At 39.2% G+C, this 141,722-nt stretch overlaps 11 protein-coding genes across 23 annotated transcripts in view; 7 read left to right on the forward strand and 4 right to left on the reverse strand.

Annotated features, from left to right (window-relative positions):
* Positions 1-1,603: 1,603 nt before the first annotated feature.
* Positions 1,604-41,488, forward strand: pde8a (phosphodiesterase 8A). Of its 6 annotated transcripts, XM_026319762.1 has the most exons (23): positions 2,342-2,446; positions 3,067-3,208; positions 20,900-20,956; positions 23,965-24,155; positions 25,259-25,315; positions 25,521-25,575; positions 25,828-25,916; positions 26,146-26,224; positions 26,581-26,721; positions 28,139-28,227; positions 28,385-28,436; positions 28,530-28,572; positions 29,955-30,032; positions 30,211-30,281; positions 31,418-31,582; positions 34,179-34,227; positions 34,417-34,552; positions 34,660-34,858; positions 36,393-36,610; positions 37,272-37,404; positions 38,221-38,385; positions 38,510-38,639; positions 39,340-41,488. In XM_026319762.1, the coding sequence occupies exons 3-23, from the start codon at positions 20,930-20,932 to the stop codon at positions 39,444-39,446; spliced, it is 2,274 nt and encodes a 757-aa protein (XP_026175547.1). In that variant the 5' UTR covers positions 2,342-2,446; positions 3,067-3,208; positions 20,900-20,929; the 3' UTR covers positions 39,447-41,488. The 6 variants fall into 6 exon arrangements, with proteins under 6 accessions (XP_026175549.1, XP_026175543.1, XP_026175547.1 ...); XM_026319758.2 differs by lacking the exon at positions 3,067-3,208 and having other exon boundaries at positions 1,608-2,446; XM_026319760.1 differs by lacking the exons at positions 2,342-2,446; positions 3,067-3,208 and adding an exon at positions 11,369-11,641.
* Positions 41,489-42,858: 1,370 nt separating this feature from the next.
* LOC113137992 (KH homology domain-containing protein 4-like) lies at positions 42,859-50,284 on the forward strand. Of its 2 annotated transcripts, none has more exons than XM_026320064.1 (14): positions 42,859-42,993; positions 43,908-44,181; positions 44,280-44,399; positions 44,552-44,628; positions 45,011-45,063; positions 45,209-45,414; positions 45,846-46,054; positions 46,696-46,756; positions 47,039-47,096; positions 47,314-47,549; positions 47,742-47,837; positions 48,081-48,166; positions 48,241-48,359; positions 48,818-50,284. In XM_026320064.1, exons 1-14 carry the CDS (start codon positions 42,965-42,967, stop codon positions 48,949-48,951), a joined length of 1,758 nt encoding a protein of 585 aa, XP_026175849.1. In that variant the 5' UTR covers positions 42,859-42,964; the 3' UTR covers positions 48,952-50,284. The 2 variants fall into 2 exon arrangements, with proteins under 2 accessions (XP_026175849.1, XP_026175851.1); XM_026320066.1 differs by having other exon boundaries at positions 43,908-44,175.
* fsd2 (fibronectin type III and SPRY domain containing 2) lies at positions 49,742-57,409 on the reverse strand. The gene is made up of 13 exons (XM_026320063.2): positions 57,160-57,409; positions 56,625-56,905; positions 56,084-56,179; positions 55,632-55,865; positions 55,429-55,451; positions 54,807-54,928; positions 54,118-54,282; positions 53,842-53,976; positions 53,537-53,690; positions 52,884-53,017; positions 52,260-52,392; positions 51,991-52,167; positions 49,742-50,584 (listed from the first exon to the last, which is right to left on the reverse strand). Exons 2-13 carry the CDS (start codon positions 56,892-56,894, stop codon positions 50,335-50,337), a joined length of 1,893 nt encoding a protein of 630 aa, XP_026175848.1. The 5' UTR covers positions 56,895-56,905; positions 57,160-57,409; the 3' UTR covers positions 49,742-50,334.
* A 462-nt stretch (positions 57,410-57,871) lies between these two features.
* On the forward strand, positions 57,872-72,951 carry whamm (WASP homolog associated with actin, golgi membranes and microtubules). Its single transcript, XM_026319788.1, has 11 exons — positions 57,872-58,511; positions 60,065-60,238; positions 60,860-61,010; positions 61,599-61,768; positions 63,014-63,221; positions 66,690-66,874; positions 67,180-67,266; positions 67,371-67,466; positions 69,227-69,641; positions 70,166-70,308; positions 71,654-72,951. Exons 1-11 carry the CDS (start codon positions 57,936-57,938, stop codon positions 71,807-71,809), a joined length of 2,361 nt encoding a protein of 786 aa, XP_026175573.1. The 5' UTR covers positions 57,872-57,935; the 3' UTR covers positions 71,810-72,951.
* Positions 72,952-75,476: 2,525 nt separating this feature from the next.
* Positions 75,477-107,008, reverse strand: homer2 (homer scaffold protein 2). Its single transcript, XM_026319789.2, has 9 exons — positions 106,567-107,008; positions 95,639-95,795; positions 85,728-85,859; positions 85,358-85,450; positions 84,499-84,638; positions 81,416-81,572; positions 80,720-80,830; positions 78,839-78,919; positions 75,477-77,355 (listed from the first exon to the last, which is right to left on the reverse strand). The coding sequence occupies exons 1-9, from the start codon at positions 106,569-106,571 to the stop codon at positions 77,167-77,169; spliced, it is 1,065 nt and encodes a 354-aa protein (XP_026175574.1). The 5' UTR covers positions 106,572-107,008; the 3' UTR covers positions 75,477-77,166.
* A 468-nt stretch (positions 107,009-107,476) lies between these two features.
* On the forward strand, positions 107,477-110,491 carry LOC113137802 (RNA guanine-N7 methyltransferase activating subunit-like). Its single transcript, XM_026319628.1, has 3 exons — positions 107,477-107,594; positions 107,773-107,943; positions 109,611-110,491. Exons 2-3 carry the CDS (start codon positions 107,774-107,776, stop codon positions 109,807-109,809), a joined length of 369 nt encoding a protein of 122 aa, XP_026175413.1. The 5' UTR covers positions 107,477-107,594; position 107,773; the 3' UTR covers positions 109,810-110,491.
* A 7,008-nt stretch (positions 110,492-117,499) lies between these two features.
* On the reverse strand, positions 117,500-124,159 carry LOC113138262 (BTB/POZ domain-containing protein 1). 3 transcript variants are annotated; one of them, XM_026320574.1, is made up of 8 exons: positions 123,601-124,159; positions 122,551-122,707; positions 120,474-120,579; positions 120,188-120,385; positions 119,824-119,953; positions 119,635-119,722; positions 119,256-119,402; positions 117,500-119,149 (listed from the first exon to the last, which is right to left on the reverse strand). In XM_026320574.1, the coding sequence occupies exons 1-8, from the start codon at positions 123,993-123,995 to the stop codon at positions 118,991-118,993; spliced, it is 1,380 nt and encodes a 459-aa protein (XP_026176359.1). In that variant the 5' UTR covers positions 123,996-124,159; the 3' UTR covers positions 117,500-118,990. The 3 variants fall into 3 exon arrangements, with proteins under 3 accessions (XP_026176359.1, XP_026176358.1, XP_026176360.1); XM_026320573.1 differs by having other exon boundaries at positions 119,824-120,016; positions 123,601-123,995; XM_026320575.1 differs by lacking the exon at positions 120,188-120,385.
* Positions 124,160-124,868: 709 nt separating this feature from the next.
* On the forward strand, positions 124,869-129,659 carry LOC113138263 (transmembrane 6 superfamily member 1). 3 transcript variants are annotated; one of them, XM_026320576.1, is made up of 10 exons: positions 124,869-125,127; positions 125,270-125,373; positions 125,457-125,554; positions 125,651-125,754; positions 125,965-126,047; positions 126,250-126,368; positions 126,694-126,798; positions 126,890-126,982; positions 127,065-127,184; positions 129,010-129,659. In XM_026320576.1, exons 1-10 carry the CDS (start codon positions 125,036-125,038, stop codon positions 129,199-129,201), a joined length of 1,110 nt encoding a protein of 369 aa, XP_026176361.1. In that variant the 5' UTR covers positions 124,869-125,035; the 3' UTR covers positions 129,202-129,659. The 3 variants fall into 3 exon arrangements, with proteins under 3 accessions (XP_026176361.1, XP_026176362.1, XP_026176363.1); XM_026320577.1 differs by lacking the exons at positions 124,869-125,127; positions 125,270-125,373 and having other exon boundaries at positions 125,471-125,554; positions 125,655-125,754; XM_026320578.1 differs by lacking the exons at positions 124,869-125,127; positions 125,270-125,373; positions 125,457-125,554; positions 125,965-126,047 and having other exon boundaries at positions 125,708-125,754.
* A 340-nt stretch (positions 129,660-129,999) lies between these two features.
* Positions 130,000-134,777, forward strand: zrsr2 (zinc finger (CCCH type), RNA-binding motif and serine/arginine rich 2). The gene is made up of 11 exons (XM_026320572.2): positions 130,000-130,301; positions 130,560-130,639; positions 130,749-130,815; positions 130,901-131,009; positions 131,623-131,709; positions 132,154-132,192; positions 132,541-132,671; positions 132,814-133,027; positions 133,327-133,382; positions 133,486-133,595; positions 133,698-134,777. The coding sequence occupies exons 1-11, from the start codon at positions 130,258-130,260 to the stop codon at positions 134,567-134,569; spliced, it is 1,809 nt and encodes a 602-aa protein (XP_026176357.1). The 5' UTR covers positions 130,000-130,257; the 3' UTR covers positions 134,570-134,777.
* Positions 134,778-134,781: 4 nt separating this feature from the next.
* Positions 134,782-139,938, reverse strand: LOC113138264 (AP-1 complex subunit sigma-2-like). The gene is made up of 5 exons (XM_026320580.2): positions 139,769-139,938; positions 139,202-139,380; positions 137,444-137,552; positions 137,188-137,325; positions 134,782-136,500 (listed from the first exon to the last, which is right to left on the reverse strand). Exons 2-5 carry the CDS (start codon positions 139,378-139,380, stop codon positions 136,453-136,455), a joined length of 474 nt encoding a protein of 157 aa, XP_026176365.1. The 5' UTR covers positions 139,769-139,938; the 3' UTR covers positions 134,782-136,452.
* Positions 139,939-141,615: 1,677 nt separating this feature from the next.
* Positions 141,616-141,722, forward strand: part of LOC113138130 (phosphorylase kinase, alpha 2 (liver)) — a 17,614-nt gene continuing 17,507 nt past the window's right edge. For all 3 annotated transcript variants that reach the window (XM_026320297.2, XM_026320298.2, XM_033325069.1), the window contains exon 1: positions 141,616-141,722. This exon is cut by the window's right edge and continues 189 nt beyond it. The gene's annotated coding sequence lies outside the window, so the exon portion shown is untranslated.

A 141,722-nucleotide genomic window follows, 5' to 3' on the forward strand; every position in this document is an offset into this window, starting at 1 on the left:
TAAACAAAGAGCTAAAATCCATTTTTAATTCGTTTCCTCAGCTACAACTGCTTCCCAATGTTTTGTTTGCTTGTTTTTTGTTTGTTTGCTTTTTACAGCCAGCTTCAATGTATTAAGCTTGGCAAACATGTGTCAAACATGAGGACACAGTGGTGGAAGCTTAAAGGTTTATTTAGATTTAGTTGAACATTTGGTGAAAAACTAATGCACCGATGAACTACTGCATCACAATGACTATAGACTTTCTCACACAGACTAAAATATTTAGACTCTTCTGATATTGTGATTTAGATTTGTTTGCAGGGATGTTATATGTCTTGAATTAAGATGCTCACATCCTAATGTCAATCACATTATATTATTTGGATAGTTGAAGAAATAGGGTACAGTGACAGATGCTGAGGCTGCTAAAAGCCTGTAGAGAAACATGGGTAAATATAAACACTGTCACAATACATACAAAATAAATAAATAAGCAATCTAATTCCATAGTACATTAATTAGTTTCAATTGCCTATTAATGTATGTTTAACTTTTTCAAATTAAAATGACTTTATATGAATATGTATTGTATTCCAAAGACATATTCAATAGTTTAGTTCAAGTCTCGCGCCTTGAACTAAACTATTTATTTTGCAATGAAAAACTCACCGAAAAAAAAACAGAGTTCACTCGTTTTGCATGAACTATTTGCAGAAAACGATCAGACTACGTGCAGCCACCTCCGTATCGGTCTGCAGGCCTTGTTTTCCTGCTTTCAAAGTTCCCACGGAAAACCAGGGACCACCCAGCTGCGCCGAGCGCGTCGCCGATTAGCTGCGCGCAGCTCATTTGCATTAACGTCAGTAGAGGCTGTAGGTCAATCCTTGCGGGTGCTTTTATTGGATGTGCCGCTGTCAAGCAGTGCTGAAGAATTGGAAGGGCAAACGCCAGAAAAGGCAGAGAAAAGACAAACACAAAATCAGCATTATGTAGCTCGATTTCTGCCTTACCTCCGCCCTCGTCAGCCGTCCGCGATTCCAGATCCGAAACTTGTGGACTCGGCGCGGTCTTGGTTTTTCTTTTTTTAAAGATTTTTTTTCTTTTTTTTTTCCTCTGAGTGTCTCTCCAGCGATTGCATTCTCTAGAGGTGGTACCTCCACACGCTACAGTCTGACAGCCTCTACATCTTTTCTCTGTACAATGAGACAGAGCCGTGGAGCCTGGTGACACTGTAGCCTGCTGCACCCGGGTTTGGACCTCTTATATCAGGCGGATCATCCTCAACCGGCCAGCGGATGCCTGAATGGAGACCACAAGCCATCCACTAAGATCTCCTCTCTTCCTAAATTGGTGATAGATGGAGTGTTCCGTCGGACTACACGGCGTTATGTTGTGCGCAGGGTGTTTGGCATCGGAGCGACCGGCCAGAATTACACTGAATATTTCAGCCTGTTGATGATGGACGGCTCAGGACCGGAGCAAAGTGTCGTGAGAACCGGTTCATGGCCCATGTCTTGAGCTGAAGTGGGCAACCACATTGTTGAAGAGAGAGAGAGAGAGAGAGAGAGAGGTGGTGGTGGTGGTGGTGGGGGGGAAGCATCATTTTTGATGGCTCCGGTGTGGGGGAGGACGGATATACATGAAACATTGGACGCGGACATGGATACAACTATTGCATGAAGCTGGCGGAGGGACTGCATGCTGTGTGCGTGTGCGTGTGCGTGTGTGTGTGAGAAAGTGTGTGTATGCAGTTTTTTTTTTTTGTTTTTTGTTTTTTTAGGCCTTTTTGATAACACTGAAGTTAAGGAAAAATGAGAAAATGGTGATTTGGTACGAAGAAGAGCAGCAGGAGTGAGGTATAAATTCGTCCATGGAGCTCTGAGCAGCCCAGCTGAAGAAAGACGCAATCCAAGTTTTCAAGGATCAGACAGCTGATTTGATTAAAGACCTCCAATTAACTTCATGTGAAAAACAGAGGGAGGAAATCAGCTTCCTGGTCGGGGGGAGGGAGGGAGGAGGTGTGTGTGTGTGTCTGTGTGTGTGTGTGTGTGTGTGTGTGTGTTTTGGGGGTGGGGGGTGTAAAAAGATATATTACTCATGCCTTGTGTTGGAGCAATTGGAGAACCGGCTTTGCTGTGGCCTAGATGATACACATGCACATATTTATATGTACTTTAAAAAACAAAACCATAGGAGGAAGAGTGGACGCTAAAAATACAAAAAGAGAAGGCAAATGACACTCTGGTAGCCTCAAAGTAAAGAGCACTTGCGCAAAAAGAAAAAAAAAAAAAGGCTGAAGTGGGGTTGAAGCATGGGCTGTGCTTCAAGTATTCATATCTCTGATAGGGTGGTCTACCACAGTGGAAAAGACTCCGAGGATTCCCACTCACCCCAGCAGACTAATACCACTCAGCATCAAGGAAATCCTGCCTCGGGACTACCCCTAAAACCCCAGAGCTGTAAGGTGAGAGAACCTACATATTCCTTACTTTTACACACACAGGGACTAAGTGTGTGTGTGTGTGTGTGTGTGTGTGTGTGTGTGTGTGTGTGTGTGTGCGCGTGTGTGTGTGCGCGTGTGTGTGTGCGCGTGTGTGTGTGCGCGTGTGTGTGTGCGCGTGTGTGTGTGCGCGTGTGTGTGTGCGTGCGTGTGTGTTGCATGTAATTTAGATTTAAAGAACTTTTCAATCCCTGCAGTAATGATTTAGGGCCAGTTTGCAATACAGCCAGGACTCCAAAACAATCAATCATATTTCATTTATCAGCAATATTATGGATTCTAGAAAACATACCACACAGTCTAGTCTTATGGTAGAGCATCCACGGCCCCAGTGTTGCAATTGTTTTTATACAAATACAGTTTGATATAGTTTTTAGATACAAATTGGATTCTTTTATTGACATGATTTTACTGCTTTTTTAATTTAGAGGAACTAGACTAGATATAAGCAAACTCAGTGGAAGGTCATAGGGTCACAGGCCTCTACACTAACCTGAGGTGTTTTTCTCTGTAGTTTTTGTCAGGATGAAGCAAATGATTGTATTTAGTTGCTTTACATGTACATGATGTGCAAAATCTTGCAGCTGGAGAAATGCTCTTTATAGCATCAAAACCTCAGCATGAAGTGCTGACATCTCGTTAGATGTGGTTGTTTCTCGGTTCATACAGTCTCCAATTCATCTTTCTACCAGTTATCCTTTTCACTGGGAAGTCTTGTGGGTGCATGTAAGTAGACAAGTAATTTAAACGTTTAACTATGGACATGGATGTGTGAATGGGAGGTATGAATAGGTATTGAAAAGGTTAGAGTGACTTAATATCAAAAACTTTCTGTTACATCATCACACACACAGAAACCCCAGTCCCATTTGTGTATTGGACCACAAATAATTTCAGTAGCAGAGAATAACAAAATGTGCTGCTTGTATGCAGGGACTAAATAGGTGTTTCAAGTTGTAATTATTTTTATTATTTGGCATTTACATGTCGTGTGAGAGGATACACATTCACACATATCACGGTTGTTCAGATTAACAGGCAGATGTGTCTTAGGAAGTGAGAAAGATGTGTTTTTTGCAGCAAACCAACAAGTGAAGATTCTGTTTTTCATGTGTTGACAAAGCATGAATTCAGTTTGTGGAAAAGTCTGTAATTAAACAATGCTGATTTATTTTTTTCGCCAAATGAAAAATACTGATTTTGAAGGCTCAAGTAGTGCAACACTGACAAAAGGGAGGTTGTACTGTACATCTGCAGGTGTACAACTGTGATCATGTGAGTTTAGTAGTGCACTGTGTCAGTGTATGTTTTCATGACTGTGTGCATTTGTCTGACAGACCACAGGCTATTTGAGGGCCTCTGTCAAACTGAATTTTGCAGCCAAATGACACTGCAGGACACAGTGAGAAGATGGTGTGACAGATGCCCTCATGTCAAGTCACCCACTGTGTCTTGGCCCCTTGATTGAGTTAGATCAATGGTATGCACAACTCCTTCAACTGGAAATGGTTAATCTTTCTGCTGTGTGAAGTGTCATTGAGTGTTACCAGTCAGTGGCCAAGTTACATTTTTATAATGTGTAGAAAAGCGATCTCACTGGACTTGCCCTGATGGATTCATGGCTCAGTGATACCTGCCGCTGTTGCTTGTTGTGGCTTGTCTGATTTCTTCACTGTATAAGCGATCAATAATGGCCATTGATTCTTCTGGAATGGTGTGTGTGCACCTTCTAGATTTAATCAGGCCTTTTGCAACATGTTGTCATTGCAAAAAGCAGCTATTTTTTACATTTCATTTTCAAATAGTAGAGCTGCACCACATCCAAATAGTAGTCAGCATAAAGTACGCCTTGAATGACAGAAAGTGAATTGGCAATTTTGATAGCTCATAGCAATATTTTAGGCAATAATGGCAAAAATCCTCTAATATTCCTTTTTAAATGTGAGGATTTGCTGCTTTTCTTTTTCATTGTAAATGGAATATCTTCATGAATTGTACTGTTGGACAAAATAAGCTATTTGAAGATGTCACACTGGGCTTTAGGATACTAGAAAATTATGATTTTTCTATATTTTTAGGCCAATTGACAATAAAATATTTGGCAGAAAACGGAAAGTATATGTGTCACGTCTGTGTGTATGTTTGGCTTGTGTCATGAGTCTGAAGGGAGCACACACATTCATCCCCTAAAGGATAATAATAATTACGAACATCAACACAACAGTAACTACAGTGAAGTGCACAAGACGAGCATATCACAAAACTGAATGAAGCAAATGTTAAAAATGGGTGACGGTTCTCTGTATATTCTGTTTAAATACTTGGTGAGAGAGACACAGTGATAGAGAGAGGACATGTGCAGGCGTCTACACTGTGAGAAAGATTCATTAGAAGTTTGGGAGTGTGATGTGTGTCTTTGTCAAGGATACGTTACCATCTGGCCTGCTCTGGTGATGATAAGGCTCAAGTACAAGGTCCTGTGATAGTGGGCATTTTGTGTGTGTGTCTGTGTGTGTGTGTGTGTGTGTGTGTGTTTCTGTTTGTGTGTGTGCATGTATATAGGGCCAAACAGACAGAGAAAGGACTCAGCCAAACACAACACCATTTATCTGGCCTTGACTTTTCCAGTCTGATTGCCCCTACTCACAGAAATCAAGTAGCTCTCCCTCCTGAACAGCAAATGTGGAATCTGTTTTAATATTACCTCTTACTAAAAGTGGAAAAGGTCAATAAATGGTGCTAAGGCTATAACTATATGGAGAGCAACACAATCTTGCTTCCTGTCTGATTCCAATGTCTGCATGTATTAACAATAGTGGTGGAATCACTAAGCCGTACCTCAGACTTCCCCTATTAAACCCTCCCATCCTCAGAAGTGAGAAGGCACACAGGGCTGCTTTTCGAAACTGAAGCCTCAGTTGGAAATACTTAACTGTTGCTGTCTCACAACACAGAACTTAAAGTCTCTGAATCAAACACCTCATGTGATACATCTTACTTATGTTAAAGGATCTGTAGAAAGATATGATACACTGCTGACCTGAGCAGCCTCTCTTCATTTGTCAGTTTTCTCTCCCACTGTTTTCATGTGTGCTCTCTGGTCAGTTGTGTGTGTGTGTGTGTGTGTGTGTGTGTGTGTGTGTGTGTGTGTGTGTGTGTGTGTGTGTTTAGTCTAAGTTGAGAGTCATTGGGTAATTTATTCCAGAGGAGGGCAAAGGCTTAGTATGGTGATGAATTAATCCACTGTGCTTTTTTCTGCTGGCTGAGAGAGGAAGACTGATATTGGCTCTTTTTCTTTCTCCCACTCTTTCACTTTATTTCGCTTGACTGTCAAACCTTCTGTGCTGTTCCCCTTCTCTTGGTCTTTAAAGGCCTTTGTTCTTAGATATTACCGTCCAGTTATCTCAGTTGAGCTGACAGCTGTTTGTCATAATCACATATATGTTTTAAGACACAATAGGAGCAATTTCCCTCCGTGCACCCACAGAAATGCTAACGTTCACTTGACTTCAATGGCTCTGCTGTCATCTTTGTCTTTACAGCTGCTGATTGGATCAAGTGATGGGCTATGCTTATCTATGTCTATCAAGGGTGTCATGTGTTTATGTACAGTGGTCTTTTTTTAGCCAGAGCCTGGCACTAACCCCTGGCACACTGTGATAGTGGGCATTTTGTGTGTGTGTCAGCAATTTGATTCCCACTGGGGCAAGGTTTTGGTGCTGTAAGACACTTTGGACAAAAACCTCCACCCAAATCACCAACATACGTTAAGGAAATAGTCTGACATTTTGCTTATATGCCTGTCCTTCTTCCTCACAGTTTAAAAAAAAAAAAATCACCACTCATGTCTATACAGTAAATAGGTACCTTGCTTTCGTAGCTTATTAGCTTAGCATAAAGACATGAAGAAATGGCTGCCCAGCCTCTATCCAAAGATAACAGAATCTACTGACCAGTATCTCTAAGGTTCACTAGTTAACACCTTACATCTTGGGTTGATTTGTAAAAAAAAAAAAGATAAACTAGTTATTTTTTGGCCAAGATGTCACTGGTTCCAGCCAAGGAATAGTCTACCTCTTGTCAACTATGTGAATAAGGATATTCCCCAAATTGACTCACTATGCCTTTTAAGACTGAAAATATGATCTTTTTTTGTCCTACTTTTAGGTTGACTGATATTAAAAAAAAAAAAAAAAACTTCCCAAAGTACTTGAATACAGCCTTTAAATATGATTTTAGCTGTTCTTTATGTTTTATTTAAACAAACTGTCAGCTGCAGTGTGACTCTGTGTTTCCCTTCCTGTCTGCTGGAGAGTAAGGGGGTCTTTTTTTTTTTTTGCCATGTCATTTATCTGCACTGGCACATGAGCAGGAGTTGAGAGGAAACAAGATGGGGCCCACAGTCCACTGATTGATATATTGACAGTCCTACAGTCCCTGAAAGTTGTTTTGTTTACACGAGGATATGTCCAGGAATTGTGCGTCCCATATGCCACTGGTGTATTTACACATTTTTTTATTTAGATGGTTTATTTCTGAGCATTAAGCAGCTCCAATCGTTGATGTAGTGTCACCAGTCATCCACTGCTGATAGTAGGAACGTTAATCCTGTGAAGGAATCAAATTATGGGAACATAATAAATCCCTTTGTCACCTTGATTGTAGATACAGTGGGTCTCTTCATCTCGGAGAGCTTGCACACTTATGAGGTGTCAGTTGGGTGCATGGACTTATGAAACAGAACCTCCCATTGTTTTTGAAATAGTCTTAACAAATAAGGCCACATTCAAAGCTTGTTCTGCTCCCCCTCCAGGTTAAGAATTTTGTATCATAAGGTCAGCATGTGATAGTTTCAAGAGATTATGGAAATAGTATTCTCCCAAAACAAGGCACTACAAGTGTTTACTTTGCAGCAGCACTCTGCTCTGTTTCAGAAGCTCACAGGAATGTAGACGTGAGTGGGCCCAGGTCCACTGGTGGCCTTTTAAGCTCCTCCTCAGCTGTGTTGCAATTTCTGGGTTTTCTAAACTGTTAGCTACTGCAGGGGTCGTGGTGTCATCCTACCGATGTGTGTTTCAAATGTAGCATCCTGCTTCATTCATCTAGACTTTTAGTGCTGACTGGAAAATGCCAGTGTGAGAATGAGTGTTAAAGTGGACAAGGATATGATAATTCATAGAAAGCAGGCCTGTGTCAAAGGCCTGCTAGGTATGCAGTTCTTCTGAATTTTCTTTTGTTTGTTGACAGTTGGAGTGTCTTGCAACCATTGTTCAAGTGGAGGAGAGCATTGATCTCTCACTCACCTTATTTGTCCCCTAAGGGCAATTAGTTGCATGGCAGCAAAACAGAAGATACTAAACACAGCACAAAACACATGAGCTAAAGGAGTTAGAATAAGTTAAATTATGAATAAAGTTATTGAAAACTATTTGAAATTGGGTACTCATGTACCCAATTCACAGAATTTAACTGAGATATTGTAGAGCATGAAAGAATTTTTATATGTGTTAGTTTTGGCTTTAAGATTCCCATCAGTAAGCTAGGCTTGTGAATCTAACTTATGCTAATCCATTATCTTCTAAACAGTCTGAAAAAACACAAAAAACAAGCATCACAGGTATTTGCTGTTTTAGTCATATTTATATATATATATATATATATATATACACACACATACACATACACATACACAAATGCACCTTTCACACACAGGGATGTCATGTATACATGTGTTATACTAAGACTTCTGAATATCCCAGAGGTAAAAATACACCACGTGGGATGGTGGACAAGCCATCATTGTTCCTCCAAAGGAAGAATTCATCTCTTTTGCATAATGTCACAGTGTCAGTGTACATGGGTTTGGTTTTAATCTCCCCTGAAGAGAACCTTATATGTCGATTATGGACCTCTGCAACTCTACACAACATGCCATGTTAACATTACTAACAGCCATGTTAACAGCATCTGGTTACTGGAGTACTTTGGCCATGTTCATGCTTCATCACACCACTGTCCTTACAGCCAGACTAAAAGTTTGAGTACAGCAGAGTATGTTGAGGTTTAGGGTTAGGGTTAGACTTTTCCTGGAGCAGGATTTACAGAATACCAAAAACTGGTAGATTTAGTATTAATGAGCCTCAAGGGTATTTCAGTGGAAATTTTCAAAGATGATCTAAAACAATTTTAAAATAAGTCTTTGACTTCTTACTGCCTTTCACTGCCTTTCTTCACTAAGGAAGTGCTGAGCAGAGAAGCGCCACACTGGACTGAAGTGGGGAGAAAAAATGCAACACGATCATTCACCTGCTGAACACCACATCAGGGCAGCGTCGCTTGTCTCCTTCCTTGTTTTAATGGGCAAAGCTGTGACACCGAACTCTCTGGAGTATGTTCTGCCTTTTGCTTTATGCCCTCAGATGACTTGGCCCTTACAGATATATGGGCATGAGCACAGATGGCACATTTTGATTTTGTGGTGTGAGGTGTGTGTTTACAAGGAGACCTTTTTGACAAATTTGACTCCTCCAAATATCAGATTTCAGCAAATTTAAAACAATATATCATCAGGACACCTAACTGTAACATAATTGTACTATTCCAAACCATTTGGCCATGACATGCAAATGAATTGTGCAGCTTTGCTACAGAAACAGGAAGTGAGCCTGTCTGCAATGCTTGGCTTCACCAAGTTGACATGTTCTCCTTAGAAATTCAAATCTACCTATATACATGCAACCACTGCCCTACAACATTCAGGGACCTTTGATATATCACGGCGTAGCCTTTTCCTCACTGAGAGCCATAAGTCAAGTTGAATCTGTCCAATATAGTCTGGTTAATTTTAATCAGTGAAAATGTAAGATATAGTTTACTTCTGTCAAGTTTAGTCTCTAATTTTAACTGGATGTCAACGAAAGCATCTTTGGCATGATTTTACTGTGGCAGTTAATTTTTATGCTCTGTGTTTTTTGGCTTTGACTTGAAGCTGGCTAAAGTTAGATGACACATTAGTTCTGTCAAAGGTCTGCATATTGGTCTCAAAATGTTTCAACATGTTTTTGAAGGTTTCAAAACAACTGCTTAAAAAATAATTCACATTAATTATATTTGAGGCTTCTCCATAGGTCCTGTTTGTACCAAGCAGATTAGAGCTTTCACACACTGAATGTGATGAGATATGTGGAGCAGCATAATGGCAGACTTAGGAACGCAGGAATTGTTTCAATAGAAACTATGAGAGTACAGTACCCATTAAAAATAATTTGCTCATGAAAAGCAAAACTACGAATGACGCACTTGTTTAGTAGTGAAACTGTTGTTGAAAAATTCTTGCATGTCTGTCATAACCACCTGCATTGTTTATTGGACCTGTTGCACCTGCCTGATTACATTCCTCACAGGGCGTCAGTTCGAGTAGCTGAGTGTAGCTTTATGATATGTTATTCAGCGTTATAATGCAATGTAGGTACGGTATTTAAGTGCTTGTTTGTCACGTTATTGCTGGAAATGTTAAACATATATGCCTTTTATACGTTTGCTGAGGACTTTGTGTCCAAAACAGCTTCCATGAGTTATCGGTGGTAAACATAAAGCCTTAAATTTGGTTGGGGGTTATTTAGGTTGTTGATTTTTGTGTATACATGTTGAGTTTGCTTATAAGAGCTGCACAACATTACTCTCTACTTAACTGTCAATCATCTAAGACCCACAGGAAAATTGTAGGCCTTTTCCAGGAAATACTCCCTTAAAAACACATCTTGTTACTTTAATGTCCTCTTCTTCAGTGCTTAATTAGAAGTTAGGTTTGAGATAATACAGTTTGTATTTTAAAATTTACAAAAAGGTAGGGTGAGATAGGTTCAAAACAGAACACGTTGCAAAATGAGTAGGAAAATGTACATTAGAAGCAGTAATTGTCGGGGTTAGCATGGAAGCAGAAAGGGCTGAATGGATCTTAAAAGCAATCATATACCGCATTGTGAAATGTATCAGCTTTACGCTGAATTGACAGTGTAGCACATTTTTCACTTTAAAACCTGCCTGTTGAATTTCTGTGATTTAGATTTGACATTTTCAGGATGTCATTTCAAAAGTTTTATTTTAACAGTTTGTAGGGTTTCAGGCAATTTTAAATCAACTATTAAATTTTTCCAAATAAGGAAATCTATATCCAATTTCTGAGTATTCAGTAGAATTCAGATTAAATTTCACCATTGGTTGTTCAATTTTTTTCTGCTTACATATATGTAGTAAGTTCAGTTAATGTAAGATAATGATGAGGTAATAGAATAAGAATAATTTATAATATAATTTAGTGGTATCTTGCAAAAAAGTCTGGGATTCATGTCTGTGTGTTTACAAATGAAAAGCCTTTCTGCCATCAGATCCCCTTCTTCCATTCAATGGTTGTGTGTGTTTCAAGTATAGTTTGTGTGCCAAGCCCAGGCCTGGTGCTGCAGTGAGTGTCACTCACTGATCCTTCATGCAACGATGACATCAGTGATCCTGTTTTAGTAGGTGAAGAGGAGGGGAGTGTGGTGATTATCTCATGCTCTCGCCGCCATCTGAAGAGCCCCAGAGAACTGCTTTTGATAATTTCAAAAAGATCTAAGTTGTTGTGGAGAGGTGGAGCCACACCGAGATTCAGATAGAGCAGGGGTGGTGAGGCCGCAGAGGGTGTATTGCAAATTCTAATCCTCTCTTCAAGCCCCACAACTGGAGAGGCAGTTAAAATTGTACAGCTTGGTATGGCTCTGGCAACAAACTTACTGTAGACTAATGATCTGTTATTCAGGCCAGGCAGTCTTCTTGTGTAGCTTGTTTGTACTCAGCTTGTCGTGTTGTCATGTATTTGGCTGAACTGGGTAGAGGGAGGGACTAACTGCAATGGAAAGGTTCCCAGTAAGATTACAGTATACTGTAGTGTCACTGGAGCAAGCTGTGTCCCACTTTGACTTCCCAAGCTCTTTTAGCCTGTCTTGTTGCATTATTGGCCTTTAGCCCTACCTGTAATGAGCTAAGAAAGGAAGGAGAATGCAAACTACACAGGCATGATCAACAACTGGCTCACCCTGATGGCTAGCAAATATGCCACTGGAACCGGTTAGAGGATTAACAGTAGGGAGATGCAGTAAAAGAAAGGTATAAAGACATATGGTAAGTGTTCTTTTGTCTGTTTAAATAAGAAGGAACAGTAAAGCACTTTAACACATGGGGCCACAGTATGGTGACAGTGGTGTGGAAGACAGCTTGAGCAAAGGAAATAGAAGAGGTTCTAGTAAGGGGCTGCTCCAGAGCCTTTTATAGCTTAGGCTTGTCCAGGTCTTACAGGGATTTCAGGGTAATCTGGATAAGGACAGAAATACCTTGAAGGTGAATATTAGAGAAAGTGTTTAGCTTCTCACAGATTGGTCTTTTATCTGTAATTAATTTACATACACTGGTGGTAAATACATTCAATTTACTCTTCATGTATTGTACTACAGAGTATGTGAAATATGTATAATTTTTTTATAGTTCTGGAGACAGTTCGGAAAAATAATCCTGATGGTGTGGTGTGAATGATGCAGACATTTAGGAGGCAGTGGAGGTCTAATTAGAAGCACTATTTCATTATGGGAAATGTAGGATCCAGCATTCTTACAGCGTTACATATCTCTTTCTCCCAATTTTATGAATATCCAATACAAAATGCTGGATTTCCCTTTAACCCTCCGCACGTGTTCCTGTATAGTTTTCAGATGCCGCTTTTCATTACGAGATTGAGGCAAATTTGTGCTGTGAGATTTGAAAGTTGGATTTTTCTCATTGATCCTCAAAACTGCATAACAGGGGTCAGAGTCATAGTGCATATAACCAATCCAAAGGATTGGTGAGGGAACCGGGATAAAGTGAAAGATTAGATATAGAAATACTTACTACACTGTACTTTTGAAATATATAAGTGCTAAAGGTGTGCTTCCATTAAAATCTGTTGAGTTGAAATCTCAGGGATCCCACTGTTTCATCAGCACCGATTGATAGTTTGCTCATTTGCAGCAATGTATTTCCCTCTATATGTAATGACTGCATCTCTCTCCTAGTTTTGCTCATTATTTTGTGTCCTTTAGGCCTGCATATGACGGCTCTGAGCATAGTCTCTAACCCCCGTCACTTGGCCTGTTGGCAGGAATTGCTCCACAACCAGGCCTCAGTTACTCTCTTTGGCACAGTGACACTCAGATCACATACACATTCACACCACTATGGACACAGGGTATGCAGACAGGCCTAGACAGCGGCACGCACTCAGGGAATGCAGCCTGTGCTATGATATCACACACACATACATATAATCCAAATGCATATTATTACATATTTCATTTTTGTCAAAGTGTAAACACTACAGATATTCTGAGTAGGAGCAGAATAAAATGTGTGGAGTTGTGCTCTTTTGAATATTAAATATCTATTTCTCATGTTCCTGTGTTGAAGTGGGCTCGCAGTTCACATCTGCTGGGTTTTGAGTGATATCTGAGGTGATGCTTGCAAGGTGTGAGAAACAGGGACAGGTCACCAAGGATGAAGTAATAACCTATCCATTTTCTGTAAACTCTGTATTTTTAAACCACAGACGTCATTCAAGGGCATTTGGGACTGAATTCCAGGACAAGTTCAGTCTCCTGTGAGTTACTGTGTCTTCCCTGTGTGTGTGTGTGTGTGTGTGTGTGTGTGTGTGTGTGTGTGTGTGTGTGTGTGTGTGTGCGTGCGTGTGGGTGTGTGTGCGTGCGTGTGGGTGTGTGTGTGTGTGCGTGAGGGTGTGTGTGTGTGTGCGTGAGGGTGTGTGTGTAAGCGTGTGTGTGTAAGTGCGGAAACTCAAGCATACGGGAATGCACAATCTCATGAGGTAGGAGAGATGTCACTGCAGACAGAATAAAGGTCAGGGTGCACTCTGGAAGCACTGCCCAAAAAATAATTAATGTGTGTGTGTGCACCTTTAATGCATCACTGATCAGAAAGTACTGTATTTGGAACAGCATATATTAGAAGTAATTCACAATACTGTACTGCATACAGTATAAATGACAGTTTATGCATATGCACTTAAGCTGCAGTCGTATTCATTATTTTAAAACCACATTTTAGAGTTTTCCTTATAAATGTTCTCTACAATAAGAGACTGAAGAATGTATAGCCAGCCTATAACCTTATAAACCAGCAATGATTAACTTGCCTTTACTTAATTTTCCAAAGTCAGCTGCTGCTGCAGGCTTCTTGAGGTAGCGCTACACTCCAAGAACAAAATCCACTCTCATGTTCTTCTGTGCATTAAATGGTATCGACAAGATGAAAATAATATAGGAAATTATACCCTAGTCATAATGAAGCAAAATAAAAACCATTTTTAATATGCAGAGAAATTTGAGAGATTTTCTTTCTGATATATTGCTGTCGACCTGTTGGTAGCTGCATACTAGATATGGAAGTCTCTTAATTCAGCCTTGGTAGAGATATCCTTGTAAATTTAAGAAGTTACAAAAAGATCACTAAATGTGTGACGTTCTTTCGCCAAGCTACTAAAACAATTAAGATTTAAGCGTTATTTGTTTTGTAACCAAGAAAACCTGTGCAGAGGAACGTGTCAATAGTAAAGATACATTTTGTTTTAAAATATGTTTGTGTTTTTTTTTTGTTTGTTTGTTTTTTCAAGGAGGTTGGGCTTTCCTCTGTAGTGCATTCCACCAGGCAGTGAATATGAGACAGAGAGAGATAGAAATACAGTGAAAGAAGGATGTTCTAGGACAAACTGATCCAAAGTGGCCTAGTTTCCCTCAGCCATGCCGGTGACTCAACTAAAGTCTTCTGCCTGGCTGACTGTGGCCTTGGTCACCATGGATAAGATATGTGGACAGAGCCAGAATACACACAGTTCCACTTATTTTTTTAAATGGATGAACTGCGATTACATTAAACACATTACATGAATGTCTAATTTTTATTTAGTTGAGTGTGTGCATGTGTTAGCTTCACTCAGGAGTCTTTTTTACAGCTCTTTGTCTACACTAATAAAGCAATGCAGAATCCTAAAACAAGATAGAAATAATGGACAATCCTCTATGCTGTGTTTTATTTAGCCTTTTGAACGCATTGCTGCAAATTTGTGCATTTCCACTGCTGTAGTGACAGGCCAAGCTAGAGCAAATATGTGTGATTGTGTGATCTGGTATGATTGCTACAGCACCTGTGTACCAATGTAGTAGTTTTGTATATTCATTTATACTGAGGGTACAGTAAATACTATAGACAGTTTGGAAAGTTGAGTAGTAATATGAAATGCCTGCTGAGAAATTGTTTTTAAAAAAATACCAGCACTCTGAATTCTAGCACATAATCATCATTTTGTCACTTTATCATCATTTGTTTCACACTGGGCCTACAACCAAAGGAGGTTTGAAGTTTATGAAATAATGGTGCATCTGATTAGGTCAGCTTGGAGACTTTGATTTTGTAGTTTTTTATTACTGTAGAGACATCATCTCATCAACCTCACTGTTTTCTTCTCCAGCTTCTGAAAATCTTTTCTTTATCACCACATCTTGTCCAAATTTACTCACTATTCAGTACAGTGTGTGGTCCACTATGTGTGTAAGCTAAAACTATATCACAATTATACGACCATCATGTTGGAAGAACGAATTACCTGATTAGTGTCTAAAGGTTTAGTTGACTAACATGTTTTCTAGTCCTCTACATAACCCCACTATAGTGGGTGGTGAGTAGTGATTGATTTTTGGACATACACATTTATACACACACACACACACACATACACATACATATATATATATTCTTCTTATATACACAATATATATATGTATTTATGTTTATATATATATATATATACATATAGATATAAAAAAAAAAAATTCCTTTCTCACCCCTATGGGTTGTGTGTGTGTCTTCCTCAATCTCAGGTCCTCTGGGAGTTTGAGGGTTCTTCACAGTATCTTAGATGTTCCTAGCACTGCGCTCTTCTGGACTGAGAGCTCTGATGATGTTCCTGGGATCTGTTGGAGCCACTCTCCCAGTATGGGGGTCACAGCCCCGAGGGTGCCGATTACCACGGGGACCACTGTTGCCTTCACCTTCCACATCTTTTCTAGCTCTTCTTTCAGCCCTTGGTATTTTTCAAGCTTCTCATGTTCCTTCTTTCTGATGTTGCTGTCACTTGGGATCGCTACAGCTACCACTACGGCCTTCTTCTGCTGTTTGTCCACCACTATTATGTCTTGTTGGTTAGCCATCACCAGTTTGTTGGTCTGTATCTGGAAGTCCCACAGGATCTTAGGTCGGTCATTCTCCACCACCTTTGGAGGTGTGTCCCATTTTGACCTTGGGACCTCCAGCCCATACTCGGCACCTATGTTGTATGTTCCTGTACACTATGCCAGCCACTTGGTTAAGGCGTTCCATGTATGCCCTGCCTGCTATCGTCTTACCACCTGCTTTTATGTGCTGGATTGTCTCAGGGGCACCTTTGCACAGCCTGCACCTGGGGTCCTGCCTGGTGTGGTAGACCCCAGCCTCTATTGATCTTGTACTCAGGGCCTGTTCTTGTGCTCCTAGGATTAGTGCCTCTGTGCTGTCTTTCAGTCCAGCTTTTTCCAGCCACTGGTAGGACTTTTTGATATCAGCCACTTCTTGTATCTGTTGTTGGTACATACCGTGCAGGGGTTTGTCCTGCCATGATGGTTCTTGCTCCTCTTCCTCTGTATCGGGCTTCTGTTGCCTGAGATATTCACTAAGTATTCCATCGGTTGGGGCCATCTTCCTGATGTACTCATGGATCTTTGCTGTTTCATCTTGGATGATGGATGTCCAGGCTGTGACTATCTGAGTGGCCCAGCATGTTGTGAGGCTCAGTGCCATTTACCCCATCACTTAGCTCAGTGTGTGTGTCTGACTCTCTGTCTGGTACATATTGTGCGTCCACACCTGTGGCTGGGACTGCTGCCCTTAATCAGACCTAATGAAGGACATTGATTCATCTCCATTTGATTCACACTTTTAGACAAGAACGTACATACATAAACCCATGAAATCTATACATGCAGTAGTTGCAAGACACTGACATTTGTCAGTTGAAGTGCTGATCTTGTCTAATGTTGCTGTAGTGTTATCACCTCTGCATATAATATTCTACTTAACCACATGTGGAGAAGTTTTAATGAGGAAGAAAGTGGAATTAAGGAACTGAAGAAGTCTGAGAGCGTGGGAAGGAGAGAGAGCATGTTAGTTTTATACTTCAAAGTGAGGGATCTGGAGATTGTTAGTGAACAGGGCAGCCATGGACATTTTCCTTAGAAGCATGGGAGGGCAGGCATCCCAAGATTCCCTGCATCCTGGTCCCAGCTCTGTGGTGGAGGAAACTGTTTACTCTTTCTATCTCTCACTGCTGACGTCGGAGCACCGAACAATGTCATCCAATTTCCTGTTTTTCACTTTAGTGGAAAGCCACTCTCCCAGCGTGTATGGTGTGGCGTGTGTATTTGTGAGTGTGAGACCGAAATGCTGGTGGGCTGAAGGAGAACAAGGAGCAGATCTATAGGGCCGGATACACCGGGAGCAGGATATAGGGTCAGAGCCAGCTTTGCTATGTAAATATATGAGGTGTATTGAATGAGAGTAGCAGGAGACTCTCTTGAATGGTGCATGAGGTTACTGTAGACACTTTAGCAGCTTTGATGTGGTCAGATTGGCCTGAACAAGGAGAAAAGGTATGTTATTGATAAATGTTTGAAGCTGTCAACCTGGAAACTGGCAAGAGATTGATTTTTGAGGTTATTTTATTAAATCAAACTTAGGTTTTTGAATTAGGATTCCTCTCTGGTATTTAAACAAGCTAGAAGTACTATCTGGGTAAAGCAGGAAACTTTCCTGAGACCCCCCCCCCAAATAGTTGGGGGGCCCAAAGGCTCCATGTTCATGGCGGGACAATTGGTTTATTGAGATTTATGACGTAGGTATTCACTAGATATGGTGAACACAGATACTTAAGTGAATCGGGTTTTGTCTGTCAGTTTCATATTTGCCCACTGTGTGCCACTGACTCAGTGTTTAGTATCATTGCAGCCCTGGCCTCCCTTACATAGATAGATAGATAGATACTTTGTTCACCCCCTTCTAACAGGTTATATATATAAAACATATATAATATATAAAACAGGTTATATGCTCCTCACAGATAGATATTAAAAATTTGTGGAAAACAGTGTACGGTCACTCTAGAGATATTTGATTTATTAGAGGAAAGGTTTGATTACTGTGCTCTCAACTGGACTAAGTCTACTCTTGTTTATCATTTAATTTAAGCAAAATAATAATAAAGGCCTTAGAGAATAATGTTGGTGATTTTAGATTTTTTGGCTATTTTTTTCTTCAAATACCTTCTAAATCATCACATTTTATGAGAAACAAACATGTCACTTAGTGCAGTAATGTGGCTCACTGCTGTGTTTTCAGACAACATTGATGATTATGGCACAAATGAATAAGCTAAACCAGGTTATGGATTTACAGATATTACTGTGACTACAGTAAATTCTCTGTTGGATTTACTCTCTGTATTGTGGAAAATAGGAAAAAATATAGAAAATCATTATTATAATCTCATTATTATTCCCCCCGTTTATCTTTGTCATGGTCATTTTGGAGACTGCAGTTTTTTAGAGCTGTTGAACTGTGTTTTGTTTTAGTGACAGATATTGATATAAATGGATTGGATATATTATAATAACACTGAACATTATCAATTAAATGAATGGAAGAATTATTACAGGACTTTTGTTTTTGGTCAAAATTAATTTTAGCCAGGTGTACCTAATAAACTGGCAGCTGAGTGTACTGTATAAGCAATACACAGAAGATGAAGGGACCAGGGAAGTCGATTGCCGCTTACTGACATTTATCACGTAACCTCACTAGAAAACTGAATCAAGACAAACTACAAGGAACAGAATTTAGTGCATTCAGCTTAGACCTCTATTCAGTGTGTTTGCACTGGTCACAACTGCTGCTCAACAAACCTCTTGTGTGATTAACAAGTTGCCCTGTGCATAGAGAGATAAAGAGAGAGGTCTCAGTGTGACTGCTGCAACACAGCAGCATAGCAAAAGGGTGGGACATGGTGTGTATGCCTACGTAACCCATGTCTGTAGTACACGCCTGCCTGGCCTACATGCTCACTCGCTTCTCCTGCTTTGTTTGCCTCTGGATGAGTGCCAGCATGATGTTTGCGGGATGCAAATGCTTGGCTGAGTGATTCATTGCAGTGTGTGTGTGTGTGTACTGTACAAGCAGAGTATGTTGGCCAGAGAGGCTGGCAAACTGGTTCAGCTCTGTGTGTGTGCACGTGTGTGTGGTACACTGGCTATTTGAGTACACAACCTCAGTTTCAATATCACTGGTTGTGTCAGTGTTAGAGAGTGAAGTCTCCCTGGATGGAGACAGAGTCCTGTGCACTGCTCTTGCTAGGCCTCTGCTAGCTGGGGACTGTGCCAAATGTTATACATCAAGACCCTGACCTCAACTAGTTCACAAACACAGCATCACAGCGAAAACCTGTCGATAGGCTCTAGAAGAGAAAATGTTTTGTTTCATCTCCAGAGGAAAATAAATGAGTGGTTTGAATCTCTAATCAAAATGAATAAAGCTGAGGGCAGAGAAATTTACTCTGAATAATTGAAATTAAGTCTGACAACAGGAAAACTAGGTCTTGTTTAGTCAAACTTTCTTGGAAGATTATGAGTTTGTGGCATTTCCATAAGTTCCTGTTGATCCCACCAGTTAAAATGGATTCAGTGATGGTTTATGACCAAGACTTGTCCACACAAACATAAAAAGCCATGTACACACACACTCACTCACTGTAACACACTAATACTGTCTCCAGTCCACGTGAGTCTATAATGCCTGTTTGTGATGGGTCAGATGATCACATATTAGAGTATCAGCTTGTAGCCATCCTGAAGACATGCAATTTATTTGTGGACAACTACAACAAATGGCTCAGTGTCATTGTGACGTCAATTTGGCAACAATCAAGGGCTAATCCGTTTTTTTTTTTCTTTTTTTTTTTTTTTTCCCTCTGCGTTGTGTCATGGAGCTTTCAAAAGGCTTACAATTTAGCAAGAAGTGATTTTCCTGCAACCGGCATACTCTTAAAAATCCTTTCTGTATGTGTAGAAAGGATGTGTGTAGATTGTTTACGGAGAAGAGGAATTCTAGAGGGATGGTGGTCCGAAGGGGCTTGGCTGCTATGGTTACTAACCCCTTAGCTGGGTTGCATTTAGCAGTAAGGAAGATAAATTATTTGCAGACAGAGTAAGCTCATGTAGGGAAAGTGTAATGAGTTAAAAACCTGATTTTATAAAATGTATTTTCACAAATATTCTTTATGTAGTAATTGAATTAGACATCAGATGATTAAGTTGCAGTAGTACAGGTAGATAGTATTAGCTGTAGAAGAGACCTTTGCTTATAAACTGACTAAAATAAAGAGTATTAGAAATAAAAGTATTCAGAAGCAAAATGTCCCATTTGAGAATAACGAACAGGGATGCAACTAATGATTATTTTATTATTGATCCATACAATCCTTTGATTAATTGTTTTGTTCATAAATTATCAGAAAATATCCCAACAATCCTCAACCAAAAGATAATCAGTTTACTGTCACGTATGACCGAGAATATCATCAAATCACATTTTCAAACCTAGAACCACCCCATTTTGGGCACAGTTGCTTATAAATTGACTAAATTATTAATGGGTTACAATTGTCTTTTTTTTTTTTTGTCAACTAACTAATTGATTCATTCAATAAATGTTCCAACACTAATGAGTAGTATATCATAGGTTAGTAATTATTTGAGGCTCTGTATTAATTGATAATATTAAAGGATATGGCTAATTGTTTTTACAGCACTTTTACTCAAAGCCCCAAGTACTGTACTTGCAATTCATTCACGAGGTGGCCTGAAACATAAGTAACCTCACTATATAAGATAGTATGTTGTACATTTTTTGGACTGTGAATCAATAGATATTTCTTCATAAATAACCCACATACTGTATTTTATGAACCATGAGATCTTTCTGTTTTTGGTGGAATATTGTGACATCAAATGGAAAGCTGTTTTTGGAAAAGAGCATTGTTACCACTTTTGTGTACATTGTGTTTTAATAAGGTTAGAAGAAGAGGGAGTGAAGGTACATTGTTGATTTGTATTTTTTATTTTGGGGTAGAGTGGGGCATCTGTCAGACTCTAAACACTGAGGAAGTCAAGTCAACGTTAGCGAAGTGTTCAGTTTTATCAGCGAAGTGTTTATGAAATTATTTATCCTAATCATTGTGTTCTTCTCATTCTCTTTCAGACCACATTAACAGAGGTGCAATTTGGACCAATGAAGCTATTTAAAGACCCACTTCAGGTATGCAAAACATCTCAATGATTGATGTACTTGAATGCATTAATATTTTCCATGGAACAATAGGAGTGCTCTAGTGAAATGTTTATGTGCATATCATTTAGGGGCTTTTAGGTGAGCGTTGGAGCCCAACTTTGTGGCACTGTCAATATATAGTAGCATTTTTCTACATTTACTCTTAAAAAATGTCACCTATTTTTTTCACTGTTAGACCTGCCAAACCTTGTTAAGTGAATAAAGAAAAGAAAGTCCCCATGCAAACATTCAAGAATGGAAGAAAAACTGTTAATAGACATGTTGTGTGCGATGCAGACTTGGGTTGTCAAGGCAACAAAGCCAAACATTTATGACGAGGAACATACCATAATGAACAATGCATGTTATGGAAGAACTGCACAGAGGATTCATAGACCCATTGCGTCACTGAAAATAGGACATTCTGTGACATTCAATGGTTCATTATACAATTTGGTACTGTGCTTGTTCCTTTGGCATGTGTTGCTGCTGTTGTGTGAAAACTTGGAGTCTGTTAAAAGTTTGCTTTGTAGCTTCAATGTGTTTAAATGTGTGTGCAAATGTACAAAATTTAGTTTCATCTCTATTTCCAGGGTACATTTAGGAGCCAATAATCAATTTGTTGTTTTATTTAGTTTGAATTAAAAATGTTAAACGTTTTATGGCCCCAGGCTGCTCAGCTATGATTTGCTGCTTTTATTTACTTATGTTATAGTTAACACTTTGGCTTTGGATTATTGGTCAATCAAATCACATCACTTCAAGACCTGAACTCCTAAAAGTTCTGATGCACAAGCAGTCAGTTATGAAATAAGTAGCATAGCTACTTGAAGTAAAATACAAATTTTTGTTAAAATAAAACAAGAACCACTAGACATAGCATAACAATGGTGACGTGATGTCAGTATGTCAAAGAAAAGCAAAATACAGTAAATCTCCTGTAACTTTATGCCAAGTCCGAGTGCAGAGACTGCTTTATTGTCTGATGCGCTCTAGTGTGACTGCAGTAGGAAAACGAGGTAGAGAGATATCCCCTTCCTGTTTTTGTCACTAACAGCTGATCCTGTCATGCCCTCCTATGCTGTACTCCTCCTCTTTTCTCGCAGTACACAGGATCTGGCTGGGTCCACTGTTTTCAACAATGATGTTTTCTAGACAGAGCAACCAGACCTTGCCAAAATGCCTGCTACCTCTTTTGAACTCTTGCTCCCTTTGTCATTCCGCTACTTCCTCTACCTTTTCCATCTGTTTCTTTTAAGCATGAACAGTGTATCTTCATTTAAAAAAAAAAAAACAAACAAAAAAACCACTTTTGCTTGTATGTGCGTTGGGATTGTTGGATTCTGTTGCGGCCGGGTGTGTTAATGTTGAGCTCGGCGTATCTGTCTAGCCTCAGCACAGTCATGTGAAAAGACCTAATCTCAGCCTATATTACTCTGTCCCTCCACCTCTGCGGGAATGTTGACTTTTCTACCAACATCCCAATGTGGAATTCTGATCTAATTCCCTGTGCGTACCAAACATAGCTGCAGGACTCTGTGGTGATGTATTTATGACCCGGACACTTATTATTGCATGTAGGGAAAATGATGATGTGCGGAATATGGTTTGCATTAGGAATACTGCCACCAGACATCCTTGCTTCAGGCCCGAAGCTGTGTTTTTGGTATTGCATTAAAGCCATCAGAATGAATCAAAAAGACAACTGTCAAAACAACCGATCCTCTAATCCTTCATTTTATGAAGGACAGTAGTTCTAGTTTTCTCAACAAAGTCAGGTCTTTGTGCTTTAGATCAGTTTTACAGGTGTGATGCAAATGTACAACAGCAGAACAAACTTTCTCTTCTTTACGTTCATTCCGCTCCCTGCCAACAGTTGGTGATGACGTCTGTTTGAGAGAGTGACTCATGAATCTGCTCTTAGTGCACCACTGCTCTTGGAAATGGGCCTAAATCTTTGGTTCAGTATTTACGCAAGTAAGGGGTTATATGAAAGTATGTTGGCAGGGAGAGCACGCTCTCAATGGCTGGTTTGACTATAGCAGCAGCAGCAGCAGCAGCAGCACTTTCTGCCACAGACTTGGCAGACCAGTGGGAGGGGTCACAGCCAACCAAGGCCACCTCGACTAATTGTGTCATAGATTAAGGAAGCCGACAATAAAATCTCTGGATCCCCCATGTACGAGATGAGCCTGATCATTTAGGACCTCTCCACTGGAGGCCTGAGGTCGTAGTCAAACACACACTGCAGGCAGATTAGGACTGCAGGAAAAAATGAGCATTAATGTATTTAGTGATGATTTGACAACTGCTGTTGACACAGAGAAGCCATGACATACCGTTGTACTGTAGCTCTGTTTTGTTTTTTACTAAACTATGTCTATAGCACAGGGTGGATTATTTGTAATTAGTTTTCCCTAGTCAGAGTTAAACATCAGTCAGTACAATAGCTTTTATATGTTGTATTTCCAGTTAATTTAAATAGTTAATTTATGATTGTGACAAATGAAACAAATTCTTCATTTTCTTTCAGGTAAAAGTTAGATATACCCTCAATATTACAATGCAACTACAATTCTACTGAACACTACATAAGCTGCTTTATTTGTTTTGCTCATGCAGGACTAATTGTATAATGATTGTATGCGCTTATGTACACATTGTCTGTGATCATGCAATTAGTCATTTGTCATAAAAAAAGTCAGTCCCATATTTTCTGGTTTTGCTGTTTATCTAATTGTAAATTGGATGTCACTTTGGCTAATTTCTTAATTGGGAGCCCAAATAATTAATTGATGATTTATAAAAATAAACACATGAATGCACAATAACAATAAATGGTAGCTGCAGCTTTGTATATAGTATTATATAACATAGAATAATCAATTTAAATTTTAAAATAAGCAATATATTTTTGCAATAGTAGAAGGATGTTGCGGCCATTTAGAAAACTGGTCAATTGGATTGGATGTGTTTAGTCATTTGTGTTTTTGCAGGTACTTTTAGTTTTTGCCAAAGAGGACAGTCAGAGTAATGGATTCTGCTGGGCATGTGAGAAGGCCAACTTTAGGTGCAGCATGGCACGAACCCCGGAGTCGGCTCTTGAATGCTTCTTGGAGAAGCATCATGACCTTGTCATCATTGACCACAGACATTCCAGACACTTTGATGCTGAAGCACTATGCCGGTAAGCATACTTCTACTTCACTTTGTATTTCTGAATTGATGTAGTGCTGTCGTTTGCAATTTTTTTGCCAGATGTGCTCTTACAGCTGTTAGACACCCACCATGTAAATGTGTGCATTGAATGGATCAAAATCATTTGACCTTGTTAATTATTTAAAGTTTTATATTGTTAAAATATGTTTTCAATACAGTTGAACTTTGAGGTTTTAGCTGGCCTGTCAATATGAGTATGAATTCATGCTACAAATGTTTGTTACTATTTATCTATTACTTTTAGATATCTAGTGTTACTGTATTTTAACTGTTTATGAATGAAATTTATCCAACATTACCTCTAGCTTTTTAATTTTTTTTTTTTTTAGCTATGTAATAATCTGTGCAACCTATTATGTGGATTCTTAAATTGTGGTTTCTGTGCCCCACATTTGAGCTGGTTTAGTCTTTCTCTGTACCCCCTTGCAACTGAAAGTGCCCCTGGTTAGAAATCACTGATAGTACATCAGTGCATCAGGACACAGTTCAGCTGAACGACTTTCATTTAAGGGCAATGGCATAATTAAGCCTAGATGATCTTGATGATCTTAATTATAGCCCCCTGTTAATTGTGTTGCATTATATTTAGTAACACATGTCATTGTGCCACTGTGCACAGGTAAATGGGCAGCTAACTCTGTGCTCACTAGCTTTCATCACATGGTACCTGGCAGAGTCATGTCAGTGAGGAATGAGTGCTACCGGCCTTTACCACTCTATCTTTAGCTTCTACCCGAACCAAAAACACACTTACAAACATTTATTTGCCCTGCCCAGTGTGTATGTTAACCCTATTCATTTTGGTCAATCCATATGTTCAGTGTACACGCACAAGCTCTGATGGGAAACTAAAGGCCCTTTATGGCCACTAGCTGGAGAAAACCACAGGCGGATGAGTGGCCCTGTACACTGCATTCTTTCAGAGGACTAGACCTGCTCACAGAGCTACACCACTGGGCTCTGCCTGGGAGAATCGGAGCATGAAAAACCTGAAAAATACATTGATTTGATGCCATGGGCTTTTCCACCAGCCTGCTCACTGGCTAAAAGGCTCCCTCTGTTTACATTCAGGTCAATGAGAGCGGTCAACTCTTCAGAGAACACTGTGATAGTCGCCGTTGTGAAAAGGTACATATAACTTTCTGACCCCCTCTCCCTTTTTGACCTTTCTTGTACATTTACTCACTGTCCTTTAAGTTGCTGAAAATTAGGAGTATTGTCAGAATTAAAATGCATGATTCAGTGGAGGTGTGTTGGCCTGTATCCCCCCTGATGCTCTTGAAACAAGGATTTAAGTCAATGTTTGGGTGTTAACATGTGTTCTCCTTTTAAGGCCAGACAGAGAGGAAGCCTCTGTGATGCCCCTGATCAATGCTGGCTTTAATAGGGTGAGTGAAGTTGCGTGTCGTCTACTGCCTGTATTTGTGTTATTCGTAGTTTATATTCAGCAGTCAATGTAATGCCCAAATCCTGGGTGTAAATCCTTTTTGTTTGTTCAGGAAGCAGATGCATTGAGCTGCCTGTTCTCAGATCATTTATTGCTCATGGCATTAGAGAACCATGACATATCCTGCAATGGCAAAGACTTGAAAATGGGATTTTAAAATGACTTGAAAATGGTGTTGCCCTCTGACCCTCAGAGATATGTGGAGAATGCCAATGTGATGGCCTGCTACAATGAGCTGCTACAGTTAGAGCATGGGGAGGTGCGGGCGCAATTCAAACTGAGGTGAGTCGTGCAGTATTGCTTAGTTTACTACCCTTCTTCAAAGCACTGAGAGAAAGATCTCAGAAACAATATCCACTTGGCAGTTTTCATGCTGTGTTATTGTTAACCATTTTTGCTAAATGCATAAATTTATATTGTATATGTTTATAAATAATATATGATAGATGGTGAACACTGCTTGTTACATATGTTAATGATTCTCATACTATGGTCTGTCTACCCATATAAGGGCTGGAAATGCTATCTTCACTGCTCTTGAACAAAGCCAAGAGGCCATAGAGATCATGTCTGAAGATCAAGTAATTCAGGTGGGTTTCTAATGAACTTTAATACTTATGATTGTTTTATTGTGATGAACAGTTGTCTGCTTTCGTTTTTCTTGTTTTGCTGCTCTTTCTCACCTTTGTAGTCTTTGCAGTTGCTGTCTGTGTCTCTCAGAATTACTCCTTTTGTTAATACTGAAGCACAGAGTCTGTGTTATCAAGTTATGTTCTCACTTAAAGATATGTTTTGAACCTCCTTGAATAGGCAAATAATGTGTCCTATTCCCTGGTGACCATCTTTAACTGTGTCTGAGATCTGAACTGTAATATATGTGATATAATAAACAGTAGATCACCATCTCAGATAAAGCCATAACATTATTGTTACCTCTCCTTCACAGTACGTGAACCCTGCCTATGAATCCATTATGGGCTACCAACAAGGCGAATTAATAGGGAAGGAAATAATTGAAGTGCCTAAAAGTGAGAAGAATAAGCCTGATCTTCTTGAAACAATAAACTCCTGTATACGGAAAGGCAAGGTAATATGGAGCCATTAAAGCATCTTATGATCTACACTATATATTTCAGGTCAAATGCAACTATCAGTGTGATTTTCTTACTCAAGCTCTCAATCAAGAATGTAAACGCCACAGCAATTAAATTATTACCTGCTTGTGATTGTGCTTCATTTTGTTTATGTATTAATGTGGGACAGTGCACAATCATCAACACTGATGTTGAATCAATCAGTTTGAATGTACCAGGGTTAGCTCAACAGCTTATTTACATTCATACTCCCAGCACTATATGGGAAATGACTAAAAAGCTTTACACAGTAAAGGTAGAGTGAATAAATAGATTTGCAACAAATGTTAGCAGCTAGACTTGACCCTCCAACATTGTGCACACAGTGTACTTGTGTATATCATGCACCTCCTTAAACACTGTTGAGAATGTACTTTAATTGAATTCGAAAATTGCTATGTTTTGTGCAGCTCCATATTTCCACAGGCAATGTTTTCCTGATAGTTGCTGCTCTGACTGAAAAAACTAAAATAAATAATACAGTCAGCTCTGGAAACCTCCTTTGTTATTTTGGATATACACACCATAAGCTTAACAAAAAGGATCAAAGATGCCATTGTATTAAGAACTTTAAAAATCACACATAGCTCCATACCTTTTTAAAAAGTTGAAACTGAATCTAAATCAGCTCCAAGATATTCTAGCAATTCAATAAGCTTTTCCCCGTTTACCATGTCATCAGGTTGACAGAGGTCAGTGTATGTATGTAGTCAGTTTTACCAAGACCTAAGTGCTAAGACAATGCAGTCACTTTTCAGATATATCTTTTTACTATATCACTATGTTATCACTATAACATAGATGTCACTATATTGCTTCACAATCTGATCACACATGTGACCACTATAGATATCTGCTCCTGCCTTTGTGTCTGTGCACGCATGCATGCACGTGCATCCATGTGTGATGTAAGTCTGCACCAGCTGCCATCCAGCAGCTTTGTTTCATGTGCACATAAGAACAGCGGTTGATGGCTGCGGTGTAATCTTACTACACAGAGAGCGAAGGTCAGTCCAGACAGGCTAACAGCAGGAAGGGCCCTTTCAAACTGTCACGGCAATCTGTAGGTGGGGGGAGATGAAACAAGCACACTGGACTCCAGGAGCGCTCCCCCTACCCATTAAAGCAACTTACTGCTCTCTGAAATACTCTGACCCACACCACCAAATCTGTACCGCAAACACTGCTATGCTACATCAAGTCCACATCTACTTTTACGACATTTTCAAATTCTATGTTTTGTTTTATTTTTATGATGAGTGGTTCCTAAATATTGCTGTACATTATATGTTTATATGTTTCATTCCCTGTGTGTCTATATGTTTCATTATGATTCTATCTGTTTCTAGCTTATGTTATGTTATGTTCCAGGAGTGGCAGGGGATTTATTATGCCAAAAAGAAGAATGGAGATAGCATTCAGCAAAATGTGAAGATCACACCTGTAATTGGACAGGGGGGGTAAGTGACAGAATGTTGAGGCCTGACTCATTCGGGCTTGCTGAGTTTCAGTTTCCAGTGCCTGAATAAGTCCACTGGATAATATACAGTATGAATGAGTGATGATTATATCCTTTTATTTTTCCTGCTTTACTAAATAGGTTTTTGTCATTCACAGAAAAATCAGACACTATGTGTCTATCAACAGGCCTTTAAATGATAATAATAAGGTGAGATGTGTTTCCGTTTTGCTGATTAGTAATGAATGAAAAGAGCTCTCTGGCCTGCATGTATCAATTTGTTTTTCTCCCCTATCTATGCAGAGTGATAAATCCAGTGAGCGTGTGCAGGCAGAGTCTCAGACAGGTAAGATCTATCCTGACATGATCTTTGCTCTATTAAAATGCCTACTGTAAGACTGCTCAGTCTTAACTTAGCATAAAACTGATATATCTTATGCTGAATAAATCAAGACAGTGGAGTCTTACAGATCTGAGTAGTTCACGTTCTCTCTGCTGAGCAGTCATCTGCATTAGTGAAGTTCTTTCCCTGACTGTATCAATTAATGACCTGCCTCAAGGTTAAAATATCTGTAGGCTGGCAATTTGTTACTAGGAAGCCCAACAGCCACTTCCAGTGTTACACAGATAGTGCACAGTGGATGTTATTAATAAATTGGAGACACATGGTAACCTGAACTTTGGAGCTAGTCAACAAGTCTTGTACCATGCTACAAAATCATAATGTTCTTTGAGGAGTACCCAAGTTTGGTATAATGGTATAAAAACAGTGGTCAGTTTTGTTTTATCTAGCTGAGAAATATCTCAAAGAAAATGAATTCTGTTTTTTGTTGACCTTGAAAAAGTTATTCACGCTTTTATCTAAACTGGACAATTGTTCCTTGCTGTATTGTGGTATCAACTGTAAAGCCAATTCAGAGCTGCAACAGATTTCCAAATGCAGCAGCTAAGCTCCTGACGAGAGAACAAAGCAGGAATCATATCTTTGCTGTGTTGGCATCACCAATTCACTGAAAAAAAGTGACTTTGAAACCTTGCTGTTTGTTGAAGTTTTGCATTGCCGTACAGTGTTTCACAGTAACTCATATGCAACATCCCTACATCCTCCAACTCTTCTGATTAGGGACTCTAAAGTTCAGTTATCCTTCTAGTGTTATGTAAGAACTCTACCAAAAGCGTTTAGTCAACAATCTTTTGCCATTTTGAGAAATGGTTTCAAAACTTTCTTTAAGAAAGTACCGAGAGGCAGAATAACACATTGTTAGTTTCACAGGATTTATTCACAGCAAGAAAAATACAGAATATCTTCAGCCTAACTTTAAATAAAATAGATTATCAGTTTTATTTTCTGTCTGTTAATTTGGCTAATGAGGTTTACTTGGTTTCAGTTTTCAGTAGCTTCTTGGGTTTACAGAAAATTGAGTGTCATGTAAAAAGATAATATTTTCACTTTATTTCACTGTTGCACCCTCTGTTCCCAACTGGCCATTTATTATAATCAGTCATTGTCAATCTAAAAACCTCAAGCAAAGCTTGTGAAAACCCATCAGTTCATTAAGTTGAGTTCTAGGAATCAAAAACAGTGCTAAATTCTGGTTGACCCCAATTAAGGCATCTCATCCTGTTGCCAAGTATGCTCTGATGGGGCCAAAGTCAGCCTTGTCACTGAACATGTGTGTTTGTGACTGCTTGTTAATATAATGTGTTGTTTTTTTTTTCTCTCCCCAGACATCCAATCCTGTAAGCACAAAGACCGGAGGAAAGGTTCTCTTGACGTCAGATCCACGACATCTCGAGGGAGCGATGGTGAGTGTGAAGGGACATGGATGATGGAAAATATGGGTGTTTTTTATCAGCTTTCCAGATGTCTGTTTGCATCAAGTGTTGATTAGACATACAGTCACACTCATTAGCAAGTGGTTGGACAACTACAACTTAATTTGTTGTTGACTCTCTTGTTGTTGACTCACTTTCATGCTGCCAGGGAGTTCACAGCGAAGGCACTCCTCAATGGCCCGAATCCACTCCATGACTATAGAAGCTCCCATCACCAAGGTGGGTTCATCTCCTTCCCGATCATCCCTCCCAGCCACCATCATATGATTTTCCACTTTATACTAATGTTTTGTATCTCATGACTGAACTCTTGGATTACAAAACTGCCACAACTGCCATGAGCACTTCTTGTACAGCTGCTACCACAGTCTGGAGGCCAAACATAACATGTCAAGAAGAGATAGCCACATGATAAAATGCCACATTTCATGTACGAGACAGCGAAGCATGTTGGACCAGAATAACCTGCTTTTTTTTTTTTTTTTTAGTGGTTTATGTAGTCTACAGCCTCGATAGTCCCCAGGGTTGGGTCATATGACACGCTGCAGTTCCTCTGCTGTATCATTTGACTGTGCAGTCAGTCCCTGTAGGCATCATGCTCTTCAGAATAAAGCACAGATAGAACTGCTGGCACTGTATGTGTATGTGCGTAAGCGAGTTAGCTAGAGGTTGTGTTCCTCCACATGCTTGCTGGCTTCGCCGTAGGTGCCCAAGCCTCAAGTTGAAGTTGGAGTAAAATTATAAATCTTTTTGTATGTTTTCTGAACATCACATTTGTCAGGCTTGTCTTTTGAAATTTTTTTTATTTATTTGATATATATTTTACTTAGAGTATTTTTACAATGTAGTATAAATATTTAAGTAAAGAATCTTTAAATACTTCTACCTTCTCAAATGAGATCATCACAGTAAATATGAAGCTATAACTTGGTGAAGGTTTCTTACTCAGCATAAAGTCTGAAAACAGCTAAACAGCATTGCTTTGTCTAAAGGTAAAAAACCATCCAGTTACCTGTACCTCTAATGCACACACACTGTGTCATAATTTGTATTCCAAGTACAAGTTGTGGTTTAACATGGTTTTATGCACAATGCCTTGGTGGGAGCAGTTACTTGTCAATCATGAATGTTTTATCATCTTTTTACTGCTACTCAGTGTGTTTCAGAAATGTTGTCTTACTATTTAGCTGCATGGCACTTTGTGGTGTGGGCCTTTCTGTATTTCTAAACTGGCGAATGTATTCTGATTTTACTTGTTTTTTCTGAATTGTTTATTTCTTTTATTTTATCCGAATTGGCTTGGTCATTTTTTTATAATTATTGTTATTTCTAACTTTCTTATTTTTGTCATCCAGGTGATCAACATCATCAATGCAGCACAGGAAAGCAGTCCCATGCCTGTGGCAGAGGCCTTGGATCGTGTACTAGAGATCCTGAGGACGACTGAGCTCTACTCTCCACAGCTGGGCACCAAGGATGAAGATCCTCATACAAATGACCTTGTGGGGGGGCTGATGACGGTAAGCAGCAAATCCTGTAGAGCACGAGGGTCCTTCAAGAAGTCTGAAACACCCAAACAGCTTCCTTCCACTATGAAAGGATCAGTTCTGATAGGACAACACACGTCAGACAGTTTGGTGAATTCCTCAGAGATAGCATGCATGTCAACATGAATGTCCATGAAGCATTCCCTATGAAGGCACAGGATAATGTGTTAAATGAAAGGAACAGGAGGCAGGAATGTCTGTGTTTGTAAAGATTTCTGTTGTTATTTGGGGAAGAGAGAAAGAGACAGTGGGAGAAATTAACAGACAGCAATGGTGAAGTACAGAAGTAGAAAGAGTGCCAAGTTGGCAGTCTTGGCAACAACCCCAGAGGAAGTGTTAGATTGTCCTTTGTACTCCTGTAGGCTGGAGAGGAAAGCCCCCCCCCCCCCCCCCTTCCCTCCCTCTCCCTCTCCCTCTCCCTCTCCCTCTCCCTCTCTCTGTCTCACACTCACACTCACATGAACCTCTTCCTCTGGACTCCACAGGCCTGGAAACATCCTGTTCTTTGGATCAGATGAATAAGCATGACTTTAGTTATGAAGTACATGTGCACTCTGGATACTCAGAGGCTGAAATGTGTTCAACATTTCTGGGTCTTCTTCAGTAAGATTTCTTCTGTATAGGTGATAAAGGCTGAAACAAATAGAAAATCTTTGTTTGGGATGAAGATGATTATTTATGTACAATTACATTGGTTTATGAAGTGGCTGGTTGCATTTTTATTTTCTTGGCCTTGATTTCCAGTTTATTTCAGTGAGCTGTGCTGCATCTGAACTCAGATGACCTAGTTAACATTAAGAGACAAGCTGCCATCTTTCTAGGGAGAAATTCTTAAAATAGCCAGTGTCTACAGAAGCAGCGCCACCATGGGACAATGCTGGGGTCAAAGATGAGCCAGTCTTCTCTTCCTTTTTCACTTGTAAAATAAACATTTCACTCTGCAACACACACCCATGCAGGCAGCAACACCCAAAAATATACTGTATGTCTTGCATCAGAATGACTGGGTGATACACGCCTGTCATTTGATAACAGACGTGGAAAATATACTGTGTGAAAGAAGTGGAGGCCTTAATGCTTGGTGATTTATTTTTTTCTTTATTATTCTTTTAATCTTTTCATATTTTTGTCAGACAATGGCTTGAGGACATTATTATGACACATAACCTTAAATAGTTAAGTCAGAATGATTTGTGACACATTCTTTGATCGACATATTTAACAGTATTTCTGTTTTATTATTTCAATTTGCTATAACAGATGCAAATGGTTGTTGCTAACCTAAAACAAGAATAAGACACTAGCTGTTGTCTGAGGCATTTCTTTGAGGTAAAATGCTTACTTGTGAACACTGATCGATGCAATTCATCCTGTGTTAATCATATATGTCTGTAACAGCTTTCAAGCCATGTTCAGACACCCCCAAATTTAACCACATGGTGGCGCTACAGCAGAAATTAGGAATCACCATTTTCATTTGGATTCATCCTCCAGGTACCATGAATGTCTGAAAAATGTCATGGAATTCTGGAATTGGCCAAGACTTTATTCACCTTCACTTTCCACAGCAGATGCAGATACAGAACATAGTCCCGGAAGAGCTGGATCAGACTACTTCTAACTGCAGAGTGTGTGATTATTTGGGTGATGAAGTAACATACCTCTGATAAGCCCCATTTGCTATCATAACATGCAGCAATGCCAAGAGGAAGACAACTGTTATAATGAAACAATTTAGTGTAGAATATCTGACATATTATCTGTATTTTCATCCATTTTCTTAATCTACATATTGTTTCAAGCTCAGTTTGCCTCTCTCATCCCTCCACTCCCTCTGAATGCTTGCAGGAACAAAAATGAGGTGTCGGTATAATACAGCCTCCAAAATATTGTCATAGCACAGATGAAAGGACACTCATAAAACTGTTCATTTGGAAAATCAGTAAAATCCATGTTTTTGTTTTTCCCCTCCACTTTATACTGTCAGAATTTTTCATTCTTGCTTCAAATTACATTTCCTTTTGCATCAAGGCATTTAGATTCAAAATGCCATTCTTGTTTCTTGCTTAAATCCCACTGACTTATGATAAACACAGGTGTGCATTTGTCTTCCTTTTTGCTGAAAAAAAAATATTTGAAAATGAGCAACTGAGGCTCCTGTTATCATCCAGGGAGCCATTAACTCCATAGAAATGTTGAAATACAAATTAAAATGACAAATTTAGTTTGTTAGTTAGATTGTAACCAAATACTAATGGTGCCCTGTGGTATTCAGAAAGTGATGATGTTTTCCTAGCTTTGTTTTGGATGGTAATTCCCCTTGACTTGTGGCTAAATTTGGCATTGTTTTTGTTTTAAAGGGCATTGCAGTTTTTGACAGAAGTGATGCTGGTTCTTCTTGAATAGAGCTTAACTCCTTATGTGGCTGTTGAAAAATGATGAATGAAGAATTTAATGAGCTGTGCCAGTCAAGAGGCACACTTTCTAGTGTGGTGTACAGTGTGTATGGCATCAGTTTTTTTGCAATTGCTATCACAAAGCCTAATTCTTTTTTTTCTCATGTTCATAGGATGGTTTACGCAGATTGTCAGGAAATGAATACATATTTTCCACAAAACGTAAGTTTACATAAAGCATGCAAGAGGGATGATGATATAAAGTGCTGTATTTGCGCCATTTGAGTTCTATTTATTTTTATACAGCTCTTTCATTATTAAAAACTAATAATTTTTGTAATTTGCCTGCAGGTAGATTTCTACCCTCCTCTCTTCTAATTGCCTTTTTTCTCATCTCTTCTTTGTTCACAGAGCCACACCATATCCCCAGTCACCTGACAACTCCTCTGTCGTTAAATGACATCCCCCCTCGTATTGCCCAGACCATGGAGAATGAAGACTCTTGGGACTTTGACATCTTCAACTTGGAGGCTGCAACCATGAAACGGTGAGGCAGCAACACAGAGGGACTGTGTCTAATTTTTCTAGTGTGGAAGGAGAGTTTGGGATGAGAGTTTACAGTATGTTAAGCTCCACTGTTGAATCCTCCTGCAGGCCTTTGACCTATTTGGGCCTGAAGATCTTCTCCCGCTTTGGGGTCTGTGAGTTCCTAAACTGCCCCGAGGCCACTTTGCGTTCCTGGCTGCAAGTGATTGAAGCTAACTACCACTCCAGTAACTCCTACCACAACTCTTCTCATGCAGCTGATGTTTTACACGCAACAGCATATTTTCTCTGCAAAGAGAGAGTCAAGGTAAATTTTAAACTTGGAAAACATAGTTTGGATGCTCAGGGTATGACTTCAACTGTTTTGTTTATCACTTAATTGATCATATTTTTATTTTTCAAACAAAAATGGGAAATATTACCATATTTTATGATTGGTATTAAATGTAATATCTTTGGGGATTTCATTTAAACAAAATAAGCTAATTTAAGAAAAGGTGCCACTTTGGGTTTCAAGTTGCTGTTTATGTTAATTCTCCACTATTCCTGATTTTTTTTTTTTTTTTCATAAAGCAAGCAATTAATTAATTCACAAACAATCTGTTTCAGCCTCCATAACAACAGCTACCATTATTAGGGAAGCTTTTAAATGAGTTGAGTTAAATTATTTGTGTATATTATGAAATATTTGAATAAAGTGCCAATGAGCCCTTAGATGTTAAGGTGTGTGATACTGATCTCATTAATTCCTAATAAGTGACATTACAATCAACATAAATCTGTACTACACACAAAAATACTATTACTTGTATTTTCTGTATATGTTTTGATTTTGACAGAAAATTGTTTGAAAGTACTGGACTTTCATGAGTATTTGTGAAACTGTATGGCTATATTATAAACTGTACTGAATACACTGAGCATATTGACTTTAAGCATTAGCATTAGTTGGATGCTGCTGTCCCTTTGTTTCCAAATGGTCACCCCTGGATCAGATGCATCTCTTGTGCATTTTTGAGTGTCAGGTGTCCCATCTGAGCCTCCATTATCCTAGAGAGTTGTTTTGCCCCAAGTGTGTCAGTGGCTCAGTGACTGGTTGTGGGCATGCACTGGCTAAGGTGATTACCAAACCGTTTATTTCTGATCTCAGTGGAGTGATGTTTCATTGGTTTAGACATTGAACTGTGAGGTTACATCATCCCAGGTTAATGACCCCCTTAAACTGTACAGTCAGGTTAGCAGGACAGTTACACTGCAAAATCATTTCTAAATGAAGATGGTACCGAACCCACTAGAGTAGGACAAAAATATATATGCATACACAGCTAACACTGGAACCTCTTATTACAAATCAATTTCCACAGTTTAGACAAGGGCAGAGTCAAAGTATGTATAAGGCTGACAGAGGCGTCTGTCACAGAACAGGAAGACATCCTTGTAAGCCTTGGATCAGCGGGCTTTGGCTTAGTAAATATGGTTTACTACCTTACTGCATCAAGCCCTGCTTTGCATGGAAAGAGATACTGGAGCTGCATATTATTCCTAGAATCTCCCTCCTCCAAGTGATATTTCCTCTCCCAAGTCTGCTTCCCATAATGACTTAATCAAATTAAGTGGGTCTATACTTAAGTTATGATTCTGGGTGTATAATTGAGTCATACTTTTTCTTTTCTTTTTTTTTTACTTTTAAGTGTTTGAAGTTTTTATGCAGTTGAAAAACTACCCAATAAGATAATTCTAAAACTAATGATGTAATATATTATGCCTTGCCTTTAATGCCCAGCAATCATTCTAGTATCATATTTTGAGTGTTTTTTTTAAAATATTGTTTAACCCAACAGCAAAGTTTGGATCCTATTGACGAGGTGGCTGCCCTGATAGCTGCTACTGTGCATGATGTGGACCACCCAGGCCGCACCAACAGCTTCCTGTGTAACGCAGGAAGTGAGCTCGCCATCCTCTACAATGACACAGCTGTGTTAGAGAGCCACCATGCAGCGCTGGCCTTCCAGATCACCACAAGAGATGATAAGTGCAACATCTTCAAGAACATTGAAAGGTAGAGTCATTTAAAAGGAATAGGTCACTTCCAAAAATAAAAATTGTCATTGTCTGTTCATGCTTTGGCTATACCAAGCCAAATTTGTAATGTGTGGTATTTGGCTATAGATGAAATTTAACTTGACTTGTCAATTCATAGATAAATTGAATATCATGGAATCACCAAACATAGTCAAATTCAATCATTCTCCTAAAGTACTGAAGTTAAAGACCATTTCAGTGGCTACAAGTGGGCAAAGCCTAAAATACCCATCAAAAAAATATTTTCTATGTAACAGACTATTTGTATGTATTAACATGCAAGATTGACAAAAAACATATTATGTATTGAATTTATTTTATAAAGAAATTGTTTGTGTTATACTTATGACCTGAAGAAAACTATGTGTGCCAATGAAAGCAATACTGTGTGTGTGTGGTAATGTGATTTGAGTCCCAAAGCAGAATAGCTCACATGTGCTGGTCCCCTCAGAGGGGGAAGGTGAACAAAGCATCCATTCATTGCCACTGTCACTGCAGTCAGAAGAGGAATAATGTTCACACGAGTTCTTATGCCATTTACCACACTGTCATTTCCCTGTCTCCATTTTCTTTTTCTCCTTTTCCTGCATTCCCCGCCTCCAACCATCTGATTTCTGTTCATTGCTAACTCTCTCTAGGAATGAATATCGAACACTACGACAGGCCATCATTGATATGGTGCTCGCAACTGAGATGACTAAACACTTTGAACATGTCAACAAATTTGTCAACAGTATCAACAAGCCACTGGCTGCTCTGGAGGAGAATGGGGTGAGATTAAAAATGAAATCATGCTGAAACACATTTATACCTGTGTAGAAATAATACTTCTAATTTTAGCATTTTTTTTCTAAATAGATCAGTTTTGTTTCAGGACAGGAAGGACACCAGGAGCTTTCAGACACTTGATAAACACAGCTATTGTAATCTCATTCTGTCACACACTGTTGTAGAAGCTCAGGCCAGCAGTATGCAAGCAATAATAATTTAAGAGTTTGGGGAGAGAATTTTACAACTTGGTAACATCTTTCTCGTCCTGGTGTGGAATGCTTAACAGAAACATTTAAAGGTTCTCTTACATTTTAAAGGCAGGAATGATAGGATCTGTGTGCTGCTCTTTCTCTGCATTCTTATATTGAATACAGTCATTTTAAAAAGTGGTCAATCTGGACAAATTGTGTATTTAATTTTTTAGTGTAAGTTGTAATGGATGCTTCAAGAAAAAGGTGTATGGCTTTTGCCTCACACATATACTATCATTAAATTGTAGCTAATCCTTTGAGATTTCTGGAATAGAACAGAGACCTCAGTCATCTTGGCTCAGCAAACTAGACCTTTTGTATTTAACATTTTTTTGTCAATTCAACCTTGAAACAAACAGTAGCCTGCAAATCATGTGACATGTGCAGAAAGCGTGCCACACTCTTTTACATGTAAGTGTAACTCATAATGAACATGCACTGAATAGAGGCTCTCCTTCATGAAAAAACTAGACCCTTTATCAGCTGTACTTTATCTTCCCAGTTTGGTTTATATACAGCTAATGTTGAGCTTCTGTTTTTTTGTTTGTTTGTTTGTTTTTTTCAGGGAAACAGTGATGAGGAATCTGTCAAAAGCATTCTGACATCCCCCGAGAATCGCATTCTTGTCAAGCGGATGCTGATTAAGTGTGCAGACATCTCCAATCCATGTAGGCCTCAGGAGCTCTGTATTGAATGGGCTGGACGCATTTCAGAGGAGTATTTTGCACAGGTAATGACAAAAAAATAACATGGTGTCCATGGTGTTTGGAGTTGGGAGTAGCAGGTTATTTTTTTATTATTATCATTATTATTATCATATGTAATGATCACTTGTCCTCTTGTCTCTCGTACAGACAGATGAGGAGAAGAGACAAGCTCTACCAGTGGTCATGCCTGTGTTTGACAGAAACACATGTAGCATCCCAAAGTCCCAGATATCCTTCATAGACTACTTCATTACGGACATGTTTGATGCATGGGATGGTAAGACTGCACAGCAGGATGCACTAGAAATACATATACTGCCATCTTAGTTTCCATTTAGTTCAACTATATTTTCAACAAGGAATTTTTTCATGATCAAGAATTTTTAACAGACTGCTAGAGTAGAATATCAGCAAAGACACACACAATTCAAAAACACAACACAAATAATACGCAAAGGACCTTTATTTCATCGAAGAAGTAAGTAGCATGTAGAATGTCTGACTATAATATTCATAAATCTTCAAAAGGAATGACAAATATCCTTATATTATGTTATATATACAACTTTCAAAGTTGCAATTGAATCATTACAAACAAGACTTTGTACCTACAGTTTATTAGGAACCAGTGTTGGCAGACATCCTGAGCTGAAGTATAAAACTCACTATTGAGAGAAATAGTTGGATTGGTGCATTCCTATTTGTTTTTTGCAAAAATGATTAAATAATATAATGGTGTAGATTAAAAAAAACATTCTTTAAAAACTGTCGAATCTGATATTTTATAAAATGTATTTAATTAGGTATTCTTATTCAGATTGAGATTTTTTTTTTACAAGAGACCTCAAAAACAAGTGACATATTTAAGGGATATGTAAGGATTATATGAAGATGTTAACACAATTTAAATGTGAGCAGAGAAGCAAGGTAGTTTGGAAGCTTTAGCAGGTTATATTTAACTTCTTTTGTCTCTGCAGCTTTTGCAGACCTTCCCAATCTTATGCAGCACTTGGATAACAACTTCAAGTACTGGAAAGGCCTGGATGAGAAGAAGCTGCACAGCCTGCGACCGCCTCCAGAATAGGCCTTGCAGTGTTCAGCCCTCAGACTCTGCAGTCCAGGGCAGCTGTCCTCTCTCCTGCTGGGGTGTCTCTCTCCCTGCCAGCCCAGCCAGCCAAAGGCCTCCTCGCCTTCACTCTCCTGCTTCTGTAGCACGCCAAGCGTCGACATATTTGATACAGAAAACATAGAAGGACTTCCTGACAGGTAGTTGCAGCAGTAACATTGCTGGCTTTACAACCCTGCCAGATGGAAACTGTGACAAATGGACACAGACACATAGCATCTTTATGAACGTCTTGTGCCTCTTAGGCATTCGCAGTGTAGCTGGTCAGGTGACATGACTGAGCGAGGCCTCCTGGCAAAGCCTCCGTCCCCCGATTACCATGTGGGCTTTCCTGTCTGCCTGTGAAGTTGCTGTTTGAGTAAAAACTGCTTGTTTACTGAAGGAGCAAACAACACTGGAGGAATGGATGGAAATGTGGTCTGGATATGAAGATGTCAATGTCAGGCCATAAAATCACCTCTGACCTACATCCCTGTGCTTGCAACAAGGCAGGACTTCTCATTTTGCCCCTAGAGGCCACACCATGAAAGAACGCTCCACCGCTTTTGTTTTTTGTTTGTTTTTTTTGTTTTTCTTTTTTGGCACTATATGTCCTTCAGAAACACATCCAAGTTGACAGAAAGCTGTCATGACAGACATGTGAGAGGTGATGCTTTCTTTTTGGATCAGGGAGTGGATTTTCACTTCAGGCCACTGCTGAGAGACAAAAACCTCAACATCATGATCATAGGTAACTAATTACAGTTGATTTGGTATGTTAATTTTTCTTAGATGTTCCATATTTTCTATATTAAAAATTAATAAATAAATTAGTTGATAAATAAGAACAACATAAATTTAAACGAGAGAGAAAAGCCAAAGCTCATGAAAACAGACACAGCAACTCTCAAAAATTCACAACTATTATTCATATGAAGCATTACCATATTAAACATTTTTATTTTCTTAACAAAATTACAGTACCAGTTTGAATGAACACTTTTGTATTGCACTGTAAACAATATTAGAAGATTCTACGTCCAGGGATGGGATGTTGCAGTGCAGAATAAGCTGTTATTGATGATCACCAGGAGTGTGTGTGTGTGAATGTGTGTGTCTATGTGTGTGTCCATGTTTGTGTGTGTGGGCATGCGTATGTATGTGTATGTACGTCTGGATCTATGTGTGGGTGTGTTTGGGTTGTAAGTGTGGGTGCGTGGGTGTATTAATGGTTGCAACAGTCCCTTACTCTTGGTTTAATGCTGTAAACCGCTTGACATTTGACAACAGCAGAAATATGTGAAAACATTTTGGACTTGAAATTTTTTTCTCCCAGAAATTTTTGTATCTGGTTTATCCTACTGAAAAGACTGCCTTATTTTATACAATATTTATACAGTACATCCCACTGTGCAACTGCAATGGACATCTGGAGTTTTTATCATAACATAGTCAGAAGGTTATGTTCAAGAAAATCTCAATATTTTTATAGACAATGAATTTTACACTGGATTTGCAGCAAATGAGATCAACCATTATAGCTATCTGAGTACCTGTGAATTGGGTGGTCACACATAGCATGTATACAGAGAACTTAATGGTTATGAAGGATGTGGATCACAGAGTTGTCTATCACTGTCTTTAAGCAGTCTCCCAGAGGCCAGCTTGCATTGATTTTTGATCAAACATCATTCTGTTTTGGCCACTTGTCCAACATCTTTATGCACAGACCCAGGGAACAGCTTTTTGTTTGAGGTTGGTTTCAGATTAGGATACTAATATATGTTAAAGGTTGTTGCTTATTAAGAATATTTCCTCTTTAACCAGTATAAATGCCATAACAGCTAAGCAAATGATGGTTAATAAGATGTATTGCCCTCAATTATTTTTGTTTCTCTCTTATGACAGAGTTGTACACTCAATCAGGGGATTTGTTTGTTCCTTCTGATTCACATCTTGGTCTGAAGGCACGGAGAAAAATTAGAAACTATTCAATGAAAAATAAAATAATGTAAATTATATGTTTGTGTGTGTGTGTGTGTTTTTTTTTTTTTTTTTCCTGCAGTAACTTAATGTCTATCTTCTTATGTTTTTTTTTTTCACCGATTATAGATGAATTTGCAGGTTTTTTAATGGAGGCAAAAAAGACACAGACTACATGCTGACTGGCTCTGACCCTGGCTTGGAAATCTACTGTTGTTATTTTAAAAAGGACATTAGAAAACAGAATTAAACTCATTTATACATCAATAAGGTGACACATGGAACAAATGTGCTTTTCATTTTTGTGCCCGATTTAAACATGGTAGAAAACCAGATCTCAACTGGTGTAGAACCTCATCTCCTCTGTGTCACTTCTTATCTATCATCTAAAAAAAATATTACACTTTTATTTTTGAAAGAACACAGTAAAGACCCCCTACGCCCTAGTTTTGTCATCTTACTCCCCTGACAATGTGGTTTTTCATTGGCTACACATTGTTTACAGAAATTAGGCTATTTAAATTTTCTCAGTAATCTGCCATTTTGATCTGCCATTTAGATAAAATGCAGAACTAATGTAAGGGTGGCAGACATGGAAAAGAGTTATAAAATCAGCAAAGAAACTTATTTCAGCTTTTCATTTGTAAGAGGAAGAATGTGTGTTGTGAAATTTGCTCTCTTTAAGTTTGCTGAAACAAGATTTTAAAAAATCATTTCAAACATATGCAGTCATATCATCTAGCCTATAAAGCACATATAAGCTGGAGAATGTATACCTTGTGATGACAGGGTATAAATAAATGAGATTGTGGTTAAAAAGACTCAGGTAAACAGTAAACAATGGTGGCTGATCTCTAAATCACATTGATGGATCTGGCTCTTGATTGGTGTCTTGTTATTTATAGGCTACCTCGACTTTAAATCTGTGATAAAAACTGTTTCACTGCCTCATTTTAACAAGGCATCCAGCTGAAAGAAATAGTTTTAATTACGTATATATCACATATTAATAACACCTTTTTAGCTGCCCAAGTCATTCCATGGCCCATCTGCTTTTTCATTTGTGGCACTTTTTAAACAAACAAGTGAAAGTTTTTGTTATTCCCGATTTCACGTCTCACCCTTTTATTCTTTCACACTTTTATTTCTGATGCACCTCATGAGAGCCCACAAATGGTCCTGGGTCTACCTAGTTGGGGCTATATACTTTTCCCAAAATCTTAATCTCGCCAAGGCCACGAACCCATGAAAATAAGGTGCTTTTGGCTTTTTATAGGATAATCATGACAGCTAGATTTTACGCTGCAATCCGTGCTGTCCAAAATAGGTATGGTTTTAACATGACCTAAGATTGTGTTACGTAACGTGGTAGCAGACGAGCAAACACGGGTCAGACTTTGCGACAAGTCGTCAGAAGAAATCGTCAGAGAGAGCAGACCTATGGCTTCCGTCGTCCGGCGTCAGCTCTTTTAAAAACTGCTTTAGATTTACTGCGGCTTTAGTAGTGGGGTGATATGTCTTCGGGAATGACTGGACAAACACCGTAAGTGTTCATTTGTTTTGTTCGTGTTAATAAAATATGGGGAGCTAGCTAAACGAACCACATTTGTACCGTCTAGCAAGTTAGCCAGCTAAGTTAACTGTAGCCGGTCAAAGCTGTTAGCACGATCGTGGCCTGCTAGCACAGCTTATCATTTGTGCTTTTAAAGGTATCAGGAGCTAGAGCTAGTTGGTCTGAGACTATTGTACCAAAATACTCATAGACATTATTCAAGTCTTACACAGGTATGAATACCAACATGATTATAATCTGCTAATTAGTTCGGCGTTAGCTGCTGAATGAGTTAGGCTAACTTTAGCCGTAGTTAGCTTAGCTAGGATTAAACTTAGCAATAGCGTCGCAAAGCTTCACGTCTAACCACAGCAATAGCACAAAATACAACCGCTCTTGTAGTATGTGCAACAGAAGGCATTTTATTAACGAACTGAACTTCGTGACTCCAAAGGAATATCACTTTTATGTTAAGATATTTAACGTAGCGTTAGCATACGGTTGGCTGCAGTACACAGCTATTCCAAGGATTTAATTATTCAGTATGATCCTTCGACCATTTTCTTATGTTTTAAATAACAGAATGTAGAAGTAGTTCTGTTTAAACCAAAGGTACAAGTACCAAGGGAAAAACGTGTCGCTCGTTTTTCATACAACACTTGGTGGTATAAAACGTGGTTTCACTAACTTAACTGTTTTTACTTTAGCTGATGTTAGATAATGTTGATATATTTCACCCCCATCTAAGATTCAAACAGAAATATCTATTGTGATGTTGTGACTTTTGCTTTTATACTTTCTCCAAATCTCCTGAGTTGTAGATACTTTTACATTATGTATATTTTGTTTGTTTTTTATTTTGTCTTAGTTTTTCTTTTTGAGTGTTTTGCTTGCTTTATTCTTAGGTGCCTAACCAGCCGATGGGATCAGCCAGCCCAGCCCAAACAGAGTGTAGATGTGAGGCAACAGAGTAGTGGTGGAAATGCATCCATCCCTTTATCAGGAGTTGTCAGCACTGCTAGTTCAGTCTGCACAGTTTCCCAGTCGCCACAGACAGAAGACAGACCAGTGCCTCAGGGAGGAGTTGAAATGGCTGCAGCCATGGCTGCTAAAATAAATGCAATGTTAATGGCAAAAGGAAAACTGTTGACTCCTCCACCATTACTTGCAAAGGTGCATGTGAGTTGAAAATCTTTAGCAAATAACTTTTTCATATGTCGTGTTAATGTTGTCATTATAGAGGTTTATAGTTTTCCTTCCCGTTTTACGTCTTTTAGACCCCTCCAGTTCTGCCTGTGCCAGCTGCTACAGAGGAGATGGTGGTCACAGAGGTCGACATAAACGATGTACCCCTAAATTGCAGGGATCTTCTTACTAAAGGAAAAACACAGGAGGAGGTAAGTGGAACTTGGCTATAGCAGTGTCATATGATACACCACAGTAGTGAAAAATGAGGTGTGTGATAAAATAGTTTGATACTTTGAATGCATAAATAAATGTCTGAAAATCTTTTAAATGTTCAGATCAAATTTCTTATTACCTTCTTCAGATCCGACAGTTTAGTGGAGCAGTCATCTCAACAAAAGGTCATTACATGACTGAAGCTGAAAAGGAAAAATCGGGAGGGTATGTAATACGACATGACCTTGTTTCACATCACTCTTGGCTAAAAATGGTTAACCTGATTCCAGGCTAGCTATATGGTGTGTATGAATGTTTCATTAAAAAAAAAAAAAATCTCGATCTTACAGTTTGTTTTTTTTATTAGGTGTTACCAACCAAACGATCTCTGTCCTAAGGGAAAACAGTTTTGTTTCGTATTGCTGTCCAAGATAATCTCAGTATATTCACAATATGCAATGTCTGTGTAACCCAAGTTAAATTGGTCAACTAGCATGTAAGTTATATTCTTCAGTGTTAAAATAAGGGGAAAAAGAACAGATGTTCAGAGGTTCAAAGAACATAAATGCTGTGTTGCCAATGACAGTTTTAATTTGCTTTCTTTTAGACAAAGACCTTTATATTTGCATGTCCAGGGAAAGACCCAAGAACAGGTCAACAGTAAGTACCATTTGTTCAGTATGACTATGCCATTGTAACCTAATGTAATTCACAAATGCCATAAGCATCTCAAAGTCTTGTTTTTTGTGGCAAATAATTGAATATGGTTGATGTCAAAACGTTACTGACTTTTCTGCTACATCAGAAGCTGTGATGAGAATAAAGGAGATCATCTCTGAGGATGTGATGAGGGCCTCGGCAGCATCAGGCGGGCAACAGGTGCCTGTAATGCCTCCGCTCACACTCTACCCTCAGCCTCCCCGGCCTGTCATTCCCTCTCCTGTGCCACGAATGCCCAACACGAACTCAGTGCCAGGCCAGGGACATCGGCCTGCAGCTCCTCATTCAGGGGTAGGCAGATATAACGTTCAAGCTATTAGAAACTAATACTCATTTCATAATTACTTTGAATCACTGGTTTATTTTGTTTCTCCACCATATAAACAGCCGTAAACACTGCCAAACAAAGTAATGAATCAGCATCCAAAGTAAAATGTGTTTGAAGTTAATTATACAGACTGGCATCTCATTGTATCTAGAGTCAGTATTTTACAAATGGAGGTAAAGAAAGTGAGGCAAATGAAGACTATGTTGCCTTTACTGATACCCACCTCCCAAATTAAATAGCAGAGAGAACATCCCTGGCCTACAGGGAAAAGCCTTGGATTACTGCATCTGCTTACAGAGCTGTTCTATCTCTAGTCAAACTTACTTTAGGTGTCAGTAAAAAAACATAAATACACAGGGCATTTTAATAAATCAGATTTTTTTATCACCCTCAGAGTTTTGTGCACACAAAGATTTTTGTGGGTCTGGACCAGGCATTGTCTTCGTTCAATGTCAATGAAAAGGTTGAGGGACCAGGAGGTTCATACCTGAGTCACATCCAGACAGAGACAGGGGCTCGTGTCTTCCTCAGGGGTAAAGGTTCTGGCTACATTGAACAAGCATCCAAACGAGAATCTTTTGAGCCCCTTTATGTCTACATCAGGTATGTTCATTGTAGATGCTCATTTCTGCAATTTTTTTAAAATTTCAAATTCAACTTTCTGTGGTTATGGTGATAGCTTTTTAAACCTAACTGCTTGAGCTGACTTGCTGGACAGATATGCCCCTTTTTCATTACACAGTTTTAGCACTATTCGACTCAACTTGGTTTAGATAATTCTCGTGTTGCACACAGTCGGATGTAGTGCTCATGACTCTTCCAGTGATGTCACTCTGATGGCCGATCGGCGGCCCACAGTTTGACGTCACATTTTAGTATTGGCTCAGCTTGCTTAGAGCCTCGACTGAGGAGGTACTAAAAAAGTACCTGCTACAAGGTACTATCCCCTAATGAAAAACCAAGAAAATCAAGTCAAGTCGAAAGCTGCTATAGGCAGTTAAATAATAGATACAGTAAGTATCATATTTACTTCACATCACTTTGGATGTTGCTAAACAGGCCACATCAAAAAAAAATCTTAGCTTAAACAACATAGTTTTTTTTTTTTTTTTCCTCTTTTTTTTTTTTTTTTACTGCAGCTGCTATCTAAGATTCATGCTTTCATCTAAATGCTAAAATGTTTTTTTTTTTTTCTTTTGCTCTGTGTTGTGTCCTATTTAACTGTGGTTCTTTTTGTGTTACAGTCACCCAAACGCAGCTGGATTGGAGGCAGCAAAGAAACTCACAGAGAGTCTGCTGGAAACTGTAAGTTTATAATTTTGTTACTGTAAATAGGTTGTGGCGTTTAACTGAATTCAATGATAGCCTAAAAGGAGGTATAAGAAGGTGAAACTATTAAAGCATATAGTATTCACTGATACTCACCTCCAAAAGTAAAAGTGGTAGTGTGAACCACATGATCTCCAGAGAGAGGTTCTTAGTGCTCTGCAGCTACCTACAAAGCAAGTGTTGAAAATAAGTCGCTGGAGTCTTTGCTGATTTTGATTTAGCTTTTCACATTTCTTTTTTTCCACCCTCATTCTTCAGGTGAAAGCTGAACATGCCCAAATGATGTCGATGTACACAGCCACAGGCTCAGCACAACGTGAGTTTTCTTTTACGTCTTGTAAATGGGCAAATTAAAACAGTGACCAAAAATCTTGCACTAACTGCCTGCATTCTTCTTGCGGTAATTAATCCTCCCTTGACATCTTAAGTGGCTCCACAGTAATTTGCAATAGTAGGTCACATTTTTCAAAAGACCCTATTGTGGATCCATGTGATATATGCTATTAACTCCACATTCTATACTTTCATTTCAGCATATGCAGCACATGGATTTCCACCTAATAGCAATTACTCTAACCAGGGGTCCTGGTATAACTACCCATCGAATGGGTTTGCTGGCGGCTATTCAGCGTATCCAGGAGATCGTGGTTATTGGAGTAATGCAAATGGTCCCCCAAGTCATTCTAACATGTCGACAAACCCTCCATCTTCTCAGGCAATGGTTCAGTACCCTGTGTGTCCTAGGAAACCGCATCCCTATCTAGCCCAGGTAATTACCACAGATTAATGCTACCACATTTAGTAACTTCAGCACCATTTTAAATCTCCACACATATCTCAGGCTCATTGTTAAAACGCTTTGAGCGCATGTTGTTCAGATGTATCAAGGCCTTAAATAAAGTTGAAATTTGTAAGATCCTGCAGTAGAATCAGTGTCTGGGTTGATTTTGCTTTACTTAAGGATCCTGGCAGCAGTGCGACAGTGGAGCTTGAAGAACCTCTCCTTGACTCCGGAAGTCCCAAACGTCATTTCCTGGAGGGGACTAAAGAAGAACAGGTTAGCAGAAGAGTAACACCACTGCTTTTCAATAAAATATAATTGCCTTTCAATTATCACTGCCACAACAGTTACAGAAAGAGTTATATTCTATTATGCTTTTGTATAAAATCTATCAGTTTCACCCTTTAAGTATAAAAATAAACACCTCAAAGCATTTGGAAATGTTTTCCCATGCTAACAGGCTTTGACCAGCATCACATTTCTTTTATGTTAGTTTTTATTTGTACCTTTTTTGTTAAGCCCCCCAGTCACTCTCCAGAGGGTCTTGCTCAACAGGAGTCTGCACTTCCTGCCCGTGGTGTGGGAGAGGGAAATGTCAAAGAACGGTCTGTTAATAGATTTCCTCTCTTTGCTATTCTTTGGGAATCTTTAGTGGATATTGATGTTTTTCTGTCTTCAGGATTCTGATGCCTCCACCACCACCTCCCTTTGTGGCTCCCGTCCCTGTTTCACGCAAAAGACAGAGAGACACGTTGACAGATGATCCAGCCAGCCTGCCCAGTAGCGCCGCATCAGTGGGTATGCATGTGTTTACTTACTAGTATTCAGAGAGCCTGAGTATTCAGACATTTCTTCTGTGGAGTTGTCTGTTGCATGAAAAGGCATCTCCCCTCATGGAGGAATGGGGGAGGAGTGGAGACCTGTGTGAATCTGTTCACTGGTAGAACCCACTAACATGCTCTTCTTGTATATGTTTTTTGTCTTTCCCTTGTTTTCTCTCTCAACATGTGTCCCGGACCTGCCTGTAATGGATGTGTGCTGTGCTGCCGTTTCATTTGATATCTTCCCGCCCCTGGCTGTGGATCAAACCAACTCAAAAACCACCGCTAACATGGGGCTCTTCAATGGGTTTCTTTTTTGTTTTGTTCTCTTGCTTTGTCTCTTCCCTTCTCTTTTTGTGTTTTCATGTCTTATATTTCCCACCTTCTTTGTACTTTTTTCTCTCTCTCCCTCTCCATTTTACTGTGCCCTTACAGGTGTTGGTGCCCTTACAGATGTGGTGTGGGAGAAGAGGTCTAAAGTGGATGAAGATGCGTCAGGGCTAGTGCCCTATGGAGGAGATTCCTCCGATGAAGAGGACACCCACAGCAGTAAGCCAGAAAACTCATAACCCCTGCCCCTCCCCATCCCCATTGTCCAGGATACCCAGCAACACAAAGTCTACATTCAGTATATGAACACAGTTCTCAAACCCAAACCTCATGAAAGGAAAAATCCACCTTCACATTAGCATGCACTGTTTTGGTACTATCCTAGTGTTTTGCCATGCACTACCCATTTACTACAATGATCAGTTACATTAGATGAAAATAGTTAAAGGTTTTCTATCATTCAAGCAGACATCATTTTCTGTTAATCTCCACAACATTAATTTGAAATGTCTGGTAGTGCTTCATGTACTGACAGATTTTTGGACTTTAAAACAGGTGATCAGGCTTCTTACACTGTTACGCAACTGTCCAAATGATTACTAAAAAGCAGGTTGAAGGCGCAAAAAAAATACACTAATAGTCACTGAATTGTCATCTGTTCTTGCTGTTTCTTGTTTACCTGGATTCTTAAAGACCACTTTAGTTCACTTGTCCTGGTGTAGTTTTTTTTTATAGTGTACTTCTGTTTACTTTCTTCATGCATCGATCAGAATCCCTTTTCTGGTACGCCTCACACAACAGGTGTGAACCAGTTGGTTATAGTCAGTGGCTTATTTAAATATGTGCCCCTTATTAAGAAAATGTAGAAATACATTTAGCTTGCCAACTAGCGTCATTGTGCATATATGTCGTTTGTAGCTACGTGACTTAAAATTCAGCACGTTGCGGCTACATGTTAGCTGCGAATTTGGAGAAATGTCTTTGAAAATACAGATTTCTTCTCCCATTTTTTTAAAATTTATTTTTTTACTGCTATTTTGATGGAAGCTGTCTATACTGCAAGAGTCTGACTATAAAATGTGCACTTGCTTCTCTCACATTTTCTGTACACACATCGCAATAGGTCCAGAAAAGCAAAACAAATCTTCAGTAAGTATTTTAACAGTGTGACAATATTCAGGGTGGATTTTTCCTTTTAATGTGAAATATAATTGTATAATAACTACAAATTGATTTTCTTTTAAACAAATTTCAGTTCATCTTTTGTTAATAAAAACAAGCCCCTTATTACGTTTTCAAAACTTGGTCAGCTGCAGTTACTGATGATATAAATACATATTGTAAAGTTTATTGACACTTTTTCTTATTTTGGAAAATGGTGTATGCCTGTTCCCATGGAATACAATAATAAAAACAACTGAAAACCCCTATTTGCCTTGGGAGCCCACACATTTTATACTGCAGATAAAGCTTTTTTTAAAAAATGTATATTGGTGTTCATAATGTTATGGTTTTCTTTTTCAAGAATGTCACCCAGAACTGGGGCAAGAATTAAAAACAAAAGTTACATCACTTCTTACTGACCCTGGCTTTTATTTTACTGTAATACTGGATTATTCATGTCATATGAATGCATAATCAGGAGCCTCTATGCTGTTGTGTACAGTAAGAGCTCCTGGGCTGTCCAGGCCAAAGCAGGGGTAGACATAATTTTGGAAGTGACAGTGGAAGGTGTAAAGGTGTTGGTCCAGATCCACATTAAAGAAGGAGAGAGTCCCCCCCTTGTAGTCCAGTGCCACTCCTATCCGCACTGGGTTCACTGTAATCCTCAGGTCAGGGCTCCAGCCGTTGTGTAGAAATTCATATTTATGCCTAAAAAAGCAGACATTCAGATTGTGTATAACAAAGAATACACACTACAGAATATAATATAAAGTTTTTTTTCCTGCCTGTCAGCTACTAAAAAAGCAGGTTCTGAATCACAAACCATCCACACGATTAACGAAAATGAGAAGTCTCATTGTTAAATTGTGCGTAGGCAGAAACACCAAGATGCCGACGGTGGAAGCTGCATTCAGGGCTCATGTGATGTGCCACTGAATGTTTTGCTAAATGTGACGATTCAACTGTCCTCCTTTTGTTCCAAGAAGAGTTGCCATAGCAACACTTTATAAAGTAACAGATACTCACCGGCATGCCTTTCTCCTGTCAGTGGGGTCTAGTTTTGCAATTTTTTTCCATTTAGGAGAGGAAAATTTCTTGTGCTATAAATACTGCCTTGGCCCAGTTTAGATGAACTGCAATAGTAGTCCCTCGGAGGATCAACATAATTCAGACATCAGATTGGCTGGAAATTCAAAGCTAGTTTCTCATCATCCTCAGGGCTATTTTTAATCCTTGCATTTTGTTCAAACTTTTACTTACTCATTGTGGCAAATATAATGGTATAATTATTGCTGTTGCCTTGTAAAGTACTTTTTACATAGAGCTCCAAGGTAAGATAAACTTTATTCTTCAGTCTTGTTAGTCAGTCAGTAGTGAGAGTCAGTCGGCATCTGCCAATGGTTAAGGTGTTGTAGAGCGTGATAGCAGTGGGGATAAGTTCTGCAGCACAGTGAGGTGAATCGCCCACTGCAGCTGCTTCTCTGGTCCATCAGGCTGTTGTGAAAGGGATGGTCAGTGTATTTCAGGATGGCCTCTACTGTTTTCTGTGTGCATCTCTCCACCACAACCTCCACTGAGTCTAGCCTCAGCTGGACAAACTTGTGCAAAAAGCTGTTTCAGTGAGTGAAATCATTTTTGAAAAACCCAAGTAGTAACTCATGCTTCTGCCACAGACTTAAATGGGGATGACAAAATATGGAAATGACAAAGCACTGATATAACCAAAATAGAATGTTTTAGAGGTTGTATGGTTTAGAGTGCTTTAAAACTCTTAACAGAAGTCCTCATTAGTTTGGATTTGCTTAGCAAGTGTTGTCATTGCAGATAGAGAGCATATCTAAAATTCACTGTATATAATAATGCTGTACATCTGGGTTGTCTGTAAAGTCTCCCTCCTGTAGCAGAAGCTTCAAAAGCTGTCAAGAGAGGATCTGGCGGTGGGAGGATCAAATGATTAACTACATATCACGCAACTGCAATGCTCACATTTGGACTCTGGGCCATCAAACCTTTCCCTGTCCTCACTCTTCCTGAGTTCACCGCTACTATCAAACAGGCAAAAAAGCCAAAATATCCACAGTGGTGCTAATTAAACAAATGTGGTGCATTATTACCTGGATGGAGTGAGAATGTGTCTCATACACCAGGAGGTATTGTTGGCTCCAAGGTACGAACTCCTCTCTGTGTCCTCATATGCAACTCCGATTCTAAATTCTGTCCCGTCATCCACCTCAACTTCCCAGTAATGCCTGCCTCGCACTGGAATCACATCCCCCAGGACTGCCACACACCTGTACACACACACACACATTATTTTTCATATCTACCCACCCAAAAGGTCATCTTAAAAGTTCCCATTATCTTTAGCCATAGTATACTTTACCTGGTAAAGGTGTTATCATCTAAGGCCATAGCACTAATTGGCAGCTCCTCGTCTCCATAAAATATAGTGAAGCCATCTTCAGAGATGGACAGGCAAGGATGAGCAGTGTCCTCCAGGAGATAGAAGAATGTACCTGCACAGGTTTACAAATGTCGTTACTCATCATACGAATGTGCCAAAAAAACAAAAAAGTAGAAAGTAAGTATATTTGCTAAAGTGCTGTGAAGCATTTGCATTGAATATTTATGTTTAATGCTAATTTATACTCCACCCCAGTTCGAAGTCACTTTTCAGATGAAGATACTATAAAAAAAAAATACAGCAGTATATAGAATATGATGTCTTACTAAAGATTAAACTACCCTACATTTAAATGAATTAATTGCAGTTGAAATTAGTTCTACCTTGACCACCTGCATGTCTAAGCAGTGGTTCCAAGTTTTGGGATCTGGACCCACACATGGTCCAGAGGGGCTGATTAATTATAAAAACAAATCTTCCAGCACTTGATATTTGTATAAATATAAATATTTTTTAATTGTGAAGAGCTACTTAATAGTAAATTATGTAAAGAAATGTTCCATTGCTGCCCAAAAGTACTGACTGATCTAGGATGCTTCTCACCTGTTGTGGAGACAGTAATAATTTCACTCCTGTCGCTGGGCCCGCCAATATTGACTGCTCTCACAGAGATGAGGTAATGACGTCCTGCCTGCAGCTGGATCAGACACTGACAGGTGGGCACAGCTACAACAGACCTGGGGCATTAACCAATGAGACAAGGTTTTTACTGTATTCTCATAACTCTACAAAAGGACAGAGCCTTAAAATAGCCCGTCTATGATATAATAAATAACTGTCTCACAATTTTTGAAATACTTGTTAGATAAATAGGAACCTACCATGTTTGGACCCATTTCAGTTAGGATAGTTTATGTTCATCTGTGCCAAAAAGCACACAAGCTATTCAAAGTGACCGGATGAAAAATTAAAATGACTCCAAATGCAAGGACAATATTTTTGCTGAGGCAAACATTAGTGAAGGAGCTAAGAATAGATTTTCTAGGACAGAGTGTGTCTTGGTTCAGAAGCTCTATAACTGTGGGACCCAGGCAAGTACTAATAGGCTTCTTTATGGATGTATTGCACCAAAAGCTTTCATTGGATACTGCATCTTTAAAGGTCTGCATATCCAGTGGGGCATTCTTCTTTTAACTTTGTGTCAACTTTTAAAAAGACTTTACAATTCAATGAATGCATAGTAACACAGTTCTTACTCAGTAATAGCATTCTCTGTGCCATCAGTACCCATCTCACTGAGCTCCACAGTATAAGAGTCTACTGGGTTGGTGTTTCCCGACTCCCAGCGGATCAAAGCAGCCTCTGGACAGCTGGTGCACTCCCTCTGCTTGATCAGTGGGGGTGACGGCACTAGGGAGAAATAATTTATACTTTATTTTCTCTAACATCAATCATGCAAAACCAGACTACTTATAAAATAAAGAAAAATGCATCTAGTGATTTTAGGGGACATCCTAAGGCAACAGAACAATTATGTCAATAGTTTAATGGCATTGATTACCTGTCATGTATAAGGCCTTCTCGCTCGCTGGGCTGATGCCAGTGGTGTTGGTAGCTGTCACCCACAGCTCATACTGAGCATTGGGCAGCAGATCTGTCACAGTGCAGTGGGTCTCCTTCACTTTTACTTTGCTTACTGAAAAGCAAGCAGATATTTAATTGTGGCTGTCACTACAGTCCTTCAGAGGAATCAGAGATTCCTGCATCATTAAATATTATTTTGACTATAGATGTTTTCATGCAATGTGAATCTGGAATCAGTGTCTTTGTGTTGTACCATATAGTTCACTGTTGCTGTCTGCTGGTGTGTCCTCCAGCACTGGCCTGTAGTAAAGCTCATAGTACTCGACTGTGTCATCTGAAAACAAGCTCCAGCACACACGCAGGGACATCTCTGTGGCAGAGTTGGGAATCTGGGGGTTGATTACTGGGGCAGACGGAGCTGTATTTATAAAATTCAAATATAAAAAAAATGTACAATACACTGATATGACCTCTGGTAAATGTTCAAAGCTTTTTCTCTCCTCTAACATTTTGCTTTTAATTCTTTACAGGATGAATTTCTGTTGTTTTTTCTTGCTCTACTCTTTGGAGTCACTTCCACTTTCCCACATCGTCAAAGTCCCTACATTCACAATTCTGATTTCACTAAGATTTCATTTGAACGATGTCTATGTTCCTCATATCATACTGGTCCCTGGACATTGCAACCTGGTAACCCATCACAATTAACACCACCATGTTTAGTCTCTCTTTATTGAATGGTCTTTAAATCATTAAGCAATTGTTGACACACTGGTTGGCATCCTGTGTATAAAAACACAAAACTAGTAAATTATTAATTGTCTCTGGGCAACCACCACACCACAGATTGTCATGCATGTTAAAGATAGCCTTTGTCTGTGTACTGTGCTGATCGATGGGTGGTAAAGGATGTCAACTGGCAGAGTGGCTTGTAAATCCTACCTGGAACAACATTGATTGAGTCCATCATGGCTTTGACATCTGACAGGTCCGCAAGCGGTGTGTTAAACTCAAGATCTGTAGACAAGGTGAGGTCGGTCTCCCCTTTGGCAAAGTCCTCAATTCTAGTGTAGGACAAAAAGAAAAAAAGAACTCAAAATGCAAATATTTAACATAAAGGTAAAGCAGTTTGTGTCATGCCATGCATCAGGTAAAAATTGTCAGTTTTACAAAAAATATTTAAAAACTAAAAGCCCAATTACTAGTCTTCAGCAACATTTTGTGGTCTTCTGTATTGGATCGATTTTGCTCAGTTGTCAGTTATGTCATGGAAAACTATGTCATGTCAATCCTTTGAAAAGCTAGTAAGTGCATCTTGAATTTCTAGTAAGTGGATCTTGAGTAAGGAGTTTATGTCAAACTACTTTTATTTAAGTTCATGCTGAAAATGCACTTACTTACATCATATTAGTCTGAAACTACGGGAAAAAGCACATGTAATCAATAATGCAGTAGATGCAGTCTTCCAGTGCCATTAATGGTTAGTCTTTTGAAATCACACCACATTCACTGCCAGTGCAGCGCCACATAATGTGGCATACTCCTTGAGCAGCATCATAATTACCTTTTAATGGTGGGCATAACTGCCTGTCAGTAAAGGTCAAAGAGAGCATTTTAACAACAAAGCAAAGAAATGTAGATGAATAATCCCTAATTAGGAAAAGGAAAAATAAACAACCCAGCACTATTTATCATGTATACACTTGTAATCTGCACATTCTTATGACTGGCTGAAGAACACACATGTACACACAGAAGGTAGGACACCTTCAGAAAAAGCCTCTTGTCCTGGTTGCGGTAGATCTCCTGAGCCTCCTCGATGAGCTCCTTGGTGGCATCCAGTGTCTGACCACAAGTCAGCAGCTGACCGTACAGAGCTTCCAGTTTGCTCTTCTTCTCCTCCTCCAGTCCAGCTGCCCTGTCATCATATCGCTGAGACAGTGTCTGTAGTACGTCATTGTAGTGCTGCTCCAAGTGCTGCTCCTGACGGCCAAAATTCTCCTGTATATAGATTTACATGATCGTAGGACAGATGAAAGGAGGCCATGGATGAAATGGATGCATTTGACTCTTGACTTCAAGAGACTTACATAGACTTTACAGTTACAAAAATAAAGTTCACATCTGGCCATAAAACAAACACCATAATTAAAAAGAAGCACTTCCAAATGCCCACACATCTGTTTCACTAAACTAAAAGATGGAAAGATGAAATTTACCTCCACAGTGAGAAAGATTTCCTCCAGATGACTGGCAAAGTTCTCCATCTCAGCAACCTTCTCTTGCAACTCATTCCTGATCGTGACGATCTCACACTAGAAGTAATTAAAAGTAACAAATGAGTAACACGCCGTAGACTTTTTTTTTAGACTTTGCTGTCAGGCCTTTCTGCTCATATATGTGGTTTGTTAAAAAACTTCCATGTAGACAGCTCCATCTTCTGGGAAGTGACTACAAAGATATCTGAAATGATAGATGTAAATGTGCCATCCTTAAGTGTAATGTCACAGCTTAGTTTGGGGAAATAAAAGGACAAATGTGGATGTTATACTACATAGTTGTTTTTTGGGGATTTTTTTCCTACTAATCCTGGTTGCTGGGTCTGTATTTAGGTAGACATTTTTACCAAGATGCATTTGAAAAAGTGATTTGAACCATGTGAAACCGTTACACGTAAACTGGAGTCAAATAAAATGAGAAAATATGAAATATTTCATTCAAACAAGAAGGGCCAGAGCTGTTTTAGACCTGGATACCCACCTGGATATCTCCCTCCTTAAACACGTCATTGTCATCGCGTCCATCTACTGCCCCAGTGGGAGATGGTGAGATGTCCTCACACGGCTCAAAACGAAGTGACTCGTTGGTGTCGACAGAGAACCTCTGAAAGGTGGAAGCCTCACAGGGCCTCCCTCTTCCTCTGTCTGAAACCATATCATGGGGCTCCATGGTGGTCAACTCTCTGTCTTGGTGCTCGGCTTCCTCTGCTATCACATCCAGTCTCCCTCCCCTGATTTCATACAGGTCCATGAGGAGAGTGACTATGGGAGGACAGAAGGAGGTTGACAAAACATTCATGACTCACACAAGACCCAATTCCACACTTTCTATTCCTAACTATATTAATCAACCATTTAGAAAACAATTTTAAGAGTCCTGCACCAAATAACTACACAGAATGAAAACAACTGCATGTGAGATGTCCAAACTAAACTCTGCATACCTGAGTATAGCAGAGTGCCTGTGCAGAACAAGCTGTTAATTGAATTGGTAGTGAAGTTGACAGCAACTTTACCTGGATATTTCAGTAAACCAGTCTGTTCTAAACAGCCGTTCCAGGACAACAGTGGTGACCAACAAGGTAACTCTGTAAGTAGTCCAGCCTTAAGCCAGCAGCTGTGACAAAAATAGATAGGAGTCAGGCTGCTCAAATGTCACAGGCATACTAAACAGTCTTGCAGGAATTAGTTAAATGTTGACAAAAATATAGAATTTAGTCTACATAGAGTTTTGTTTACACTGAAATGAACTTGTAACCAGTCATTAACAGCACCTTCGAATAATTTGGACAGGCACCAAGGAGGGGGAATTCCCTGAACACATGATTTAAAGGTCAAAGTTGAGCACAATATGAGGACATTATGGGGCTTTCAGGCCTCCTCGGAAAATGTGTCATCCCAATGCAAAGTCTTTTGAATAGTAATTATCTAAAGATATCACCACCCTCTTCTTTATGATTATCAGTAATCTAATTTAGAGGATGTAACTTTGTCTGATGCTTGACGTAGAAATCGCACTAAAATTATTACGCATTGTTATATTTAATTTCGCATTTAAATAATGTGCACAAAGCTATAAGACATCCATTATAGAATTTTGCCTGAAGTTTATTTTCAGTAAATTTAGTAACAAGCGTATGTTAACGGGAAATCAATCGGTTAGCTTTTGGTTAACGAGAGAGTTCCGGATATTGTTAATGTGCCTGAAGGCATCCTACGTCACACAAATGGCGGAGGTTGTAAACAGAGGCAGCATCTTGTCGGAGGCCGAAGCCAGTCGTCCCTTTTTCAGATGGATAACATAGAGTGCGAGCGGTTAGATAGTCTGGAGGGCTGGGTGGCGGTGAAGAGTAATGTATTTGAAGAAACGGAGACGTTTAAGCTGGGATTTATCGTACAGTGGAACGTCATCGAGTCTAAGTTCGCCGTCACCTGCCACAACCGGACGTTACAGCGGCAGAAACGCAAAGCCGAGGTCTCCGTTGGCGACGGTCAGATGAGCTGGGCCGGACTGTTCTCCGTGGACGACCTGAAACACGTCCACCAGCAGTTCACATGTGTCGCAGATGTGTTGGGAGCCTGTTTTCCAGATCTGACCGAGTTTGAGAACGGCAACATTTGGGACTTGCTCTTTCTGAATCGCCGGTCAGGCCCGGAAGACGACGACCAGAGGGATTTGGATACACCGTGTAGGAAACTGGAGAAGTATTTCAGCACAGCCATTGATATCTGTGGACGAAAAATAGTTCTGGATACATTGTTCAGCCAAGATGAGCGGGGTGTCGAGGAGTACTTTGAAAATCTGCAGGAGTTCAAAAAGAAGACCATGCAGGAGGAGATGTCAAGGGCCAAGGCTCACCTACGACAGGTGAATATACAGGAGAATGTACAGTGAAATACTCAGCCAAGCTTGTAGGTCACATTTGACAGAAATACAATACAGTCTAATTCAACAATCCTTTCATTTGTGCTTCTGTTACCATATTGTATGATAACCAGTAAATTAAACTGCATCAGTTTTCAGTATTGGAAAGTAACAAAACACATGTACTCACTGTAAGTACAATTTAGAAATACTGGCATTTTGCTGAGGTATTTCCATTTAGTGTTCACTACACTTCAGGGCTCAATAATGTACTTTTTACATCACAGATAGCTCTTTTTGTTGGTTGCTTTGCAGTTAGCGTCAGATTATTAATACATTTAAAGCAGTTACAATTAGTTCCACTCTACCAGCTGCATGCAGATTGAATACTTTAATACTTTTGGTAAAAGTGATATTTTGATTATATTCTACTTCCACCGCTGACTGTTTTATCAAGCACAAATAGGATTGCTGTATAGAACTGTAGTGGTTTAACTCTATAGATACTATTCAAGCTTGTTAAATAATCACTGACAAAGCAACATGGCACTAGTAATTGCTGATGTAGCAAATCTCAGTGCTGTTTATTTGTCCCTGGCTTCTCCTGTAAGTCTTGCTTGTGTGCACCATGGTCAAACCTTATAGAAGCTATAGTTGATGCACTCAGACTTACCAGTTTACCCTGCGCCACATCTGGCACCGCATAGCAAAACTAATGCATGTCACAATTGTACATGTTGCCACACCACCACCGCTAATGTTTATTTTGTGTTTTGACATATTCTTGAATGAAAGTGAGTTTAAACCAGAAGTGTAGCATGGCCTTTTATATACTTGTTACACAAGGAAATAAGGAGAGATTCCTTTTACTGCATTGTCACTGTATTTCCACATTTAAAGTCCAGAGATTTGAAAGCGAAATCAAGTCTAATACAACAGTCCTACAGCAAATTACACCTTTATGGAGATCATATAATGTTCGATGGAGCTGTCAGATCTCAGATAACTAGTAATTTTTAAGATTATAGTTTCTGGTGGTATTATATTTAATATACATTATATTTTATGGCTAACCCTTGTATTGCTCCCTTTAAACACATAAAATGAGCTAGGAATCATATTGTAAAGGTATGTGCATCTTTACATATCAGATATGAAGTAATAAGAGGACATGGGAGGGGTCACTTTTTTTTCTTAAAGAACACTTTTTATGCATGTCCATTCCTACATCAACTTATTGTATTTCCCCTGTACCTTATGATATATCTGTTTGTGTTATTGTGTAACGACTTAAAACCTTAAAATGCTTAACACCAGATTTGATTGACTTTAGTGCTAAGTGTCAAAACTCTGAGCTCTCTCTGAGCTTAGTTGTTGCAAAAATTGTATTCTCAAAGAACAAATGTCCAATGTTACATTTGTGTGATTGTTGTTAAGAGCAGTACCTGCAGCAATGTCTTTTCTAATTCATTTGAGATATTAAAAGTCATCTTAGGCAAACACCAGGTTGTGGGCTCAGAATAAGCCAATGGTGTTTATATCTTTCATATCTACAGCTGCTGCAGAATCATGGCACCGCTGACCGAATGGTTGTGCTGCTCAGCATCTACGAGGAAGAGGACGAGGCCTACAAGGACCTGGTCACTGTGGCCACCACATTCTTCCAGTATTTGCTCCAGCCTTTCAGGGACATGAGAGAGCTGGCATCTCTGTACAAGATGGAGATCCTGGTAAATATAGATATATATTTAGCAGATGTGGGGAATTTTTTTTTTTTTTTTTTTTTTTAAGCATGTGGTAAATAATTACCATCATTTCCTGGCAATAAGTCCGGCCAGAGTATAAGTTGCTTTTCAACAGCCTTGTTGAAGAGAAAAAACATATAAGTATAAGTCACATTTCTAATTATACAAATATAGTATAAAATAGCCTACAAAGAGTGTAGGTTAAGCATAACAACATGCAGAAGTGCTTTATGAAATTCATTCATCCGTGTCAGGTAACGTTAATATAACAATATTATCTTCAAATCAGTTAAGAGCGCCATCTAACGCTAATGACAACGCAACATAATTATACATATAAGTCGCTTCGCTGTGTAAGTTGCAGGACAAGCCAGAGGAGTAAAAAAAGTGTGACTTATAGCTCAGAAAATACTGTATATATTGAAGATGCAGTTTGCAAATTGTTTAGTTATCTAAACATTGGATGTATATTTTCATGTGCCATTTAAATAAAATATGGTTGGATTTTTTCTCAGTAAACTAGTTAGAACATGTCAGAGAAGTATATGTTATAAATCTCAATTAAGACTGAGTGTAAAGTTGTCTGCTGTTTGCTTACCTCTACAGAAGTCTTTGGAGTTTGAGGACTTAGGTCCTAAGAGAATTGCAGCCCTGGAGAAGGAGGCAGAGGAGTGGAGAATGAAAGCAGAAGATGCAGTTGCCTCAATTCAGGACATCACTGTCACCTATTTTGCACAGACTTCTAAGGCGCTGGCTGGTATAAATTGCTGTGTTTTTTTGTCTTATTTGTGTACAGATGAATTTATTAATGTCTATGGTCTGCTGTCCTCAGCAAACAGGAGAAAGTTCAATGACATATGTTATTGAATATTCAAATGAAGTTTGAAAAAATATTGAGAAGTAGAAAAAATAATTGCATTTTGGTATCAATTTCATGAAGCATGGAAAAACAGCTAAGGATTTTGGGGGATTTTCATCCACCTTCCATCCATCATCTATACCCACATATTCCTATTTAGGTTCACAGAGATCTGCTGGAGCCTATCCCAGCTCTCTTTGGGTAAAAGACAGAGGTACACCCTGGACAGGTTTCACTACATTTGAAAAAAATAAAAAACATCAAGAAAGAAATATTGTATTTGGAATCCTGGGCATCAGTCAATTATATAGCTCCACAAACTGTTCATCTGGTAATCCCTTGAATAAACAGATTACATTTTGTATGAATAGGTGGCTTCCATTTAAAACTTAATATTGTGTTTTACTTTCATGTTAATATACACTATACTGCATGTGCTTTGGGATGGTATGGACGAACATAACAGACCATTGTGTTCATGTCTAGGTATGTTAAAGCAGATGGAGGAAGATAAGTGTCGCTTTGGAGCTGCTGCCTGGGCGTCTGCAGCTCCCAGACTGGAGAAATTGCGCTTCCTGTTGGCCAAAGAAACGCTGCAGCATATGAGAGCCACAGAAATGTGCCTTAACTGCAAAAAAGACAACATCAGAGAAAGGGTGTGTGTCTTACATTTTCTGTATTAACACAAGCCACAGCTTTTCTGGTGGCTCTGTAATTAGTTAGCAAGTCCCAAAATGGTGTATTGGACATAGGTATAAAGCTTTAGTTGTCCATCACATCTTTATTTCCCGTGTCAAGGCCAACATTGCTTTTGGAGTGGTTGTAAGTCAGTAGAAATGTGATTCAGTGCCTACTTGAACTTTCGCTTGGTATTCCAGTCTGATGTGAATCTCTGGCTGCTGTACTTCTTTGATCTATTTATACAGCTTCTGTAAAAACACAGAGAATCCCCTTGATACATCACTAAAACCTGCATGCATAAGTGAGTGTATGTATATACATAATCAAAACATGCCGATAATATGCATATCTGTGACTACCTGGGGTGGATTTCTAACATCAGGATTACAATATTTTGGGAAAACTGCAGAAAATTTGTTGATGCTGTAGGGTGTCGTGCTGTGCATGTGAGGTTTTTTGGAAGAGAACAGAGAACACCTGCAGCACCTCCACCTTAATGTGGCTGCATTATTCATCTGATTAAGGTTTCAGGATTCTGGTAGTATCTACCACTATGAAATTAACATTAGCCTTTACAGAGACAGCTACAGTATGTGCATGCGTTTATAATGAGATCAGTAAGCTACACCTACGCGAAATCATTCGCTGGTATCAAAATAAATCAGTGGCTCTGATGAGTTGGCCAGAATGTGCCTGCAGACATCACAGCGTGACATCTTTATGTTTTGTGTTTGTGTTTAAACTCAATTTTATATAATCCTCAAATCAGCGCAGTCTGCAGATCTTTTATGATATCCAGGCAACATCTGACATTATTGAAAGCATTTAAGGTCCTACATGCGTAAGCTTATTAACCACTTAGAAAAGCCTTTGTTACCATGTTAAAGGAAGCAAAATCTAAGATGCCATGAAAAAAGTAGCATGACTAAATAAGTTTGACAGCTGACTCTTAAATGTACTTAATTCAGAGTACCTTTGAAAACAACATATTCAAATTTAAGAGTTTCTGCTTGCACCTGCTCTCTGTGAGAGACGAGTGTACCAACCTTCATGTTTCTGCAAATTAAGATTTTCTGTGCACTAAAAGAAATGGAAACTAGCAGAATCAGTCAGAACATATGGTATGATTTCCAATATGGTTAGTCACAGGTCACATGTGTATGCCAAACATATGAGTTTGTAATGGGGCTAATGTGATATGTTCTGTTGTTGTGGTGCAGCTGAGCAGCCTACCCAACAGACTCCAGAGCCAGAGTGCAGATTCTAGTTTTGTGTGTGGGGACAGCCAGCAGCAGGACGCAGTGGACCAGATGGAGCTGCAGTTCTATGAAACCCAACTAGAACTGTACGACACCAAGTTTGAGATCCTGAAGAATGAGGAGCAGCTGCTGGTGGCTCAGATAGAAACGCTGCGACGGCAGATTAAAGGTACATTTGTTATACATTTAACAATGGATGCACAGGGAAGTTGTAAAACCTTTTGAGCTACGTCGAATCACTGAAAAGATGGTCCTTGTACAGTCCATTTAAATCAACACTTGGCAACCTTCATTTAAAGATTCTTGAAGCATTTTGTATAATACACTTTTTTAAAGAAGCCATAGTACCAGAAGCTTTAAGTACAAAGTTGTGAAAGAAGGAAAAAAGCTGAAGGTTGCATTAGACTGTGAAACTGTAATTTGAATGTGAAGGTTGTCATACAAATTAATACAGTGACTGCAGAAATAGAAATCATTAAACAAGGTAATGTTTATCAATATAAATCCCTGCAATAACTAGCAAAACTAAAGGGTCAGATCACCCAACCCACAGATTGAGCAATTTTTAAATCTTATTTTATTTACATTTTGGCACCATTTACAGTATTGCAAAATAGCTGTTAGTAGTATTTGTTTTGCTCTGTACTCATGAAAGTATAGATGACTTTCTCCAGATTCCATTGATACTGAAGAAAAGTTTAGAAATTAATGATGATTCTCGTGATGATTTGTTAGCATTTATTCACAACTGGACATAAAGTTATCCTTGGGAAGTGTAGGTTGTAATGAATTTCAAAATGTGTTTCACACCTCTGTCTTCAGCTTTGACTCAATTATGACTCAGATGATTCTGACACAGATTGCAGTAACTGATATTAGTCAATTAAACACGTCTTGTGTGTCATAGCCAGACAGTTCATAAGACAAATAATCAGCCAAACTACAACTTCTGTTGTTTATAAAACACCTGCATGCACCTTTCTTGTCTTTTCTTCTTCATCTTAATTTACTGAATTTGCTCTTTAAATGTCTTATGTGTTTTTATTTTGACACTTTTGGCACATTTTAGACTGTTCTGTAATTATGATAGTGTTTTATTAGACTGCATTACATTCAATGGTGTCTATAATATTTTATCAACCTCATTTGAGTAACTATTACAGAATAGTGCTGCACTGCACTTACAACAATTAACACCCTTCTACCCGGTGTCGATTACACATTTTGTGTTTCGCATCTTTATTAAAGAACTGTTGTGTTGGATTACATTATAATTGTACAGGGGTTTCTGTTTTTCTGTTCATTCAGTGTATTGCGCATGGGCTTTACCTTGGGGAAATATTTTGTTCATGTAAATATTTTCCTAATTGCTCCTCCTGGGACATAAGATGTTTGCTTCCACGTTGTGTGTATGTACTTGATGTGTGACTACCTGTCTGTGGTGACTTTGTGTGTATGCTTACCTTGACATGCTTCAGGTTTATTTTCTTAACAAAAAAACAGGAATGTGCCCTCTACCAAAGGCTGCCAAGTAAACGAAGCAAGACAAACAAGGAGATGAGATTAGGTGAATTAAAGGGGGTTCACAGTTTATGTTGTAAATAAAGTGCTTGTTGGTGCCTGCATTGAATTACAGTAAATTAGTTATTTTATTAAAGAGGACAGCAATTATATATACCAATCACCACCTTTCTTGTGTACATGTACAGTAGACAGGATTAGGTTTGCCACCGACAAAGTCAGATTTTAAGTGCATCTAACCAATGTGACATCAGGGTGAGACCTTGGTCATATTGTGCTTTTCCTTGTGTACATATTGATTGTAACATTAGTGTACAAAGGTTGACATAATTTACATACATACAGTGGGTACGGAAAGTAGTCAGACCCCTTTAAATTTTTCACTCTTTGTGTCATTGCAGCCATTTGCCAAAATCAAAAAAGTTCATTTTATTTCTCATTAATGTACACTCAGCACCCCATCTTGACAGAAAAAAACAGAAATGTAGAAATTTTTGCAAATTTATTAAAAAAGAAAAACTGAAATATCACATGGTCATAAGTATTCAGACCCTTTGCAGTGACACTCATATTTAACTCACATGCTGTCCATTTCTTCTGATCCTCCTTGAGATGGTTCTGCTCCTTCATTGGAGTCCAGCTGTGTTTAATTAAACTGATTGGACTTGATTAGGAAAGGCACACACCTGTCTATATAAGACCTTACAGCTCACAGTGCATGTCAGAGCAAATGAGAATCATGAGGTCGAAGGAACTGCCCAAGGAGCTCAGAGACAGAATTGTGGCAAGGCACAGATCTGGCCAACGTTACAAAAGAATTTCTGCAGCACTCAAGGTTCCTAAGAGCACAGTGGCCTCCATAATCCTCAAATGGAAAAAGTTTGGGACGACCTGAACTCTTCCTAGACCTGGCCGTCCAGCCAAACTGAGCAATCGTGGGAGAAGAGCCTTGGTGAGAGAGGTAAAGAAGAACCCAAAGATCACTGTGGCTGAGCTCCAGAGATGCAGTAGGGAGATGGGAGAAAGTTCCACAAAGTCAACTATCACTGCAGCCCTCCACCAGTTGAGGCTTTATGGCAGAGTGGCCCGACGGAGACCTCTCCTCAGTGCAAGACACATGAAAGCCTGCATAGAGTTTGCCAAAAAACACATGAAGGACTCCCAGACTATGAGAAATAAGATTCTCTGGTCTGATGAGACCAAGATTGAACTTTTTGGCGTTAATTCTAAGCGGTATGTGTGGAGAAAACCAGGCACTGCTCATCACCTGCCCAATACAATCCCTACAGTGAAACATGGTGGTGGGAGCATCATGTTGTGGGGGGGGGTTTCAGCTGCAGGGACAGGACGACTGGTTGCAATTGAAGGAAAGATGAATGCGGCCAAGTACAGCGATATCCTGGAAGAAAACCTCTTCCAGAGTGCTCAGGACCTCAGACTGGGCCGAAGGTTCACCTTTCAACAGGACAATGACCCTAAGCCCACAGCTAAAATAACAAAGGAGTGGCTTTGGAACAACTCTGTGACCGTTCTTGACTGGCCCAGCCAGAGCCCTGACCTAAACCCAATTGAGCATCTCTGGAGAGACCTGAAAATGGCTGTCCATCAACGTTCACCATCCAACGTGACAGAACTGGAGAGGATCTGCAAGGAAGAATGGCAGAGGATCCCCAAATCCAGGTGTGAAAAACTTGTTGCATCATTCCCAAGAAGACTCATGGCTGTACTAGCTCAAAAGGGTGCTTCTACTCAATACTGAGCACAGGGTCTGAATACTTATGACCATGTGATATTTCAGTTTTTCTTTTTTAATAAATTTGCAAAAAATTCTACATTTCTGGTTTTTTCTGTCAAGATGGGGTGCTGAGTGTACATTGAGAAATAAAATGAACTTTTTTGATTTTGGCAAATGGCTGCAATGACACAAAGAGTGAAAAATTTAAAGGGGTCTGAATACTTTCCGTACCCACTGTATATAGTACATAGTACTTGTTAGTTGAGGCTTTGTGGTCACAACAGGGAGGTTTGTTTCCAAAGTAATGTCTGGGGCTACTTGAAATTGAGTACCTGGTGAACAGGTAAAGAGATGCCAGAGTGACTGCATTTGTGTTTTCAGAATTAAAGGAAGAGGTGGTGTACTATGATGTGTGTGAAGATCCAGAGGAGCTGCAGAGCATGGTCCACACAGGTGTTCACCAAGCAAACTCTCCAGCTCAAATTCAGCTCAAAAGGCGCCTACAAACCTTAGAAACCAAGAGAGGCAACATTTGTGCCCGGCGAGCTTATCTCCGCAACAAAAAGGTATGGGACAGTAGTGCTGTCACTGTTAGGAGACATTTCCATGCCACAAAGTCATAAGAATCCCCTGATTAGAAGCTCTTACAATTATGCAGTAATCTACAGGGAACAGGAGTCACATGCAGGACTGTTTAATAGTGTAGTAATTACTGAAAGTAAAATTTCAGAAATACTGTGCTAATTAATTGAGGCATTATTTATACCCCTATATATATCAGTTTCACAGATTTACACGCCATAGCCACAAAATATGTCAAACTGCTGTTGTATTTTTGATTATAGTTGCTTAACTGTTTGTATGTTTTCAGGACCAGTGTATAGATGCCCATGAGCAGAAACACCTGGCAGCCAAGCAGAGTTCCAAACTCTTCCAGCAGCATCACCAGGTCCACCTGGTATGTCACCATGGCAACAAGACAGCCCATAGAGATGCTCCAATGCCATCAAATGATACAGTTTTTCCCCTCTTAATACTTCTGTCTCCATCTGTCGTCTGCAGAAACGAGAGAAGAGGAAAGAGGAGGAGCAGAAGAGGAAACAGTGGGTGGACCAGGAGCGGGAGAAGACTCTGAACAGATTACGATCCTTCAGAGAGGTCAGACTTCCTCATTGCTCTGCATCCTTCTATAACTTCGGTTTTGTTAATAAAATACCAGCAGTTCCTGCTTTACACTTGGTAATTTAAGTAGTTCACCTGAAAATTAACATTCGCTTATTGACTACTCAGCTCCCACATCGTAAGAAGTTCTGATGACCAGGTGCTGCAGTTATGGATGTGCTTTGTAGTAGTGAACTATGTTACACCAGAACTTTGCCAGAGAGGAAAGTTAGAGTAAAATAAGTAAAACCTGCCCTTTTGACAGGGGACAGAACTACTGTGTTTTGGTCTCTAAGAGATCCGTTCAAGTTCTGTCTTGTGGTGACAAAATATTTACAGTTAAACAATTAATTATTTGTTAAGAACAATTCCACACTTCCATTTGCTCTGCTCTTATCTGCTCCTCTGCCAACATGAGTGTTGCACCCTACTTACTGCACAACACACAAATGTAATAAGTTCTTTTCCGTTTTGCATATTAGATTGATTCAATTCAGTTTTCAATTCAATTTCACTTCCTCATTTCACACATACACAGAAAATGAGAAAAGAAGAAAGTGTTTCTCACTAGTTCATGTCAGTGCAGCAAATATAATAAATAAAAACACCTAATAAATAACTTGCTAAAAACGCATTTAGCAGTATTCATACAGAGTGCATTTTTGAGTGTTGAAGTACTCTAAGTTCTAATGCAGTTCACGGTGAAGTCGACAGATGCCACATATAATAACCTGCCATTGATAAGCTGATAATATACCAGTACATACAGTAACAACTGTAGCAACTAACACTTTCCCCCAGTAATTAATCCCAAAGTGTGAAGGCTTTTCTCTGAAATATGTATACCGTATTTTCCGGATTATAAGTCACACAGCTTTTTTACCAAAAAGTAAAAATGCTTATATTCATGCTAAACTACAACTCCTAGTGTAACACAAGTGAAAATGCTGCCCAAGAGAAAGAGCTCTACTGCAGACTGAGCAGGTAGTAAAGCTGTAGCCTACAGCTGAAATAAAGTTTGGAGTGAGTGTCGGCATTCAGGCAACCAGAGAGAGGAGCAGGAGACGCCGCTTCATTTCCCCCCACCCTGATGTTGGCGAAGTTGCTTAAGGTTACTTAACGTTATACGGATGAATGAATTTCATAAGGCACTTCTGTTTGTTGATGTACCTGGTCTATTCTTCATAGGCTATAATTAGAAATGTGACTTATATATGTTTTTTTCTGTTCAACAAGGCTGTTTTGCTAAAAGCAGCTTATACTCCATTGTGGCTTATAGCCCGGAAAATATGGTAATTTGCAACGAAATATCAACTAATGGCCATAAAATTAGTAGAAGAAAGCAGATTCAAAGTCAAAGTCTAGCTTGTCCAAACTTTGAACAAGCTAAAAGCTACTAAGAACTGACACACTTGAAGTGACTTCAGGAGTATCCTCAGTGATGGATGATGAATGTAAGTACAGCTCTAGCACAGCCGATGATTGATCCTTGAGCAGAAACACCTGTTTTGTTAGCCAATGAATTCATCCAAGTTGAGCAGATTGTGAGGATTATTTTCTTTGTGTCAGTATCTTGGTTTTAGGTGTCTCTTTTTTTCACATTCTCTTCATCACTCCAATTGAATCTCAGTTTGAAATATTAGAACGTGAGTGGCTAAAAATATTGTATGCACATCATCTTTTGTCTTTGCCATCTACATGAGACATTAGACAAGATTCCAAAACCAATTACCCCATTTTCTATCATCTTTTTCAAGAAGCGACAGGGCCAGTACATCCTGAAGGCTCCTCAGTCCAGTATGTGTCCTTCAGAATTCCCTAGTCTCTCCCAGCCCCTGTCCATCATCAGCTTCAGCCCCTCTCGCTCCGCTGAAGAACCCTCCATCTCTGTCCGTCCTGCGCCCAGACGCAATAAAACACCCAGGAAAAAGCAGCCTAAAGACATCCCTGTCCAAATCTACTCTGCACCACCACTTCCAACTACAAATATTCCAACTGAACCTCCTCCTCCACCCCCTCCACCACCACCACCACCACCACCACCTCCTCCACCACTACCCCCTACCATATATCCTCCACCTGTTCAAGCTTTCCCTGAGGATGCACCAAAGGCACTCAGCGAAAAAGAGGACCCCCCTTTTCCAGCCAAGAACATGCTCAAACAAAACATAGGTGAGAGCAAAATACAGACACTATGATCCTGCCGTTTAGAGGACCGTAATAAATGCTGGATTTGCAACATTTTGACATCTATTTATTGTAAAAAAAAAAAAAAAAATACACCTGAAGGGAAGATGTGTGAATAAGTCCGACTGCAGAGGTTGATTTGTTTGTTCCAGAGAACCGTGTGTTTATTGTGTGTGTGTGTGTGTGATGCTTGTACATAGTGTTCTGTCCTAAATTCCCAACTTCTCCCATGAGGCCAGAGGAAGCTTTTTACCTTATTTGTGGTCCTGCTGATGCACACACTCTGCTCGAGGGAGACAGTAATGGCCAATAAGACTACATTTTTCTGAGCTTTTGTGAAATGGAGGTTATACAAGAAGAATCTGTTTTCACAAAAATGTTTAGAGTGTGTGCACAAATTTTAAAATGCTTTATCAACAGTGTAAATAACACTGAAGGCTTTACATTTAGTACAGCAGCACCTCTTATTGTAAAACTGTCTCTTTTCCTTTACTGTTGTATTATTTTAGGAACAATGGATGAGGTGTTGGCCTCGTTGCAGCGTGGACAGATTCAGCTTCGGAAGGTTGCTGCGCCCAGGACCGCGCCACCTGCTGAGGACCCAAGGAGCAGTCTAATGTTGGCTATTCGGCAGGGAGTCACCCTGAGGAAGGTGAGATGTTATACAAGAATAGCCTGATATCAAACCGCTTACAAAATATTTTTACAGTTTTAATTGACTCATAAATTCACTAACTCAATTAATGAAAAATATCAACAATTCTAAAAAATGACACCAAGAAAAAAGCCTTGTGCTCGTGAAATGACACTGTCATTATAAAAAAAAAAAAAAAATATGTAGGTGCTCTTGAAGATGAACCAAAACCACACAGGAAAAAAAATCTTCAGGCACTTTTAAAATAGAACAAGGACTGTATAAAAAGCTTTTATATACTCAATCATAAGCACGCCAACTGGTTTCACTCTCATGGTCTTCATCAGGACTAAAAGATTAAAACAGATTGTTTACATCTGGTGATTCTTGTAGAAAGTATCACGGAAGTGACATCATAACCTGTACGTCACCTTCAGAAACATATTTTATTATATTAAGGCAATGTGTAATGCTAAAGCAGTTACCAAAACCAATTACAAAACAAAAAAAAAATACATTTATAAATTGAGGTGTAAGTTTTTCTTTGTAATAATTTTCCTAGCTTTGGAAATGTGATCAGTCCTTTAATGTTTATAGTTTAATAGTTTGCTTTAATTAAATCACTGTGTTTTGTATTTACCAGCTTTTTATTCAGATTTAAGTCAGAGCTCAGACTCAAGGCCATTCATTTATTTTTTTTGGTGTAACGTGAACCCACTGTCCATCTTCAGTTTTCCTCAATAATATGGGTTTCCTTACAGTATGTTGTGTATAGTCATACAGAAAAAAGTTATCCTCACCATGCATCATAGTAGGTATGCTGTTTTTTGGGTTGTGTGTATGTTTGGTTTTCACTTAATGAAGAACTTAGTCTTGGTCTCATTTAACAATAAAACCTTTTGCCATGTGACCTCAGAATCTGCCAAGCACAACAGTGCCTGCTGTCCTCTTCTTTCCTTGTTGCTACTGGCTTTTGGAGGCTTCTCTGATCAATGCCCTATAATTTTGATGACTATTGACAAATATTAACTTCACTTTAATGTTGATAGTAATAATACATAAATTCAGCTGGAAAATATTTGTATTAATTTTAATTTCCAGAGTGTCATTTAACAAAAGGCAAGTATTCTGACAGGATGTGATGATTTTCTAGAGCCACTGTGAATGTTGGCTGTGTGGCATTACTGCAAGGGACAGAGCCATTGTTAACATTGTTATTTACATCTATAACTTAGTTGCACCTTTTTATGTTTGCTATGGAGTCAAATGTCTGATGTAAAAACCAAAAAGATATTAACTGCAGGGGGTAATGAATAAAACCTGAATGAAAACTGTTCACAAATGGAGTCTTGTCTTGCTGCAGATGGTTCCTGCACGTGCAGGTGTCCCAAGTAGTGGAGACAACGAACTAGAGCGCAGCATCAAAGCTGCCATGATGAGGATGAAGAAGGTGGCAACTGACTCTGACGAGGAGGACAGAGGAGACGACGAGACACGGAGCACAGACTGGGACAGCTGAGAACGCGCGCACACACACACACACACACACACACACTCACACTCACTCTCTAATATTATCCCTGCTCTGTTGTCTTCACGGTTCTGAGCTACAGCTAATTTTCCTGCCAAATTTTTCACCAGAAAGCTTTCTCTTTGACAAGGACAGGCCTCTTCTGACTTAAACATTGCAGTTAGTCGATGTTGTCACACAATAATCATATTTGTTCTTTTTATGTAGCCCTGAGATGTTGAAATACATCCAACATTGCTGAAATCCAACCAACCAGCAAGTGGCAGAGTCAGGATTTAGTCTCCTCTAAAGCCAGTTGGTTTGGTAGAAATCCCAAACTCTGAGCGAATGAGGTGTTGCACTTCAGCACTAATTAGGAAGAAAAGCCAAGCAGTAGAACTGTAGTACAGTGTGTAAATGATTGAATTTTTCCCAACACTTTGTCTGAAGGCCTTTTTTGAGACCATCGCACGGCAGGGGAGGCCAGTGCTGCAAGCAGACCACTACCTACACTGCACAGCTCCATTTGCACAAATACTCAGTTCTCTCATATTGCAGAATCTAAAGTCGGACAGCTTTTATTATTTTGAATGCAGTGAACTCTGAACAGTTTAACTTGACTTTAGCACAAGGGCTATGGCAAATTGAGTTCTTATATCTTATTACTAAACAAAAGATAAGTTATGTTCCAAATTGCAGCAGTGTTATGTCATTTTTATTACAGACTGTTTAATGCATTGTCCTGTCTGTTTTTCTTTGTGAACCAGAAAAGTGTGAATGCATTAGGCTTAGATTAGGTGCAATCTGTATTGTACATTATTTGTTGGTTCTTTCTCTATGATGCCATAAGAATTGAAGTGACAAGGTATAGATTAATTTCTAGTAACCAGTACTTTCTCTTCATCTGGAATTACTCATTATAAAAAGCTTGCTTAGAGATTATTGTTGATGACCTTTGAACCTGTGACACAGAGCACTTACCTGAACTTCTCAAAATATTGTATGGCAAAAAAATATTAATGCAGCACTTCTGATTCTGCCCAGACATTAAACTTATTGTAGCACATTACAGATGAGCTGTGATGAGAGCTGTGGCTAAAACTGACTTAAACTGCTGTGTTTTAATAAAAAATGAAGACTATCAAATCAGAGACCTGAATTGTTGGCGATTTCTTTTAATTTACAATTTGTATTTGCCATTTGCCTTGTGGCTTGCTGATGCTGTTCTCTGATCTCCACAGGTTAGCTGCATCTGGGCTGCAACAAAGCCTCTGTCCTTTAAATGAGTCACATTATCAAAAGAGGTGACTTATCAACCTGAACCCTGGTGAGTGTGCTTTGGCGGATTTGTGGCCCACATGATGATGACTCATATTGTAATATCCATCTTGGCAGCCATCGCTCGCACATATCTCTCCTGCAGTGACAGCTCAGACATCCCCAGCCAGTTGTGATTGGGTTTATTCTGCTCTGTGTACTCAGAGAGCAGCCGGCAGCAGAGGTAGTTATGGCTGCTCTTGAACGTCCTCTTGTTTGCAGGGCCACTCTGCATTTGTGTGGGGTGTAATTTGTCTGTAACATCCAGGTGTTTCAGGTGGAAGACAGGTCATGCACCTTGAGGACGACACACGTGGTGGATCTTGATACAAACCCAAGCGTCAACATGAAATTCCGTAGCCTGTTACTATGGCAACAGGGAGTCTCGCTTTTAATGGCCTGCAGTACCATCGCGCTCTCTCTCTCTCTCTCTCTCTGACAGATGAACAGAGCAGCATAGTCTCTTAATGATGTTTCACCAGCTCGCCCACTCATCACCAGTCACACAGTGAGCCTTGCTGAGAGAATTAAAGAGACAGCAATGAACAGTAGAGGGGACAGAGAGAGAAATGTTGCTTTGGCTGCAACAGTTTTGATTTGAGAATATTTGAGAATTATTGCACCATAAGACCACAAGTAGGCATGATTTTAATTATTGTTTAGCTCCTTTTTCAGTAAGCCGTTTAAAATTTAGTATATAACAAGCCTGAAAAGTGAGTTGTTTTTTTTTTGTCAAAACAGGAGCCAGATGAGATGTGCTCTCTACACCATTTAAGAAATGTGAAAATGCCCAGAATCCCTTAAGACCTATGTGTCCAGACATGCTTTCTAAAGACAGCATACTAACATGCTGTCAGTGACAAATGTTAACACGTTGATGTTTAGTAGCTGTTAACTATCATAATTAAGCATGACATGTGGTATCACTTGATATTTAGCAGCTGAAGCTAATGGGAATTTTATTAGTTTGTCATAATCCAAAGGTTTCTAGACTAGAGTTAACTATTATTTTTATTATGGATTAATCTGAATTGTTTATATAGCTTAGTAATTGGATTGGAGACCAGCTTGGAAGAACAGGGGAATATCCTCAGCTTCTGAGGTTGTTTCAGGAAGGCCATCCGCCATAAAAACTTGTGCCAAATCGATCATGTGGATAAATTGATCTGCTGTGGTGACCTCAAATGGGAGAAGCCGAAAGAAAAACAAAAATCTAAATAGTTCATATGTCATAAAATTAATAACCCAGATTTATTTAGTTTACTCTCACATAAGAAAATTTAGAGTTGAAATGAGGACCAGGATAGTTTTCTCAGCGTTAATTGCCAGCTATTATTATAATTTGTCATTTTATCAATCAATTTCATATCGCTGCAAGTGAAATCTCTATGGATTCTTTTGGCTTTGGCAGACAAAAAAAATCATGCCCATTTCATATTTATTTTTATAGTTTATAATCTGTAAGCATCAACTGACTTAATTGGTCAATTGGTTGTGGGATCTGCTGGAGCCTATCCCAGCTCCCTTTGGGTGAAAGACGGGTACAGCCTAGACAGGTCACCAGTCCATTGCAATAATCGTTTCAGCAGTAAATTGAAATTTTCATGTGTAAATACATATATGTGTGTGTGTGTGTGTGTGTGTTCATTAATATTACCACCAGATGTGCCTTTGCCAATCAGGTGGTCTGGAGGTGAAAAAGAAATTGAAGATTCTCAGGGAAGCCAACATCCAGGCGTGTCATTGGCTAAGAGAAATAACTAACTCTTATGTAGTTACATACCACTGGACCTATACTTTTCATAGTCAATCATTCATGCTGTTATTTAAAAAAAAAAAAAAAAAAAAAAGGAGTGAGTGGGATTAAGTTGCCAGGGCAACGTGTCCTCTGAACCACAGCTCTGCAGTTACTTTGTCAGTACTGTGAGCATGTTAGACTTTAAGGGTTTTTCCATCCTTCAAACAAGCTTGTTCTGGTCTCAGAGAAATCGATGTGTGTCACTGAATCCCACCTCAGTAGCTTTGGCTACAATATGTGTGTTTCTGTTAGGATTACAGCTATATTTAGAGTTATTTAAATCAGCATCAGAGGAAAAAGACATGTGGTGGCGGAGCTTAAGTGTCTGAGCCTTGATGGGATGCAGTTCAGGTGCTGTAGGTTCATTCCACCTCCTTCTCTGGGCTTCTCATCCAGGAGAAACACCTCAAAGACACTGACATACAGGATGAATCCATCAATTTTCAACTAAGTGAAGAATCAAGAAACCTCCTGTCTCCTATGCTTGGCACTCTCACCAAAATGTGGTGTGCTACTTGAACTAAAGGAGGAAAAAGAAAAAAAAAAGACACCAAGTCAGCGTTGTAATTAAACTAAATTTTAACAATTGTCCGTTCTATTGTACAGTATTGAACAGGAGTCACAAAAGTGCACAATAGGCATTGGTTCAAAAGGAAGGATCATATGTTGGTCAGGTGGCCTAGGGCTAAACAGAGAGAACAATAAGCAAAAAAACTTTCTTCATAGATATCTCAAATCTTATGACAAGATCAAAACAGTAATGAAAAATATAGACTTATACCATCATAACATTACCCAGGAAATATGCCACTAACATGTGCATGTGATTTTAAATGCATCATGTTGAAATGTGGCAGCTATGATGCCACCCTGCAAACAAGCCTTCCATTATAAAACCTCTTAATTCTAACAGTTTGGTATATTTTATATATTATACATCTGTGGAGATATTAGGTTCATTTATGTGGTATATTCTAGAAACACTAGAGAGGCACCAAAAATAAAGATGTAAAACAGAAACCAAGAATCCAACTAGATTTTAGTGAAAATGCCCACCCCATCCAAATATTTCGTGTAAAGTACACTTATGACATATTTTACCCATGGAGCAGCACCAAGTCCCCTCACCCGAAAATAACCACCACCATAACAAAAACCAGTATGTAGGAAGCACATCAACAGCTTTGGAGACATGTCTTTGTTCTACAAATGGACAATACTATTGCACACACACAGTCATTTAAACACTACACTACACTCATGGCATGATGGGGTTCCTATTATTGTTTTTGGATGTTTCTGAAGGAAAGGCGACAGTGAAGAGCTTTCCTTCTTTATACAAATACAATCAAAAGGACTGTTTACTGAAAATACCCACAAGAGAGTTGATGAATTCCTACTGCAGTACTCTCAGAGTAGTTTTTGTGCAAATTCCTATTATGTCCTTTGAATTTCTCATGGCATTAACATCCATTAACAACATTAACATCCTCAGGAAGGATTTGCCTACCTGTTTTCTCATTTCTTTTCATTTGTTACTGAGAATGTTTGTCATCAGGTTTTCCCTCGGAAATCAAGTTATTATGGTGATGGTCATCACTTGGCCCGTTATCCTTACCAGGTAGATGTTGACTCACCTGGAGGCACTTCGTGTCAACGGCCATTCTACATGTGCATATAATCTAATGTGTACAAACTGCCATCTAACACACCTGAGATAGACGAGAGGCAACAGCGAGGACAGTGTAGAAATATTTTCTCTCTAATTCTACGAGGGGGGCCCACAAGGATTAATACCAATTATTACTTAAGTGATACTGAACAGCATTGTCTTTGTGTGTTCGTTTTAGCCCTTATAAGTCTCCTCCTGTGCTCTAAAATCAGACTGCCTGTGTTGAAGTGGTGCAGCCTTCAGAAAAAAAAGATGGATAGAATCTAATAACCCACCACCAGCTTTTTAAAGTTGTTTCCCCCCGCAGAAACAGATAAGTAAGCCCAAAATGTGAGTCTTGATTTAGTTTCAGTATACCAGCGCAGAAAATGAAGCCATTTGGTGATGCACGCTGGCCTTCGTCCTCTCCCTCTGCACAAACAGCTTTCTCACATGGTAGTGTTTATTAGAAGCCAAAGCGGATAGTTTCTGAGTGGACGTCACCTTGGGGGAGTAGGTGCCACATAGTTTCTCTGAAGACAAACTGTAGTGAATCCTTTGTACCTGACCTCTGACCATTTCAGCTCATTGCCACTTTTTTCAGTTATCGACACCTAGCTTTGAAAGACCCTGCCTGACCTCGTGCAGCTCATCTATCTTTCCATCCAGAACATCCATGAACTTCTTCAGCTCGGACTTCATGTTTCCCTGCTTTTGTCGACTGTCGTTTATGTCCATCTGAAGACCCTCTATCCTCCCCTCCAGCTCCTTGTTCTTTATCTCTGCGGCCTACGGACAGATATCAGGGAGACAGGAAATAAATGGTGGATACAGAAAATTCAAATGAATGTCTTAAGATGGATGTCAGAAAATGTGAGGTGGTAACAGGTACAATTAAAACGATAATTTGACATTTCAAGGAACATCTGCTGAAATGCAGCAAAAGAAAATACATTATGATAACACACGTTTAGGAAACATAACATTATGAGTGGAAGGTGTTGGGAAGGTTCAGTCCTTCAGACTAGCAGGCGACACAAGTGACACATTAATGCCTCAGATACCATTGAAAGGAGGGGTTAAAAATAGGAGGGCTAAATGGGTGTTGCGCCTGCATGAGTGTATCCTGCAGCTGACTCCTGAAACCTGATCTCCACATGGGTTGTCATTTTTAAATAGAGGGGAGGAATGACCACAAACTTATTAATTAAAAAAAAAAACATCCATGTAAGGAAAAATGAATTTGGCAACAGGAAAGTCATTTTCAGCATTTTTGTTGATCTACATATACACTGTCTCAATTTTGATCTTAAAAAAATCCACTGTCCACTTAGTTTGTGTGGCAGATAAAACAAATTCCTGCTGCAGCCGGTTTGGTTGTCACTGTCATTCTTTCAGCTGGTTGTTGCAGAAGCAGACCAGGGTGTTGAGCTTTGTGGAGCACAAGAACTTGAAGAATGCCATTGTTGGTTTTATTCTCATCCCTGACCAGCTTGAAAAGCAGTACATGCATGACAGCTTGGGTGACAATTTCCTGCTCTGAGTCAGTCAGAACAGGGCAAGATGAGCGTCACTATCAATGCAGCTCATGTCGGACTTGGCACTAACAGGGCGTACAGTCATTCACTGAGCCTGACACTTCTTGTTTTACAAAAAAGTGTGATATTACTTGAGGTTGAATCACCCTTAAAAAAGCAGGAGCTCTTTGGTAAAAGGAAGACTGGAGGAGATGGGTGTGTGACTTCTAGGATTTTTGGCAACAGCAGATTCTCACACCCAACCTCACCCATCTCACAGACAGAAATGTCATTGAACTTGTTTGAGAGCACTACTGAGAGTGTTAATGACTGACTACCTTTTTGTAGTCAGCAGTAGAGATCAAATCTGCACCACTTGGAAACTAATAAGCCACGACAGACATGTAGGATCTCTGTTTCACAGACCAGAAAGAGAAAACCTTTTCAAAGAGGCAATAATCAACTCAGCATTGTGCAGGGGATGGACCTTTATTAATAGATACAGTAACCACAGTGTGTGTTACTGAGACACGTGATAAGAATGTTGTCACCAGCCCTCAGGCAGAAGGAGAAATAAGAACTCTTACTCTCTACCTCCAACTGAAAGCGTTGCTTACTCAGAGCCCATGTGTTACCTCGCTGTGACAGCCACTGTGTCCTCACATGAGGTCGATACAGTTCTCTGCTGCACTTTTATATTTCGCTGTAAATCACTCCTTAGTGATATGTGGGGTTTCTGGGTGCTTTGAACATACCTGCAGTTTTGAAGTGATGTTTTCACACTCTGTCATGAGCTGAGGGATTATCTCTGCCTGCTTCCTCAGGTTCTCCAGTTCCTGGGAAAAAAGAAGTTCAGAATCAAAAGCTAACAAATCATATCAGATTTATTCTTTCTGCTTTGTCTTCTTGTAGAAAATTATACATAAGAAAGCAAACTTTCCAAGTGTTAGAGGTAGTGCACTGATGGCGTCTTCCAGTTGTCAATACTTGGTGATACAGATACATTTCAGCCAGTACAGAGTAAGTATCCTGAGCACTAACCCTGGAACATTTACATTTATGTTTTTACAGGGTCACTGTATAACAAATGTATACATATGCCTATAAATAAATAACTGTACAATTCGAAACAAAAACTGCAGCTGCATGAAAAGGAAAAAGAAGAAAAACTGAAATGACTAGAAGAAATACTGAAGCCATGAGTCTGGTTTCTGCTATGTGCAAACATGTTTGTTTGTTAAGCATTTATTATTGCTCTCCAAATCTCAACACCTCTGCTGCTTTAAGCCAAGCACACCACATACGGTTTCTTAGCGCCCGTTATCACTTCAAGCACTTCCACAAGTAATAATGGGTCGAGTCTTTGTAGTCACCTGCAGCAGCTTTGTTCTGTGAGTTCACGGCTGGCCAATGCCGCGGTCAGTGCTTAATAATTCATAGGCACGTTTTTAATTGCAGGAGCTGAGCGTGGGCTTTTCTAGAAGGGGGTGAGTCACTCGGCAGATGAGCCTCTGTGGGCTGTCTGCTCTGTCGGGGCTCTGCAAGCAGTGACACTTCTTTCTGCAGGAGCATTATGGCTGATGCACAGGACCGGACGCGCTGCACTCTCCAAAGGACATGATTCTTGATTCATGCAAAAATTGAGTGGTAAATTACAATATCATATGTTTGCTGTCTCAGTGGCACCATAAATTACTTATCTTTGGCTTCTGATGATCAGACTAATCAAACAACAATGACAAACATGGTTTTCCAGTTTTTGAAAATGGGATAGTAAAAATTTGTGAGACTGACAAAAAATATCAGTTATAACCATCATACACATTTTAGATAATGTGTAATTCTTATTCCATCTAAGAGAAGACACTACAGAAAAAGGCGCAGAGACTCAGAGATTGCAGTAAGTCAGGCTTAATCAGCTGTGTGGTAGACAGACAACATCTGCATTTAACCAGCAGTAAGCAAAGGTCAAAAGACTGTGTGGCCACGCAGGGCTCATCCTCATTAATAATAACGGCACCATGAGGCTGCACTGAGCTGACAGTCAGCTAGTTTGGATTATGGATGGCTGATGTAGTGGACATAAGGCGATGCCGCTAAAGGCATTTGTGCCAAAATTCCCTGCTGGTCTGAACAGATAAAAATTTGGTGGATGAATTTACATTACAGTCTGACTATTTTCACAGTGGAGTTCAACTGTACCAAAACAGGTCTAGTATCTAATCAATTACTGAAAAGGCAGCACACAATGAAAGATAAAAACAAATTGAGCAGGAAAAAATTGAACAGTGGCCATTATGAAATATCTGGGTTTACCCGGGTAGAGGAAAATAACAAGATTGCTCCATACAAACTCAGGGATCCCAGACCAAAACTTTTCATTTCCTACAAAGGTATAATCATCTCCTGTGGGAGAGGGTTGATATTGGGTAACACAAACAGTCAGAGGTGGCATACTCTGAAGGAATGAGGAAGAGAAAGTAAATTTGGAATATAAGGGGGAGTAACACGGAGGAAACCTAACATGAAAACTGATTCCTAAATGAAGGGACTGAGTCAATCATAAGGTGTCAAGGTGACATACAGATAAGCTCTGGCTCTGTTGTTTCAAGACAAATTCGATGCCAAAGTCTCACCTGCTCTTTATCCTGTAGTTCAGTCTGCAGCTCCTTCACCCGTACACTCAGTTGGGTGTTCTTCTGCTTCTCTTGATTGGCTTCATTGCACTGGGCTTCTAGTTCTGCAATCTAAACATAGACCAAAACAGGAAAAGAGCTGTTGTCATGTTTTCTCAGTAAAAAGTGGTCAGTGTGATAGCACAGTTACAGTTTATTCATAGATGTATATCTATAATATTCTACATGTGTTAGTGTGGATTTGTGGAATCTTTGGATAAATGTATAAGTGATCTCATCTTGAAAAATGACACTAGCAATGAAAAAAGAAAAAAAAAACTGCAGCATGTTACAAAATGAAGAGTATCATTGCAACACCAGCCCAGCTGCAGTAACAGCCCACATTGATTATGAAACTAAAATGATTCTATTTATAGTGGACTTAGACTCTGGCGCAGGGAACACAAAAGCTGCTCGCTCAAAGTGGAGAAACGTGCATGAGATTTATCACAATTTGGAGAGGGTTCACTCATCCCGCTACACTCATTTTAAGTTATAGTATATATATAGTATATTTTGTGACAGTTTACGATGCAAGTTGTGTTATTTTTATTGTACAGGCAACGGTGTTTCTAACCTGTTACTGTTTCTGCCAGCAGGATTGATGGGTTTGTGTACATTATTTAACTTCCCCATAGGAGTGCATGACTGTATTACCTTTCCCCTAAGTGTGTCACTCTCTTCCTTGCAGGCAGTAAGTTGTTTCTTCCAGCTCTCTACATTGGCTGAAGACTCCTGCAGGGCATCCACCAGCCTGGCATTGTTTTCTCTTAAAGTCTGCAGCTCTGTTTCCCACTTCTTGGCGTTGGTGTTGCTGCCAGACAGGAGAGACAGTAAGAGAAATCCAAAAGGAGAGTTATTATTGGAAGGAAATTTTAGACAGGTTACCTGGGGCTCATGCCCACTGACATGACACACTATGCTACAAAAGGTCCTTCCAGTTATAAGTATTAGCTATGATGTACATCACACTGTCAAGAGATATTTTGAGCATATGGAGAGAGTGAGAGGGGAAAGTCTAAAAGGGCTAATGAGTTGTGCAGTAGCCCTCAGAGTTACGAACATGTAGTTCATCTGTTCATACAGACTGTTTGTTTCTGTCTTATCAATGAGGCTGCAGAGGTTATGTTTTAGTATGCATCGTTCTTGCCCTTCTTATGCTTGGTTGAAGTGTGCTTGTCTCCACATCAAAAGTGGACAGACTTGCACCACAGCATTCTGCAGTCCTTGGCTGTTTCACTGCTGTGACACACTTCCACAAGACAAAATCCCAAAAGCCTTATGAAGGCATGAAATAGGGCCAACAAAGGCAGGGAACAATGGTGAACCCATCTATGTTTTACAGCCCTAACCTGGAGATGCTGGACAATAAATAAAATCTTGATACACTGCTACTAAACTTTCCTTTTAGAGACAGAGAATTTTCCTTAACAGAGCTGATCAATATATACACAAGTTAATATTATTTGGCAAATATCAATTATAATTACTTTCAGAGAAGGGAGAAACCATTTAGGATGACATTTATCCAACATAGATTTGAATCTACAGCTGACATTTCAGTAACCATGTGCTTTCCTCAGAGCTTTGAGGACAATGCTTTAAAACAACTCATATTTTATAGCACTGTATTAAACTGATTCATACAATCCAGTTAGCAGACATTAATATACATATGACTTCCATCAATAAAAAAGACATTTAAAAAATCCTGGATAAGACAATTAGCTATAAAGAGATGTAATTGTAACTTGGAAGTCAGATAATGATTAGATAGTAAATAATTCAATTAGGTTTTAGGAAAATAAAAAATAAGGATAAAGATCCAGAGTACATGAGAATTTAAATTTAAGAGTAAGTATTAAATTGTTAGTTATGTGCTATTGAAAACCATGTTCCAGGTACATAATACCAAAAGTAAAGTGTCCTGTCCTCCTGTCATGGGCCTTCTTGAGACTGTATGATTATGATTATGTCTCAGTTCCTCTTTGGGGGAAAAAAAAAACAAAAAACTACTGAACCTCTTATGCAGATGTTCATTTAGTTGTTCACAATTATTTTCCTAGGTGTGGTCTTAACCATTGCTAGGGAATCTCTGCAGGTAAAGTTGATGGGACAACTGTGATGTTTTTAGCCAGGTTATGTCAGGCTAAGTTTACTTCATATGGTTTTAGTTAACTTTGATGCCCTGCGGTTGCTTTAGAAATCTGCATCTGGTGTTTCATTTAATTACAAATTCATACACTCAGCATCTGGATTATGACCAAATGGTGGTGTAGAACAGCATCACTCTTTAGATTAGATTAGATCATTTGTGAGGCTTGTGGGGGCACAACATCCGCTGGGTGGCAATAAAATGAGAGAAAACATTTTAGCACAGGTTGGTGCAGAGGCATTTACAACACACACACACACACACACACACACACACACATAGACACACACACACACACACACACACACACACACACACACACACACACACACACACACACACACACACACACACACACAAAAATGGTATTTATGAAAACTGTAATTGAAAATGACCAGGAACCATTGTGTGGTTAAAAAAATGGGGGTTGGCTTCTCAATTTTACTTGACTGTGGTGAGATTAGGAGGCACAGTCAGGATAACCAAATTCAATATCAGACCATTTGGATGACTAAAATTTATGATATGCATTAGTAACATCAAATTGTTTTAGAAAAAACAATGTGTTGGGCACATATATACAGGGTGTCCATAAAGTCTCTTTACAATTTAAAAAGTATACGACAGGACATCAATGATTTAAAGCAAAAGATCACTGATGCCATTGCCACCATTGATGAGGCTGTGCTACAGCGAACATGGCAAGAAATCAAGTACCGTCTTGATGTGCTTCATGCAACTAATGGTGCCCATATAGAGGTTTATTAAATGAGGCAAAAAATGTTAATATCTACTCCTCATTTTGTAATAATTTCCACATATTTGTCTGTTCATTTGCTTTTGTAATAATTTTTTTTTTAATTGTTAAGACAACCTCTATATTATTTTTAACTTGAGATTTGATTTTAATTCTAGAAAATCTGAAATAACATCAAATACCCTGACGCTCAACACCTGCACATTTTCTGTTCCTGCTCATATGGCATACACATTGCACATCAGCAGCTGCGTGCTAATTTAGGCATGTATTTTAAGGTATTTGGTTATGATGGAACAATCCAAAAGCAATGTGAACATCAGTTATATGTGTAATTTGGATTAGAAATCAGTTTGTGATAGAAATGTATAAAATAAAAGTAAACTGTTGTCTTCTTGGCAGAGGAAAAAGGGACATTTATAACAATTACAATAAACAATTTGGTACTAATTACATGGAAAATATAATTATAATATAATGATTAAATGGAAAATGGACAGGGTGCTAGTTGCTACAGTTACTAAGCAAGACTTTCTTGGGAAAATCCAACTATTCTGGTAAACAACAGCAAATTTCTAGGTAATTAGGAGGAATGTTTCCAGGACTAGCAAAATAAAGCAAATAGATTTATTAAGTGTGTATGCTACTTTTTTATTTAAATGTACATTTTTGTATTTAATTTAATTTAGACAGTGCACATTGAGATATTGACGTGGACCAGAGATGGGAACAAGGACTGATCAGAGATTTTAATCAAGAAGGGGGAAGCCCATTAAAACAAAATTAGGCTCATACCACATTTAATAGGAACATGAAATGAAACCTTACCTCTGTTCTACTGCACTCTTAAGGCGTTCATTCTCAGTCTTTAGCAAAGCAGCCTCTGGACCAACATGAGAGATTTTCTCATCATCTGTCCCATTGATGCTGGACGCCTGGTTGGTTGGGGGCATCTCACGTTCAGACTCCTGGTAGTGAACAGAGTTCACAGCTCATTATGGTCCAGGGGATGTTTTGATTGATGCTTACTTGTATCGTTAGAAATGTCATTGGGTTCTGGGCTCTCTTTTTTTTTTTTGATGACAAACTTGTAATCATCCCTGGACATGTCAGCTATGACAGCAGAGGTGTGAAGAAAAATTGTTGCCAATATTTGTCATGTCATATGGCCCAGCAGGGTTGTGTGTCTCAGAGAAGAGTCTGATTCCTGCCATCTGGAGTCAGTGCAGGCACAGATCTGCCCTGGCAGTGCTGGCTGCTTGATTTACCTTGAATCAGTGTAATAACTGATAGCATTACCTATCTGAGATCATATCTGTAGTACTGAGAACCACTTTTATTTCATTATTCTTCCATTTGCTGCAGTACCTGTCAGGTAGTCAAAAGAATGACCTTTGACCTCTGATTCATGAGCGTTCACCACTATAACAAAAATGATTTTCATTGTGTTGAAATCTAACATTCAGCACAAGATCCATATACCTATGGTCTAAATATTGAATACTTGATGCCACAAGCCATTTCCTAACATTGAATCAGAAACTAAACTGAAACATTATCATTTCTCATTTTCTTTCCTTTGCTGCTAATTTTCAGTCTGTTGAGGACCACAACATCTACAGGAAACACCTGGACAGCATGGGTTTTGTACTGAATTAGACTTTCAGACAGCAGAGAGATAATTTACCTGTGAGTGATTGCTCAACGTCTCCACCTTCTCCTGAGATTTGTCTCTTGCTAGTTTGGCTGCTTCTTTTACCTCCTGGAACTTCTCAGCAAACTGAAAATATGAGAGAGATATGTGAAAGAGATGTGATTTGTGGAAATACAAGCTGAAATGTGATTCTCACTGTGGCTCATCTTAAAACATTTTTAGTGAAGAATGAAAAATCAGGTATAGCCTTAAATCATTTTAATGGCCGCTGCAATTCCCTTACCGCTTTGGGTTAATAACAAATTGTGCACTGTCACACCCAGGTTTTAGGATAAATACTTCAAAGAAATATCTCTAATCTTTAAGAAGCTTTGGGTGATGTTGCAGAAATGTTTGCTGTCACCTTGGTCAGCTGCTGCTCTGAAGCAAAGCCCAGTCCAAACACAGTGTTGGCTCTGCTGTCTGCCCACTGGCCAAACTTCTGCGATGTCTTGGTGAACGTCATGTTGGGTGTGATGGTACTGTTGATGATCACCTGTTGGAATCAAACAACTTATTCATTTCTCAAACCTATTATAGTGGTAATCAGGTCTATCTGCTGTAGGTTTTGAGAATTAAGTGTCTCATGCTGCCAAGACATACAGTACTAGAAAACTGGCTCCAGCAACTGCACTCACATGATGAATAGTCCTATTGAATTAACAAAGAACAATCCCCTATTGTTGCTCCATCCATACCAGACTAAGTCTGTAATGTGCTGCCCATGTCTTTCACTACACTCATACTGAGCAGTTTGATAATTATCTGCATATTTATTTTTACTTTGGATGAGCATGTCTATGAAAGCTCAGATTCACATGCACACTTGAGAGCCTTTCTTCACCGCAATGTAATTAAATGCCACACATCACAACAATTTACACAAAAAGCTACTTGCTCACAGAGTACAGTACTTACAGTGGGTACGGAAAGTATTCAGACCCCTTTAAATTTTTCACTCTTTGTGTCATTGCAGCCATTTGCCAAAATCAAAAATCATCATTTTATTTCTCATTAATGTACACTCAGCACCCCATCTTGACAGAAAAAAACAGAAATGTAGAAATTTTTGCAAATTTATTAAAAAAGAAAAACTGAAATATCACATGGTCATAAGTATTCAGACCCTGTGCTCAGTATTGAGTAGAAGCACCCTTTTGAGCTAGTACAGCCATGAGTCTTCTTGGGAATGATGCAACAAGTTTTTCACACCTGGATTTGGGGATCCTCTGCCATTCTTCCTTGCAGATCCTCTCCAGTTCTGTCAGGTTGGATGGTGAACGTTGGTGGACAGCCATTTTCAGGTCTCTCCAGAGATGCTCAATTGGGTTTAGGTCAGGGCTCTGGCTGGGCCAGTCAAGAACGGTCACAGAGTTGTTCCGAAGCCACTCCTTTGTTATTTTAGCTGTGTGCTTAGGGTCATTGTCCTGTTGAAAGGTGAACCTTCGGCCCAGTCTGAGGTCCTGAGCACTCTGGAAGAGGTTTTCTTCCAAGATATCTCTGTACTTGGCCGCATTCATGTTTCCTTCAATTGCAACCAGTCGTCCTGTCCCTGCAGCTGAAAAACACCCCCACAACATGATGCTCCCACCACCATGTTTCACTGTAGGGATTGTATTGGGCAGGTGATGAGCAGTGCCTGGTTTTCTCCACACATACCGCTTAGAATTAACGCCAAAAAGTTCAATCTTGGTCTCATCAGACCAGAGAATCTTATTTCTCATAGTCTGGGAGTCCTTCATGTGTTTCTTGGCAAACTCTATGCAGGCTTTCATGTGTCTTGCACTGAGGAGAGGTTTCCGTCGGGCCACTCTGCCATAAAGCCCCGACTGGTGGAGGGCTGCAGTGATAGTTGACTTTGTGGAACTTTCTCCCATCTCCCTACTGCATCTCTGGAGCTCAGCCACAGTGATCTTTGGGTTCTTCTTTACCTCTCTCACCAAGGCTCCTCTCCCACGATTGCTCAGTTTGGCTGGACGGCCAGGTCTAGGAAGAGTTCTGGTCGTCCCAAACTTTTTCCATTTGAGGATTATGGAGGCCACTGTGCTCTTAGGAACCTTGAGTGCTGCAGAAATTCTTTTGTAACCTTGGCCAGAGCTGTGCCTTGCCACAATTCTGTCTCCTTGGGCAGTTCCTTCGACCTCATGATTCTCATTTGCTCTGACATGCACTGTGAGCTGTAAGGTCTTATATAGACAGGTGTGTGCCTTTCCTAATCAAGTCCAATCAGTTTAATTAAACACAGCTGGACTCCAATGAAGGAGCAGAACCATCTCAAGGAGGATCAGAAGAAATGGACAGCATGTGAGTTAAATATGAGTGTCACTGCAAAGGGTCTGAATACTTATGACCATGTGATATTTCAGTTTTTCTTTTTTAATAAATTTGCAAAAATTTCTACATTTCTGTTTTTTTCTGTCAAGATGGGGTGCTGAGTGTACATTAATGAGAAATAAAATGAACTTTTTTGATTTTGGCAAATGGCTGCAATGACACAAAGAGTGAAAAATTTAAAGGGGTCTGAATACTTTCCGTACCCACTGTATCCTCGATATCCTCTAAACAGAAGCAACCACATATTTTCTACTTTAAAAGCAATGGATTTAAATATGAACTCCTGACAGGGGATGCTGATGGTGAACAGTCTCAGTGCTTCACAGGATCCTGTGAATAACAAAAACTCATCATAAACACTTAAAGCCACCAGAAACCTTTCAGCCTTAAGATTCACAATCTTACCACCAGAAAATGACCAGAATATTTTTATGAGATTGCATTACTTGAGCTGGCTACTGCCCAAATCAATAACTCAGAGTCCTCCACTTTGGAAATATGGCCACATGAAGCAGCACAAATAAACTATAAGCTTCATGTGGGTCATGAACAGACTAACACAAAATATCACACCTCGCTCAGTTCATTACAGTCTAGCAAGCCATGGAAGCTGGCCAGGAGCATGTGGCCAGGTATTCTGTACTCTGCACATGTATGCACATTATTCTTGTAGCCTGTTCAGGCTGAAATAATCATTTAAAATATTTTTACCAGCATTTGTTTCACAATTGCATAGTAAAGAATCAACAAAAAGTCACGAATGGGCACACACGTCTTGCTGACTGCTGACACACTAACCTTTAAGTAGTCAAATTACAGTCTCTAAATTTGGTACAGTAGACAGTCAACCTGCTGCACTGATGCAGTAAATCAGCTGTTAGAAAACATGCTGGAAACTAAAACTGTAACTGGAGCACAAGACAGTGACAGTAGAAACAGATGCTTACAGCATGATTTCAGTCTGAGGTTTTTTTTAAAGCAAGAAATTAAAAAAAGTTGGTTCTTTCTTTATGGTTTCAACACTAATTAGAGGAATAAGCAAATACAAAATGTTTGTCCCTTTTAGGTAACGCTTTCTGAATTGAAAATCATAAAAATACTGTATAATTATTTTTGTTTGTAAGCTTTAGTTCCTTCTTATTATTATTAATTGCAATTGACAAGTAATAGGCTATAGTAAATGACCTTGTTAGGGTTAGGATAAGATTAGGTTCAGGTCAAACACAACATGGACCAGTTATCTATCATAACCTGGCTTCAGGGAGGGCATAGCCTGATTGATATGACATAATCTGTTCAGGGTGACATGTTAGAAAGTGTAAAAATGTATTATTGACATTTATTTAAATTTTATTTGTTCTTTATATGACAATAGGTTCAAGCAAAAAAATCAAAACAAATCAGTATTGTTTTTTGGGCAACTTCTAATTTTGATATTCATCATTCAACATTAAAAATACAAAGAGTGTTGTTTTTGAAAGTTGGAAAAGGAAAGGATGCATGACGTGTCTGATCAGACTGCACTGATTTGTGCATTTATTGCACTACTGTAAATACAGACATGTCTAACACTATTCAAACAGCTAGATGTGCAGATGCTCACTGCTGATATATAAGAAAACAGCACATGCAAATTACCAACAATTAAGAAACAATAGAGGACAGTTTAATCACAGAGCAGCCCTCGTTTCATAGCAACATGGCTCTGAACTCAAATCGCTGACAGACTTGTGTCCTTTTCTACTCTCCCTCACCATCTTTAGAGTGGCTGAGGTGTTGAGACCCTTTACTGGACACAGATACCTCTAAAGCAGACACTGAGCTAACAGAAGAGCTCACATCAATGGGCAATTAATAGGTTTTTTTTGAGCCCTTCGTGTCCATCTATAACAATGTCAGTGGCTCCCAAAAACAGATTCCAGCACATACAGAAAGACCTTCATCAATATCAGATACAATAAAGATCACAGCTGCAATCTCAGATTCAGGCTGAATTCCTACATCAAGGGTTTATATGGAGAGTGGCAGATTACCAAGGTGCTGGTAATGAATTTGAATGTCGTAATTTTTTCAAAGGCTTCATCAAAACAAAGATGACCTAATTTCTTCAGTAGAGGAACCTTGGCAAAGCCAGAACAACACTCATGTCTTATATCAAGCAGCTGAGTGAATATTTAACAGAACTCATCGTGTGACTCAAAGAAAGTGTTAGGGTGCCATAAAACTTTAATGGCCACCATGGAGAACCTGGGTTGCTGTTGCAGGATAAAAAACAGAATTAGGTAAACTGACATCTTGCCAACTGCATAAAAAGAAATATGCTGTATGAAGCAACTTCAGATCACTTTTCACGTTCAGCTCTACATTAAGCTGATACAGTTAAACTGTACACTGTTAGGCTCATAGGCCTGAATTATTATATATAGAGTTTTTGGTGCTTAAAAGGATGATCAACCACAACCAGGGTTAGATGATAATTGAGTTTACTTATCACTGACTTTCAGAGGAATTGCATTATTGGTCTAAAAAGGCTTAATTATTTCAAGCTGACTGTAATGAAATGCTAATAAAATCTTTATTCAGGTCTTTGTTCTCGCTCGGATTGATGCAGAGCTGAAACAAAAGAAATCAATTAATCCAGTGGACTCGCATGATGGATAAAAATGTGCCTCTACATGGCATCAGTAGAGCCTCAAAATTTACAAGAACCTCCACTATTCTTCACTGTTGCCTACAGACACTCATCCTTGCAGCACCTCACCTTCTAGTCTTTCAGTGACTGAGTGAGTGTTACACAGCACAAATATTTCAAATTTTGAGCCATCAGTTGAAGAAGCACCTGCAGCCATTTTTTCTACACCTCACTGCATTTTCATGCATAGGTGAATTACTTGGCTTTGCTCCCACATCGGAGGAATTGCTTTATTAGTCAGGTCTTCCATACTGACCATGTTTGGTGTTATTGCTTATGCCTGAGCCTCATGGTGAAAGACTTTTCAATGAAACTGTCACCTTTCTAGTGACTCTACCCTTTTGATAGCATGGCCCACTTTTATTCCACCTAAACAGCTGTTTCTGTTGATGAGTTTTCTGCATTCTACATATCATGTTTTATATTAGCACCTGTGTAAGTTTTGTTTTAATTATTATTATCTGGAAAGTGGCTTGCTACTTTGTTACCTTATCAACCTAGTGCATTGTACCCACTCTAGGTTAATTTTAGTGATTCATCCAAATTGCAACTTAAAAGTGCAGGACTACCAAGGTTGTCCCATCTTCGTGGGTCTCGTGACTGTATGCTGACAAGTTTGAGGGTACGACTCAGTGAGCAAGCGAGTGAGAGTGGGAGGGTGTGACAGAAGGAGGGACAGCAGAGTGACGCCAGCAGCTGTGCGGGTACTGAGCCGGGCTGCAGATCAAGTGGCACAGGAGGCACAGAGTGAAGCTCAGCAGGCCAATGCCCTCAGGGTCAGTTAGAAACGCAGAGACAGCCAGAAGGCTATAGGAGAAATTTTTCTTGGCTGATTACATGTCTGCAGAGTGCACAGAATCTGCAGAGTCAGTAGGTAAGATAAGGAACATAGGACATGGGAGAAGAGTGTATGGTAAGGAAGGAACTGTGATCACTCGTCACACACCAAATGCTACAAGATAATGTCATATATAGAAAAAAAAAATTAAATTAATTGTGACTCTGTTCCACATTTCATAAATAAATTTTGTCTAAGGAAAAAGAAAACTATGCTCATTTTAAAAACTAAATGGACCTACAGTATATTATTGTTCTATTTCATACAGTCAGTGAGCTCCATGCACAAAGCCTTTTGTGCACAAAGCCTTTTTGAAGGCTATATATTGAAATAACAGTGACAAATGGCCAGCGAGGATAGTCATGATGATGAACAGGAGGAGCGGGCAACGGCACAAAAACTAAAATGCAGCCAACGAAAGACGAGATGATGTCCTCTCAAACCAGACACCAAATGTGCCTGAACAATTTTTGCTCATCAGGCAGAGGTGTGATATTGATGAAGAAACGTTAAATGTTTTTGTATCTCTGCCAACCGCCTTAATGACCTGATGCTTTTTATCTCACCATATATTATGCAGTGCAAACACACTGTTCTTTGGTGCCAGTGACTCAGGTTTGGTTTCTGAAGGTGGAGGGAGGGTAAACTCAGTTTTAGTCAGACGTGTGCCACACATCAAAATCTTAAAGTGACAGCTTTTTTTTCTTGTATAAATCTATTAAAACTTGCACAGTACAACTGAGGTGACCACCATATTTTAACAGTGACAACCTAATATGAAAGATCTTATGGTAATTTTTGCATTTTTTAGGTAACAGCTGGAAAATGGAAGTTGCCTTAACAGATTCAACCAATCAGCTTGTTTGACATGCAGGACTGTGCACATCAGCTCCACTGCTGTCTACGATTACCCACATGTTTGCAGAACTACAATTCCAGCTTCTCCAGCCTGTATTTCTTCAATTTTTTTCTTCAACAACAGATACAGAATTTCTGCTACAGGAAATTCAGGTTATGATGCTGGAATTATGCTCTCACTGTTCTTTAGTCTTGACATTCGGCTAATGAATAGCGGTTTTTCATTTGATGCAGGTAATAAAAAGCTAATATCATCTGAGGCGTGATCTTTTTTTATTATTATTTTTCCCACTTTGTTTTTATGACAAGCTAGTCAAGGATCTGCAGCAGTTTACAGTACTGAATTTCCTGATGCTGGTGCTTCATAGCAGCTCATACCAGCTTTGGTGTGAATGTACCATAATCCTAACGGATAATTGTTTTGGGACTTCCATCAACACAGTGCACTGTCCCATCATCCATCACGATGGCTGGGTATACAAATATCAAGCTATACTAGGTGATTCACCCAAACACAGACATAAAAGTGTGTAAATTGTGTTAATGGCAAATTATTTGCACTGTTATCCCAGTGCAAATAATATTTGTTGTTCCTGTAAAACACATTTCCTGAACACTACACAGAGAAACTACATGGTATAACTGCGGTGGTGGCATAAATTCATAGAGTAGACAGAAAACTTAGCTGCCAATTGTTTGAACTCGTTAAAGACTAAATTCTGACAAATCTGTAGCCAGAAACATAGTTAACAATCTCACTTAGAGGAATATCAGTTCTTATGCTTGGCAGAAATTCTTATTCTTGTGTCACCAGCTGACAGCAAATGAAATGTTCATTACGGACACTGCAAGAAGTGGTCATTTTTTTTAAGGGTAGCTAAAGAAACAGAAGAGAAAAAATATGAGATTAAAAAATATATATTCAAGGTTTTTTTTAAATATACGTTAGCTGTAAAGATACCGTACTTTGAATAATTCATAAAGAACACAAGAAAACTCCAGTGTGCTGTCACAATGTTTGGCACATCGCTGTATGAGAAGTACGATTCGGGATGGGTGAGAGTCAGAAGTGCTGATGTGCTCCTCTACTTGCTGTATCTTTGCCAGCACGTTGCCTGGCCATCACAGCTCGATGAATATAAGCTGACAGTCTGTCACAGTTGGTGGGTACAGCAGCACTGACTATTCCTCAGGACAACCTGTCTCTCTCTCACAGCTAGTGTACAAACCACTAACTATATTAAACATTCATTTGATATGACTGAACATGTCCTTGCTCTAAGCTACTTTGTTCATAATGACTTAAATGTACTGAAAACAGGGATGAATCTAAAATCAGGAGTCATTTCTAGTAAAATGAAGATAACATTTCATAAGCCCTCATGCTTCGCAAACAGCTATCACCTATGCAGCCATTTATGGCATACAACTCTTGTACTGAAGGTTACAGGAGAGGGGAGAGACAAGTGGACAGGCTGGATGGCAGAAGGTGGACAGAGAGACATTTTTATATTTATATAAATATAATATAATATATAGATTCATCCAGGCCGAAATAAAGCATACTGCCAATGTATTATTATTTTTATAAAGAAAAGATACTTTGTAAAGGACAGGAAAAGAATAACATGCATATAGACTTGGTTTATCTTCAATAATCTTTTGCCAGTTATTGTCAGGGCTATAGCTCCTTATGTGCTGCCTGATGACATTACAGATTAGAGTCTTGCCTCTGTAGTTCCTAGTTGTGGGTAGAGAAGTGATTTGAAGCTAATAGACGTCAATGAGGCTTTGCTGGAGCAGAGGAATAATAAATTGTAATTCCCTTTAAAGGTTTTATTTCATTGTTAAAACTCTTTATATTTGAGTCAGTCAAAGAAGAAAATGTATTTAAACCTAAAAGTTAGATTTTCAAAACAGACCCACATATTTGTTTTCATACCTCATGGGGACTGACTTACATTCATTTCCTGGAGTTTATTATGCATCTTTAACTAAAACTAATGCAGTCTCATGCAAATCCTGCATAAAACCTATATACAATATGTACTTTTTCTTACAACCTTTCTAGAAAGGTGTTGATTCACCTGCATGCAGTCTTTGCTGCTGTTGAATTGTAATGCGTTATATCCACAAATGTTTCTATTATTTTGTCCACCCCATTGATATCAGAGGTTAGGCTAAAGAACAGAAACACCTCTCTGTATAATAGGGCACAGTTGTACAGAAACTGCATCTTCCAAAATGATCAAACGTTTGAGTCAACACCTTTCAGCAGTTCAACAAAGACTGAACGGTAGCACGTTCATGGAGGAGCATGTAATGCAGGACTGTTGTGTTACACTGTATTAGTCCCTAATAAACTGACGACCCAGTGTATATCTTTCAGCTATTGGGCTGTTAATCCTAACACTGAACCCCACATACTGTTTACACAGAAAGAAACATGTATTAAGACACAGATCCAAACAACTGTCAGCCCTTTCAGACTGAAGTGGTTCTGCAGGCAATCTATGCAATTTAAGTTTTTGAAAAAGGTGATTGCTCAACACTATCAGCTGAGGGATACCACTGTCATAACTCTCCTCCAGTTTTCACGCAGAGACAAGACTCTGATTGCCATGGAAACACAATCTACTCTTTCTGATAGCATAGAAGAGGGTGTGAATATTGGATATAGGCACACTTATATCATGTCTTATCACATGCATAATTTAATCTTAACATCATACTCGATGACGATGCCACATAAAAATCATTGTGAAAACTCAGTCTGTTTTTTTTTTTGCAAGCTACTGAGAATGGTCACATACTGTGTCTATTCTGTAACCAGGCAGGTCCTTGTTTTTCAACAACCACAACTGAAAAATAATTCAAAAGGGAAACATCAAACCAGGTCAAAAATCAGCACAGACGGATCTGACTGGAAAGAGTAAGGGCTGATCCAGTGGAGTGACTATTAAAGTCTCTACAGTCCTTGAAGACTCACTGCTGTTGACTGTATACTGATGACAGTAAATTACAGATAATTGAGTTTAATGGCAGCTCCACAGGTATGCAGCTCTAAGCTGCTCTTGTTAATTTATTAGAGGTTATTTTCTGCAAATGTTCACACTCTGATTTCAAATTGACTATTTGTATTGTATTTTTGATCTCTTTGAATTCAGCTAGACAACAGACGAGATGCAAGCACAGAAATCAATGTGTAGTTGTGTGCAAATTGTGATATATAACATTATATATGGTATATAGTACATGGTATAAATACTCTCCTAGTTTACATCACAGTTAAGAGATAATTGTTGCTATTTTTGCAATGATTCCGATCAATAATTGAAAATAATGCTAAATGGACACCAAAGCAGGAGAGCACAAGAAACTTTAAATAATCTCATGCCAGATTGATGCTGATCATTGTGATGAGACCAACAATTGCTTTTGTTCAGTTCTAGCTTTGATTTCACTTCCTTAGCCTCAATTCAAACCTGGGTCATCAAATGTTTCCCACCATCTCTCTGTGATATTGCTACACACAGAATGCACACATGCATACCTTGGATCCATCCACGCTGATGATGCGGTAGCTGTTACGTGTGCTGTCGTAAAAATACGAGACTGTGACAGCCTGCTTGCTGGCAGGAACCCAGTTCTTCTTGGTGGTTGGGTCGATTTGGAAGACATGAGCCCTGGTGGTGTAGATCGGCTGCTCCCTGGAGAGCAGAGGACAAAAGAAAGGCACAGTATGAGAGGAGGATCACTGCAGGTAAGACACACAACATGTAACCATAGACAAGATCCTCTAATCCACAAGCCACATTTCACAACAATCAATCAAACATAACACACTTCCAGTGCCTGCAGAGACACTGTGCTGTGTCTCCAGAGAAGCAGAGTCCTGAGAGTCTCAGCATGGATGACCAGGTGATAATATAACACAAACCCTAAATCCTCATAGCAACCCAAAGCCATTAGCACATCAACACCCCCTCCCCTCTCATAGTTGGCAGCAACACATTTCTAGGTGTTTGTGCTAGACTGCGCACTAGTACACATCTGTTGTCTGAAGGAAGATTTCCCCTCTGAACCAAACACACTTGAGACAATTATCTGCTTGTAGTAACACAGTTAAAAAAGATAAGATTAATTGTTGTAATAAAAAAAAAAAAAAAAAAAAGAATTACCAACTTCAAATAAGCCCCATTATAAATTCACACTGTTTCTTTTCCCTCTAGCCACCAGTGATAAAGTGTTTGTGGCAACTTCACTGTGAAGGAGCATTCCAACTGAAATTAAACCATCACAATTGTCAGCGTTGGGGTAAAATTCTTCCACCATCAAAATAACAGGGAGTAATATTCACACTGGGAAGTGAAGGCATCTGGAAACTATTAAATGTAATGGTAAAATAAAGTCTTCAATTAAAATTTAATCTATATAAAATTTATTTAGGAAACTGCAGCTGTGTGAGGAAATATTATGTTAGCTTGACTTCCACTCATCATAGGAAGTCAAGTCAAAACTAATGAAATTCTGAGCTATCTCAGTGTCTAATTTTAGTATTCAAATTGGGCTGTTTTCCAAAGTGTCACTGCTACCTGTATGCCTGGTCATTTTAGTTTGTCTAAATCCAATATCAAATCTTCTTCCTGAATTCAAAAGCTTTCAAATATATTTATGTTTATAACCATTTTTTAAGTAAAAAAAAAAAAAGGATGAATGAACTCTGAATGTCTGGGAGCCAAATCAAAAGAGAATTAGCTATCAAACCCAACAATGAAAGGCAGCACAGTGGATTAGTGGTTGGCACCATTGCCTCACAGCAAGAAGAGCCTGGGTTCGCAACCCGTCAGGGACCTTTCTGTGTGGAGTTTGTGGACCTGTGATGGATTGGTGACCTGTCCAGGGTGTACCCCTGCCTTTCACCCAAAGAGAGGTGGGATAGGCTCCAGCAGATCCCTGGGACCCTGGTTAGGAATAAGTGGGTATAGATGATAGATGGATGGAACCCAACAATGACTGTGACAGGAAAAAGTCTATCTTTGAGTGGTTCAACTAATGCTCGCTGTCCATGTGGCCCAGACTAGTATCAGCATGGGAATAAAGGAGCAGGCGCAGACCACCTACCTGATAAACTTGAATAACTAGAGACTGAAAAAAATCTCTTTATGTCATTCACACAAACATTTCTCTATCTAGACAACATGATTATCCTCTCTGTCACAAACACACAACTACTATACTTGAATGTCAAACGTTAATATGTTTAGGCAACGCTCTGTTCCTTTTCTGTTTAAAAGATCAAAATGAAAAGTGTATTATACATCCATAGCTGCTGGTATAATGCATAATTACAGGTGTGTAAAATAAATATCTATAAACTTTATTACTGAAAACAATGAAAAAAAGCTAATGTACAATTTTAAGCCAATTCATAGAAAAGCCCCTTGTTTTTTTCTGGCTATTAGTTGTTACTAGCTAATTGGGCCAATTAATAAACAATTAAAGAAGGAAAGTACTATGTGTGCTCTGCTGCTGCTAGACATTATAATAACAGGAAATTTAAGTTTCACACTTGCTTCTCAATGCACCAAATTCAATGTCAAGAACCATGTTGTCCCATCCAGAAATATTTCTAGGACACCGCTCAAGTACAACTTGGGGTAAAAATAACCATACCTGAATACAGTATACTCATCTCAGTTCGTAGTAGCACAGTAGAGGAAAAAAAAAATGGTGGGGCTTGATAGGGTCTGAAGTCCGCAGATTTAAATTATCTAGTGGAAATCATAAGTTCAAAAAGTGAGTGCAGGTGGTTGCGATCCTCTTTGAGTTCCAAGAGAGGAATAATTAAGTAGAGTGGTGCTGGATGAGCAGGATCAGAGGACACCTCAAGAACTTAACAGTCGGTGCAGAAAAAGAAAATGGGGAAAACAGATGCAAAGTACTGATCTTGTTGGAAATCAAAATGTGAAGTGAATGAACTGGGGCAATGTTCACTTGGCCATTAGTTATCATATATTACCTCTGCCTTTGTATATTTGAGTTGCTTTTTATCTCACTGTTCATGCAACTCTACTTTAAAAAAAAAAAAAGGGTTGGCGGGATCATCTTCTCAGGGTCTAAATGCCAGGGCATCCTTGGTAAAAACTAAGTATCCCAATGGAAGCAAAGGGTTGAAAAAAGTCTTTATAGCTGCCCCAAACAGCCATACTTGAAGGCAAGGTGAAAAGCCTGCTGGCAAAGACAGGACTGAGATGCACAAAATGATCCAAATGGGGATAATGCTCACTTTTAGCCAATCTGTTCTCAAAGAAATGCAGTGTTGCACTTGGTTGTCCATAACAAAATGGACAGAAGTAATTATGTCAAGAATGAAAAGAGAGACAGATTCAAATTATGTATTACTGGCCAGTCACTGTTGTGCACAGGGTGCACTTAGTGAAATGCAAAAACACTGTGAATATTAGCATTACACCCACATGTGAATCTACTGTTTGTAAAGATTACATTAGAATAAACTGACCTAAAATTGCTGATATGAATAGCCCTTCAGGCTGGTGGGGGTAGTTGAAATAAGTAGGCCTGTTGTGCCTTCTTTGCATCCTGTGCATCCTATTCTGCAGTATTTTGTTTGTATGCTGTTTCTATGCAACATTTTTCTCACCTGATATTTATAGGCCCATTTGCTGTAAAGGCCCTTAAATGCCCTAGTTTAGGGGCACCTGAAACAAATGTTCACATATCACTTATCTCCACTCCATAGTGTGGAGATACAAACACATTCCCAGGAGGCTATTTCACCAACAAACTTCCTTCAACATAAGTTTTTTTTCTTGTGAAATCCTTTGTATTCCTCCTTCTTCAAATTGCTTTCTCCTCCTTGTCCTGCTGTTTACTTTCATGACAAGACGGTTTCAATAAAATGTGTGAAGTAGACACGAGGGTGCTGAGCTGCACACAATGGCTCAGCCACATTTTGCTTGGCACAGCAAAAATAAAAAAATCATTCATGAACAAAAACAAAACATTACAGGGTTTTATTTTTAGAGCACAGGGATATGCTGAGGAAAATACGCCTAAATCCAAATCATCCGAGACAGAACATATTCTCAAAAAGTCACTAAAATTATCATGAGCGAGCAGCACAAACACACATCTCCTGTATGGCAAGACTAGAGCTTTCATTAACAGGGTGCAGATGGTACCCATTTGTTGTAATGCTTTGCAGCAACTGGCCAAGGGAGTTTTCAAAAAGACTTTCAGTTCAGTAGTACTTTAATGCAGTATTATAAGGTCCCAGTGAAAATATGAGACCGATGGCAGGCAGCAAAAAATCATGAGCTAATAAGGCTTTTGCTTCGGCTGGGATTATGGTTCTCACAGAAATGAAAGCCTAATAAATTCACTGTCCCTTTTAAGCCTAATCTCAGTCTTCATCTGCTGTGGGAACAACAAAACCCATTATGCAGATCACTGTTGTCACTTTACATATACATGTGCACACATCAACACACACACACTGACCTTTGCAGTGACTGTGTCTGAAGCCAGCACACACTGGCAGGGGAACAGAAGTGAAAGGCCACTGCTGAACACATGGATGCGTTCAAACAACTGTTAGCAGAATCCAGTGATCTGCTTTTCAGAGATAAAAAGCATTAGGTTGATTGATTTTTACTGGATAAAAAAAGAAGATGACATTTGGGACTTTATGAGCACTGGATTCTTTGCCCCGCTGACTGTCAGATGTTCTTTATCCCCATCTGGTGCTTTAAATAACTTACAGGTGTGTGTATGTATGCTTCTGTGTGCAGATAGCAGGTGCGAGTTAGTCCACACTGTGTGTCCCCAAGTACACAACTACCTCAGGCCCATCTGCACTGATGATTCTGTAATCACGTTGTGTTTTGATAAATCTATAACACAAAAAATTAAGGTAGCACACAAAATCAGACACACCACAATTATGGCGCCAAGTAGAGGGCTGTCATTACAGCACTACATAATTTTAGTGGGATAAGGAGCTGCAATACTGTGAGTCACTACCTATGATTTACCTTAACACATTCTCCATAAGTGAAGTTTGCTAAGAGAAGGATTATCCTGCTGCTTAAAGAAGACATTTTAAGATGATGTGGGATGAAACTGTGTCTTGGAGGAGAGGAAGCGTGAATAACAGCAGGCAGCTTCTATCTTCGACTAAGAGTTTGGATGGTGATTTTAATGCGAGGGCTTGCAGTCATGCTGCATTTGTGCTGCTGCTACCCCATAGAATCCAGGATTGTCTCTTTCCTGTAAATGAGAAAACAGCATGGTCCAGATTCTTGAGTTTAAGAATCTGCTCAAGGCTCCTGAGACACATGTCTTCTGTTTAGATGCTGATGAGTGTTTTGGGAATAAGAGGTCAAAATATGAGAAGGTTTTGTAGCCAGTTCATCAAAAAAACAAAACAAAAAAAAAAAAAAACAAACAAAAAATATCTGTAGTCTCAGCAGCATACTGCAACATTCTTCACATTCCCACTTAGAGCAGAAAGAATTCTGAAATTTTACCAGCCCTAGAAGTCACACAACACACGCAGCAGCTCATACAGTTATGCAAATATAGATCTGTGTAGCAGTCAAAACTGGCAACATTTATTTTATGTGTGCTGTAGATGTGATCACTTTAATTCTTTGTACATGGTAAGTTGATGACTTGATGTTGGTCAGTAAAACCCTAGTAATTATTTCCACAGAGATGTCAAGTCTCCCTGTAAACAGGTCAACAGAGAAATAGCATCAGCACACAGTTTTGGAACAGGTTGCATGAAACAAAGATCATATTCTGTGCAACAGGTTTCCTAGTAAGAAGCCAACATCAGAAAGTAAAATGAGTGATGACAAGTTAAATCAATGTTACAGAGCAAAGTATGTGGTAGGTGCATGCCCTACAGCTGTCAGCACAGCAAAATATCCAAGGTTTTACTGTAAATCAGACAGTCAGTTGCCAGTTTATATAACTCAGTATATTTGCTTGTTTGTAATTTGTCTTGAATCACAATTAAAATTACCAATTGTAATATAGATTCTTAAATATTAGGCTGACATCTGTCATACAAAGCTGTTTAAATGTGGTCTGTTACTGCAGTGTGTCAAACAAAAACAATACACTTTCTGTAATGAACAAACTACTATACTAAGTTTAACAAGGAATTTGGATTTGCTATCAAACCCCTTCCGTATATTAGAATAATTCATGCTGAATGAATTAATGACTCTATAATAGGATCTGCTCATTAGTGAGTCAACATCTCTTAGCCAGTAGGAATTTATAAGGTCACTTGCCTGTCTAAAAGTATGTTTTCTCCCGTTGAATCCCCCAGAGGCAAAACCCTCAACCTGAACAGACATTTTCAGTGAAAATGCACCACATTACTCTCAGTGACTGCTGTAAATGCAGTCTGTATAGCAAAGGCACAACACATTAAATTACTCTACCACTTCAAGTGTTTTCCCAACAGTGTCTGGACAGTCACATTGACTTGTCAAATATCAAGAGGGAAACTAAATTAGAGCTGGTTTGGACAACAACACTAAGTTACAACAGGCTTTTCTGCAGGACCAAGTAAAAACAAAACAAAACAAAAAAATCTTTTGTTCTGAATCTGTCAAAGAAACAAAACATTGTACATACAGAATAATTCATTCATGAATAAAACACACTAGAATGAAGCTCTCTCATTTGTACCTGTGAGGCCTGATGGAGAGCAGAGCTGCCTTATTAGTGAGAGCAGCATTTTGTCTGTGTGAATGAGCAAAGTAGGCAGGACGAGAAAGCTCCCTGGGATCATCACTATAACACCACGTAGGCTTTTATCACAATAAACATGCTGTTCTACTAATAATGTCAGGAAGTCAAAGGAGGACAGGTTTTCCCTAAGATACTGCAGCATACAAAAACCTGGACTCAAAGATTCCTGCCTTCTATTGAGTGAGACTATTTATTTAATACTGCAGCACAGTTGCAGAAATGAATGAATTTATCAGTGAAAAGTGAACCATGACGGCCTCTACATTACAATTTTATCTTCTGACATTTACAAAACAGAGCATATTGCCTCATCCCAACAGTGACTTACTGAAGCTCTCTCTGCAGCATTACACACACATCAAAGTTTAGTTTAGAGGTACAATGTGTAATATTTAGAATGATCTATTAGCAGACGTGGAATACAGTGTTCATAAATATGTTGTCTTAGAATGAGCCCTTTAAATCTACATAGGGAACAGGTCTCCTTTCACAGAGGCCACCATGTTTCTACAGTAGCCCAGAATGGACAAACCAAACACTAGCTTTAAACAGGGAAACATGTTTTTAAAAGTGACACATGGCAAAATACCATCCCCACAACGTGGAAACAGGAGGATGGTGTGTGAGGATGCTTACATGGTTGCATTCTGCATCCCACCACTTGATGCCACTAAATCTTTCACATTTTACACATTGCACCTTTATGGCATTTTTCTTTGTTAGAGAATATAGTGTTGAGAACATTAAAGCTTGGAAGTGAGGGACAAAATAAGAAAGCACTTAATACGACTGCATTTTAGTGCGTTTGATTATTCCAACAAAGACAGCAACCAGGATACTATTGTTCTGTTCAGCTTCATTCAATAGTAAAATACATCACTTTGTTTAATGTATATTTAGTGCTCAGATAATCAAATTAGGAATAATCAGTTGGTTGACAGTTTTTGCCTGTCGAGCTTCTTAGTCGCCCAGGTGGTGGCATATTCAAAAGTGCTACAGATGCAGGTGGACTTGAGGTTCTCGAAGATGTTTTACCCTCTTGTTCAAGAAACTCCTTCAGTTCTGACTGGAAGGAGACGTTAACCGTTCACCCCACCCAACCATCACATGTGGGTCAAGGAGTCAATGCCCATTAATTATAAAGCAATTCAATAAGCAAGAGCATCAAACTTTTTGCATTATCTCATTTTTATCCCAAATTTTGGGGCTTTGCATTGTTAGTTGAACAAAAGATTTTAAAAATGTGAGGGGGGGGGGTCTGTCCTAACCAATTAATCAAAAACAACTCAAAATATAAATTATTTTCTGAAGGTGACCTTGATTATTACTTGTATGTATGTGTTGTTTTGGCATCACACACCATATATCACACTGTACCTGATGCCAGTACAGCTCATTAAAATGGAGACGGAAAGAGAAAAAGAGACAATATTCACAGTAAAAGCAGCAGACCAGACTCAAACTAGCAACCACAGCACGTCCTCCACCACACTGAGGCAGTGGGATGCAGAACTCAACTTAATCTGAGAGCTTGGAGGAAAAGGAAGCGAGGAAGTCTCCACAGAAGCACAGTGTGGCAGCAGATGGCCTCCTAGGCCTCAACCATCTGGTGAGGAGATGTTAAATCTACCATCAGTCTGTCCCTTTCATTTAACCATGAGTCTTTAACAATAAGACCTGCGGCTTTTCTTCTACTACCTTTCTACAACCTTTCCCTGCAACCTCCCGCTACAGACAGAACACACACTCAGATTAGTGTTACAATCCACCTTCCTGTCTGGGCAGCCAAAGACACACTGCAATGTCACATGTCACAGAGCCTAATCAATGAGTGTTAAGCCTTTAGCTGTCATTCTCTGGCCAGCCAGGAGATTATCATCTTCCCTGTGTAAGGGCTGCTCCCAGCATGGCTTACTTTAAATAGCAATATGCTGATTGCATTGCTATCTGTGCGTCTGCTTATTCTGTGAGAAAGGGCTTTCATGCAATCAAGGTTTATTTTGGAATAATTCCTGAGATGCAGCACTTAAGCAGTGAAACTGTACTTAAAAATACAATTACCACCATGTTCCTTCCCATTGTTCTCAGAATTTCTTCAGCCTCTTTAAATTTAGCAATCTTGAAACACATGTTGGGCACACATGCAAACAATGCTATAATTTAAGTATTTGAAATAACTTGAACTGAACATGAATGTTTCAATAAGAAATGTGTCAGGGTCAAGGGGTTACTGATCTGTGGTAGAAAAGAGATGAAGGCGTTAATGTGTGTCTATGTGTTGTGTGATTTAGAGTTAATCTATAACTCCATTTAGCAGCACAGAGCTTCAGGGTGGCAGGGACACTTAAATCCTGTAAAAACACTATAATATACTACTAATACAATATACTTTTCTCCACTAAACACACACCCATCAAGATCTTGCTATCTTTGTGGCAACAGACCTTAATCAGAGCAACTAAATCTCTCACCCCCAACCAAAACCTAGACCAAATTCTAATCTTAACCTTAAAACCAAGACTTAATTCACAAACAGCCCTCTGACATTATCAGGAATGGACATACAGAAAGACATGCAGATACAATAAGACACAGACAGACCCATTCTTATTTACTGTGACTGCTCACGTAGGGTAGGACACATTGCATCATTACTAAGTGTAATCAAGATGTAATGTACTGCACAATTCAGCAAGCATGTGAACACAAGCTTGATTTTCACTATTGAGATAAACTGCTTAGGTTTGTAGCTGTAATGATTAGAGATGGAACAATTAAGTGAAAACAATAATCTGTAACAATGAAAAGAGTCCCTTGTTTCATCTTCTTAATTGTGAGATTCACTATATTTGGAAAGAAACTGAACATTTATAGGATTTACAGTGAAACTAATGATCTTGGCCTGGTCCCTAATAGACTACATTGCAATTATTTATTGTTTTAGAAATTAATGAACCTTAATACTTAACTGAAAGAACACTTACTGCACTTATGACTTATGATAGAATTTTCTGTATTTTATCACAATTTAATCTCAAGGATTAACCGACTGATAATCAACTGAAAACAATGAGTGGGATATATTCAGTCAGGGTTGAAACAATCAGTTCATTCAAATAATTTAATTTTGATAACAGATTTTCCTGATAGTTTGTCATATCTTAAGCCAAAGCATCAAATATTTGCTAGTTCCAGACTCTGAAATGAGAATTTTTGGTGTTTTATTAGTCTCATACGGGCTCTGAGAACATGTGATTAAGCATTTTTCACATTTTATAGTCTAAACAATTAAGTGATTATTGAGAAAATATACTGATGATTAATAGATATTGAAAACAATCAATCGTTGCAACACTAAACAAATTCTACTCTGAACATTAGTTACAGAATAACTGGCTAGATAAAATATCCTGGGTGCCATTTATTTTTGTCTTGCTAATAGCATTTAGCTGTGTAGTGTAGTGTAGTGTAGCACAGATTGAAACCAAGGACCTGGAAGAAGGAAACTTGTCTGTCAGGTGTGACCTCCTGCCTTAAGACTGGCTGCCATGCTACCGCTGGTCCACTGGGCCGGTTTCATGACAACATTACTGATGCTTCCCTGTTTCAAACCTGCTGGGTGACTACACCAAAACTCTTGAGAAGACGTCAGGACTGTTGAACTGGTTTCTCCCACAATTAAAAAATAAAAGTCTTCTTAAGAAAAAAGCACTGTGGCATGAAGTGGCACTTATTAGTTTAATTAATGTGCATTAATTCTGCCTAGTATTCATACCCTGCCTCATATTTTCACATGAATGAGGATTTTTTTGCAAGTTGCAATTGGAAATATTCTTGAAGTTTAACATAAATTATTCAGGCTTGTAATTCCAACGGACGTTATTAGTGCTGAGCTTTTATTATTGCAACTTCTAAACCAGATAAAAGCCATGCAAGCAGGGTTAGGCACTGCACAGAGAAAAGTCAGAAGTATATGTAGATGTGAAGAGAGATCGAGATTGCATAACTATGGCACTGAGCCACAGAGTCAACATTCACACCACTGTAGATATGGAGGCAAAATAATGTACTGTACCCTGTAAACAACTGTGGGAGTACACAACTACCTCCAGCAATGTGCCAACACACACACACACACACACACACACACACGCGCGCGCGCGCGCACGCACGCACGCACACGCACACACTCCTGAAGTATCATCTCTCCTTAGCGTTGGACAGTGTTAACTCTGACACCTCCATAACCACAACCCTTTCAAAAACATATTCGCAGGGACGGACAAGAGGAACATGTACATTCAATAGGAATTTGATGGATCCATCTCAGATTTTGCTCAAAAATAAAACATAAATCCATAACTAGCAGTATGACACCAAGCTTTTATCAAATCAGAATATCTCACAGAGAGAAGACAAGCTGGAGTCGCCTCTTAAATTGACCACATTGCCAAATATTCTGGCAACAAATTAGTAAACTGTGGTTTGTCTCAGCTGCTACAATACGCACAGACAAGCGCCGACGGACCGAGACAATTATGACCAAATGTATTTATTTAAAGGTCTGACAGGTGACCTAAGCAGTTGGAGAGGTATCTTGTCGTATTTTCGCCGTAGACCCATAGCGTTTGAGTCAGTGCAGGTGTCATGAGAGACGCTCTGAAGGGCAACGCTTTCTAGATTACTCACCCCATTGCCACTGACTTAAGGAACTCCGTTTATATCTCGGCTTTATTGGCTGCGGGTTGAGAGGAAAATAATGTTTAGAAGCGCAGTCAAAGTCCACAGATGATTAGTGATCCAAAGAGTTCATTTCCAGTGTGCCAGCTTCGAGCAAGTCTTCTTGCTGCTGAGAGACAACTGAAATATGAGAGCACTTCGTAAACTCGATTCACCAGGTTGTCAAGCTCAGTCTGACAGAACCCTGGTCATTTTAGGAAGTTTTTGCTCTTCGCTTGGCTGTTTTTCCACTTGGGATTCGCGACAGAATAAATCCCACTTAGAAATAGCGTCTTCCTCGCTGTCTTCAAACAATCGGCGTTCACTAATTACGTGAATGACTGCGTTTCCCTGCTTGGTCGCTGCGCATAGTTTCTGCTTCCCCAACGGGATTGTGTTTCATATGAAGGGCAGCAGCAGCGACACGGAGCGGCTTCACCTGCTCAAGCTTCTGCCAAAGCCGCCCACTGTTTTCTAATCTGTAGGATCTGCGCTGCGGTTTCGATTGGAGTTTTGGCTCCAATCGAAACCGCGTCTGAAAGTCTGAAACCACGAACCATTTGAACTAAATTAAATAAACAAGACACACAACCAACAATGATCATTTGCTTTTCAAACTGAGGTGCACTTACATGGTTCAAGTGACTACTGGCTTCCAGCAACTGGCACTTTCTCCTTAGGTAATCGAAATAGTGGTTATGGTTAATGCAAATCTATGTGATTTGCTGCTCTGGACTTTCGCACCTTCAATTTAAAGTGTGTTTCTGTAACTTGGGTTTCAAAGTCGTCTGCTAATATCAAGTGACAGACTTCAGCCGATTTGATAATGACCTTTTGTCCTGCTTATGACCGATGGCTAACAACCATCAATCACTGGCAGGTGCGTGCGCTCCCGGAACCTTTAAGCGACGTCTGTTTGTTCCGTCGGAGTCCTTTCAGTGACGGGCTGATTTCGTCTTATGGTAACAAGTGCTAATGTTTAGCTGGAGCCGATAAAGGTGCGTTTTTAAAGTTTTATTGTTAAGTGTGTCTTTGTTGTGATGTTTGTATGTTCAGCGGACTGTGCAGCTTTTATTATTCCACCCCAGACGTAGCTCCCAGCGCCACGTTAGCACAACAAAACAACAGAATAAAAACGTGTGTAGCAGCTTTGTCGTTGTGTGTCTGTGATCACAGAATGACCGACACCACGGACGACCTGCGGAAGTACGAGCAGCTGTTTGCCCACAGGTTCTCGGCGGAGGACCATGAGTACCAGCAGTACTTGAGCCGTCCAGCTGATCCGCCGCCCGTCGTGGAGGACTGGAGGGGCCGTGGAGGAGGAAACCAGAGAGGCAGGGACAACAGGTGATGTAGCTCGTCAGGGGCCCAGACAGCTGCGTGTTAATCTGTAAGACACATGGTCTTTTACATGGTTAGGGGTTTGTGCTGCACATATGTAGTGTTGTCGCGATACCAGGATTATGACCTCGATACCAATAGGCTACCTGCTTCAGTATCTCGATACTACGGAAAAATTCAACCATCAGGAAAAGTAATGGGTTTTATAGATGGCAGATCTTGAAACTTAAACACATCCATCCATTATCTATACTCATTCATAAATTATCTATACCGGCTTATTCTTATATAGGGTCTCAGGGATCTGCTGGAGCCTATCCCAGCTCTCTTTGGGTGAAAGGCAGGGGTCCACCCTGGACAGGTCACCAGTCCATCACAGGGCCACATAGAGACAAACAACCTCACACACTCACACTCACTCCTATGGGCAATTTAGAGTCACCAATCAACCTGACATACATGTTTTTGGACTGTGGGAGGAAACCAGAGTACCTGGAGAAAACCCACACAAGTACAGGGAGAACATGCAAACTCCACACAGAAAGGTCCCTGCTGGGTTTCAAACCTTGCCCAGACTGTTTATTTTCAGGGTATCACCATACCTTTCTAGTATGCAATAGTGTGCAGCAATTTAGAGGGAAGTAAGGTGAAACAGTGATAGTATTGGCATGATTTCATAATAATAGGGTTGCAACTAATGATCATTTTCATTATCAGTTAATCTTATTTCTTTTCATTATTCTGTAGTTTTGTTTAGCATATGGTCATCCAAGCATATGTAGGGCTTGTCTACAGCCACCTGTACTCAAAGCACCTCACACTATTTCCCATTCACACACATAATATATATCAAAAGTCACAGTTAAAAATAAGATGATGAAAAATCCATGGTGATGTTTTCAGCGGTCTTTCTTTGGCTGAATCCTGTAACATTCATGTTAGAATAAGGGCATTGTAAATTGCTAACTGTGTTATGAGAATTGTCATTTTGTAGACAGATTTATGTAAAGGGTGTAACCAGGCATGTCATAGTTGAGGAAACCCAGGTTTTCTGTGCAAATCACCAAGACATGTAAATGTATGGATGTGAACTTTGTATGAACTCTGAAGTTAACCTATGTTTCAACTTTCCCCTGTTGTGTAAAGTGAGACGGTGCCTGGAACCCATGTAACCACCTCCAGATATAAATTAAAGTGTTCTAAGCGGGATCGGGGCTGCAGCCGGAGATAGCAACAAGTTTGTATCTCCTAACAGTCACGAGCTCAACCTAGAACAAAGAAAAGAAAGTCTCTGTTTAAATGTTTGATTAGAACCAACAATTCATTTTATGACAAACACAGAAAAGCAGCAAATATCCACAGCTCAAAAAGCAAATGTAAGGGAACATTTGGCAGTTTAAAAAAAAAAAAAAGCTATAACTAATTACAACCTAAAACTTTACAGTTGCAGCTCATAATGTGGCTTAAAGCTCTTTAGTTGCCATTTCTGTCTTTCATCTATTTAAGGTCACAGAATTCTTACAAATTAGTACTGTCAATTTTGAAAAGGCTCCAACAGTTGGATATATATTGATTATAACCTGTTCGGAAATCATTTATCATGTTACACATTCTAAAATTTGGATGTATTAGTTCCTGTTGTTGAAGATTAATTTATTTCTGCCTCCATCCAGGTACCAGGACCGTGGTGGACACAGAGGTCGTGGCTGGGGAGGAGGAGGAGGTGGCCAAGGATGGAGAAGGGACCATCACCACTGGCGGGACAGAGACAGAGACAGGCACTGGGGACATGGAAGTGGGTATCATTCAGGCCCCCCAAATTCCAACCAGGGATACAACTCCTACAATCAGAGGTCACATGAGTACCGCTGATCTCTATTCTCATCTTCCAAGTGTTGTCAGTATTCATAGTATTTACGGTCATATACTTTGCACTGCAGGTATTGTATGTGGTAATGTAGAACTTGTTCATTAAGCCAGGGCAGAGCAATATATTATTAATAATTTACTATCACCACCCTAATTGTGTGGAACTTCTCGTCTTATGATACATGCTTTAATTGATTGAATTACAAATTCAAGCAAATAATCAGTTTTTTCTCACAAAGGTTTCTGAAATGTGATGGCAGAGAAGTTCCTGCTCCACTTACCTTTTCATACCGAAAACAGTCATTTTTCTCATATTGCTTCATATTGCTTAGCCCTGTATTCATGATGTTCTCTCACTATATATTTAGGAATTGATTATAAGGGCATACTTGGACTTTTCAGAATGGGGACTCGTATGAAACAATACTGAACACAACATGAATTTCTCTTTAATATTTAGATATATGGGTTGAAATAGAGTTATTTCTGTTAGTTTGGCCACTACTCTTTTACATGCTTTGCTATGAGATGGTAATGTTTGGTACAGCACAGTATTGTATTGCAATCAATGAATTTGACTTTCCAGAGAAAATCTATTTGTAATGCAGCTTTATTTTTCTGCATCACAGGGTTGTATAAGGTTATAACGAACTGGACTGTTTCAATAAACATGTATTTTCTTAAACTGTGTTCTGTATGTTCATTCGATTATCAGGCTCAACATTTTTAAAAAAAAACAAAAACCCCACTCTTTTATTTTAGAGTAATGATTGTGTGACAGGTCTACAAAATTGCCTTATTTATTATATAATTGTATGTTTTTATTATTCACACTTAACATTTTTGATGCTGCAGCTAACTATGCGACTTGTCTGGATGTACGTTTTGGATTTCGATTTTAAAGATGTTTTTTGTTCCTATAGTCAAGGTTCAAATCATTTTTTGGTTAAATGTGTTAGAGGTTTGTTTTTCTTGAAGGTGGTGGTTTTGCTTCCAGTGTCATTAGTCCAAATGGTTTACATCAGAGAATAACCTGACCTGTCGTCCACAGCTGAGAAACTAAGGTGGTGCAGTAGCTTATGACCCACCATTTTTACTTGTAACAATATTAAATCTCTTATTAAAAGTTGTGATGGTTCTGCACTGTCTCCAACTATTTTAATTCTGGTTGTTTCCTAAATCACTGCAGGCATAGAATTCAAGAATTGAATGAAACTGCATCTCAACAGTTTCAGTTTTTAATGTCAGTCTAGTGAATGACACATCAAACTGATGATCCCATAGCCATACTATGGGGAGCAGCATAAACCAGAAATGAATGGTTTGCATTTTTAAAAAAAGGGCAGCTTAAATCTGCATGTACATCATTAATGCATTATTGCTACATGCATCATTGGTCACAGCGCATGTAGCTCATTGCCTAGAGATGCCAGTGCATTCAGACCATTCAGAGGAGATCTCATTTAAGTAACAAATGGTGACTTTGGACACTTTGGTCCACTCCACTGATCCGCAGCACAAACAAAAAAACCTGCACTGTTTTATCACTGCTTGAATAGCATCCTGTGGTTTCTATTTCTGGCCATGGTGAAGATGGGGTTAACAGTTCAGTGCAGTGCAATCAGCTGTGAGAAAAAGGGAGGGAGGGTAGGAGGAGGTCAGGGAGAAAGTGTGTGGGGGATGTGCTGAAAGTGGCACACAGCAGGGAAGGCTGCCATCACCACTGTAATCAGCTTAGATTAAAGAAACTTCACTTTAGATTGCATTGTCTCACAGAGCAGGGTTCTTATGGACGGAGGTTGAGACAAAGCACAAAGAGGATGTATTGGCAAAGAAATATTAAAATGTAATTGTTGTACTTGGAAAAAAGCATCACTTAGATGAGTGTAGCAAATAAACATGACATTTATTGACAAAACTCTGCTTTGAAAGTGTATGTAGTACATAATTTAATACACAGCAAATACCAGGGTTTCAGTTCAAAGCACAGTGACATCCTCCTGAAATCCTCACAAGGTAGAGCCTGTGTTCACACACCTACCCGGACTAATCCACAGGTCAACATGTTAGTCCGGTCCTTTATGTGCCACAGAGTATCTCTTACTCATTCATTGCACTTTTCTTGTTAGCACAGAGCTCAAAGCTGGATTTCAGAGTGACTACATGTTTGTTGTTGCTACATTGAGAAATAAGTCAGTATTACAGTATCTATTTCGTATTATATTTTAATTTATAAGCAGTTATCGTATAGCAAGACTTGGAGAGTGCGAAAGAATGCAAACATAGAGAGGTACAGTGAGGAACCAGTGAGAGTCCCCTCAGTCTGGTCTGCTAGACTGTCAGATTTTGTGTGGCCTGTTTGTGACGATGCAATGTGACAGCAATGGAGACAGTGTGCTTGGGGCCATGTCCTTGATGATGAACTCATCCACTACAATCATCCCTCCACCCCACTCTAAGTGCATACACATACACACGTGCACACACAAAACACTACAACATCGCCACTAACACACACACACACAAACACATACACTCCACATCCCCTGGCCCCTGAAGCACTCAGCGACCTACATCTGGTGTTGGAGAGTGCAGAGGCTAAGGTTGGCCCAGGCCAGCCAGCCCCCAGCAGAGAATGCAGTGCGTTCATATATCTAGCATGTGATGTGTGTGAATGACGGGGTATTCTTGTTGAACTCTTTCTGCTGTAGAAAGTGCCCCTAGCTTTGTTAGCTAAATCTGTACTCATTGCACCCTCTCATGCAAATACACATGTAGATAGTAACCAAGCATTTATACAGTACATGCACTCAGACTTAATAAACTCAAATAATTGCTACAGCAGAGCAGGTTGAATGACATCTTGCTCCCCGCTCATTCAAACGCAAGCTCTATAAGTTAATAATTCAGCAGCTTGGGTCATGCATGTGAATGCAGTGGACTCTGAAGAGAAAGAAAGCTTGTTAGGCTGATTATGTCTGCAGCATGTAGGCAGGCTTTAGGGATATTCAGTGGTGGAAGAAATATTCATATCCTTCACTTAACCTGTAGTGGTACAGGAATGTATAAATACTCAAGCAGAAGTAAAAGTACTGCATTGACAACATAATTAATCAGATATAGATCAAATTATCAGCACAATGTACTTAAAATATAAGTGAAAATAGACCTACTCCTTCAGAGGAAAGTTCTCACCCTGCAACTAACTGATATTATGAGATTGTTAACATTGATGCATTAATATTGCATTTTACTGTTGTAGCCGATGTATTTTGTTTTAAATACTTTAAATATGGTTCAGTGGGTCACCAAAGGTAAATCAGATAAATTAAAGCAGCTCTAAGATAAATAATTGGGTTGGTAAGAAGAAAAAAAGTTCTGTGACACAACACGTTTTAAAAAAAATCTTTTTCTTATGTTAAATATTATATTTCTGTAAAGCACTTTGAATTACTTTGTATGAATTCCGCTATACAAATGAACTTGCCTTGTGTTCTCCTTACCTATTTCTACTGTACCTTTTGTAAGCTCTCTTTTAATCAACTTTAATCACCAACTATTTGATCCAAAACTATAATCTAAATCAGTGCTTTGTCCAAGGAACAGGGTGACATATCATCTGAATTACGCACAGTACTCCGAGAATATTTTCAATACAGAAATGATTCTGCTTTATTACTGCCAAAAATGCAATATTTCAGTCATCCTTTTCAACATGTTCATTCTTAAATTCAGCATTTTATTATATGGAAATTGTTTCCACTCTTCTGTAAGAACAGAACAGGCTTCTTCCTTAAACAAAGCTGCAGTTAGACTGCATGATGACAAGCATCAGCACCCTGCTGAGGACCTAATTGATCCACTGCTGAAAATTAGCATTTCTGAATATTAATATTAAGGGCACTGTGAGAATGTTCTTTTAAAAGTTCCCTTTTGAAGCCAGTTGTTTGAAGCCAAACTAGGTAAACACAAGTCGATCTGCTTCATTTACTACTACAAGACAGGGTAACTTGATAATAAAACCACTGGATCACACTTTTTATTATGCTAAAAAAAAATATTTGAAATTACACACTTCATGTGAAAATACAACATGTCAATTACAGACTTCATCAGGCATCAAACTCACAACATGAAATAATTAAATCAGACCTATACTAGAACAACTGGCTGCAACAACCGTTCAAAAAGGAGTGAAATTACAAAAAACTGAGACAATTAGTGAGTATAAAATATTTTAATATATCACAGTGGCACAAGAAGAGGTAAAAATAATAAAATTAATGTTAATAAAATTTTAATTTACCTGATACAGTTTTAGGATCCTAGTGCTGTAAAGGCTGGCTCACTGTCACTCTGTCATGGTTTACCATTACAGCAAATAAATGAAGGATTATATAAATTTACTTAGTTAAAAATTTACTGAATTGAATCAGAACTAAGTAAAAAATGTAATTTTGACATATTTCTGGTAGAAATGGTTTTCTGAAGTATACAGTAGTAATGTATACAGCAAACCAGCCAATACTACACAACATTTTGGTCTGTTTCATTTCATTTCATTTGTATTACGCATTTTTGTCCACTGCCACTAAAATCAAAACTTGCACTTAAGAGTGAGACAGGAAAACCACCCTGACCTCTATTTTCTCTTTCCTTTTCTGAACAATGAAGTGAGAGAAGTCACAAATGATCAGTTTCAGTAGACATGACAGTGATCACCACACAGTCCTATATATGTACATAGTAATTAATTAGCCAACTGCCTTAGATCACTGGAAACAGATTGCATAACTGCCACCAGCTGGAGAACACACACACACACACGCACTCATGCACACACACACACACACACACACACACACACACACACACACACACACACACACACACACACACATCCGTGCAGGTTAATGTGGTGGATGTTAGTATGAAATGGTCTGGACACACAGCCAGAGCTGAATCTCACATTAGAACATTTTGTATAGATGTTTTTTAAATGGATGACAGCCATGGAGGATGTGTCATGCTTACCGTGTGTACAGATTATTTAAATAAATGTAACAGCTAAGTATTAATCATGCTGGCAAAGTGCAAGATGAGCTGCATTCGGAAGTGGAATATCATGAAGACTGACTGAACACAGTCTTGGACTAACCCAGATTAGTTTAGAGGAACATTTTCTAAAAGGATTTTGGGGCAAATGAGGGTTTAAATAACTTTTTTAAATACATTTAAGTGTAAAATCCACACATCTTGGACATTAAAGTCTGTTTACAGGTGCTGGGGAGTACTGCTGCATATGCGAAATAAGTTGTATAAAGCATTTTGTGACTTCATTGGCAGCCCTGTGAAAACTGATGAATATTTTCAGTTGATGTCAGTCCACATTGGCTGGAGCTGAAGACTTCAAGGTTTGAAAAGAAGAGAACACTTTCAGATGTGGTGTTAGAAATAAGTGAGTGGACCAGACCTCAGTAGCCAACTAGCTTACAAAACCAAATCTCAGAAAAAAACTGTCTGCAGTCCAGTTGCATTGTGGGTAATATAGGCACCAAATCATATGAGTGAACCTGGGGCATTTAAGGCCTGTGGAAGACAGGGTAAACCCTGGGCAGATCTATTGCAGGGCTGACACAAAGACACAAACGCTCACACTTTCAGGCAATTTAGAGTCAACAATTAACCTAATCCCAATCTGCCTGTATGTGGACTGTGGGAGGAATAAGGAGTACAAGGAGAACATGCAAATTCCACAAACAGGTTTCAGCGCTATCCACAGCACCACTGTACTGCCCCATCTCCGGTGGAGATTTTCAAATTATCATATATATGATTGTAATGTGAGGCATTCATCACACATTATAATAAAATAGAAGACCATAATAGAAGACTACAGATCTCTTGAGGGTGTACTCAACCTTTTCCCTAGTGTCAGGTGGGAGTAGCCCCAGCCTCCCAGAGACCCCTAAGGATAAGTAGTAGATAACTTTCAATGTAATGTCCAATAAACAAACAAAAGCAAAATAAGGATATTAAAACCTTTCTCTGTTTTGTTTATGGTGATTTAAGTCTGTTCCAGTACCAGCACTTCACTGCAGTCCTATTTCATACATTGTCAGAAACAGCAGAAGCAGAGTTTAAGTAGATGGCCTTAAACAAGACAGAGCCCATTTTGCTGCCATCTACCCATCCACCCACACACACAGAAAAACATTCCACCGTCATCCCCTGAACACACCTCTGAATCTACCAAGATTGTTTTTCATAGTCCCTAAACTCTGAAACATTTTTAGTACTGTAGTCTGTCCTCCTGGTTTGTGGCTGGTGGGTGGTTAAAACCTGTCTCAAACAGATTTTCTTGGTTCTGTCAATTATAAAGGCTGTCTAAGTGGGCAGTCGGCAGGAAAAGCTCTCAGGTCTTGTTGAATCACCTGACAGCCTCCATGGATCACTCTCCTCGTCAAAGCCCACTCACAGACGTCTAAAGTGGCCTTGTTTCCATCGCCTGTCTCCTGTGAATGTGCAGATTACTCAGTCTAAGAGCACTTCGTCTCTGTTCTGTGGATACAGCTTTCAGCAGTGTGGCTTTGCTGTCTATTCGCTATTTGCTGCATGTTATCCCTGTGTTTGCATGGGTTTTCTCCAGGTACTCTGGTTTCCTCCCACAGGTGGACTGGGGACCTATCCAGGGTGTACCCCTGCCTTTCACCCAAAGCGAGATGGGATAGGCTCCAGCAGATCCTTGTGACTGTATATAAGAATAAGCGGGTATAGATAATGGATGGATGGTAGTTCAGATGTATCAGCTCAAGTATACCTTAAATTCCTGTTCTTGATGCTTATGATCCCTTAACACTGAACTAGTTCAGTGGTGGGAAGTAACTACATACTTACACTATTGCTGATTTAATTTTATTAATTTTACTTTTTGTTGCATTCCAGAATATATGTTTTACCGCACTTTACATCTCCAAAAAAATATACATTATGCTAATTGTTATTGTTGCAAGTATGATACTTTTATTGCCTTTGTTCTACTTAATATATTATTAGGGCTTCTGCATATTCTTTGCACATGTGATCAAATTCACTTCCTCATTTGGATAATAAAATAAATAAGTACCATACATTATACTGATGATTCTTTTACATTTTTTAGGCAGGTGTTGGTAAAAGTAAAAGTATATCTACTTGTACATTGCTGGATTAGTAGTTTTACCTAGATGAAAAGTCTGAATACATCTTCCACTGCCGTACATTCTGGTTCAACAGATTAATTTTGATAACTGTCTTCTTTTTCATTTTCTATTCTCCTAAACTCCAACTCTAAAACCACTGATTTAGCCTACATACTCCTTTAGTACTTCATTAGCTCACTGTAAATAGAGTATCTAGCATCCCCTAGTGACAGAAAGAGGAATGATATAATGTATAGAAAAATAATTTAACATCATCTGGAGATCATCAAAGGAATCAATCTTTGGTCTTACCAAATTTTATTGTCAAAAACCTAAAAAATAGACTTTTTTTCTTTTTTTTTTTTACATGTTTTAATGAAGTGCTAAGCAAACAGTCATAAATTACAGCCTATACCACTGGCAACGTTACAGAACACACATGGATCTGCATTACAATGCAAAAACAAAGTACTTCAAGACACCTGCTGAATAAATGATAACAGTGCACAATAAAAAATACATAAAAATATTATATTTTTGATAAATGCAACAGCAAGAACTGACAAAAGAACAAACAAAATATAATGGCATCAACCAACAAATGGTAGCTGTCTCTGTAGTTTACTTGTGCAGGAAAAAAACCCTGTGTTGGCAGCTTACTATTAATCACACACAGACACGACACCAGTATTTATACTATTTACAACTGATAATTCAGCTTATGCCCCCAAAAGTTTCTTTTCATCCCAGAGCTGTGATGTTCCCACAGCTTGGTTTTCGCATTCCTCAGTCAGTACACCACTACTGTATTGACAGATACACACATACAGCGCAAACACACACACGCACTTTTTACTTAGAGGGATGAGGCACTACATACAGTGCTACCTGGAAGTATTCAGACCCCTTCACTTTTCCCATGTTTTATGTTGCAGCCTTGTGCTCAAATTGTTTAAGTTATTTTTTTCTTTCATCAATCAACACTCAATAGCAGAGTGAGTCAAGGCAAAAACTGAATTTAAAAAATCTCAAAGGAAAAACTGAAGTATCACATTGGTAAAGATAACTTATTCACAAAGAACCTTAAACCTTAGGCTGTCTGCTAAGGTGATAAAGAGTAGGCAGGAGGAGAGAGGTAGAAGAAATATTCTCCAAACTGAATGAGTCAGTTAATATAACACTACAGATTAGACTGCAGGAATAGTGTTTGTGGTTGATCTAATTAGAGATATGCCCATATCTCCCACCTGTCGCAGTAATGCCATATCGCCAGAAATTAAGCCATGTTCTCTCATGCCTGCCTCTTGGCTTGTCTTGTAACACTGTGGCCAAATTTTCCATTTGAAATGTTTTTATGTTCATCAACTAATTCAGCTAAAAGTAAACCTTTCCACGGTCCAGTTAGCTTTTCTGGTTCATTTAACTGTTTGCATTACTGTTCTTTGTTTGTAATATGCCCCTTACCAATAAGAGAGCTTTTTTCTAACATTTATAATTCAATGAACCAATCACAGCTTTTAAAACAAAGTGTCAAGGTTAGCACGGGGGTCAACCACACCTCTTCACTGAGGTCAAAGCTTTTCTTCCTTCCTTGGTTAGAGTTGCTCTGAGAATGTCCCCAATCACTCCTAGTCTAGGACTCCTTACTAGGAGTTCTAAAGCTAAGTTATGAGCAGAAACATCTCAAATTTGATAAAGTTAAATGGGAGGCATGTGAGCTCAATTTGAGGTTTCATAACAAGGGTTTGAATATTTCTGCCGATGTCACATTTCAGCTTTTCCCTTTTACTTTTGCAAAAGTAAATAAAAAATAATGCTTTGCCACTATGGGTGTTTTAATGTGGGAAAAAAAAACTTAAACAACAACCATAACAAAATGTGAAAAAGGTGAAGGGGTTGGATAATTTCTGAATCTACTGTACATGTATGTCTCCAGCAGTCCAGTCTTCCCAACAGTCTGAGGTCTCCCTGGTTCAGTGTACCTACTCGATTCTGTATTAAGTCTATGTGTAGTAGATGATCTCTGGTATCTGCCCATCTTCCACTGATGTACCATTGTTATTTCCAGGTGAACTAAAAAAGAAGAATGTTGTCTTGGTCCCTGTTGCCGATTCTTGGGTTACTTTCTTCAACCCTTTTGTGCCATAATGCGAGTCTGGGCCCTAAGTTGTAAAATTAAAAAGACACTGGGTTAGTGCTAGATCTAGAACAGATCATGTTCATTCATTCAATTTAGGACATTTTAAAATACAGCAGGTTCAGACTGACCTTTAAGGTGGCACATGCAGTGTAGCTGACACTGGGCAGGATTTCCACAGGCTCCTTGAACATCACTCTGAACGTGTTTGCTGTGCCGTCACAGCTGAACCCTGTGTCGTTCTGTCCCAGTGTAATGCGTTTGTCACTCTCTATGATCTACACAGAAAATCATGTCTTTACTGAATGACCAAAGTTATAACTTTGAACCTTTAAAAAAAAGCAGACTGTGTTTCTGACTTCATCTGTTTGCTGGTATATTTTTTGGTTGGTAACTAGCATAATTGGCTGCATGCAAAATTATTTATTATTCCATCACAAACACACTCATGTTATAAACAGTGTAAAAATCTTTCCTTCATTATCATTGTGCCTTAATGCTGGAAGTTACCTGTATGTTGACTTGATAGTCAGTGGGTCCATGTATTGAACCATATAAGCCAAAACCCACTATGGATATTCTTCTGTTAACATTGAATCTACAAAGTCAGAAAGACCAACAGAGAGAAAATAAGAAAAAAAGTCACTTCAATTGAGTTTGCTCAGATTAACAGCTGCTCCCCAATGTTTGTCATCTCACCTGATTCTGTCGCTCGTACCACTGTACCCCCATCGACTCTCAACCTGCTGGAACCTATTAATGCTGCACTCCTCTCCCCTGAGGCAGCAGCGGGGCCTGTCAATGTAGTCGACCCGTGGTTTGGGGTTTACTGTAAAGTGTAAAAACAGATTTACCACCTCCCGATCGAACAATATTCCAGACTGGGCAGGCCCTGTTGCACAAGAAAGAATATCAAACTGGTTTCTGTGGTTTGAGTTGTATCGACACATCAGGAATATTATGAATATATTTAGTATTGGATTTATTAGTATTAGTGCTATTAGTATTGAATAGATCAAGATTGCACCATGAAAAAGGGATCGTATTATTGTGATATGTTTACCTGCAGCAAACTCTTCAATAGTCATGAGCGGGAAGCGGATGAGCGAGAGTGCTTTCCCCAGAACCTTCTGTTTGTTCTCAGAGGTCAGGGGAAGCTGCTGTCTGTAACATTCAGCCTCTGCCCAGCGCACCACCGCCCCAAACAGACGGTTCTCCCTGATGCTGAGCGTATCTCTTTCTAGCACTGCACATAAGGTGTCTACACACACAACCACAAAGAATATGTAGCATTTCACATCCAAACAATGTGTAGATGATGAAATATCCAGGCAAGAAGACTCACATACCAAGGTCAATGTCTGTGAATCCTTCTGCGTTTATTGCATCTGCAGTACTCTTGTCTATGGTGTCCAAGCAGAGACTGGCAAGTTGAGGTTCATCAAATAACCTTGCCTGTAATGAAAAATCAAAAGAAGTCACTTTAGTGTTGCTTAGTCAGTTCTGGAAATTTCCATGCACCAAAGGGGAATTGCTGCATTTAAAAAAAAAAAAAAAAAAAAAAGCTATGAAGACCTAAAATGCATTTTTATTTTATTTAGCATTGTTTTAAATTAACATAAAAGATGTATGAAATCGACTGGAAAGACCACCACAGCCTGATCTGAGACAGTTTTGCTATTGGACTCCATTGTTTGTCAAGAGTTAAACATAACAAACAATGTTGATCTTACAGGCTGCCATATCTGCACACACAGTAAATGTTCTCTGATGTTTTATTCAATAGACATTTCATCAAAATTAAAAATGACAGGCAAGTGTGGAGAATTTGTCACTTATACAAGTAATGGGATTTAGACTACACCAGTGTTGAATGAGAGCACTACTGGAGAGAATCCAGGTATGAGCAGTTTTTTTTAATGTCCATGATAAATTAATCTGTAGTGATGGATAAGAAGACGCCTTTACTGATGATCAGAGAGGTTTTTAAATTAGTTTTCATATGACCTCATCAGTTTTGCATTTTACTGCAGCAACCTCAGAACTGCTGGTAAAGAAGGCCATAGAGGTGAAAAAAAGACCTTTCAGTGTTGGGCCAGAAGGCCTGCAGCTGTTCTGGCTGTATCCTGAGGAAGACTGGACCACTTTGATACCTTCTGGACATATTCCAATTCAGATTTTCTGGGCATGTGAAACTAGTCGGAGACCCTTGGGTAGTCCCAGAACACGAAGGAGAAATTGTATGTCTTATTTGGTCTGAGAGTCCACAAAATGTCCAGGAAAATGTTTCTGGGGAGAGGAGTGTCTGGAAAAACCTTTATTTTGCCTGCCACTACTACAACCTGACTCAGTCCAAGTAGTAGGAAATGGCTGGAATGTGTGACTGTTCATTAAAATTGTTTTTTTTTTTAAATGAAATCTGTGTACTTTTTCATACCTTGGATTCTAACATCACCTAAATTGGGGACTCCTATTTAATTAAGTCATATTTAAGTTTGTCAAACTAGGGGTTTGGCAAACATCATAACATGTTAATAAAATTAAAATGAGCAGGCAAGTACTGACACCAATAAATACAAAGAAATGTGTCTTTTGTTCTCTCTGGGTTGCTTTACAGCCAACTTTTCTTTCCACTGTGCTTAACAAGGAAAAAATGGTGTTTGCCTGAAGGCATAGCAGCCAGCAAAACAACAAAACATTGAACACAAACAAAAAGCAGCTTAAACCAAAAACTGAACTGCTAAATGTCATAAAAACTCAACCACTGATGGCTGGATGATAGTCTGCTGTGGACACAAAGAAAGAAATTTGGCATCACTGTGCAAAATAAGGAGTGCTGTTAGTTTCCAGATGGGAAGAACAATACAGAATTGTTAAGTATTTCACACAGTGCCCAAGAAAACAGCATTAAAAATCAGACTGTCTATTCCTGCTCCACTTACAATATAATCTTATTTGGTTTGCAGTGCTGAGGTTGGGATATAACTGTTAACCACTGCCACAGTTACAACACAATGGGAGTTAAATAGTGAGCTGCACAAAGCATCATGTATTACACATGGCAAACTCAACAGCAATTTCCCAACTGCTTTATATAATCGTCATCTGTTGGTTTTCATAGGCACTAATGATTTGGTATAAATCAGATCCAGTAAAAACCAACCACAGTAAGGAATGTGAATTTTTCAGACAACCACATCAATGTTTCTAGGAAGATATGTTGCTGTAAAATGCAACATCTTATTTCAGGACATCCGACTGTAAACTAATGTAATTTTATTTATTTATTTTTTGTTAAGTAGATAAATGTGAGTTTTTAAATTTAGGTAAAGCAACATTTAAGTTGACAAAGGGTAAATCCTCCAGTCATCCAATACCATCCAATGTGTCAAGTATGTACCATAGAATAGAGTGACTGAAAATAACCTGAGTGAGGAGCATGAATGCATTGTCAGCTCTGAGGTGCTTGGTGAGGAACTCCACACAGTGACCCTCCAGAGCAGGGACCGCGTACTTCTTCGCTGTATAGAGAGTCGTCATGACAGTCTCTGGACCGATGTGGACCTCGTCAGAATACAGGAACCTGTATGGACAAAACATGAAACAGAACAGAGTGTAGGGCCAGCTATCCACGTTGTTATGAGCAGTGTAAATTCCAAAACGTTTAGCCGTCACATTAACACAACATCCTGTATAGAGCTCATGTTTTTAATCAGAAATTAGGTCTATAATAATCTGAGGATTATATTATTAAATTCACCCACTGTTACTGTCATAATGTTCCCATTTAGTTATTCCTACTGTGTAATAATAACTAAATTACAAACGAAAGCAAACGTTTGGGCAAATTACATTTTTTTGAAGTGAAAAGAACTAAATACAACCACTTTGGCAATGAGACATGAAAAAGGCCTTTCTTCAGCTACATTGTTACACAGTGTTTATTCAATACATTTTAAAAATCAAAAATTAGCAGTAATTTTAGTATGTGTAATGACTGCATGACATTTTCATTCAGAATCTGCTGCTCTTTATGCTCCTTAGTGTAATCCATTCTTCCCCCTGTCTGTGCAGACACATGCTTAACTCCAGACACTTCCACCCACAGGCTTCACAGCTGGTAAAAGGGTGGAGGGTTTCTAAGTACTGACTTAGTGGAGTGGGTGAAAGACAACACTGGCTACAAAAAGCATCTGCAAATTGTAATTTCTGCCAAAGTTAGCAGCCTGTTTTTGTCTGGCTGCTAAATGGAAAGTAATAGTGCTGCAATGAAATGCAAAGTGTCCTAATTGCCTGGTGCTACCTAGACTTTTGCTTAGATTGGTGAGGATCTGAGGGTTAAACTGCTGTTATTTTGCTTATTCCCAGTGTGTAATGCAGTAACTAAATACAGCCTAACCTAAATGCACAGCTGAATGTTGCTGATAATGCTACTGTGCCTGACTTTGGCCTGTGCACGGAGATCACCTGCTTTACCTGAGCAGGGCGAGAAAGGCAGCGGGCTCCACATCAGGCAGCTCTATTTCAGCCGAGGTGGTGGCCATCCCCCCGTTGAACATGGCATCAAAAACCGCACTGCCTGCGGCCAGGACGAATTTATGAGCCGGTATCCTCTGGGCCTGTCTGCCCTTCCCCACTATGAACCTGACGTCGCTGAGCAGCTCGTTGTTGAAGAGGAAAGCGAAGCGCTCCTTCAGGGAGCTCTTCGTCGCCTGCCAGTTGTACATGGGTTCCCGGTGAAGGCCGAGCACAGGCGGGGAGGTTGGCGCGCTGGAGAGCGGTGCTGCGGCTCCGGACTGAGCCGAGGTGGACGCTGCCTCCTGACCGTCATGGTTTGACGCCAAACCGCTGCCGCCGCTCCCGGTCGCCATAAAGACAGGCTCCTACTTTTTATTCTGCTTGTGCAAAAACAGTGAATGACACACGATGACGGCGACCTGTGCGTCCCTTTATTTACGTGGCGTCCATCACAGCGGACGCCATCTCTCTTCGATGTTCAGCTACCTGCTAGCGCTAACTTTGCGTCTCTCCAGAAATGACGCAGACGCACACTTCCGCCAAAACATTTTTTGGTTAAACTTTATTGCTGAACGGACGCTCAACAAAACAAACAGATCAACCAATAGACAAGGAAGCTACAAAAACAGTAGCATATATATATTTATATATAAGCAAGTTAAGACTTGATTGAACAAGTCGATTGACAAAATAAACTGACTAAATTATTTAATAATAAATAAGACAAAAAAACACAAGCAAAGGTATTCGCACATACAGTAAACCTATTATATTTATAACATGAATACATTGATTTGTATACAATTAAATATACAGTACTTTTTGTTTTGCCTTGTAAAATACTGAATATTTATTACAGATTAAACCACCAGATGTCAGTGTTGGCACTATCAGTAAACCTTCTCAATCTATTTATAGGTGACAATAATCGTAAATAAACACATTGTAATTTTGCTAAACAATGTAACACAAGCTCAAGGTGTAGAAAAGGAAACAATGTGCTTGTTTTATGGGCCGGTTGTTGGCCAGACGTTTTCTTCTACTTCTTGCTTTTAAACGCAAACAGCATTTTGTAGCATCACTGCATCAACCAAACGTTTTTGTTTAATTAAAAACAAGGAAACTGGAAAATTCCCGCTATGACAGATTAGATTACCAATCCACCACTGGGACAGAGAAGAAAGAGAGAGAGAGACAGAGTCCAGAAGATCATGACTGAGCATGTGCACCAGAGCTGAGTTGCAAAGGTGTGTAACTGTATGTCTTAACAGACTGTGGTTTTTCCCTATTCCGTGAAGTGTGACTTTGCAGTGGGAACATGAGAGTTTATGTGGCTGAATTATTTTAACTTCTCAATTCTGGGACAAGATAAATTGCGCCAACCTGCTCCGCAATGAGCGCGTCTGCGGGGACGGGGGTGTTTGTGCTCTCCCTGATGTCCATCCCCGTGTGCTATTTTTTCAATTCCCTCATTTACAACAACAGGTGAGTTAGAATAGCACATTTAAGTCTTCTAAATTTTGATGTTATTTCTAATTTCTGTTGAAATTGTGATAAAGGAGCATTAACTAGAATTATTTGAAATTATTTATCAAACTTTTAAAAATACATATTTTATTGCTTTTAGTACTGAAGCTTTGTTCTTCACTGGCTGTATGACAGTCCTCATCCTGGCTATTTCCGTACGTTTTATGCTCAAGAAGAAAGCTCCAGTAGATCCTCTTTTCTATGGTATGAATTCTCAAACGCAAAAGTGAAATGTTTTCCTGATGTGAGCAAATCTACTATTGAAATGCATGCATCTATCTTTGCAGTATTTGCAGTGCATGCATTCCTCAGTGTGGTGAATCTGATCATTGGTCTGGAGCAGGACAACATCATTGATGGATTTGTGACGTTTTATCTCAAAGAGGCAAGTGTTAATGTGCACTCTGTGCCCTGTTTGTGATTTGCCAATATGATTTTTTTCCCCACACATTCTTACTAATAAATCTTCCCTGTGTTTCAGGCAGATCCACATAGTAATACAGCACATGGACACATGATTGCCTACTGGGATGGCTGTGTGCACTATCTCATGTATTTACTCATGATTGCAGCGATTACTTGGGGGTATGTTCTGCATTGTTCACAAAACAATTTTTCCTCATACTCATGCAAAACCTGAAAGAGTGGCATTGTGTTTTATCTATTAGTCCGTGGCATGTTAAAGTTTACACTTTCTATCGGTCTGTTGACCTGACCTGCCAGTCTGTTTGAGTCTTTGGATGTTTAATGTATTCACCTGGTTTTGACAATGGCAGTGTTTCATGTTTTGCACAGGGATAGTTACCGAGCCATTGGACTCTACTGGGTGGGATCTTTTCTTATGCGTGCCATAGTTTACATTCTTGGAAATGCTGTGGGTAAGTGGGCTACACTAAAAATAATAGGATGCTTTTAGATGGCTAGTGTAGGGTAGCCCATGTAACTCTGCACATGTGAGAATACAACAATGGCTCAAACTTGGCAGTTTTTCCTAGGAGTAGGATTTACTCTCAGTTCTGCTACATTGTGGTCTGTGCTTTTTCCCGCAGTGAGACAGTATCTACGTCTGTCTTTTCCCAGGGAAATATGGGACTCAAGTTGGCCCTCACTTCCTCCTCCACATGCTGTATATTTCAGTGTCTGTCTGGACCTGCTTCCGCATCTTCAGCCAGCCCTCTACACATGACATTCAGTTGACAGTAAATCAGGATTAAAACTAGCATTTATTCCAATAATATTATATTAAAGATTCCCATACATAATGTTTAGTAGCTTTTATATGTGAGGAAAGGCAAAGTGTGCAGATCAGTTTTGAAATATGACATAACAGTTTGCACATAATGTCCTATTTTGATACCTTCTGAATAAGTAAACATTAAAGCAAATGTAGTGTATATTCTGAACAGCCACAAAACACAAGTTCAACTCTTGGCTTAATATCTTTGTCATGTTTTTTTAACATGACACAGTGTATGTGATAGGAACCACGGTTTGAACATCATTCTGTTACTGTCTCTCTGTCAGACCACCCAAGAGGCAGAAAAGAAAAGTTTACGTGAGAGACCTCTAGATTGGCTGTTCATTATCTACCTCATGCCAGCTTGGGCTTTCTGTGTCTTCCGAGGTCTGGTAAGATTCTCAATTATCCAATGCGTACACAGTGGCAAAAGCATGTTTCCTACATGTAGAGGGCCTCTATTTCAAACTGTTTGTGTTTTAGATTGTTCTGGACTGTGCGAGCAAATTTTGTCAAGACTACACACAACATTATGAGCCCTACCTGAAAGACCCTTCAGCCTATCCTAAAGTACAGGTAACTCAGAGATGTCAAATGTGTCAAAACCTCATGTAACACTGGAATTACCAAAGCAATGAACTGTATTCATTTTTGCCAGATGTTGGTGAGCATGCTGTACTCTGGTCCATACTACATCATTACTCTCTATGGGCTGTTGGTTCCAGGATGTGAGTGGATGCCAGACCTGACACTTGTGCACTCAGGAGCACTGGCACAGGTATGGCTTGCTGGTTAACTCTACTGATTTACGGTACTGTGCAGAGGTTTTATGCACTAAAATTACACATGGGGTGCTTTTAATATAAATTACATAGTTTTTCATTTAGTAATTAACTTCATACAGTGTGTAGTAAAGGGAACCAAACCTTAATATAATCAGTATTGGCAGCTCTACCCTTTGACCTTAAATGAGCAGCAGTTCTCTTTGGTTTGACCTGCACATGGTTTCTCCTGGTACTTTGCAGCACCTTGGAGAAGCTGCTACAGTTCCTCTGTAGATTCAGAATGCCCCAGTGTTTCTGACTCTTCATGTGATCACAGACTGACTCCACACTGCTCAGATCAGGACTCTGTGAGGGTCAGACCATCTGTTGTAGGACTCCTGGTTCTTCGTGCCTCTATAAATAGTTTCCTTCATAAACTCTAGTGAGTTCTTTATGAGCTTGTTGTCCTGCACAATGGACAGCACAATAAATCTGGGATCAATCAGATACTTGACAGTGTTGTGTGATAAGAATCTAAAACATCTAAAGTGCATAGAACTTCTGTACAGTTCTGTGGATTAGACACACTTCTTTAATTCTGTTTTCTTCTTAATATCTTCTTCTTTAATATTTCCCCTGGTTTTAGCATCTCAGTTTGACATTTGATGTTTTTAATTAAATTTTCTTCTATTTTTTTATGTCCTAATTGTGTTTTATATCTTTGTTTTTGTTTGCATACAGTAAACCTTTGCATTTAATATTTAATTTTATTTGTAAAAAACTGTTGTTATACAGTTGTATTGTAATCAAAAAATATTTGGAAGGCAAAAATATTTAATACATTTTTAATATATGTATATTGACTTTCCTGAAACAGATGTATAGGTAATGTGATTAATACTACAACATATTGCTGAGATACAGAGGCCATAAAAGTGAGCCATTAATCTCTAACCCTGTTTCCATAGTGAATTATTCAAATCTTGTTTCCAGTTTTTCTGTGAAGCGTTTTCTTTTTCCACATGACATAATCCTTCTAGGTAGATTAAGTAATGCTAGTAATAGGCAAGTGGCCCAATGTAAGCTGCTCTAACTTTGTCCTCTATATATAGTGATTGCAGATTGATCTTGTTTAGGTTCTTCTTCAGTGCAGTCAAACAGAATGGGCACTGCATAAACAGATATGGTCCAAATCAGCGAATATGTATATATAAACTCTGAAGAGTGGTGGAAGCAGCTAGTGTGCCAATCACATCTCTACAGTACAAAGCTATTCTGTTTGAGCTGCAAGAAGGTGCGTCACTCACCGGCGGGATAAGGGTAGAAGCTGACTTCAGACCAAGGGGAATGGTGGTATTAATAGTATTCACTTAAATGTCAGCTGTTCAGCCAGCCTATAAATAAGAAGGTTGATGCTCCAACAGCTGTGGTTGCTATGAGAGATGCCATGTGTCTCTTTTCAGTGACTTTCTATGAAAGTAAAACTGGAAGCAATCTGTTAAACTGAAAAATCTAAGTGACAATATTAGAATTTGTTTAGGTGTTATGGTTCGTCAATCCTTCCACCTAAAATCATTGTTAGTGTATTTTGTTGTTTTACTCGATTCACACAGAAAAGAATTTATTTGGTAATAGTTGAAAAAATGAACATTTAATCAGATTTTCAGTTTATTTTTTCCCAAGTATCAGTGAAATGCATAATGGAGAATAATTACAAGAAATTGTTAAAAAAATGTGAAAAGTTAACAAGCATGTGATAGAAGTGTGAATATACTAAGCGTGACGCTTTTAGTCATCACCATTATTTCTCCATGTTAGTTTCTCTGGTTTCCTTCACAGGCCCAGTTCTCTCATATTGGTGCATCTCTTCACACACGGACGCCGTTCTCCTACAGAGTACCAGCTGACAACCAGCATATCTTCTTGCTGGTCAATGTCCTGTACACTCTAGTGCCTCAGGCTCTGTGCTACCGCTGCTGCACTGACCCTGCATTCTTCCTCAGGCCCAAGCCAGAGAAGAAAAGGGAATGACACAGGTTCAGGGAGAGCGAGACAGAGAATGCCAGGGATGTTGGGGATGTCTAAATAAAAGGCTGAAGTATTTGCAAAATACTGCTCCGTGTTTGCAGTTATTAGCAGTTGCTATTTTTGGATGGTGGGCTGACACCTCTCCAGGGGCTTGGACTTACTGAAAACATGACAAAATACTCCAATGTCAAGTAGAGGTTGTGTTATTTGGCGTTTATGTTATTATTTTGAAAATGTGAACATAAACTGAATAAAAGTGTTTTTGTTTAAAGAAGCAGCAAGCACATGAAGACATACTCAGTGTCACAGTTAATAGTGTATGGGACTTTTGTATGGGATTCAAAATACTTGACAGGGGTCTTTACATTTTTGAGGTGGTTTTGAGGTTACAAAAATGGGTTCCTTGATGTTTTGCTGACCATGTGTTGTGAAGGGTTAACAAATAAACAACTAATTAATTTTTGTGTGTTTCAAAATATGCAGATTTGTTTATTTGGTAAGCTAAAATGGTTTGTTTTTGTCATATTCACAATTGCTAAAGGTTTCAAGGCATTTCTCACAATTTATTTCACTCTTTAAAGAATTAAAATGTTATTGAAACTAATATTAACTGTACTGTTCGTTAGTATTGAACCAGGTTCTGAAATGCTTGAAGTGCAAAACATTTTTGTTATACCTGCTAATTTACTGATGAAAGAAGGGCTGCAGCTTTTTGGAGGACACACATTTGAAGGAGATATACAATCTGTATGTTTCTCACATAAAAATATTTTAAAGGCGATTTTAAACCGGTAGTACTTCATGTTAACTCCACCTCTTCCTCTGAAGGTCATGAGCAGCTTAAGCAATCTTGCGTACAGCTAGCTAGCTAGCTAATAGCTTTAATACAAGCCGAAATTATTTAGCCATACTATCACTGTGTTATAACAGATTGAGTTTGCGATAAAACGTTCATCTAGAAAGCATTTGTTTTAATGTTTTAACGCTGATTAGAAGAAATAACGGGGGCTAAGAGACGTTGGCTTGCTAACGTTTAGTTAGCGTTAGCTTTACTCTGGGATGGCAGCATCGTGTCCTCCAATGCTTTCTGCTCCTGTGTTAAGGTCTGTATCACTGATGATGTGTATCTGTATCTGTGACAGCAGGACCAAGTTAACCTAAGAAACATCTTTGTAACACTAAACGTCAACGCGCTTAGCTGCTTTGCAATGTTGCATATCTTCAGTTGAAGCTAACATGTATGAACCCAGATGTTACTGTGTTTGTGTTTACTTTCTGTGTGAATGTAGCTGCTTGATATGCTCAAAAAGCAGTACAACATTTTTTTTCAACATGTGTGTATGTGTGTGCTTTAATTTTAGTCAAAAGCAGCGCCGGGTTGCTCTGAGGAAAGAGAGAAGAAAACGGAAACGACAAGCTCTTGCCCAGTCCAGAGGAAGTGGTACGGCAACATTCAAGTTCATGTTGTCAAGTGTGATAAGCTGTCTTTTTAACACTTGTCACTGAATCATTACTCAGATTAAGCAAAACATCTTATTAATCTGTTATAGATTTAAAAAACGGGGCAGGCGGTACACCTGAAGAAGGAGGAATAAATGATGAAGATGAGGAGGATAGGTACAGCAATGCTAACATCCTTGATTGAAAAAAATTGAAAATTCATTTTCATTGTGTTTGAGTTGTGTCTGGTATGTTTTTTCAGACTACGGCTGCATGAAGAGTGGCTGGAAAGAGAAAAGCTTGCTCAGGAGGAATTCAGGTTGAGGTCTGAGAGGGAGGAAGCTGCAAGGAAGAGAAAAGAGGAGGAGGAGGTAATCTTTCATGCATCATAGTGAGCATGTACAATTCATACCTACACAGTTTTTGAAAGCATATTTATGCTGTGTCGGGTGGGCAGCCCTGCTTGTTTTCCTGCTCTACACACTGCTGATTACCTGGATCAGGTGTGTTCAGCCAATCGGAGGCTGGAAGTTACTGATTGTTTTTGGTCTTTCTGTGTGAAATCTTGACAACACAATGCAGATTAAATCCTTTAAGGAATTAGGTACCATGGTCCATATTTATTTCAGCCCTCCAGTCATATCCATTGGTATACCACAAAGCATGGGTGGGTATGTGTGGTCTGTATACAGGAAAGTAATTCTCATCAGTAAACCAGTAAAGTTCCAACAACAATATTTGTATTAACGTGAACTAAAAAAAACAGTTTGAGTTTTTCGCAAAATTTTCAAATGCATCCAGCTGGCTCTGACAATGTGCACTTTTCTCCCAAGTTGTATAAAATTGGCCAAAGGACTACTACTGTTAGAGCTGGGTGCTATTGTGATTACTTAACGTATTCATGAGTGCACCATTAGCCTTTTGACCACTTATTCTTGATAAAATGTCAGTATTAACTGGCATCATGTCTTTTTCTGTTTCTAGCGAGTGATAAAAGAGGAATGGGAGGCCCAGCAGAGGAAAGAAGAAGAAGAAAAAGCACAGAAGCAGCAGGAGAAGCGAGAGAGAGAGGTGAAACGGGCCCCTGGAGGATAGAAACAGAAAGAAATATATCCTCTTCTAAATTTAGTCATGAGTATTTCTACTTTCCATCCAAAAGATTATCACATGGTTAAACATATCTTTTGTATAAATGTATTTTTGCTGTGTTCATGTTATGTTCTTTATATATTTTTCCTTGACTGAGTGGCACAAGCAACCATCCAACTCCTTAACTTTAAAGATGCACACAGAGCACCTTCATCTCTCATAACAAGGATGTATCTTTTACTGTGTGACAACTCCGTTAAATTGCTTTACCAGAACCCAGAAATCTTTAAATGATCCTTCTAAATGCCAGTTATTTTTTGTGCCTATCAGTCCTTGTGAATGTGGTCTTAACCCACAGTAACAGACATGCTGCAGTATGTTGACCTCTACACATTTTCACCAGCCGTGTCTTTACACCATTTGTAGGAAGCTGTTCAGAAAATGTTGGATGAAGCTGAAAATCAGGTATAAACATGTATGAATGTAATTGCACAGAAAACTCTATATTGAGCTTCTTCACATTTTATATCATACTTGGGTAAAAATGCTATAGGGGCACATTGTTACATTACTTAAATATATATTTCCATGGTTTCCTGATTTGCTGGTAAACTTAAGATTCAACTTATACTGAGTATAAACTGAGATTAAATTGACCATGTCTGACAAAGCTGTATGTCACAATTCCTTACAACCAAATTAAAAAGACTTTCATTACCATTGCTTAGCATATGTTTACAACTCTTTTGACCATGTAGAAGAGCTATATGAAATGTCTAATTTGCTGTTTTTTCCCCGTGTTCTCACTTCCAGCTTGATAATGGAGGGTCGTGGATGAACCCTGAGGCTCCTGTGACTGAGAACTCTGAAAACTTTGGAACAGAGCGTGACGTGGCCAACTGTCCATTCTTCCTTAAGACTGGAGCATGTCGATTTGGAGACAGGTAACATTTGTTTCTCAGTTGATGTGACCTAATATGTTATATTCATAAACCCACTATATGAGTGGTATTTCAATAGACGTACACATGCATTACAGAAATCATTTGTGTCTTTGTATGTTCTCTCCTGTCTCTATGAATCCAGATGTTCTCGGAAGCACGTTTATCCCACAGTCAGCCCAACTCTGATGGTCCGTGGTATGTTTACCACGTTTGGTATGGAGGAGGCACGCCGTGATGATTATGACATAGATGCTTGTTTGGAGCACAGCGAGGAAGAGCTGCATGAGTCTTTCCTCGAGTTCTACCATGATGTCCTGCCAGAGTTCAAGAGTGTTGGAAAGGTGGTTCAGTTCAAGGTGAGGGGGTGTGTAAGAAAAGAGATGGTTTCCCCAGATAGACTTTACAGCCATGTAGCTGAGTTTCTGACCAGCATTAATTTGCATGTGTGTGACAAAGACTCCCCATAAGAAACTTCTATGTCTGCAGTGCAGCTGAGTGAAAGGAGAGATTATAACACAAACTGTAAATCTGTGGCAGTCAGACATCTTGAAATCCCAAGGTGACTGCACTCCCTGTGTGTTTTAAAGATTTTACAAGAATGATTTCAGTTCACTAAAGTTGTTTTTTTTTCTTTTTCTTTTTTTTTCTCTTTTAGGTGAGCTGCAATTATGAACCACACCTGAGAGGAAATGTTTATGTTCAGTTTGACACGTAAGCACGCCTACATCCCACTCCATGACTTATTCCATATAAGCAAACAGTAAGCAAACTTTGAATTGAACTTGTCATCCTTTGTTCTCTTGGCTTTGTCCAGAGAAGAGCAGTGTAAAGCGGCCTTCATCAAGTTCAATGGGAGGTGGTATGCAAGCAGGCAGCTTCATTGTGAGATATGTCCTGTCACACGGTGGAAGAATGCAATATGTGGTAAGTTCCTAATTGTACTGAAATGAGCATCATTATTGCAGAGATACAAGATGCAGCTTGGTGTATTTACAATGTTGCTTGTGTTTGTTTTTCTTTTCTTAGGATTGTTTGACAGACAGAAGTGCCCTAAGGGGAAGCACTGTAACTTCCTACATGTATTTCGAAACCCTGGCAATGAATTTTGGGAAGCTGACAGGGACCTGCACATGTCACCAGACCGCAACATCAGGGGGGGTCGCAGAGATGGGCAGTATTCAGAGCGATATAGAGACCGTTCGTGGAGGCAGCGTCACTGCAGCAGAAGCCCACCGAGATCAGAGAGATGCCACAGCAGACGAGAAGACGACAGGTGGAGGAGCAGGAGCAGAGAGAGGAGTCGTGAGAGGAGGACCTCCCACCAGGATAGAGAGGACCATTGGTTGTCCCGATCGAGACACAGCGACAGGAGGAGAGAGAGGTATCTGAGTCACAGCAGAGACAGATCAAGGAGTAGAAGTAAAGACAGAGAGCAAGACAGGCTGAGCAACAGAAGTAAAGATAAAAATAGGGAACACAAGAACAGAGACAGTACAGACAAAGATGAAGACACTCACAGAGAAGGCAGAGTCAGGAAAAGAAGCATGAGCAGAGAAAGGGAGAGAAACAAGCAAAGTAGAGAAAGGAGCCCCAAGAGACAAGATAAAAGTAAGAAAACATCTGATAGCAGCACACACTCCCGCCACAAGCACAGCAAGAAGAGCAAGAAAAAGAGCAAGAAGAAGCATAAGAAGAAAAGCTCTTTGCCTGAAGGGGCGACTTCATCGGGAGAGTCAGAAATGGAGAAGGAATCGGAGGAAGAAATGAACAATGGATCAGCAACAAATCACAGCAAAGACAAAAATGAAATGGAGCCAATTCAGAAAAACAATGACTCAGATGGGAGTGACACCCAGACGTTTAGTTCCAAGGTGGAAGGTGAAGTCTTAACAGAATGACAGTGCACCTGTGGGAAATCTGTTAATGTGTTTATCCTTCTAACTCTGTAAATGTATAGGGAGGAATATTTTTTTGCTGATACCCTAAGATAGCACTCCTTACCATGTACATATGTGAATATATTGCTTTAATAATTGAACAGTGGAGCTGTGACAATGCATGGTGGTTGTCTCCTGAGTGCAAACAATATAAAACAAGATCAACATATGGGTTGGGTTTTCTTTAATACATTTATTGTTACCTTTCAAATGTGTTTAATACAAAAGTAAGTGCACACTTGCAGATTAAAGATGAACTTTAATAACTGATTATGAACATTCAAAACACCTTGTGGTTTCAAGAATGCAGATTAAAAAAAAACTGGACTGCCATACAGTTTGTTCTAGACATCTATTCATAGCTCATTGGCTTATTGTCTTGCATCTTCCTGACAAGTGAACAAGCTGATTACCCTGATATGTGAAGTTCATCTTCTTGCTTCTGTAAAGAACCTTATGATAGATCTGTCTTTAAACAGATATAATTTAATAATTACATAATACTGGTGTGTTGTGACATTTTTACAGTCCCTTTTCTGCCATCTTATCCTTCCTTAGACAACTCTGAGGCAGTAAAGCACAGTGTTCTTTGGTCATCTGTTAGTCTTTGAGATTAAGCCAAGTATAGTACATAAAATAGCGTTTCTTTTCTTTTATTTTCATTCTTCGAACCTGACCTAAGACTAAGGGAGAGACTGAAGATTTGTCTCCAGAGGTTAAACTTCACACTTGTTAAAAAATGTTTTGTTAGGAAAATAAGTCAACTGTCAGAAAAACAAACAGTAAGAGTTAACAGACAGGACACTAATTACATAGAATATGGTGTTTCAGTCTATGTAAACAATGAATTTTGAAAAGGAACCAGGAAATGTACATTTCTGGACTCATCAAACATATACACTAATACTGATTATGGGTAATTGCCTGATTTCACTTCATTGGTGGGTTACATTTATCTGTGTAGTAGTGACACAATTAGTCGCAGAACTGAGCATCAGATTTTTCAAATAATGTGCACTGATCTTGTCAAAAAACCAAAGCAACACTGCTGTCCTCAGACTTTTCGAACCATCTGAATGAAAAAATATCCCATATACTGCATAATTGAAAAACAAAACAGTTCCAGTTCTGCATTTTGCTAATCAAAACAAAGATTACAGCCCAAAACTATGATTGTATTGATTGTTCTGTAAACATACAATACTGTAAAAACAGAATGATGTATTACTACTTTGATGCATTTCAAAAAGATCATTTCCACCTACCTGTATTAGTAAATCTCTGCAGTGTACAGGATTATCTTTTCATCCAGATGGGTAGATTATTTTTTTTTGAGGATTTTGGATGTAGTTTCAGAACACATTCATTTCATTGAAACAACCAGAGTTTTCCAAATATTGATGTTTTCATTTCTCATAAAATCAGATGCTTAGCTATGTGAATGGAATGTGATGGTGATACTGTACATGATACACCAACGGCTCCTACGGCAGCACCTTAAAAAGTCCTTTAAGCCCAACAGCAACTGTGCAGTAGATGATGGATCAACCTAATCTGATGCTGGATTTCTTTATGTCGCTACATTGTTCTCTGTGGACTTTAAAGACATCAGGGGAGTGAGGTCTGTAATATTGCACAATACAGTGAGGGAGTTGGTACATAGAACTTACATAAAACCCATAGTTGGCACCACAGTGAAAGAACATTACAGGATATTACAGTACAGAATCACAGTACACAGATGGTGATTATATACATACACTGACAGTGAACAGGAGAAACTGGGAAAGACATGGAGGCTGCCATTTCAACAAATGGGTGAAACAACTGCAAGGCATGATGATTTATGTCAGTCCAATTTCTTCTAAAACACTCCGTGGTGCCTCAGCTTCCTGCAGATGAAGAAAGACAAAGACTCTGCTGTCATACTGTCTGTTTGCTTATCTGTCACATTTTGTATTGCAAAGTATCACTCCAAATTCTAACTAATATAACATGATTCACTATTGCAAGTTACTAAATGTGTGATTGGAACAGGAGGCCTCCCAGTGACAAACATTTCACAGGGCTGCAGCCATGCTGTTACAACAATAGCACTGCATTGCTTTGCTAAAAATAAATCACTGAGCAATGATTCTGTCAACTGCAAATGACTACAGCTGACCAGCAATGCCAACAGGCAGGCCAGCGCTTGCTTTGGTGGACTGGCACAAGGGACAGAGCGGTATCAGTAAAGTGCTGCAGGCCTAAAATAAACAGGTGACAGCAGCTGCAGGTGTTTACAAGCTAAAAAAAAAAAAAAAAAAAAAGAAATGCATCAACATGGTAGACCTAACATTTTGTCTGGTTAAACAGTGTTGCAGAGTGAAAATATTCTATACCTACAACAATTTAGAATTGCAATAATTATTCAACATTGAATTAATGGACATTTGAATGACAGTAAGATGAAAATCTACTTATTTGAAGACTGAAGAAAGAAAACTGCCTATCACATAGGAATTTTTCTTTTTCCAATCAAGAAAATCATCAGCAGATTAATTGACAGTGAAAACAATCAAATAAAGAACCGTGCGTACTTCCTGCAACAAGTCGGCTTGCTCGATGGCCTTAAGCACATTCTTTTTGGACGTCTCCTGGGCCTCTCCGCCTAGCAAGAACTCATCCAGGATAAAGTAGGCCTTCTCAAAGTTGAAGATAATATCCAGCTCACATACCTGTGAAGCCAGAAAAGAGCTGCAGATCAGAACGATTAAAATTCTTGTGGAAAATGGTTCTGCCCTCCTCGCTTAACATAAGTAAGCATGTTACATGTGTGATGTTTAGGAGACTCACACTGCCAAAGTATTTGTCCAGCAGCTCCACATATCTATGGATGATCTCGAGGGTGATCAGCTCATTATCTTGATCTTCTACTGCACAGCAGAAATACAGACTTGCATATCTACAATATAAAGAGAGCAGAAATGCAACAGAGCAATATTAGTTCATATTCAAGTCAGCCCAAAATGAGAGAATGCAGCCACTCTGTAAAGACAGTTTATGCAAGTATGGTACTTTTTGTTTAACCGGCAGAGCATTAAAGCCACTACATTAGAAAAAAATATTTTCCCTACTATTCATTTTGTATGCAAGACACATAAAATGCCTAGAATATGTGCAAAAATTCTTTAAATTGCCAACTGCTGGTATCACTTCCTTTTAGCTTTACGCTTACCAACCAATGCTAAAACATTTACTTCAACAAGTAAACACCTTTTTCACTACTGCAGAACGTTGTCCTGGCTGTTTGTAATTGTGTATTACAGATGTGAAGATAAAAATGTGTCTTCTGCAGTCATATGTCCACAACAAATCAGGCATTATTTACTTTATGTATTTGTACCATTATTTTCCACTGTTAAACTGTTGTTACTAGAGAGAGAGCTTTTCTGGTTTTCATAACACACCAGAAGGCGATGTCTAAATGCCAGTAATCTCAGTACCTGACAAAATAATCAGTGAATCATTGATTCTCATTAACAAGCCCAACAAACCACCAGATACAGAAGTGATATAACAAACCAAACATGAATGCATCCTATTGCTAACATTATTCTCTGAAATACCAGGAAATAACACATAAATATAAATATCTAATCTATTTATTCTAATCTAATTAAATGAAAAGTAAACCATCTAACACAACTCACCAACCTCGATCTGCCGATGAAGACTTAAGATGTAGATGAATGCACCAAAAAAGTAAGTAAGTAAGTGGACCTAGAGCTGCTAAACCATTATTTATATTTATTTATTATTTATGTTATTACTAATAATGAACACAATGAAGGTACAGGGTTGTGCAGAAATTTTAGATGTTTAGATTTTTATCTGTCATGCCATACCGTAAGGGAGCCATCTGATTTGTTCCAAATTAATTCTGTAACATGACAACCAGCCAATACATACAGCCAGAGTCACAAATAACTATCTTCAGACGTGAATTAAATAAATGGAGCCCTGATATCGACATCAAGGAGTCAGTCTGAGATTACATGAAGAGACAGATAATGCTGAGACAGCCAAAATCCACAGAAGACCTGTAGGAAGTTCTCCATGATGCTTGAAACAACCTAGTTACACTGTGAACCAAACAGAACTGGCAGATGATGGTCACAACAAACACTGATTGAGGTTTCTTCTCTATAATGCTCTTTATATTAAGTTAATTGATATATAAAACCTATTCATGCCAGTATTCTGAAATCATCTTCACTTTGATTTATTGCCTTAACCTTTTACACTCTACTATACCTGCAATATCTCATATACGTATCCAGCTAGAAGCTACAGCTGGTTTAATAGATTGATTTAAATTAGTTCTTAAGAGTCAAACTATCCAGCAGATGAGTAACAACACCTACAACCATTACATTTTGCATTGAAAGCCCCTTTCAGATGAAAAGAAACAGGTGCTACATGTGCGTGCATGTGTTTAGTGTCTATGTGTGAATATTCACCCGAGCATGAGTGATTGTGTGAAATATACTGTAAATGCCACCCAGGAAAGATCAAGTGAAGTCAGTATTCAGACTTCTTTTTTCCAGATACCTCTTGTATACAATTTTAAGGTCCCTCCACTCCAGGAAGCTGCACATCTTGGGCTTCCTGGCCAGTATGGTTTGAACCAGGTCTCTGGAGATCTTCTTCCTCTCTTTGTCAGACAGAGGGACATACCATTTCTGTAACCGCAGCTTTCCCTGACGGCTGAACAGCAGCATGAACTGCATCTGAAGGAGGAGCTTTAGTTAAAAGTTATCCATGGCAGGATTAAATAAAAAAAACTTCACCTGCAATGTTTTCAGAGAAAGACAAAGCGCTGGAGAGGTTATCATGAGTAATCAGTAATTATGTTGAATTTCCATGGCAAGAAAGTTAATTCAGCATATCAGAAAAACAAAACACGTTTTGATATGAACTGCGACACAGGACACGATCAGACACACGTCTGATCCAATTTATTTTATATTTGTTTAAGGTCCAAGTTTGATGAGCGCATGTTAGCTAGCTAACGTCGCTAATGAAGATAACGTTATATTATCAACGGCACGTCATGTGTCATTTGCGCCCCCTCCTGCGACGTTTGGCATATACACAGAAGTAAACACGACTCTTTACCTTCGAGTTATTCACTCAGGCGTCTCCTAAATTCAGTAACTTCAGGCGAATCACAAAAACATAGGCAGTGGACAGACAACTGGGTGTTTCTGTGGATTAGCTTCGTATCCAGACGAATGCTAACCTGGCTAGCGAATGGTAGTTGCTGGGGAGACAACTATTCGGAGAGATGCGCTGTGATTGGCCGAAAAAAGCCACAGTGATGAAATTTGATTGGCTTAAATATTTTGTTAGTCGGTACGTCATTCCTAGCGAGCAGCCATGACTTCCTGTGGCTGAGTTTAGTTGTTTTCACTTCTCTTTTCCTTTCGGGCCGCTCCCTTCAGGGGTCACCACAGCGAATCATCAGCCTCCATTTTACCCTATCCTCTGTATCCTCCTCACCCACACCAACTATCCTCATGTCCTCCTTCACTGCATCCAAGAACCTCCTCTTTGGTCTTCCTCTAGGCCTCCTTCCTGGCAGCTCTAACCTCAGCGTCCTTTTACCAATGTATTCACTGTCCCTCCTCTGAACATGTCCAAACCATCTCAATCTGGCTTCCCTGGCTTTTTCTCAGTGCCACTGTCTCTAAACCAGACAACATTGCTGGTCTCACCACTGTCTTGTCCACCTTTCCTTTCATTCTTGCTGACACTCTTTTGTCACACATCACACCTGACACTTTCCTCCACCCGTTCCAACCTGCTTGCACACGTCTCTTCACTTCTTTTCCACACTCTCCGTTGCTCTGGACTGTTGACCCTAGGTACTTAAAATCCGCCACCTTCTTCACCTCTACTCCCTGTAACCTCACCGTTCTACTTGAGTCCCTCTCATTTACACACATGTACTCTGTTTTACTGCGGCTAACCTTCATTCCTTTCCTTTCCACAGCAAACCTCCACCTCTCTAGATTTTCCTCCACCTGCTCCCTGCTGTCACTACAGATGACAATGTCATTTGCAAACATCATGGTCCTCGGAGATTCCCGTCTAACCTCATCTGTCAGCCTGTCCATCACCACAGCAAACAAGAAGGGGCTCAAAGCCGATCCTTGGTGCAGCCCCACCTCCACCTTGAACTCCTCTGTCACCCCTACAGCACACCTCACCACTGTCTTACAGCTCTCATACCTGTCCTGCACCACTCGAACATACTTCTCTGCCCCTCCAGACTTCCTTATACAAAACCACAGCTCCTCTATCAACAACCTGTCATAAGCTTTTTCCAAATCTACAAAGACACAATGCAGCTCCTTCTGGCCTTCTCTGTACTTCTCCATCAGTATTCTCCAAGCAAATATTGCATCTGTGGTTCTCTTTCTTGGCATGAAACCATACTGCTGCTCACAAATGCTCACTTCAGACCTCAGCCTAGCCTCCACTACTCTTCGCCATAACTTCATTGTGTGACTCATCAGCTTTATTCTTCTGTAGTTTCCACAACTCTGCACGTCTCCCTTGTTCTTAAAGATGGGCACCAGTACACTTCTCCTCCATTCCTCATGCATCCTCTCACTCTCCAAGAACTTGTTAAGTAGCCCAGTCAAAAACTCTCCTAAACACTATCATAACTCCACAGGTATGTCGTCAGGACCAACTGCCTTTCCACTCTTAGTTGTTTTCACTTCTCTGTTTGGTAAAAAGCCAAAACTAGTTACAGACATGTAACTATTATATACAGAAAAGCAAGTGGGAAAAAACAAACAAACACAAATAACAGTCAAAATGAAATAACAAGCACTAAAGGTTGCTATGCAAAAATGTTTACATTACAGTAACTTGCCTTCAAAACTTGGGAAAGGGATGGAATTGAGGTCATTTGGCGCCGCCTGCTGTTAGATGATCAAACAACAAGGACATCCTGTATTTTTCACAATGGATGTACAGTTTCTTGCCGACATGCACGATCTTTTACTGTGAAACCTGCAGGGCTGTCACCTGCAGGTTTTGACTCTACGTATCAAGCACT

Source organism: Mastacembelus armatus, chromosome 3 (genome assembly GCF_900324485.2).
Source record: "Mastacembelus armatus chromosome 3, fMasArm1.2, whole genome shotgun sequence".
NCBI lineage: Eukaryota > Metazoa > Chordata > Actinopteri > Synbranchiformes > Mastacembelidae > Mastacembelus > Mastacembelus armatus.

Coding starts and splice junctions, on each gene's coding strand:
- pde8a (XM_026319758.2), top strand. CDS start 2,294: ATGGGCTGTGCTTCAAGTATTCATATCTCTGATAGGGTGGTCTACCAC. Junction 20,957..23,964: donor TATTTAAAGACCCACTTCAG/GTATGCAAAACA, acceptor GTGTTTTTGCAG/GTACTTTTAGTTTTTGCCAA. Junction 26,225..26,580: donor CTGAAGATCAAGTAATTCAG/GTGGGTTTCTAA, acceptor TCTCCTTCACAG/TACGTGAACCCTGCCTATGA.
- LOC113137992 (XM_026320064.1), top strand. CDS start 42,965: ATGTCTTCGGGAATGACTGGACAAACACC. Junction 44,629..45,010: donor GAAAAGGAAAAATCGGGAGG/GTATGTAATACG, acceptor GCTTTCTTTTAG/ACAAAGACCTTTATATTTGC. Junction 48,360..48,817: donor CAGTAGCGCCGCATCAGTGG/GTATGCATGTGT, acceptor GTGCCCTTACAG/GTGTTGGTGCCCTTACAGAT.
- fsd2 (XM_026320063.2), bottom strand. CDS start 56,894: ATGGACCTGTATGAAATCAGGGGAGGGAGACTGGATGTGATAGCAGAG. Junction 52,393..52,883: donor TATTACTGTCTCCACAACAG/GTGAGAAGCATC, acceptor AAACCTGTGCAG/GTACATTCTTCTATCTCCTG. Junction 52,168..52,259: donor GATGATAACACCTTTACCAG/GTAAAGTATACT, acceptor GTGTGTGTACAG/GTGTGTGGCAGTCCTGGGGG.
- whamm (XM_026319788.1), top strand. CDS start 57,936: ATGGATAACATAGAGTGCGAGCGGTTAGATAGTCTGGAGGGCTGGGTG. Junction 69,642..70,165: donor CATGCTCAAACAAAACATAG/GTGAGAGCAAAA, acceptor GTATTATTTTAG/GAACAATGGATGAGGTGTTG. Junction 70,309..71,653: donor AGGGAGTCACCCTGAGGAAG/GTGAGATGTTAT, acceptor GTCTTGCTGCAG/ATGGTTCCTGCACGTGCAGG.
- homer2 (XM_026319789.2), bottom strand. Junction 85,860..95,638: donor TCAGCGTGGATGGATCCAAG/GTATGCATGTGT, acceptor TGATTCCAACAG/GTGATCATCAACAGTACCAT. Junction 85,451..85,727: donor CAGAGCAGCAGCTGACCAAG/GTGACAGCAAAC, acceptor TCATATTTTCAG/TTTGCTGAGAAGTTCCAGGA.
- LOC113137802 (XM_026319628.1), top strand. CDS start 107,774: ATGACCGACACCACGGACGACCTGCGGAAGTACGAGCAGCTGTTTGCC. Junction 107,944..109,610: donor CAGAGAGGCAGGGACAACAG/GTGATGTAGCTC, acceptor GCCTCCATCCAG/GTACCAGGACCGTGGTGGAC.
- LOC113138262 (XM_026320573.1), bottom strand. CDS start 123,995: ATGGCGACCGGGAGCGGCGGCAGCGGTTTGGCGTCAAACCATGACGGT. Junction 122,708..123,600: donor GCCTTTCTCGCCCTGCTCAG/GTAAAGCAGGTG, acceptor TTGTCCATACAG/GTTCCTGTATTCTGACGAGG. Junction 120,017..120,187: donor TATTGAAGAGTTTGCTGCAG/GTAAACATATCA, acceptor CTTGTGCAACAG/GGCCTGCCCAGTCTGGAATA.
- LOC113138263 (XM_026320576.1), top strand. CDS start 125,036: ATGAGCGCGTCTGCGGGGACGGGGGTGTTTGTGCTCTCCCTGATGTCC. Junction 126,369..126,693: donor CACATGACATTCAGTTGACA/GTAAATCAGGAT, acceptor TCTCTCTGTCAG/ACCACCCAAGAGGCAGAAAA. Junction 126,799..126,889: donor TCTGTGTCTTCCGAGGTCTG/GTAAGATTCTCA, acceptor TTTGTGTTTTAG/ATTGTTCTGGACTGTGCGAG.
- zrsr2 (XM_026320572.2), top strand. CDS start 130,258: ATGGCAGCATCGTGTCCTCCAATGCTTTCTGCTCCTGTGTTAAG. Junction 130,640..130,748: donor TGCCCAGTCCAGAGGAAGTG/GTACGGCAACAT, acceptor AATCTGTTATAG/ATTTAAAAAACGGGGCAGGC. Junction 132,193..132,540: donor TGGATGAAGCTGAAAATCAG/GTATAAACATGT, acceptor TCTCACTTCCAG/CTTGATAATGGAGGGTCGTG.
- LOC113138264 (XM_026320580.2), bottom strand. CDS start 139,380: ATGCAGTTCATGCTGCTGTTCAGCCGTCAGGGAAAGCTGCGGTTACAG. Junction 137,553..139,201: donor CTTAAAATTGTATACAAGAG/GTATCTGGAAAA, acceptor TTTATATTGTAG/ATATGCAAGTCTGTATTTCT. Junction 137,326..137,443: donor TGGACAAATACTTTGGCAGT/GTGAGTCTCCTA, acceptor CTGGCTTCACAG/GTATGTGAGCTGGATATTAT.